Genomic DNA, 121,607 nt, shown 5'->3' on the forward strand with positions numbered 1-121,607 from the left:
TAAAGTGCTATGTACATAGATGGCGCTATATAAATAGAGATATAAATACATACATACATCTATCCTCCCACTGGGCATTCTCCATCCTTATTTCTTACCTGCGTCATAATCTCCAAATCACTCTTCACTCCTCAATTTTTACTTTGGAAATCCTACTCGTTTCGTGGCAAAACATGCTCCATTTATCACTTTCCATTTCCATATTAACATTCCCCGGGATCGCAACCTAAGGCTTTGGTCCCGCTGCGGCCAACGGCGCGCGCGGCCGCAGACCACCAGCTGCTTGCCTCTGTTCTTGATGTCCCCACTGGCTCCTTCCGGCGTGGCTGACTGCGTGCTGTGACGCATCAGCCAGCCGGAGCTACAAAGAGCTTGTGGTTTCGGCGAGTGCCGCGTCACGTGGCATGCAAGGGAACCAATCATGGATTGGATCTCAGCAGCCAATCCGATTTCCCCCCGCCTGCTCCGATCCCCCTCCGTTCCATTCACCCCTCACCCCGTTCCTATTTCCCCCCTCTGATTCCCCCCCTGCTCCGATCCCCCCCGTTCCGTATTCCCCCCTTGCTCCGATTCACCCTCCCCCCGTGTGTATTTGCCTGTGTGTGTGAGTGCCTGTGAGTGGAGGGGAGCAGCGAAGGAGCTGCGGGAGGGAAGCTGTGTGTGTGGGGGGGGGGCGGACGAACGGACGGACCCTCCGCTCAAACCACGCCCCCTCCCGCTCCAGCTCCTGCTCCCTACAGACCGCAGGTAGCGGTCAATTGCCTTTCAGCACGCCGCCTGTCTGCAGTGCGGGCGCGCTGACTGAGGGAGCGGGGCACAAAGCATGTCAAGCAAAGAGCTTGTTTGATTGCCGCAAAGTGTTGCAAGATAACAATGATGCATGCCTTGATACATCACCTCTATTAACTTTGTCCTCTAACCCAGGGGTACTCAATGCCAGTCCTTAAGCGACCCCAACAGGTCAGATTTTCAGGAGATCCCTGCTTCTGCATAGGTCGCTCAATGAGCCACCTGTACCGAAGCAGGGACTGATTGAGCCACCTGTGCTGAAGCAGAGATATCCTGAAAACCTGACCTGTTGGGGGGCGGGAGGGGATTTTAGCTCCCCTGCTCTAACTTATAATAATAGGTGACCACAGATTGAGTCCTGTCTTAAAGCTAGGGTCTGTATTATGGAAACAGAAAGGCCACAGTAGCACTCCTTGAGAAAGCCAAAAAATTAAATGATGGACTACATTCTGTTTGTAATACAATATTTAGAGGGCTGATAGTGTGAAGTCATACTGGGTATGGGTTTATACTGCAGAATGTAGGTTTGTTTTAAGCCATGATGCCTTAGAGAATGGCAGATGGCAGCTTTGTCGTTGCTCCGGGTATTACACCAAATAAAACAAAAAAAATAAATCAGGAATACATCAGAGGTCCGAACTGCTGCTGGCAAAGTTTACTTACTGTAATTATCCAGAGTTTGAAATAGTTTTCCTCTGAATCGACATCATTTGCTGCCTAGTGCAGACTGCGGCTTTTGTAATGCACGCTCGTTTTGGTGCGGTGGTAAATTAATCATCTTATATACACTGATAGGGCTTTCATAAATCCCAGAACTCTTGCAGATATTTTTTCTCTCTCGCTGTGTTCTGCACTTTATATATATATATTATATTATATATATATATATATATATATATATATATATATATATATATATAAATAATGAGTCTGTCAAAGAAATCGACTAATTGTGAACGAATTAAATGTTGTAATGGAAAATCCTAATACATGAAAGTCGTCATTTGTATTGATACGTGTGATTCACGGATATAAGTGCACACTACAGTTACGTCCTCTGCTAACTAACCAAAGCATTTTTTTCTTTTCTTTAAGTAACAAAACTAGTTTAAAAAATGTGAATATTTGTCACAATTTATAACGCTGCTTCCCTTGGAGGGGCTGTCCCTCCTAGGACCCACTTGAATTAATTCTAGTAATATATTTAAGGAGAGTCGTCTGGGTAATTGATACTTTTTTTTTTTACCCATGTCTAACACAAATAAGTATTTTATACATTTTTTAAGTTACACTTAAGAGGGGGTTGATTTCCTCTGGCTGCTCCCGTTACTGTGTGATGTCACTGTGTGATGTCACTGTGTGATGTCACTGTGTGATCACCAAGCGCTTGTACAGTCCGAGTCGCCCTCCCCACCTCTCCTTATCTCACTGACTCTCTGATAAGGACAGGGTGGGATGAGGGGAAAGCAAACATTTGATTGACAAACATTTCCCCAATCTGAGGTCTCTAAGTGGCTGACTATGTGGCATTGCGCCATTGAAAGTGCAATCCCACATTGTTTGCCTGTTGTATTTCTTAGGGGCCTCTTAATATGGAAATATTGGTCAACCAAGTGTTTTCTTTCCCCTTATCCCAGCCTGTCCTTATCAGAGAACCAATAAAGCTAAAGAAAAAAATACATTATTCCCCCCCCCCCCTAGGTGGGAAGCAGGGGGTCTCCAGAGCTGAACCGTGTTAATTTCAGCTCCTGGGACCCCCCCACTCCTCTAGCTATGTACATCTTAGGCTGAGGACCCGCTGCGGTCGGCGGCGCGCGCAGCCGCTTACATGCGGGCCACCAGCCCCTTATCCCCAGTCTGGTGGTCCCCGCTGCCTCCTTCCGACGTGGCTCACTACGCGCTGTGACACGTCAGCCGGCCAGAGCTACAAGCCTCTGGTGTTTTGGAGCGGTGACGCGTCACGTGGAGTGTCAGTGAGCCAATGAGGAGGGGAGGAGGGTGTGTGTGTGTGTGTGTGTGTCCGTGTGTGTGTGTCCGTGTCCGTGTGTGTGTGTGTGTGTGTGTGTGTGTGTGTGTGTGTGTGTGTGTGTGTGTGTGTGTGTGTGTGTGTGTGTGTGTGTGTGTGTGTGTGTGTTCCAAATTCATGGCAGACTTAGGAGGACAATAGGGCATGGTTTATTTTATTATTGCGGTTCTGGTATACCGTACGCAACCCCGACCCATCACTTAAACCCACGTGTACCAAGTCCAGAAACATGCAGCAGAGCGCCGCACACACTGGGTACTAACAGGACCCCTGCACCGTTCCACATGAGGCGGCCTCAACATGATACAGCGGCGGGGAGACCGGTGTTTGTGTGATGCCCCCCCCCCCCCACGTCATGGCTGTGCCCACCCGACCCATTTTGGCCACGCCCCCCACCCCGAAAAAAGTTAACTGCAGACCACAGATCGCGGTGCAGTGACTTGCACGCGCCGCCGGCAAGCAAAGCAGCCGTGCGGGCACGTGCAGCGGGGCCTTGGCCTTAAGGGGGTGCCGGTATCTCACTTCTATTTACAGATCACGTGCCACGCGGGCCAATAGGAAGCCTTAAGGGACGACGTTGCATCTCACTATTGGGCCGCGGCACGCAGGACCTTTAAAACAGACATTTTCTGTGCCCACCAGAGCTGCTACTGGCAGCCCCTTCAGATGCAAGTATCTCGGGAAGTAGGGGGTCCCCGGAGGTAAAGCCACTCTAACCCTTTGGGAGCACCAGAACGTAGCTACTACGTCATGAGATCTGGCACTCCAGGGACCCAATGACATAGTAGCTATGTCCAAATATCCCGCTCGTTTCGCTAGGGGGTATCGTGTGCTCAATCTGGACGGATCAAGAATGAAAGGGGGTCACTCTAGTCCTGCGGCCCCTCCGGCTGCACTAGCACTGGCTGAACACACAGTGACACCAGACAGAAGGGAGCAGCCAGGGAAAATCAAACCTCTCCCAAGTCTAACTTTCAAAATTAAAAATACTTATAGATGTCAGATTTGGATTTTAAAAAAAATGTATTTCCAAGATGAGCCCCCTTAAACATGTCACTGGAATTAGATAGTAGGAGGGATTGCCCCTTTAACCAAGTCTGTAACCTGTGGTTGAATGTGAAAAGTCGTTGATATGAACCATTTCCAAAGGTTCCAAAACGACAGACAATTGTAGATTGTTTAATTGCTAATGGCTTTTTATTCTTTACATCAGCAGTTTGCTTGGCATTAGAACGTCCGATGGAAAAAAAAACACCATACCAATTAAGGTACCGGACATTTAGAGACATACTTAGAGAATTTAATTATTTAAAAAACCATTGAAGTCGTAAAAGTAAGCTGTTCATGGTTGGGATTTCATCATATAATATCACCTCTATGACGCCACAACTGATATTATCTCCAGACTGGAGTATTGCATTGAGATTTTCACAGATCATAGCCTAAATTGGATAAGATCACTGTTGTGTGTCCATACATGCTTTACCAATCGCCTCCCATTTTATCCTATCTGTGTAATGTTCCTTGACATTACCATACCAGTCTTTATGGGGAAAAAACATTCTATGCAATTTACATTCAGTTCTTGTGCATCACATTACTATAATTGTCCAATACAAAATGAAACATATCTTTAGATCAGTAAATGTTTATATGTTCAGACCTTCTCTAAACACTGTCAGATACTATGTATTTCTAATTTATGAGGAATGTATGGATACGTGCAATTTATTTTTCCACAAAAACTACAACATATCGCGAACAGCTGTTTTCTAAACACTTTGTCTCGTCATTATCTAACATTTTTGGAATATTTGGTCAGATCTGACGTTCCTAACATTAATGTACTCTGTTACTATTTGTAGGTAAACATCTCTTACTCATTTTTCATTAGACCCCCAACTACCAGTAAATTATAGGTCTATTTTGTAAACTGAAAAAGGTTACTTTCTTCAAAGCTATCTGACATCTCTCATCGGTATGGCATTCAAATGCTAAGCATCAGAGGCCAAAGTAGGTAGTCATCTATGGGTTGTTTACACTTCCTGCTTTTACCCATTAGAAATCCTGAGATATGGTAACTGATTGGGGCCCAGATTTACTATAACATGCTAAGTAGTAACAAAGGAGGAAAAGGTATGATTAGGTAAACAAATGAATGGTGGAAAATGCGGAATACCTTTTACACTACCTCTAAATACACCATACGCAGAAACTATGGTTTCAAGTCAAGTTTACCTATTCGTGCAAGAAGAAGAAAAGAAGAAAACAAGTTACATGGCAGCTTAATTACTTAATAGCTCATAAGATCCTAGATACAAATATGAGCTCGCAGAACAGCTGCACATTCATATTTTTAAACAGCAAATAAAATGAAGACTTTCCCATAGCTTTGATATATTGTGCATTACTAGTAGAACAACTTGCCTTCACTTTTTATTTATATATACATTTCTAGGGATTTGGAAAAAAAATTCACTAGTGTAATACAGGCAGTCCTCGGCTATCCAACGGAATCCGTTCTGGAAGTAGCGTTGGATAGTGACACCGGTGTAAAGTGAGTCCCATGTTAATCAGTGGCGGTGAGCGTTGGATAACGCATTCCGGCGTCAAAAACGGCCCATAGGGTTGCATTGTAAAGCGTTGGATATGCCATCCGTTGTAAAGTGAAACGTTGGATAGCGAGGACTACCTGTAAATACATTTTCGTGCAAGATAAGCAAACAAAGAATGTGTTTCCATGTGAAAAAACAAGAAACTTTGAGATTTGGTGGTCTAAATACCAGTTTAAAAATGAGAATGTATCAAAATAATCTCATTCAACCATCTAAATAAACAGCTCTATAAAATAAAAATATATACTGTTAGACTGTCACACTAAAAAACTGTATTTCGCTCAATTCTGAATGATCTATATCCCAGGACTTCAACGCCACTAAGGGGCAGGCTTGTTTGGTGGAAAACACGCCTCGCCGCCTATTGTCAGCCAGCAATAGTATTCTTTGCGTGTAGATAAGATGAACACACAGAGCTGGGATGCTTCCCTGGGAAATGTAGTTCTCCGAGCTACAGCAACAAAGGGCGTAGACACGGAAACAGACTACAATTCCCAGAGCTCCGCGCGCGTTATCAGCAGTCCATGCGCACAGGCAGAGAGTTGTTACATTGTGTCCTATCACACCAAAGGGGGATGATGTCACCTGCACACTGCAACACAGCGGCTAGGAAGGAAATGGTTTAAATAGCTCCTATTGTATGCAGATTACACGCAGGGTTTTCTTATTAATAAAGCATGGGATTGTCCAGGTAAGAAATTATAATAATAATACTCTCCCTATTTTCCTTGAGACCGCGAGTAATGTGATTGAAAGCGAATGTGCTTTTAAGTTTCAGTCTGCTTCCACAGCAGGATTAAATAAGGTACATATTAAACCAGTCCTCCAGGTTATGGGTGTGACAGGAAAGGGCTCCGATGGTTGCTGTGTGCTATAAAACGGTTTCTCCTAAGACGCAGTGAAGTGGCAGGCTGGTAGAAGTGTGTTGTTACCAGAGATTTGTTCTCCTAACACGTTTTTGTAATAAAGGAATGTCTGCCTTCTGTTCTGCTGAAAGGGGGCAAGAGATCCAAGCCTCTCATTTGTTGGGTTGCAGATGTCTTTCTGATCTGCTGCTCTCTTTGCATGGAACAGCAGGGATCATTGGATAACAATGGATCTAGCCCTGAGTTTTTTTTCTTTTCTTCTGACATGCATTGTTTTTGTTGCAGAAATATCATACATATGTTCCTGCTTGTGTGTGCACAGAAGATTGAAATGTGTAATTAAGAGGAGTGGGGGCACATTGATTAAAATACATTTATCTAAACCGATCCATGTACAAGAGTATTTTGTAATCTGGGTGAGGCCACGATTACATTGTATAGATTTACCAAATTATTTATATTTCGGTAAATATACTCTAGGCACACACTATTTATTTTTTTTAGTACAAGGATACTTAATGCAGGGGTGCTCAACTCCAGTCCTCAACCAACCCTCCCCCCCCCCCCAACAGGTCAGGTTTTCAGGATATTCCAGCTTCAGCACAGGTGGCTCACAGTCCCTGCTTCAGCACAGGTCGAAGACTGAGCCAATGATTGAGCCACCGGTGTTGAAGCAGAGCCTGAGCCACCTGTGCTGAAGCTGGGATATCTTGACACCCCCTCTCCCCCCCCAACAGGTCAGGTTGAGGATTGGGGTTGAGCGTGTCTGAATTAATGCATGCCTTGTGGTGTTGAAAGTGTTAATGTATTATGTTGATCACCCTCCACTGGGGAGTTAAGATCCTGTGCTGATGTCTGCTTTTTAGCACCCTGTGTCTGTGGGTATCTCCCTCCCTTACTACACAGTATATCCTGCATGGGTAGAGACAGGATCATCAGGTTTTCACAGTGATAAACTTCACTTGTGTTAACCCATCCCCTCCCTCGGGCTATGGTGGTTATGTGCCTGCACCCATCCCTGTATTCTAGGATTACACAGCTGTGGATTTTCCTTTTTTTATTTAACCCACTGCTGGAAGGAACCTCTATTTTTGAGTGCTATATTTATATCCATATGTGGATCAAGTTTTTAAAGGAATTCTTTGCCTATGAAATATGGGCGATGTCTAAAGGTTGCTCATGTTCACATATAAGCAAGTCAAAAAAAAGTCTCAATGTTCAGATCTATACGTGTCATTGCTTTTGTGATCATTGCTATGAAAATCTGATATATTTAGTGAAAAACAATGGTACATTTGGGATGCACATCTCGATTCCAAGTCTCTTCAGCTGTAGGGTAGTGTAAAAATTACTCTATGTAGTGTATTATATTATGAGACCTAGAAATGGCATGGCCTGTAGTTGATACAACTTATATTGGAAGAGACATGCCATATAATGTGTATATACACTCATTTTTAGATTGCAAGCTCTTTGGAGTACTTTTTTGTTATATGCTGTTGTCCTCCCTCCCATATTACTCTGCGGAATATGTGCCCACCGTACAATTAACAGATTATAATAATGTTGTATAGAGACATGCCATGATATTATGTACGTGTATTCAACTGAGCCACTGATTGCGTCCCCTGTGCTGAAAACCTGACCTGTTGGTGGCCCTTAAGGACTGGAGTTTGCCACCCCTGATGTAACGAGATGAGATGCAGTCAGGCCAACTTGGCAATAAAACCCTATATACACTGTATGACCCTATACACTGCATAACCCTATCTCCATAACTCTTGTGTTAGATCACAGAGAGAAGCTGAATATAGAACAACAACAAAGGGGGGAAGAAACAACAAAGCCATGTCCTGCTGGCCGCTGGTCAGTGCTGACAGGGGTTGAGTTTGCATTCTGACACAGCTGTGTGTTAGGTGAGAGAGAAGGATCTGGCTGCCTGCCTATCAGTCTGGGAGAGGGGGGGGGGGGGCTGGGCCTGCTGTTACCTTGGCAACCTGGCCTGACACTGTGTTCCTATCTGCTGGCTGCCTCTATTGAGGCTGAGGGGGCGTGGCTGCGGGGGGGTGGCTAGACTGCAGGGAGTAGCGTTGCTTTGCTCCTCCCCCCCCCCCCCCAGTCCCAGGCAGTCTGCAGAGAGCAAGGAGAGCAGCACAGGCAGAGAGCAGGTGAGGCTGCTTCTTCATTACCTGTATTCTGCACGCCCTGCCAATGCACAGTGTCCTCCTGCTGCAGGAGGAACTGTGTGAGGCATCTGAGGCAGGGCTGCCTTCTCTTTGGAAAGCTTCTAGATTGCAAGCTCCTAGGGGCAGGGATATGGTCTCAGTTTGTAGTAACATATGTACTCTTGTTGTCATACAATGTTATTGTGTCCTCCCTCTCACATTGTACAGCGTTGTGGAATATGCTGGCGCCATATAAATAGAAATAAACTAATAAGACCTATACTGTATTTGGGGTTTCCCTCTGCCTCCCCTCCCTACCCCCCCACCCCCCAAAGAAAATGTCATTCTTAATTTAAAGGAGAAATCCAAGCAATATCACACGTGTTTTATATCGGTACTGTAGTATTAGATACTACCTATTTTTAAAAACAAATTAAACAAATTAAACTAAATGCAAATTTTTTAATGAGTTTTAATATACTGAGCATCCTTTGATTTCTGTAGCAGGCTTTAGCCCACTTCCCCCAGCAGTGCCAGATCTTTGTAACACTTTCCTGTTTGTGATCATTTGTTGCCAATATTCCCAGCAGCATGGCTGCAGAATGTAACAATAGATAATGTTACCTTCGTAATATAATAATGCATTGTAGCTGCTGAGTTAGGATGCGATGAGGGTGGGCGGACGCATGCTGTATAATCGCGGCCTGAAGGATTGATTTGAAACTGAAAGGCGGCCATTTAGTGAACCCTGGAAAGCAGGATCTTTGCTGATCGATCACAGGAGGGAACAAATTGACCTGCAGCTTAGGTAATCAATTCTCAATAAAGGTAATCAAAGTCTGCATATATTAAAACAAAAACAAAAATTAATTTTTTTTTAAGCTGCTGGGATTGCTTCTTTAATTCTTTAATGTTATTTAAATGATGGTCATAAAATGAAGCTACTTTAAAATCATATATAATAAAATCTAGTTGTACATGTTGGGGAGTTCTGTGCACAGGCGATCCATGTGATGTTACAGTAACACACTGACTACACACATTCATGTCTTGAGTTGGATCCTGCTGTTCTTGGACAAATATTGTCAGATGGGAAGCTTTTAGGACCAAGCATTGAAAGGTTTAGCAAGTTGACTTTATCAGCACTTAGTATAATTTTCATTTGTCAGACAATTCCACATCCTAAAATAATTGACGCAGCTTTTCTTGAACCCTTCCAATGAACACTGGCGTTGAACACCGTGGATATGCTGAGCTTAACACTTTCACTGATCATTGAGAAAAGGCGTTGGGCCGACCGTTTTCCAAGCAGTTAAATGGGGCCCCAGTTTGCAGCGATCTGCTCTGTCTCCCTATCACCAAAGGCATAACTCCAACACAGTATCTCAAATAATAGCTTTCTTGCATAGAACGGACAGGGTATGCATGACTGTACATAGAAATTTTGCAAGTACAATGTGCCCCTGCTCCGTGAAACTGACTATATCATTTTGGTGCCGGAGGTAAAGCGACTTGCACAAGGAGCTGACACCAGCTCATTCAAACCAGTTTCACCCACTTCAAATGCAGTGACCATTACTAGTGCACTACTCCGACATCCCAGTTATAATCTATAATGTAGATCAGCTTCCTTGTGGTATAATTATTATAACACAGGGACGTGTGTTAATTGTTTAAACACTCTGGGTATCTGTGCCTTTTTGTCTCTGCGATACCTCTGTTAACACTGCATGCTTTTTGTTTTTTTGTGTCTTACTAAAGGGGAAATAGAAAGCAGAGGATAATTGGAGATGGATTTATGAAGTTTGCTGTTTCCTGCTCCCAGATTAGAAAGCTCTGTTGAACGCAGATAGGGCCACTGCACACCCAAGAGGGGAGAGACCACTGACTGACTGAGAAAATTGGACATCTGAGCGTCCAATGTGTTAGTTGTGTACTTGACATAATGAGCATGTTAATATGTAGCACATTGCTGTGTTCCTGTATTTGGCATTGCCAGTTACACTCCCCTGTTTATTTTGACCAAGGACATCAGACGTATTTGCATCCTTTAATCAATTAGCTGCCAAAGGGCTTTAGTCAACTGCACATCAAACAGACAAACAATCCTGTCTATAATTAAAAACGGGATAGTTTATTTTCACGTGTTTAACCCCCTGAATGCTGGATAGTCCAGCAGTGCATTATAGATTCAACTAGTGCTAAAAGGGTACTAATCACGCATTAGAAACCCGCATGACTTTTTGTCATGTTTAATTAACGTTGGGATAGTTACCTGCAGTAGAATACCTTGATGCAGCTCATCAGTAAGGTGCATCTTCATCCAGTGGTACCGGGCATCTCCTTATCCGTGTTCACCAATGTCCTGTTTGCATTTAATGTCATCGGTGTCCATGTCACCGCTGTTGGGGACATTCGGGCATTGGACATGGCATGGTGCGCAGAAATGCAAAGGGATTGGGTCCTGCTCTCTCTTTCCCCGGGTGTGTGTGTGTGTGTGTGTGTGTGTGTGTGTGTGTGTGTGTGTGTGTGTGTGTGTGTGTGTGTGTGTGTGTGTGTGTGTGTGTGTGTGTGTGTGTGTGTGTGTGTGTGTACACTGCTAATGTGTGGCGTTTGTTAATAATGCTCCGGTATACCCAGGTAATGCGTCCTCCATATATAATCATTATTTTGGGAAGCAGGCGCCTGGTGAGGCTTCTCTGATGACATTGAGTAACCTTCTTTGGTAAAATCCATAGTGATCTCATTGGTTTCCCAGAGTATTACTATACTGAAAATTATTAAAGACCAATGTATTCCCCGTGATAATTGCATTAGAACCACTTTGGTTTTCAGGAAATCTCATCTTCCGCACAGGTGGCTCAATCAGAGGCTAAGGCAAGCTGCCCCACGATGGGGCGAGGCCCGCTGCTAGGGGGGGCAGCCGCGCTGCGCCGACTTACTCCTGCTCTCAAGAGAATTGAGATCAGGACTCGCGATGGAGCGCTAGGCCACGCCTGCTGGTGTTTCAGCCAATGAGGGCGAATCTGTCTGGTGACATCACGGCCATCCCCCAATGAGGATGCCTTGAGAGGGGGCTCGCGTGAGCGTCCGCAGGCGTGTGGAGGCTTAGGAGTTTTCAGCCGAGCGCCAAGCTGTTTTTTAGCGCGCTGTCGGCTGAAAACCTCCAATGAGAGTGGGGCTGCGTCAACGTCACGGCGCCTCGACGTCAGTGCGTCGCGGGCGATTGGCCCAGCGACGTCACTGCCCCGCCACCCTCAGTCTCCCCCCACCTCCGATCGCGGACGCTGGCTCGCCTGTATGTGCGTGGAATCGCACAGCTTCTGCAGGCGAGCATCAGGATCCGCGTGGTTCATCCAGGCTCCCCCCCTCTATGGCCCTGGCCTTAGTCTTTGACTGAGCCTCTGATTGATCCACCTGTGCTGAAGCGGGGATATCCTAAAAAAAACTGACCTGTTGAGGGTGCTTGAGAACTGGAGTTGTGCACCCCTGTTCTACAACACATTACAAACCATGGTGCCTCTGTCTCTTTCAGCATTTATATGGTTAAGTATGTTTACAGTGTGTTCCTCGTGTGTTTGGTATAACTCAAGTTTTTACATAATTTCACATCGTCCAAGGAACACTTTGTACAAATGTCGTATGATTTTTGTCCTTTTAACCTTGAAACTTATTTGGTGTTATTCCTAAAATACGGGTCTGTAGAATTTTTTTTTCCTGTGGCAAAACTGAGCAGATGTTGTGAGTTTCCTATTGAAATGAAAGAATTTCTGTATGACAGACGATGTTACCATATTTTGGTAGTTTTTTAAGGCTATTGGCCCTGAGAGGCAAGTGTAGTCCTGTTCTTGTTTTGCTTATCACATGGAATGTACGGCAGTCAGACAGCATAGAGACAGGCTGCATTGCTCATCTATTACATTTCTTTAGCCAAACATTTAAATTATTTAGGTTGCATTTCAATGGTAAATAGGAGGGCACAGACCAGTTCATATTACTGCTGTTTTGAAACTTCCATTCAAGTCATGTTTTCAATGTTATTCCAAACGCCCTTTGTTAAACATTCTTGTTTCTCCACACATTTCAATGCTTTTCACCCCATAATATCACACCCCTATATCACCCTATAATTTCTATTGCACAATGCAACAGGAACAATTTTTTCCTTACAAAAATGATTACACTGTTTTTTTCCCCATTGTGAATACACACACACACATTACACACACACACACATTACACACACACACATATTACACACACACACACACACACACACACACACACACACACACACACACACACACACACACACACACACACACACACACACACACATTACACACACACACATATTACACACACACACATATTACACACACACATAACACACACACACACACATATTAAACACACACACACACATATTACACACACACACACACACATATTACACACACACACACACACATATTACACACACACACACACACACATATTACACACACACACACACACATATTACACACACACACACACACATATTACACACACACACACACACATATTACACACACACACACACATATTACACACACACACATATTACACACACACATATTACACACATATTACACACACATATTACACACACATATTACACACACATATTACACACACATATTACACACACACACACACACACACACACACACATATTACACACACACACACACACACACACATATTACACACACACACACACACACATATTACACACACACACACACACACATATTACACACATATTACACACACACACACATATTACACACACACACACACACACACACACATATTACACACACACACATATTACACACACATATTACACACACATATACATACGCATACATATATATTACACACACATATACATACGCATACATATATATTACATATACATATATATTACACACACACACACACACACACACACACACATACACACATCCAGTTTATTTAGTTAATCTTGGCACTGTAGCATCAGTTTGACGTTTTGAAAGGCAGGAGGGACTTTCACCCCCATCTAAAGCGAGCGTTACAAATGCTGCCCAGCATAAGGATACTGTTGCTAGGCTGGTCAGAGGTCCCGTTGGGTGGTGCTGATAAAGGTGACGGTGGAGGTCGGCGCTTATTATTGATTAAGCTTCAACAACGCCGCTGCATCGATGTGGAAGATGATTGGATAAGTGCACCTACAATCCAAATGACTCTGTAATGTGACATGGACGTCTCCCGCCCTGCACATCTATAGCTGCTCTCCATGTGCGCTCTAGAGACCTACAATTCAAGAGATCTGAACATGATTCGAATGGTAAAGACTGACCAAATAATTTGCAGGAAACCATTTAAGCCAGGAGTGGCCAACTCCAGTCCTCACGGGCCACCAACATGTTCGGTTTTAAGAATATCCCTGCTTCAGCACAGATGGCTCAGTCTCATTATTTATTTTTTTTGCTCCCATGTATGACAAGGCTGAATGATGTGTTCTGATAAACAGCTGGCCATGTTTCTGTTGAACCAGCAGAAGGACTATAATCCAAAGGGCACACGTCCGCGTTCATTACAGTCCCTCCTGTTCTCTTTCCTTAGGGAGTGACACTATGAAGCAATTCTGATGTCTGGAATGTGCAGATCTGGAATCCTGCAAACCGGGCTCGTGCGACGTCCTGTTCAGTAATAGACATAGTTATCAGAATGCAGGCAGATTAAAATATCTAGCGGCACAGATCAGCGCCCAGAACTTGCACTGGAAATGACGTGTATGTTCTGTTGCTACTTTGAGTTTGGGGGAAAACGCTGGGTTTTTTTTTTCTATTTTGGTCTAAAGAATACAGTCAGAAAAAATATTTCCAAGTTTTCTAGTAACAATAAGATAATCCATAACATAATTAACTCCATTTTTAGTTTTTTTTATATTTTCTAGAGCAGTGTTTTTCAACAAGGGTTTCCCGGGCCTCCCTGAAGGGTTTCCTGCAGTTTTCAGGTCATTTGAAAATTCTACCAAATACAGACAAATTTACAATGCATCTGATCTCAGACGCGCTATTAGAGATGGTTGGGGTTCCTTACAATGCATCTGATCTCAGACACGCTATTAGAGAGGGTTGGGGTTGCTTACAATGCATCTGATCTCAGACACGCTATTAGAGAGGGTTGGGGTTCCTAACAATGCATCTGATCTCAGGCGCGCTATTAGAGAGGGTTGGGGTTGCTTACAATGCATCTGATCTCAGACACGCTATTAGAGAGGGTTGGGGTTCCTAACAATGCATCTGATCTCAGGCGCGCTATTTGAGAGGGTTGGGGTTCCTTACAATGCATCTGATCTCAGACGCGCTATTAGAGAGGGTTGGGGTTCCGCAGAATTGCACAATATAATTAAAGGGTTCCTTACCCAAAGGTTAAACCACTGTTCTAGGGGCTTAGAGGAGGTGGCTTATTCTCTCGCTTTCTTCTTGCATAACATTTCTGCTTCTTCCATTTCATGATCAACAGTAATGGCGTCACTCTGTATGGTGCATGTAATTTGCAGTTTGTACTGATAAATTGTTACTAAAAAAAATTATTGACATAACATTTTCCCCAGATGCCATAGAAATTCTCATCTAAGCGTCCTCTTTTCTTTTATTTAAATTGCATAGGGACATGGTGGTGTCAAAAATTACGTTTCTTGTCATTGTCCTCTCCCAACTTCCTCATTCTTGCAAAAAAGATGCTTGGAATTTGACGGCAGGTCGGAACCACTGACCCACCCAGTCTGCATACTTTCCTATCTGCTGTAACAGCTCAGGCCCCACTTTGATCCTCTCAACAGCGTGTGACCGTTCTACCGTTCCGGCATCAAACCTGCTTAAAGGAGCACATTCAGCCGTCGTGCGCGGAGTATGCATGTGGCCTAAGCGGGGTCTCAGGAGGAGAACATTAATTTCTGCTCCGGGGACCTCTGGCTTCCTGAGGAAGGTGCCACCAGTACAGACCCTTCCAGGGGAAACAAAATGGAGGTTATAATCCGTTGCAGCTTCCCATTGGCCCGCTTGGCACAATGGTTTTAAACCTCCCATGAAGTATGGGCCGCATCTTCTCAAGTGCGTTTTTCAGGAAGCAGCCTCTCCCCTGCCCCTCCCCCCCTCCCCCTCCCGGCTTCCCACCTACATACTAAAAAGGGGTGAAGGAGGTACTTTTGATTGGAGGAAGTTTGTATCTGTAAGAATGTAAAAACAGCCATCATTTCAGTTTTTACAGTGGCGAGAGAGTTTGTGAACCCTTTAGGATTTTCACATATTGCAAACCTAAAATGTTGTTAGTTCTTAATCTACAGTAAGTCCTAATAATAGAAAAGGATAACCTGATCAAATGACACATGATACTTTTTCAACATTTATCCATAAATGATTCAATATTGATGTGTGGAAAAGTATGTGAACCTTTTAGATTCCGTACCTGGCGGCGCCTCCTTGAGCAGCAATGACTGCAACTAAGCGTTTCCTGTAACTGCTGGTAAGTCTCTCACATCCATTTTTTTTGAGGAATTTTGGCCCATTCCTTCTTGCATAACTGTTCAACTCATGACCCACTTTCGCTTCAGCTCACGGACGGGTGGCCTGACATTCTCGGCTTGAATCTCCTGATAAATGCAGAATTCATGGTTGTGTCAATGATGGCAAGCCGTCCAGGTCCCGAGGCAGCAGAGCAGCCCCAAACCATCACACTCCCACCCCCATGCTTCACGGTTGGGATGAGGTTCTTCTGATCAAACGCAGGGTTTGGCAAAAAAACAAACATGCCATTTCTCATTGAGGCCAAAAAGTTCTACCTTTGACTCGTCTGTCCACAGAACGTTGTTACAGAAGTCTTGTGCATCATCTATGAGCTCTTCGGTGAACTTCAGACGGGCAGCAATGTTCTTTTTAAAGAGCAGTGGTTTCCTCCTGGCTATCCTATGAGCACCATTCTTGTTCAGTCCTTTTCTGATAGTTGAGTCATGAACACTCGCATTAGCCCAGCGAGAGTGGCCTGGATGTTAGCCTGGTTCTTTATGCCTTCCCAGATGATTTGCTGGTTTGTTCTTGGAGAGATATTGGTAGGACGACCGCTCCTGGGTGGCGTGGTTGTGATCTTGAACTTTCTCAATTTGTAGACAGTGGATTGGTGGAGCCCCAAATCCTTAATGATTTTGTAACCCTTTCTAGATTGAGCATCAATAATTGCTTTTCTGAGGTCCTCAGAGATGTCTTTTGATCGTGGCATGAAGTGTTTTAGCTCGCCTGTATGGTGAAGACCAAATTCACAAATTTTCTGAACATTATATAGGGGGGGGCCTCCCAAACTCACCCCTGCAGATTTACCTAATTATTTAAACACCGGATTCTAATCATCTCTTTAATTTAGTTGGTAAAACCAGGGTTTCACTTAGGGTATGAGCCAGACTCTTAATTACTAATTGTTTGTCTAATTCATACATCATTTTGTTTCAAATACATAGAATTGGTTAATATAAACCCTATGGGATATTTAAGAAAAGACTGGTTTTGATTTCAAGAAGGTTATCCGGGAGAAATTATGGAATTTCCGTAATTATCATTGGGGTTCACAAACTTTTTTTTTTCTCGCCACTGTATAAGAAAGAGCTCCCCTTTTAATGTTTCAGCATGTTACTCTTGTTTGTGTTCTGGAATGGATATTTTTTATTGTGCTGTGTAGTCAGAATGTTACAGTAAGTTTAGGCACGAACACAAGGGCATTTCAGTGAGGACATTGAGGAATTATTGAGTGACTGCAGTGACGAGCAGTTTTTTTTTTTGTGCTGCAGAATTAGACAATTATTCCTATTTAAATGGTGGTGTGGCCGAAAACGATGGAAGAGATCCCACCTGTTAAGTGTAACCCCCCATTCCCCAGCTATGAATGGTGTCGCATCAAATGGTGTCATAAAACGTAATTGCTCAGTTTTTCAGCCATATACAGTAGGTGGCGGAGGAAAGTACAGTATAGAAATGGGCGCGGGGTACTTTATTTTTTTTATTATGTATGTTATGGTGGGTAAAAAAAGTGACAAAAACCCTCCACAGCAAAGCATATAGCAAATGGAAATATTACTGTATATTCATTTGCATGTCTTAGGCAGTCTGCAACCCCGCCTTTCACCATTATCACCCAGCACTTCCACTGCAGCAAGGGATTCTGGAGAATGACATGCAAATGAGCACACAGTGCCACCTTTTGTCTCAAGCTCATATTACATGAACAACCCTTGGGCTAAGGCCCCGTTGCACGCGTCCGCACGGCTGTCTTACTTGCCGGCGGCGCGTGCAACTCACTGCACCGCGATCTGCAGGAAACTTTTTCCCGGAGCGGGGGGGCGTGGCCAAACGGGTCAGGGGCGTGGCCAAACGAGTCGGGAGGGGGGCGCGGCCATTGAGCCCGGGGAGAGGGGTTGAGGTTGTGGGTCCGGTAGAGGGGGGGGGGGAGGGTGATACAAGGGGACAGATCTGGTGCTGTAAAGTCCTCCCGCCCCCCCCCCATGTGTGAGAGATGATGGGGAGATATGTGCCGAACGCACAAAACACACACACAAGCAGCTCTCCTCCCCTCCTCCCCATTGGCTGACTCGTGTACCACGTGACGCGTCAGCGCTGCAAAGCACAAGGAGGTTGTAGCTCCAGCAGGCTGACGCGTCACAGTACGCAGTCAGCCCTGCCGGAACGAGGCAGCGGGGACAAGGACCATTCGCATAAGGTGCTGGTGGCCCACGGCCGCGCACCGCCGGCCGCAGCGGGACCAACGCCTTAAGCCAATGCATGCTGCTTTAAACACAGCTTTTAAACATGACCTGGAATGAGATGCAAAGTCAGTAAACCCACTCACAGACTGTTTCGGCCTTGTGGGTCTCTTCAGTGTGAGGTTGCTTGTACTGGCTCTGCTTGTTTGAGACTGAGTAGGTCTTCACCACACATTATTAAGGTTATGCTGGGTAAAAAAGTGACAAAAACCCTCCATAGTAAAGCATATAGCAAATGGAAATATTACTGTATGCTCATTTGCATGTCTTAGACAGGTCTGCAACCCTGTCTTTCACCATTATCACCCAACACAGCACTTCCACTGCAGCAAGGGATTCTGGGGAATGACATGCAAATGAGAACACAGTGTCACCTTTTGTCTCAAGCGTGTGTGTGTGTGTGTGTGTGTGTGTGTGTGTGTGTACCCTGCTAATGTGTGGCATTTATTAATAATGCTCCGGTCTACCCAGGTAATGCGTCCTCCATATATAATCATTATTTTGGGAAGCAGGCGCCTGGTGAGGCTTCTCTGATGACATTGAGTAACCTTCTTTGGTAAAATCCATAGTGATCTCATTGGTTTCCCAGAGTATTACTATACTGAAAATTATTAAAGACCAATGTATTCCCCGTGATAATTGCAGTAGAACCACAGCCGTCCAAAAACAGTTCACATATACTGACATAGGAGATATCTTGACAAAACGCGTGACAAATAATAATACTGTACTTTCAGGGATTCATCACCTAGTAGGCTCCAATCCTAGCCAAGTCCGGAGGTACTTGACTTGTTACCCATTGAAAAGGATGCAGGGGAGACCCCGATGCACCGATTCATTGAATCTGCCCAACCGGCAGGTTCTCAAAGGGAGGAAAGGCTGCAGTGTAGGCAACCCTATGAGGGCAATGGGTTTAGGCTCCGGTAGGGGCAACCCTATGAGAACAGGACAGTGTTGCATCCGTCTCCCACAAACTTGGTGCCTGTTAGAGGATCAGGAAACATATATCTTAAGATGGGCCATGATACGAACTTCAAAACAAACAGTGATATGACTCATCTCATTTCATACCACTTGAACACTATTTACAGGACAACAGGCTTCCAGAACAGGGTTGGACTATATCTATATCTCTCTCTCTATCCTGTGTACTTCCTATAGTGATGTCACAAGGGAGAAACGGGAGGGGTGACACCCTTAAGCCAGTTAACCTCTTTATAGAAATGGTAGCCATCCAAGAGGGGGCTACACAAGCCATTGTTCCCTGGTTTATTTTATGCACACACACTTGTGTATTGCACCAGTGTGTGTTATAACAATATAACACACATATATTACATTTTTTCACACATACACTGCTTCAGAACATATTGGCACCTTTAAAAATAATAAGTTCAGGATGATAATGTGATCAGGGTTGCTTCTTATTGTCCATTAGTGTGACCCTCCTAATTCCCAATTCTAGTTGTGCACACTCCGGCCAGGCTGCTGGTAAGAAGCCACTTCCTCCCCTCTGTACTCCCTGATGAAACGTGGCGGGTCCATGAAAGGTGTTTTATGTCCGTTCCTTATAATTGTAATATTTGCTGGCATTTTAGGCTAGATTACATACTGCGGTCCTTTCCGGCAGCAAAGGCATAAACAACCATTTTCATCACAATACCTTCATTTTGTAAATTTTTCCTCTGCGCTAACTCTGATTTACGACATTGTTGTTAATAATAGCCCTCGTGGGGGCCATTTTAAAAGAAAGAAAGAAGCTTGTGCTCTGTTTTAGAGTAGGGTTTCTAGCTATGAATAATTTAAGACTCTGTTTTTTTCCCTTCTCTTTTTGTCCACCTCCCCATGCATGTATTTAGAGGACCGGAGTCCTTTTTGACTATAAATGGAAATTTACACTACTGTAGAAAGTTTAATTTGCAGCCTTTGTTTTTGGAATAATAATAATACCGTATTTTTAATTTTTTTTATATATATATATATATATCCTATCTATCTATATCTCGCTCTCTCTAGCTCTCTCGCTCTCTCGCTCTCTCGCTCTCTCTCCAGCTCTCGCGCTCTCGCGCTCTCGCGCTCTCTCTCTAGCTCTCTCGCTCTCTCTCTAGCTCTCGCGCTCTCTCTCTCTCTCTCTAGCTCGCTCTCTCTAGCTCTCTCTAGCTCTCTATATCGCTTTTCTCCCAGTGGGACTCAAAGCACTTCATAGTTACAAAAAGGGAATAAGAAAACATTTAAGGCTATAACTGACCAAACACAAGGAAAGATTCAATACAGGATGGGATGGTTCTGTAGCTATTAAATGCCATACAGGTTGTGGATCATTAATTAAATGCCTGGGTAAGCAGGTAGGTCCTCAGCCTGTTTTTATAGATTCCCAGAGAGGGGGCCTCTCTAACTGTACAAGACAGACTGTTCCAGAGAGTGGGAGCAGCGTGGCTAAAAGCTCGGGCCCCTAGGCAAGTCACGGGGATTCTGGGAACTGTTAGGAGTCCTTCACCTGCAGATGGAAGTGAGCGAATGGGAGTGTAGGGAACTAGAAGCTCTCTCTGCTAGCTGGGACCCTGGTTATGTAGGGCTTTGAGGGTTCAAATTGCATCAGGGAAAAAAAACCTGTGAGCTTCCCACTTATTCTACAGTCCAAGTATTCCTGGTGTTTTAGTGCAAATCTATAATGTCCTACAGCTTGGTTAATTTGCGTCTTCTAAAGCTGCATTCACTGTTAGGACTGCATTTAGATTGATAGGTTATTATTGTATTTTTCTTCTAATTGCAGAATACACTTTTTATTGTATAACTAGCTGAGAGACCCGGCGTTGCCCGGGATGTAAATGCGTAATAGGTAGTATTATTTATAAATCGTGGAACAATAGGTGAGTATTTGTTGTAAAGGTTGGATAATAATGTTGAAAAGAAAGATGGAAGAAAATGTAATACGATGTTGTTTAAAAATGGTTTATTGTAAACACACCACAGTAATATGTATATTTTGGTGACATAAGTGATGTGAAAATGTGAGGCGTGTGTCCTGCTAGGGTGTGAGCGTGTGTGAGGCGGCGGGTGGGTGTTCAGTACGGGTGGCGCGTGGGTAGTGAGTGCTGGCTGTGGGTCGGGGTCCTGCTAGGGTGTGAGGCGGCGGGTGCAGGTGACAGCTGGTCAGTGATATTGTTGCGTAGGGGCAGGAGGCGGCAGGTGTGTGTCGAGTGTGTGGGGTGGGTGAGAGGCGGCGGGTGTGTGTCGAGTGTGGCAGGTCTGTTTAGTGCGTGCGGCGGGTGTGTGGCGCGGGGATGTGAGCGGTGGGCGGGTGAAAGGCAGAAGTGCGGGTGGGCGAAAGGCAGAGGCGGGAGGGCGGACGAAAGGCGTTGAAGGAGGGGAGGTGAGGTCGGAGGGGTGGTGGGTGGTGGTGAGGGGAGGTGAAGGGGGGCGGAGAGGAGGTGAGGGGGGGGCGGAGGGGAGGTGAAGGGGGGGTGAGGGGAGGTGAAGGAGGGGTGAGGGGAGGTGAAGGGGGAGAGGTGAAGGGGGGGTGACGGGAGGTGGAGGGGGTTGCCGGGAGGTGAAGGGAGGGGGGGGAGGGTGACGGGTGACAGGAGGTGAAGGGAGGGGGGGGTGACAGGAGGGGGGTGACAGGAGGCGAAGGGGGGGTGGTGACAGGAGGTGAAGGGGGTGTGAAGGGAGGAAGGGAAGGGGGAGGTGGAGGAGAGGAAGGGGGAAGAGGGAGGTGGGAGTGGAGGGGAAGGGAGGTGGGGGAGGAGGGGAAGGGAGGTGGGGGAGGAGGGGAAGGGGGGAGGGGGGGAGGTGGGGGAAAGGGTGAAGGGGGGAGGTGGGGGAAAGGGTGAAGGGGGGAGGGGTGAAGGGGGAAAGGGGGTAAAGGTGGGGGAGGGGAAAAGGGGGGAAAGGTGGGGGAGGAGGGAAAGGGGGGAAAGAGGGGGGAAGGGGGTGGAGGGGGGGAAGAGGGGAGAGGGGGGATGGGGAAAGGAGGGAGGTGGAGGAGGTGAGGAGGGTAAGGGGGGAGGTGGAGGAGGGTAAGGGGGGAGGTGGAGGAGGGGAAGGGGGGAGGTGGAGGAGGGGAAGGGGGGAGGTGGAGGAAGGGAAGGGGGGAGGTGGAGGAGGGGAAGGGGGGAGGTGGAGGAGGGGAAGGGGGGAGATGGAGGAGGGGAAGGGGGGAGGTGGTGGGAAGAGGGGGGAGGTGGTGGGAAGGGGGGAAGAGGGGGGAGGTGGTGGGAAGTGGGAAGGGGGGGAGGTGGTGGGAAGGGGGGGGAGGTGGTGGGAAGGGGGGGGAGGTGGTGGGAAGGGGGGGGAGGTGGTGGGAAGGGGGGGGAGGTGGTGGGGAGGTGGGAAGGGGGGGAGGTGGTGGGAAGGGGGGAGGTAAGGGTGAAGGGGGGGAGGGGTGAAGGGGGAAAGGGGGTAAAGGTGGGGGAGGGGAAAAGGGGGGAAAGGTGGGGGAGGAGGGAAAGGGGGGGAAGGGGGGAAAGAGGGGTGGAGGGGGGAAGGGGGTGGAGGGGGGGATGGGGAAAGGGGGGAGGTGGAGGAGGGGAAGTGGGGAGGTGAGGAGGGTAAGGGGGGAGGTGAGGAGGGTAAGTGGGGAGGTGGAGGAGGGGAAGGGAGGAGGTGGAGGAATGGAAGGGGGGAGGTGGAGGAGGGGAAGGGGGGAGGTGGTGGGAAGAGGGGGGAGGTGGTGGGAAGGGGGGAGGAGGGGGGAGGTGGGGGGGAGGTGGTGGGAAGGGGGTGGGAAGGTGGGAAGGGGGGGGAGGTGGTGGGAAGGGGGGGGGAGGTGGGAAGGGGGGGAGGTGGTGGGAAGGGGGTGGGAAGGGGGTGGGAAGGTGGGGGAGGTGGTGGGAAGGGGGTGGGAAGGGGGGGGAGGGGGTGGGAAGGGGGGGGGGCGGGGGGAGGTGGTGGGAGGTTGTAAGGGGGAGTGAAGGGAAGGTGAAGGGGGTGAAGGGGGGTGAAGGTGGGGTGGAGGGGAGGTTAAGGGGGGGGGTGGAGGGGAGGTTAAGGGGGGGGTGGAGGTGAAGGGGGGGTGAAGTGGAGGGGATGGGAAGTGTAGTGAGGGGTGGTGGAAGGGAGGGGAAGTGTAGTGAGGGGTGGGTGAGGGGAGGTGAAGGCCGCTCACTCACCCGTCCGGCAGCTCCCACGTGGATCTGAGGCTGGAGGCAGCGTGTTGTGGCCGCTCCCCCGCTGAGTGTAGCGGCGCCGGGGGGGGGGGGGGGTGGAGGGGAAGTGAGTGAGGGGAGGTGATCACTCCGCTCCCCCGCTGAGTGTAGCGGCGCCGGGGGGGGTGGATGGGAAGTGAGTGAGGGGAGGTGATCACTCCGCTCCCCCGCTGACTATAGCGGCGCCGTGGAGGGGAAGTGAGTGAGGGGAGGTGATCACTCCGCTCCCCCGCTGACTGTAGCGGCGCAGTGGAGGGGAAGTGAGTGAGGGGAGGTGATCACTCCGCTCCCCCGCTGAGTGTAGCGGCGGCGGGGGGGGTGGAGGGGAAGTGAGTGAGGGGAGGTGATCACTCCGCTCCCCCGCTGACTGTAGCGGCGCCGGGGGGGGGGTGGAGGGGAAGTGAGTGAGGGGAGGTGAAAGGGGGTGAAGGCCGCTCCCTCACCCGTCCGGCATCTCCCTCACCCGTCCGGCATCTCCCTCACCCGTCCGGCAGCTCCCTCACCCGTCCGGCAGCTCCCACGTGGAGGGGGGGGGGGGTGAAAGCGCGGGAAACAGGAAGAGGCGGAGCCTCCGGGACCGGTGGGGAAGAGAGCGGGAGATGTGCTGCTAATGTATGTAACAGTGTGTATGTAACAGTGTGTGTGTGTGTGTGTGTGTGTGTGTGTGTGTGTGTGTGTGTGTGTGTGTGTCCGTCCTTTGGCCCGTCACTCCGCCTCAGGCCAATGAGAGGTGTGGGGGGCGGGCCAAGGGGGTGGTGTGAGTGTGTGAGGCCAATGAGAGGTGTGCGGGGGCGGCCGGCCCAAGGGACCAATGAGATTGCCGCTAGGGACACCGGACATCCAGGCAGGCAGGCAAACATACAGTGCTTTCACTAATATAGTATAAGATTATGTATTTTATGTTTTTTAAAGATCAGTCATAAACCCAGTCTAGTCTCCTCACACCCATTTATCTTCTCTTTGAGCGATTTTAAACCGGAATATTAATAGTGAAATGACACCTTTTTTTGGCAAGGATTTTGTGGAATTATTAAGTTGTCATCTATGGGGCCTGAAAACGTTATTCTTATTTTAACTGAACATTATGATTTCAATTTTATTATTATGATTATTATTAATTTATTCCTTGGAAATGGCAAAACCGTGTAAGGAAGACGTTCCTTGGAAAGGTTGATATTCACCTTGACCGAGTATGACTGCAGCTTTGAGAAGTGGGATACCAGTTTGAATGCCAAGGGGTTAAACGTAGGCGCTCGACTCCTATCCTAAAATGCCCAGAGCTACTCATTCTCGTGACAACTCTTGTCTGTGTGACGGGCCTTCAGGATCACGCAACCCAAGAATGCCAAGCTACTGGAGTATCCTTCTGTGTTTATTGTAAACAGACACGACTATTTCCACATGAACTCATTTGCTTCTTAAAATGGGCAATGGGCTTGGAGCCCCTTTGACAGCGGAGTGTTATGGGAAGTGTTAACACCACCATGGCAAAGTGTGTATGAGAGGTCCAGTTATATTTCCATATCTTTTCAGGTTGTTTTATTGTTCATGTTCAATAGTTTTCCCTATATATATATATATATTTATATATGTATAAATTTGTAAACACAGTATCTAATGCTCTTCAGTGTAAATAGTGCAATTTTGTAAGCAAGTAGCAGAAGGTAAATGATCACCCCCTGTAAAAATGAAATTCTAGTTTAGATGTTTAAATCTATAATCGCCATGGCAATGGAAACTTCTGCCACAAATGTAACTTTCAGGTTGACAGAACGGAGGGGGGGGGGAATACATGTTAACTAATGAAATGGTACAGCATGTCCCCCCTCTATGCTGTGATGTCCCGTGAACAAATAATTCATGTGAACTCCGTCCATTTATGCAATTACATTTCCTAGATTTATAAAATTGTTGTTCCTTGGTAATGTTTTATGCACAGCCCTAGTCTTTAATGCTGTGTCCAAATACAATTTGGAGACTATTAGGACTCAGACCTCAGATCTCTCAGACTTCAGTATTTAGAAGCAAGGCACTAAGGCCGAGTCCACGGTCCCTGCTGGCGTGCTGAGGCGCGCTGAGGCGCAGGGAAAGCGGGTGCTTTCCCTGGCCTTGCGGTTGCTTACCGCAAGCGCTCTCAGCAGCCGTCAGGGGGCGGTCCGGGGGCGGGCGCGTCACTGGCCGGGGGCGGGCCAGTGACGTCACGGAGCTGGTTCGCCCTCATTGGGCGAACCGCTCACGTGACCGGCCTGTCTCGCCGGCAAGCGGGGGAATTTTAAATTCCCCCAAGACCTGCGCATCCGCAAGCGCACGGAAGCGCAGGTGAGCCCCTACTAAAGCCGCTCTAATTGCGGCTGTAGGGGCTCAGTGCTGAGCGGGAGCGCGCGTCAGCACGCTTCCGCAAGCAAGCAGCAAACATGGCCGAGGCCTTAGGCTGGAGACATGGTACTGCAGACCGTGCGCAGGCGTCCGCATGCTGAGCAAACAGACTGCCTTAAGGCAGTGTTTGCGGGCGCGTCTGCGCGGAAGCAGGAGGGGGCGTGTGTTGCGTGAAATCAGTTTAACTGATTTCTCAGCGCGACAGACCGGTCACGTGAACGGTTTGCCCACTGAGGGCAAACCAGATCCGCGACGTGAATGACACACCCACGGACGACGCGGGTATCATTGCCAAAAAAACGCATCCGCTTCAAGCAGGTGATGTCACGTCGCGCACACCTCTGAACGGGCGAAGGCACTATGGACCTGGCCTTAGCATATAATCGCTCTGTTTGCGCATTTGAATGGGCGTAAAGGTGCGTGCTCAAGTTTAGCACCATTTTGTGGATCCTGCCTTTTTGTGTTTTAAATTCCGTGTTTTATTATTGCGAGGTTGTGTTGGTGGAAAGTTTCAAACTTTGATCTCATTCCTGTGCTATAGAAATATTAAAATTCACCTTGGTCCTTCCTTTCAGAACGCTTGGTATAGTGCAATATCCATCCCAAACATTCCAGCACGGACATGGAGCATTAACACGGTTTGAGCTGGTATGACTCAAACTAATTGACTTAAAGTAATTTTTTTCACTCCTGTACCACACTATAGCTACAGGTGTGATAAAGAGTTGAGACCGAGGCCATTCCATTTTCTGATGGGCAGAGGTTGGGGAGTAAGGGGCTTTCATAATGACCTTGGGTAATTCCCTTTGCCAAACTCCGTGATAGCCAGCAAGAGAGAACTTTAGTAGCCATTTTCCTAATTATTTCTTAATTGCTGTTGGGTTTTAGTAGTCCATGCTTTATATAATTAATAGTGTGTAATCATTTCCAGTAATGCCGTATATTTTCAGTGGGTTGGTGGCACTGAATGGTAAATTGGCTTTAACCATGGTCATGGGCACTGGCTTCCCATTCATCACTGCTTGACTTCAGATATTGTATTCTGTGTCCTATCGACATGTCTGGGTTTCAAATGGATCTGTCCTAGCGTGCAGTGTGTGTGCATCAATGTTAATTTGTCCTGTGCATACTAGAAAATTGAGGTCAGTTAGACTTTTGTATTGTAGCTCAGACTAAAAACTGGGTCACACAAATTGCCTCTGGCTTGTCACTAAGTATTTGATACAAAAGCAGGCTGCAAGTATGCCAACTGGTTACCAATCCTTAATCCGGAGCTATTTACTGAGCAGAATGGTATAAAGAGCATGGGGTGTAGGTTTTCTTAAGTGATATTTAATCTTGAGTAAACATTGACCACCCCCTACGTTCTACTTCTTGTTTTCTTTGTTTGCGTATAAAAACAAAATGTTTTTTGGGGGATGGTGGATCTTTTTGTTTTTCTTCTTTGATTTTACTGGTCTTTCATTTATTGGCATGTCCATTAATCATCTAAGCAGTGGTAATGACACAATATTCTTTGAGTAACATTTATAGCGCAAGTAAAGGCTTTTCATGGAGTGTTGATATATTACACTTGGAGGCTTTGTGCCTTGTGAGCTTTTATCTTTTCAAAGAAAGTATTTTAATATCCATTCAATATCGCCTTTTATCTTTATTTTGTTGACATAAACCGCAAACCCTGTAGCTTTTCTGGTGGCTAGAAAGCGGTGATTGAGTTTTTATAGAATACCTTTAGTCCCAAAGTGGATGCATCTGCCACTTTATCTGTTTTCTTTTATTTATTAACTTAATTTCGCTTCACCATCAGATAATCTTTGCTGCCTTGGCAAATTGGTTTATGTGCTATTAAAAAGGCATTGTGTGTTTTATTCATTTTAATTTTCAACTGGTATCAGTTGTTTGGAGGTTAGTGGCTCCTCCTTCCAGGGTTTAAGCTCACCCCACCCCGTTTTTTTATTTTTTTCCATGTACCTGTGCAGGACGGGTCTATTAAGACCATCCTCCCTCCAGCAGAGGTAAAGTAGAATTTTCACAGTTAGTGCTAGGACCTGCATACTGGTCATGCCGTGAAGTGGCTGCAGGCTTATAACACTTTGGCCAAAGGGTTTAACTAAATGACCCTTACTCATGAGAATACTAACATTTGAAGTATTTAACTATGTATTTTGTCACAATGGATGTAGTACAGGAGGGCCCCGGGCATGCAGCAGGTTCCGTTCCAAGGGCCCGCCGGAAAGCGTAACCGATGATTTTCAGCGTGTCTGTATTCGCAGACTGTCAATTCCCCCTTCTGCGCATGCGCAACCTTTGTTCGGCGTGCGCGTAACCTTCGTTCTGCGCATGCGCAACCAGCCTCTCTCTCCCCCAGAACCCCCTCCCCCCCCTGCTGTATCGGGTATTTTTGTCTTTTGTTGTAGACATTTGTCCAAGCACAGTAGCACTCCTTTCGGTGTGTGGGGTGTGTGGGGGGTGTGTGGGGGGTGTGTGGGGGGTGTTTTGATATTCTGTTTCACAGACAATATGTGAAGGCAGACCTGTCTTGAAACAACGTGTCATCTCTTTGCTCGTGGAATAGAACTGGTGCATGCAGTGACAAAGAATGAAATCATAGGTAATAGAACAATATTGAATATTATAGTTGACTAGTTGGAATGGCCACCACCATGCAGTAGGTGATGTTCCGATGGATCATAGGTCTTATTCTTATATTGGCGGTCTGGTTGATGCTTTATGATGGATATGGGGGGAAATAGTGCACTAATGGCGCTTCTGCACTGTACTAAGTTTGTCTAACCCAGGGGTGGCCAACTCCAGTCCTCAAGGGCCACCAACAAGTCAGGTTTTCAGGATATCCCTGCTTCAGCATAGGTGGCTCTGATAGAGCTACTGGTGCTGAAGCAGGGATATCCTGAAAACCTGACCTGTTGCATTTGAGGAGGCATTAATTGTGGGACTTAGAATCAGGGCATGCAGTGAATCACAGCCTGTGTTAACTGCTATGGACTTGAATGGAATGAAACGTTGGATCGGGGTGCGATTCCCTGCATCGCTGCGTAGTGAATCCTGACTTGAATGAGGAAACCGGTAACGTTTCCGTGTAGTGTTGTGCATGGTCACCGTCAGGGCTGCAAACCTTGAGGACTGCAAACATTGTTGACATTTCACTAGCCAGCTGGTGTAAGTAGCAGCCAGCACATAGAATCTCCCCCACCCACATTAACAGGTTTTTTAAACCATAAATAAGCATTAAATATTCAAGTTATGTCTACTGAGTGGATTTAACCCCCGGGCGAGTAAATATTGGCCCAAGCAGCACACGTTTGGTACTAGGTGGCGAGTAGATTTTTTGGTGATTTGTCAACCACTGTTCATATCCATTATATTTTCTGCTGGTGTCTTTCTTTAGATGAGCAAATATTTTTGGTGCTTTGTGTGTATGTAATAGGGTTATATGTTATCTCTATGCCTATAAAGTGTTTATAAGTATATCATTGTTTGAGATTAGGCATGTGACCTCCACTCTGTGTTTCAAAGTACTTTTCACATGGTCACAGTCTAAATTTAGTTTGTCCCAGATAGGCAGCAAAAATCCCGTAATGAAATAATTATGCAGAAGACGTGTCTGAGAGTCTAAACAAATGTGTTTATGTTTTATATATATATTTTTTTTTAAAGAGCCTTTTAAAGGGTAAGCATGCAGAAAGAGTAACCACTGATAACTAATTCCTGCTTTGGACTGAGACGTGATATAATCAGGATAATAAGCGGCTGAATGTTTTTTGTACTTTCGGAACCATTTGTTTCACAAATATTTGCTTTCTTGTGACTCGATGCTGTTGGACAACGTGTCATCACCTTTAGTTTGGAGAAGCAGAAAATACATTGTGCAAGAATGGCGACTGGTAATTGAAGAACTGCAGTGTCTTGGTCTGCAATTCATGATTTCTGATGAACATTGGAAGTAATGTCCGTTCTTTAACAACGCAGAGTTTTTATAGAACACACAATCCTGGGAAGGAAGAAGACGGGTCTCCAGTAATCTTGTCGAAACAACATGTTTTAGTTGTGCAAAAGGACAAGCCCAACATTTTGGTCCTAGTGTGGACCTTTGTCAAGCCAAAGGTCCACACTAGGACCAAAACAATGTTTTTCTTTTGAATTACTACAATACTGCACCGACACACTTTATTCGAGCAAATACCCAGTATGTACCTGGCAGATACCTGGAATGCGCCGCTCCTCACCTCTGACAAGCCCCGTTGCATTTGCCTTCCCAGCCTGGGTTCATGCCTGGCTGACGGGCGGCTGATCTGTTAAATGATAATGATTAGGATTTAATAGGCTGCAATGCTTCGCGTGTCTACCAGATGGCATAAATTCATGAATTGTAATGCAGTGTATATATATATATACTGTGCAGTATTGCAGCCAGCGGGAATAAAATGCTTCAATCCCTGCCTGGAAAATACCTCAATGCACTCGGGCAGAAAACAGTCACAAACCTCAACACACGCGGGTATACCCGAATTCGTGGGACTAGCCGAGCTCGAATAAAGTGTGTCGCCAGTGTATTTGTTGACAAGACCACTGGAGGTGCTGTCTTTCTTTCTTTCTGCTATACCCCAACTCGCTTTCTGAGCACACCCGTGGCAGCACCTTCACTGTAATTGTGAGTGCACCTACCTTCTCCTTTACTACACCAGCCACATACACTGTTTAATATAACATCATGACTTATCTGTAATGTAATCTGCAGAGATGAAGGCACCAGAGCTAAAAGTGAGCATAGGGAGAGCATGTAGTCCAAGCAAAACTTTACCATGAAACATACTAGATGAGAAGGAGCCAATATCCCCCAATATTTAGTGAGGGTGTGCAAGAACCATCTGTCAGAGGCATCCTCTACAAGCATGCACGCGGCTCATGATTTGGGAAAGGAACCGTGTGGATTTCTATAAATCCAACAGCAAAACGGATGGAATTCATTAATTTCTTTATTGCCTTCTTACTGCTTTCAGTTTTACTGCCAACTGGGAAATAAATATGGAAGCCTTTGTTCTAGATCTCAGGTTGGGAGATATGAGCCTGGCGAGCCTGAAATTTACAAGCCCTCTTAGTGCAGTGTTTAGGAGTTGCACTGGTCTTGTACAAGTGTAAGTGTACGGCCCCTAGTGCCTGCGCTGCACGTGCCTGCAAGGCTGGCGGTGCGCGCAGCCGAATTCCACGGTCTGCTGGGGGAAGGACAAGGGGTGGGGGCGTGCCGGCGACCCCCCTTGCAGCGGGCCCGGCCCCATTGAGGGGCGGCTCTTGTCCCATGGCGGGCGCTGCAGTAGCCAGCAAGGACCAAGCCTTAGGCCGCGTCCATGGATTGTGCTTGCGGGCGGAGGCGTGCTTCTGCTCGGCACTGAGCCCCTACAGCCGCAATGAGAGCGGCTTTAGTAGGGGCTCGCCTACGCTTCCGCAAGCGCGCGGAGGCGTAGGTCTTAGGAAAATGAAAATTTTTCCCGCTTGCCGGAGCGCAGGGCCGGTCACGTGAGCGGTTCGCCCAATGAGGGCGAACCAGCTCCGTGACGTCACTGACACGCCCCCGACACACCCACAGACGGCGCGCTGTCTAAGGCCAGGGAAAGCACCCGCTTTCCCTCAGCCTCAGCGCGCCTCCGCCCGCAATCAGGAACCATGGCCGAGGCCTAAGTCTGTTGTAGATTGTGATAGAGTTGAAGGGAATACCATGATCGGAGCTTTCTTTGTCATGTGTGGCAATCTCCTGAAATACATGAAACCCGCTTACGTGTGTTTTTATTAGTTACCTTGTGTGGTGTAATTACTTTTCACACTCTCTTGAGATTGCAGTCGGTCGATTTTGCATTCATTATTTGCAGGTGGCCAATGACTGGTTGTTTGAACATTGATGTGAACCGTGTGTGGGGAAACATATATAAATATGTACAGTATACAGTCACAGCATTTGTTATTTTTAACATGCTCAAAGAAAATATTTTGGTTTTCAAGATAACGATACGTTGCCCACCTCTGGACTTAAATCTGCTAATACTGTGCGTGGGAACTGCAAAAAAGTGTATGTTTTTGTGCCTGATGGAAAAAAACAATATATAGTTTACCTAACAGAAATAGAATAAAAATACATACTTTTTTTTAATTTTTTTTTTTACCGCATTAAAAAAACTCTAAAATATAATTATCCATTTATACATCCCAGTATTTTTTCGTTTCTTAGAGTACTTTCAGCTCGTTCAATGTCTTATCACACCTCTACCCCTACAATTTGTGATTTTTTTTATTTTATTTTTCATCCACACTTTGGTTTGGGAAAAAAATTGATTTAAAGTATAACTTCTGAATTATCCTGTGGTTTGAGCTCAGTGTTTTTTTTCACATCGCTCTTTACTTTCTGTGTTTTGTTCCTCGTGCTCTTTTCAGCATATATTTTTTTTTTTTTTTTTTTTACCAAACAAGTTCCTCCCTAAAAGGAAACAAGCAACTAAACTGAATAAACACCGGGAAACCGAATGTATCCTGTACACCTGGATACAAGAGGAAGTGTCTGGCTACACAGTCTTTAAACTCCCTCTCCTGAGGGTAGAGACTTGAAAGTAAATGTATCTGCAATACTCTCGGACTTATCCGGAATTCCTGGTGTAAAATGTAATATGCATCCAGTGTTCATACGTTGGGGAGTAATGTAGCTTACACTCGGATTGCCATGTAAAGTGGTTATGGATGTGGGATGGTATTTGGCCAATCTTAGTCTGCTTTCGGGTGACTAGGATTGCGTGGGTCTATGGAAATGTTATGGAGACGGGACTTGAAGTATTTCTGTACATCTGTGTTACCGCAGCAAAAGTACTGTAGTGCTGAAGAGTATTCTAAAAAAAAAACTCTGGGGCAATTACCAACAAGACCCAGGTACATGCTGGGTACATGTTGCAATATTTCAGTGACATTTCTGCAGACAGACTAATGGCCCATCGGATTAGCAGCAGGGGGGCCCTGGCAGTCCCATTCAAACTGAATGGGACTGCCAGGGACCCCTGCTATTAATCTGATGGGCCATTAGTCTCTGCAGATATGTTGCCGCATGTACCTGGATCTTGTTGGTGATTTCGCCAGATTTTCCAAGACAAGTTTTAGAATACTCGTCGGTGCACCTGTAGGTAACGCAGATAGAATTGAAGACCTATAAAGCACCAATACATAATGGTACAAAGTAGTAATCGTGATCTGCAGTAGGGCAGCTAATGACCGTGTGAAAAAACTGCAATTGTGGAGCAAATTGTTCTTTGTGTGTATTGTAAGGGATCTGAATTCAACGTTTGGTGTTTAATAAGGAAAACCACTTATTTGCAGTGCTCACCGTGAGCAAAAACGGGACCTGCGTGAAGTTATGGCGTTAAATGTTCAAATTCTGTGTGCATGGTGAATTTTAAATACGGTCACTAACCCACTCGATCAGCTCCAGTAACCTGCCCATGCTGTGCTTGTTTGATAAGGTCTTTAATATGATGGATTTTAGGGTATGGACACATTTCATATACAGGGACCCTCCACTTGTTACAGGAATAAACTGTAGTGTAGTGTCGATCCGTGTAGAACTGTCTTGTATAATATAATATAATAATGGTCCATTAAACATGATTGTAGCATCTTTGTAATAATACCAGCACATTTGTGACTGCCTAAGACAAGGGAAGGCCAACTCCAGTCCCCCACCCTGGCCAGGTATTGGGGATATCCCTGCTTCAGCACAGGTGGCTCAGTCATTCTGACGGAGCCACTGATTGAGCTGCCTGTGCTGAAGCAGGGATATCTTAACCTGACCTTTTGGTGGCCCTTCAGGACTGAAGTTGGCCACCCCAGGCCAAAGACCTCCTCCTCATGGCTCTGGTATCTGCTCCGGTAGATTAAATTAATCTTGTGCATTGATTATCCCTGTGAGTTGAGGCAGCAGGTGGAATCGCCACAAATAATCAACATGGTAATCCTGCGAAGTGAGGAATCCAGCGGTAACATTGTGTGCAGCAAAGCAGGTGAACCTGGTTTCAATCCACGTGTCCTTGTGCATTACGCACCATAAATGAGATTGTAAGCAGTATGTGGGTAGGGACTTCGGACTGAAAGAAAAGCTTTTGTACTGTGCTATGTACACTGATCTAAGGCCCTGATCCACAGCAGGGCGCTAAGCTTTAACACGCCTCGGCTCCCATGCATATGAATAGGGGTAAAGGCGAGCTAAAGCTTAGCACCCTTTTGTGCATCTGGGCCCAAGTATTCTTATTTTCTGAATGAGGGTGGAAGAGTTTGGAGGTGCCGCATATAATTATACAGCGCATCTGTCTCCAAGCTGGGGAGGGTTTCACCACAACACATGTAAATGTGCTGTAAAATCCACTTGCGTTGTATTATTAATGTATAAATGATACCATGAAGCTGACTCAGCCATTTTTCAGTGATCATTCCCTAAAGCATTTCCCTTTTTGTATTGTCTCAGATCATCAAATCCTAATATTAACCTTTTTTTTTTTATTATTTACATTGTGGGAAATGGTAAGGAGAGGGAGATATGGTTGAAACTTTCAAATACACTTAGATTGTAAGCTCTTCGGGGCAGGGACTCCTTTCCTTAATGTTACTTTTATGTACGAAGCTCTTGCTCCTATTGTCACGTGTGTTACTGCTGTAAAGTTTTACGTACATGGATGGCACTAGATAAACGCGCTCTCCCTCACTCCGCACTCTCCCCCGCTCCGCACTCTCCCCCGCTCCGCACTCTCCCCCGCTCCGCACTCTCCCCCGCTCCGCACTCTCCCCCGCTCCGCACTCTCCCCCGCTCCGCACTCTCCCCCGCTCCGCACTCTCCCCCGCTCCGCACTCTCCCCCGCTCCGCACTCTCCCCCGCTCCGCACGCTCCGCACGCTCCGCACTCTCCCCCGCTCCGCACTCTCCCCCGCTCCGCACTCTCCCCCGCTCCGCACTCTCCCGCCAATAGGGTACGGTAGGGAAGTCTATTTCTAGGAAAGAAAAGTGATAGAACAAAAGGTCATGCTCTAAGGATGGAGGGTGGGAGGCTCAGGGGAGACGTGAGTATTCACAGAAAGGGTGGTGGATATGTGTAATCACCTCCCAGCAGAGGTGGTAGGAGTGAATACATTCGGGTAATTAAAAACTGATTGAGACAGACACAAGGCCATCTTAAATCCGAAAGCCAAGGATTATTGGCAGACTAGGTGGGCCGAGTGAATCTCATCTGCTGTTAAATGCTGTATCATGTAGGCTGATAAATAACCTGTTTGTCGAGTTAATTTCACACCTGTGAACATGTAATCATAGTTTTATAATGTTAATTAATTACGCTCGGGAGACATTACATCACGGCAGCCTTGTGATTACTTTGCAAGATTCCTCACTTCCGCGATCATAGAAAACGACAGCGATTTGGAATCCTAGGACCATATAGAGTGTTTCTGCCGCCACGCGACAATCCAAGCCTGTGAATTTTCTAACTATTTATTTTTTATTTATATAAGGCTGGAAGCGGGGGTCTCCGGAGCTCCATCCCATTAATCTCCGCTCCGGTTGTCCCCTGACTCCAGTGATGCTTGCTTCCGAATTTGGTGCTGGTAGCAGCTCTCGTTGGCTGCCATGGATCACGTGCTGGGGGCCAATTGGAAGCCGTGACCTCATTGGTGCGGCTTCCTATTGGCCAATGTGATGCGGGAGCTTTAAACTTTAAAGCTCAGCCAGAATGGCTCCCGGCACCTATGGAGGAGGTAAATATCTCCGGAAGCAGGGGGCCCCTAGACATGAAATTAATAGGGTTCAGCTCCTGCTTCAATACTATGTAAACATTTGCAGACTTGGATTGCTCCCTTTTTAAAGTCCTTTTCGTCACTGAAAGACTTGGGCAGATATGAGCTGTAAAATGAGGCTACACATGTTCTAAGGCCTCGGGCATGGTAAGCGCTTATGCGCTGACCGTGCTGAGGCGTGCTGCTGCTCTGCACTGAGCCCCTGCAGCCGCAATGAGAGCGGCTTTAGCAGGGGCTCGCGCACGCTTGGGGAAGCGTGTGTCTCACGGAGGTTTCAAATTTGTCGCTCACCAGAGCACAGGGTCGGTCACGTGAGCGGTTCGCCCAATGAGGGCGAACCAGCTCTGTGACGTCACTGGCCCGCCCCCAGTCTTGCCCACGGACGGCGCGCTGTGTAAGGCCAGGGAAAGCACCGCTTTCCCTGAGCCTCAGCGCGCCTCCGCCCGCATTAATTCACTATGTCCCAGGCCTTATAGATCATAAACGTTGCTACATTTTTGCAGATGAAAGTTGTCCCATACGTTGCTTCTTATATTAAAGCTGCAGACCAAGCAATATCCTATGTGTGTTTTTATTTTTGTGTTTTTTTTTACCAAATCAGTTCTGTACTAAGAGAAAGTACTTGTTGCATTTCTCTTTTTAAAACAACTCTGAATTACATTTTTAATGTATTTATACTGTAACAAGCATTTTTGTTTCTATAGCAACCATTTACAATGTCACATCCCCTTCCTCTTCTGAAATAGCCTCTGGCACACACCCCTTTTTGAGCCCTGCCCGCTCTCTAGCAGTGCACCTATTGTATCTGGTGACTGCCTGGTCACATGATCTTCCCCACAGATCTTTGCATCTTTTGTCCTCTTCTGCTGCACTGACAGCCATTTAGTGAACCCCCGAGCCGAATCTTCGCCGATCGATCACAGGAGAACAGATTGATCAGCAATTTAACTAATTACTTATCATTGTGTGGATTGTATTGATGCACATATTAAAGGAAACAAAAACAAAAAAAGCAGCTTGGCCTGCTGCTTTAAACACCTTGTCTGCTATATTATGTCTAGCAAATTTGTTTATTTTCCACCCCTGTTTGCGTTGTCACCGTTGATTGGAATCTTAAACCTATTATTTGACTTGCAAAATAAATATGCACGCATTGAACCCAAGGAGAAAATATTCAGGTGTAGGCATGTTATTCAGATTATGTCAAAGCGATACAAGGTGTATTCAGACAAGGTTTATTTAACGTCGTTGTACATAAATAGTTGCATCGTTGATTAAAAAAAAGACATCTGTACATCAAGCTTAAAATGTATTGGGTTGGATACACATTGGCGTTTCAGAAGAGAGAAACGCTCATATATATTGTGCAAATGGCTTCTATTTACTTTCAAGGTTACGGTTCTTATCTGTATACTTCATGGGGGCACAAGATTTTTCGGGGGGGGGGGGGCCACGGGCGGTTGCAGAGGCCCCGCGCTCGTCTCCCCATCGCGTGAGGCCTCTGCAATGTCTCCTACTTTGTCTTCGGCAACGCGGCGTCATGACGTTGCAGGGTCACATTACCATGCGCCGAAGACAAGGAAGGAGGTGGGCGTGAGCCGGTGAGAGCAGGCAGCGGGGAAAGTTTGCGCACCCCTGCTATACTTGTTAGTTCCATTTTTTTTTTCTGCTAGTGTTAAAGTATGTTCTGCCTGGTGTCCCACATTTTATAGGTAAAATCCCAGACCAAGCTGACCAGGGCAGAAACATGTCTACAATTTGGACCCAACTTGTGAGTGTTGACTACATTTAATAGAGTTCATTAGCCACCCGCCTTCACTGTCCCGCCAAGGCGGCTCCCATAATGCCATATATATCATCAATACCAGAGGCTTCCAACTGTTTGTTTTTTTAAAGGAACTATGTGGAATTCTGAGGAAACCCCAACCCTCTCTAATAGCGCGTCTGAGATCGGATGCATTGTAAGGAACCCCAACCCTCTCTAATAGCGCGTCTGAGATCAGATGCATTGTAAGGAACCCCAACCCTCTCAAATAGCGCGCCTGAGATCAGATGCATTGTTAGGAACCCCAACCCTCTCTAATAGCGTGTCTGAGATCGGATGCATTGTAAGGAACCCCAACCCTCTCTAATAGCGCGTCTGAGATCAGATGCATTGTAAGGACCCCCAACCCTCTCTAATAGCACATTTGAGATCAGCTGAATTGTACATTTTTCTGTATTTGGTACAATTTTCAAATTACCTGAAAATTACAGGGGACCCTTTAGGGATCCCCGGGGAACCCAAGTGTACCTAGGAAACCTGGTTGAAAAACACTTGAACAATAGTGACCTGCCCCTACTTCCCTTGTTGGCAACTCAAATGTGTGCTTGAAGCATGATTACATTTTGTCTACAGATCAGTTCTTTTTATTAAGTTGTGCATAAAATGCTTCATTATGTGGGAGCGGAGTGGGGATACCCTTTAAACCTCTGCTCTATTATCCTTCGATTTGTTTGATTTGTTGATTTGAACTCGATAGGATATTTATAGGGCCATTGTACATGTAATCTGCTCGCACATTAAATCGCCATTGAGGCCATTAAAATGACCACCGTGTTTTAAATGGAAACTTTGTGTTATTACTGAATTGCTTTTTCTCAAGATGCCTTGAAAAGATTTGTACAGACTATATTACAAATAAATCGGGAGCTGTGTGCCTCTACCTCTCACTGGCCCCCTGGCCTCCTTTTTTGGAGGTGTTTCGGAGGCACCCGCATTGTAAAGTTACCATGAAAGCGGTTTCTATAAGGCCGCGTGTATAGTGCCGTCGATGGCGACACGCCGTCGCCGTCGCCACAGGCAAAAGTTATATTTCTCCGGGCGGCGGCGGCGCGGGTTTCCGGCCATTTGATTGGTTCAAGGGCCGTAACGTGAGGCGACAGCCCTTGAAAAATCTAATTTTGCCGGCTTCCATTTTGACGTTGCATTTTGACGTTGCTCCATCGCATTGTCACCGTCGCGCTTACTGTAAGCGCACGTGGCGGTGGCGGCAATGCATTTGTTTTCGGGCGAAGTTCCCGGCACTATAAGCGCGGCGTAAGTCACCAGCATCTTGTCTGAATGTGTCTCATTGGCAGCCAGGCCATCCTCTGCAAGATGGAACTGGCAGGATCCTATCTGTACAGTAGTATGTGCTCTGGTTTCTGTTATCAAAGCATTCCAGGATTTTCATGTCGTTGGATTAACCCCCGTTATTTCTGTCTGCTAAATGTTCACAAATAGGGATTGCGCGCGTCTCCTGGGCAGTTTTTCCTGATCTGCTACTATCTATTTCATAATATGTTTTGGTTCACAGCCAGAAACTTTGTGCTGTCTGTAGCAAAGCAAACAGATACGCGCTGTCGTCATTGTCTTTATTACACCAGCGCTTATCCACGCATAGGCCCATATTCTCTAAGCAGTGCTATTCCAGAAGACACCTGGAGACTCCTCCATAGCTCCTTCAAGTGAAGGGGTTGTAGCGTTTCTTCTGGTGCTAGGTACTTCATGGGATAGCTGTGTTTAATAGATATGGGCCATAATGTGTTTTTTGTTTTTGTTTTTTTGATATAAAAAGTTTTATTAATCCATTCTAATCTCTGGGGCAAATGAAATAATGACTTGTGAGCACAATTAAACGTCTCAGGTCTGCAACCCTGCTTTTCACCATTATCTCCTAGCATGCAGTGCTTTCACTGCAGCAAGGGATTCTGGGGAATGACATGCAAATGAGCAGTGTCACCTTTTGCTTCAAATTCATTTTGACACGGACCCCCTTTAGATGTATGCCTGCCGCATTACACCGCTTTTAATCGGAGTCTTATTTTATTCCAAAATTACCCCAATTAGTGTAATTTTTGCATCAATGTATCTAGGTACTGTACTTTGCTCCGGGTTTGATCTATGTGCAATTTGGGAAGGGTTAGAGGCGTTCTCCAACCCACGTGTTACAATGTGATGTATATGTTTATATAGCGCCACTAATGTAAGCAGTGATCTACAGCGTTCTAATCCAGACAATACGGGCAGATAATATACCAAGTTTTACAAATGCAGTAAAGAGGAAGTTAAACCACGGGGAATTAGGGAGTGCCGCTCTACAGAGCTTACAATCTAAACTGGATAATGGGAGACTTACAGAATACAATAGGAGCAAGGGCGGTAGAGAACCTATTTAAGGGTGCAAATAAGTGCATCAGTAGTGCGAGGCGTAGCCTCAGGTTTAAATTAAATTAACCAAGTCCTTCATTAGAGGGGAGATCTCAGGTGGGACTTGAAGATCGGGAGGGATGGGGATTGCCGAATGCTGTTGGAGTAGGATCTCCACAGGTAGAGAGCCAAAAGTGAAGAAGGCTTGAGACGTGCGTGGGAGATTAATGGGTCAGAGAGGCGGCTGTCAGCAAGGCAGAAGGGAACAGGATAGGTGTATAGGAGATCGGAGCTGAAGTGGAAGCTGGGGTAACGGAATGTAAAGTATTGAAGGTGAGTCGTCGAATTTTATATATACAGTAGTTTGATCAAGAGCCATTGAAAGGATTTTAGGAGGAAAGGGGCAGAGATGGCGTATGGCAGGGGTTCTCAACGCCAGTCCTCTAGCACCCCCCCTCCCCCCAGGTCAGGTTTTAAGGATATCCCAGGTTCAGCACAGGTCGCTCTTATCGAATCAGTCGAAGACCTGAGCCTCTTTGCCACGTGGGCTCAAGCAGGGACTGATTGGGCCATCTGTGCTGAAGCTGGGATATCCTGAGAACCTGACCTGTTGGGTGGGGCTTGAAGACTGGAGTTGAGCCCCCCTGGCATATAGCGTCGTTGGTAGATACACGCGTTTTGAGCTGTATTGTGACAGGGGAAAGGGTGGCTTTTGTCAATGTTGCATGTCGTATTCCGTGTGTGCCAATTGTCACCTTATATAAGCAAAATCTGCAAAGTCTCCGGTTACATAATCCTCCCCAACAATTCACTTCACGTGTAGATGTGTAGGAGCGTTTTAATGTATCTGGTTCAATGCAAGAAGAAAATGGTGCAGTGCTTCCTAACGCTCTTTTCTTTTACATCACCCCCTGTATTTCTTAAACAGATTGTTTATTCTCATTCCGAGCCCAAAATGGCACAATTAAGAGCGCTTTAACATCTGCGGGATTTATCAATGTTTCGCTCTACTGGTACGTTGATGAATCTTTTCCTGCAAAACTCAACGGAGACCCTCCATTACTGTGCTAGATCTGCCGAAATGTCACGTCTGGACAGCACTCCAGATCTGCTTGTTAATGGGTTGTTCCCCATTTGAAGTTTCCATGGGCCCATGCGAGCTTTTAATTGTGAAATGCAAGATTCAGTCTGTTTGAAGAGCTCTTGTAAAAAAAAATAATAAATAAACGAAACCATGAGAAGACCAATTTTCCATTAGTGGAGCGTCTGTGCAAAAGCTAAAATAGTGGAACAGAGCCCAATAGTTTAAACCTGGTAAAGAAGACAAAACGTATTGGACCCCAGTACCCCACTGTCAAGGTTCCTTACCTTATGTTGTTGCAACAAAATTATAAACGCACAGCTCCAATGGGAGAGCGACATATCTATTTTTTTTTAAGGGAACTTTGCACACGTCTAACAGAACTACCCTACATAGGTGTGTATATATGTATATATGTGTATATGTATAACATACATACAAACATACATACATACAGTGGTCGACAAATCACCAAAAAACCTACTCGCCGAAAAAAAATCTACTCGCCACCTAGTACCACACGTGTGCTGCTTGGCAATAGGAGCTCGCCACAATGTTAAATCCACTCGCCCGGGGCGTGCAGATGTGTGTATATATATTTATGTATTTATTTATTTATTTAATGTTGTGCAAACCTTGTTTTTATTCATGTACACTGGTCTCAAAATTGCCTTTTAGTCCGTGGATGGATGAACATCCATCCACAATAGTCTGTGGCTCTCCATTTACCGCCTTTCTATTACATACGGGTGTATTAATTCTGTAGGCATCTACATACTCAGTTGGAAAAGATCCTCTAGATAAGGGGCTGCTCATCTCCAGTCCTCCAAGGGCCACCAACAGGTCAGGTTTTAAGGATCTCTCTGCTTCAGCACTGGTGCCTCAGTAATTTTGATTGAGCCACCTGTGCGGAAGCTGGAACATTCTGAATACCTGGCCTGTTTGGTGGCCCTTCTGGACTGGAGTTGAGCCCCCCCCCCCCCCTGATTCAGATCACCAGATTGGGGAAATAATCCTACATGTTGCCGTCTTGTAATCCTTTTTCTCACACTGGGCGACCGCGAGGCTGGAATCGCTGTAAACGTGTGTGGCGCACCGCGCCGGATTTCTTTTGTAACATATGAGACCTGAAAAATGTTTTTGCCGTTTTTTCCAACGAGTCATACGGACATATTTCTTCAGCAGCGCCCTTTGCAGGAGGCTCGTCATTCAAATGTCTTTGTTAACCACTGTTTTTTCTTCTAATGACTGGAGCCAATGATGGGTTGTTGCACGTTCGGAGACTTGAACACGGTAACACTGCAGTTTTTCTGTGAGCTTGCAAAACACACCCATTCCACGGGGCCGAACCGGTAAATTAGCTGAATGGGGACATTGCAAAAAAAAATTATGGAAAAGGCACTTTCACCAAGAACAGAAAATGTCAGAAATTATAAATGAAAAACCGGCACATTTTGATTACTTAAACAGCCAATATTTTCTAGGGGTCAAATTGTTCATAGATTGTGTAATTTTACTCAAATGTATTTACCCACTACAGAATATATCGTACAAAAGACAAATTGTATACAGTATTTGAAAAAAAAAAAAAGGTTATTTCTCCGCGTTAGATGACCGGCCGTAGCTAAGTAGGTAGAAAGGAGGCAGGCACACAGCCTTAAAGCTGCAGTTCAGTCAATATCCTGCATGTGTGTGTTTTTAATAAATCAGTTCTGTAGTAAGAAAAAATACTTTTAGCATTTTCTGTTTTAAAAAACAACAACTTTGAAAGACCAATTTTCTTGTATTCTATTTTAACAAGCATTTGCTAAGGCACTGCCCCTTCATGTCCTGTCACAAGCCCTGGCACACCCCTTTGTCAGCCCTGCCCTCCCTCTTGCACATGTCAGTGCAGGAGTGCTCATGAATATTCATGATCTTCCACTGGCTGACAGAAGCCGATGAAAAACATATCCCATATCTAAAGACGTCGCCAAATTTCGCCGATCAATACATGGAGAACGAATTGACCGGCAGCTATACCGTTCTTTAGGTAATTAGAGATTGCACACATAAAACTATTGAATTAAAAAAAAAAAAAAAAAAGACTGAACTGCAGCTTTAATCAGCAAAATGAAACCCCTCACCTCGGGAGAGGCCGCGCCGAAACGTCGGTTTCTTAGGCACATTCAATTTCATTTTGCTGATTTAAGACCGTGTGCCTGCCTCCTTTCTACCTACTGGACTACTTTGGGGCATCAGGATCTCCCTGGACTCAGCGCACCGGCAGCTAAGTACCCCCCTATTTACCAGTGTGACGGAGTGCGTGCACTACCTTCTTCTCAGGCCGTAATTAAGCACACATTAAATGGCATTGGTTTCATTACGAATCGACTTTTGTGCTCGGTTTGCGCAGATTTTTTTTTTTTTTTGCAGAATTGTGACTAATCTTGAACGTTAAAGAACTGAAAGAAAGGTTTGTTGACTTAGGAAACAAATTGGAAGTATCTGGTATGAACTGTGAATTGAAGGTATTTTTTACAGTGGTGACAGAATTTAGCAGAGCTCTACAGAAAAGCAATGCAAACATTCCCACACACACTTAGAATTAAGTTGAAAAAACAATTCCATATCCTTCTAAGAACATGGGTTATTCCCGCTGTCTAATCGTGGGTGTAAACTATACAGTATGTCCATATTTAGAGGTAGTGCGGATTTTCTTACTAGAAGTCAAAGTTTGATGTATGAGACTCTGAAAGATTAATTGTTTCACGGGGTTAGCTACAACTTAAAACGGTTTAGCATGCGGTCAAGTCACATGTAAGCTATTCTGATAACTGTTAAAACAGGCAGGTATTCTTCTTTACATAACGTCTGGCTCGTGGTTTTACTGGGAAAAATGTAATACAGATATATAAATGTATATTTTAACCTGGTCCCATTTACGCGGTGAAATCCTGGCAGCACATTACCAGTTACCATGTGCTGAAGTCACAATGGAACGGTCGTTGGCATTGCCCAATGAGTTCGTCAACTGACTTGCACAAGAGAGAACTGAACCACTGGAAGTTGCTCAGGCGGGAGGGGTCACCCAAGCTTGTGCCACATCTGGGGTTTAAAAAAAGCCAAGTTTTGTCTTCTCTATAGTTCATGAGCCTGCACGCCACGCTCAGTATCTACTAACCAGGGCTGGGCCACGCCTGTCTTCAAGGGTCACCAACAGGTCTGGTTTCAAGGATATCCCTGTTTCAGCACAGGTGGCTCAAAGACTGAGCCACCTGTGCTGAAGCAGGGATATCCTTGAAATCTGACCTGTTGGTGACCCTTGAGGACTGGAGTTGCCCAGCCCTGCACTGTACCCTTTCTGACACCCTGTCCTGTTATATACATCCCTGGGAAGCTTTTTATGAGATAATTCCAGAAAATGTGTTTGTATTTTTGAATTTCTCAAATGTTGAAACCCAGGTTATTCCAGCTGCCACTTTCTCTAAAGGCTTCGTCCATAGTGCAGGCTACGTAGCTTGCGCCGAAAACAAACAGTAGGACGGCAATGTAATGGTAGTCGTGCACAGTGTGCGTGCGCCAGCGCGTGCACATGCATTACAGGGAGAGCAACGTTTTGCAATACAAACAAGTTTGTTTTGCAAGCGCGTTCCACTGTGGACGAAGGCTGCGGCCAGGCAGGGAGCGAGCGCGCTGGCGCTTGTGCGCGGTGACGTCGCGCACTCTGCTCGGCCAGGCGATTTATGGCCAGCTACGTACGTGTGCGGGGGCGCGGCCATGACGTCACGGTGCTGGTTCACCCTCGTTGGGCAATGTGTTTCATTGCGGCCAGCGTGAGCGCGCGCCCACTCAGCGCCACCCTGGGCGAAGCCTAAGGCCTCGGGCATGGTCAGCGCCGTGCTGAGGCGCGCTTACGCTCGGCACTGAGCCCCTGCAGCCGCAATGAGAGTGGCTTTAGCAGGGGCACGCTTGCGGAAACGTAATTTTCGCGCTCATGGGAGCGCAGGGCCGGTTATGTGAGCGGTTCGCCCAATGAGGGCGAACCAGCTCCGTGACGTCACTGGCCCGCCCCCCGACAGCGCGCGGTCTAAGGCCAGGGAAAACACCCGCTTTACCTCAGCCTCCGCACGCCTCCGCCCGGCATCACTCACCATGGACGCAGCCTTAGGCTAAGGCCCCGCTCCCTCAGTCAGCGCGCCCGCACTGCAGACAGACAGGCGGGGCGCTGACAGACACAGACCGCGATATGCGGTCTGTAGGGAGCCGGGAGGGGGGCGGGAGTGGGAAGAGGGGGGCGGGCTCTGATCGTGGTGCCGTCCACCCCCCCACACACATACACATACATACACACACATACACACTTTAACAACCCGCAGCTTCTTCCCTGCTCCCCGCCCAAGGCGCCTCCCATCTAGCTCCTTTCCTCCCCATTGGCTGACTCGCGTACCGCGTGACTCGCGTCAACGCCGAAAATCACTAGATTCTTGCAGCATCGGCCGGCTGAAGCGTCACAGTACGTAGTCAGCCCTGCCGGAAGGGGGCAGGGACCATTCGGGCAAGGGTCTGGTGGTCCGCGGCCGCGCGCCTCGCCGGCCGCAGCGGGTTCGCAGCCTTACGCTTCCGCTCTCTTTACTCTCTTTGCTCTCTCAGATTTATAACAGGAGCACCAAACGATTGCCAGCTTAGGTTAGAATGTAGAATGATACATTGTCACATGATTTACATATAAATACAAAGGGGGGAAGTAGTATTGCTGCTTTTAAAGTTCCTTTCAATGTTGTCAATCCAGATGTCTTCTAGTTTACTTCAAAGAGTGCAGTTTCAAACCGGTACTTTAATCTCTATTAAATTCTACAAACTACAGGGTGTTTGTCCGAAATGAGTTGAAATGACTTTCGCTCGGTTCACTTGTGTTGCATATCCTGTGTGGGTATGCCAAGTAGTCCTTTAATATCCGAAATGCTTTTGCTTCTGGCATAAGTATTCCGTGTCTAAAATGAGCACACACAAAAATCAGATGTCGACAGCCAGTTACCAAAATCCGTGAGATTTGGGGGGTTCTGGACCCAAAAAAGGGCTTTAATGGTAAAATACTGAATTATTATTATTATTTATTATTATTATGACGTCATTGGAAATGTTTCTACTGCTGATGCGAAAAAGCAGCAACACTCAGACCTGCAGCGCGAGTTGACATGTCTGAAAAGGAAATTATTGCTGAAGCGGACGTGTTTAGATGCATGCAAGTCACACTAGTTCGGTTCAGACCGCAGCTATATAAAATAAACAAAGATGCCCAAAGGCACCTCCAATATGTCACATTATTTAGTACATTAGTATACCTATTTTCTATTTATTTTTTTCTTCATAAGTATGGGTCATTTAATTCAATCTATTTCAAGTCTGCAAAGGAGTGAATGAAATTACCCATATTTGTGAAGATAAAATATAGAAAAATATTATTATAGTAATGTACTAAATAATTTGACATATTGGATGAGCGTTGGGGTGTCTTTTTTTGTAGTATACTTGGTCAACATAATATTGTGGGTCTGATTTTTGAGGTGTGTGTGTCTGCATTGTCTTGTCTGCCTTGTGCACACGTGTGTGTGACTGTGTCTGCCTTGTGCACACGTGTGTGTGTGTGTCTGCATTGTCACGTCTGCATGTGCACACCTATCGTGTGATGTGTGTGTGTGTGTGTCTGCATTATCATGTCTGCCTTTTGCACGTGTGTGTGTGTGTGTGTGTGTGTCTGTATTGTCACGTCTGCCTTGTGCACACCTATGGTGCTGTGTGCAGCAGCTCTCGGGCTCGTTGCCACAGAAGGCTTTCCTCTTGTGGGCTGGCCTAGCTGACAGTGTCCGATGAGGGCGGTGCCGTTCACAAGAGGAGGAGGCCCGGCATACCCCCTGCTTGAATGAAGAGGCACATCTGTGACACTCTGTGCGTCGCTGATGGAAGAGAAACTGGAGGAACGTGTCGCTGGGTTTTACAAAGCAAACATCTGAAATGGAAAATGGCTGCTGAAATGTGACCAGTGCTGGTGCCTCCCATGTTGTTGGGTTTCCTTGGAAGGAATGTGCTTAGTATGGATATGTAACCTGTCGTTGCATGCAGTCTTCTGAACAGGTAAAGAAAGGAGATTACCAGGCATTGATTACATACAGTTACAGCTCACACACATACACGTGTGTGTGTGTGTGTTTATTTCTATCAAAATATGTCTAGAGAATATAGATATATCCGATATATCTGTAACAGAGATTTGGCATGTAGCCATTGCTCCTAGGAATTGGGATATTCTGTATTTTAGGAGAGAGATATACAATTTTTGAAGGACGCTCCAGTCTTCCCATCAGTAAATGCCTCTGGCCACCCTGGAGCCTTATTTCAATATGTTGGAACACTGGAGCGCATTGAGAATTCATTCATCGCTGGCATTGGAATAGAATTTTAGGGATGAGAAAATAAAATGTAATGTTTCTCGTTTTTTTTGCTGCAAATGTGGACTGTATTCCACGAGTTTTGAAGATTTGTCTCGTTAGACACTAATAATAATTTATTGCCGATGTGACAACTCTCACTGTGTTTTCTGCCAGTGTCACTAATTTGGTGTCCGTCTCACTGATTTTTAGTCTTGGCAACCTGCAGATTTCACTGCAGTCTTACCTATGGAAAGCAGAACTTTTACATTCAAATGCAATATTTGTATGGTCTAGAGCAGGAGTGCACAAACTTGCTGCCCCCCCCCCCCCCCGCCAGCTCTTCTCATGATCACGCACCCTTTACCTCCAATGGAGCGTCAAGTGATGCAGCGGGGTCATTTGACGTCACGTCTCCACGGTAACGGGCATCATTTGATGCCGCGTTGCCATGGAGACGCTTGGACAAGAACCGTCAAGTAAATTTACAGAGGTCTCGCGCTCTTGGCGTAACCGCGAGCTCCTCCCCCTAATAAAGTCTCACACCCCCCCAGTTTGCGCACCGCTGGTCTAAAGCAGGGGTGGCCAACTCCAGTCCTTGAGGGCCACCAACAGGTCAGGTTTTCAAGATATCCCTTGAGCTTCAGCACAGGTGTTTTAATTAGTGCCTGTCTGTGAATGATGATTATTAACGTGCTGAAGCAGGCATATCCTGAAAACCTGACCTATTGGTGGCCTTTGAGGACTGGAGTTGGCCGCTCCTGCTCTAGAGCCACCAAATGTCCACATATTTTGGGCTGGAGGGGGGCGGGGGGAGGGGGTGGTGATATCTGTTAAAAACAACATTTTCAAGATTTATTTTTCATGGCCTTATCAATGGCTGAAATTACACATTGTGGGCTTGGCACGGAACAAGAAGTCTGTTACCATGGCAATTATAGTAGCTACATTTCATAATGATGTAGTCAATGTTTAGTGCTGTATAATTAAAGAATTCAGCAAGTCTCCACGCCAAATTAATTAGAGGCTTAACTGGGAAAACTCATTGGTGTGAGCAATCTCTTACTATTGTACTGACTCAGGATTAATAATAAAATGGTGAGCAGTGAAATGGAAATCCTCTCATTCAATAAATCACGGGTTAAAGCGCAAAAATGTCATTGAGTGTGGAATGTATTATTCTCGGCAAGAGACCTGAACATTAAAATAATACAGTCATTTCATTAAAAGCTGTAAGGGAAGGCAAAATTACTCGACAATCCTTGACATTTTCTCCTAACGGTTTGACCTGTATTCGTCCTATTTGGACAATGACCGTTTTTAACTTTGTAGGCCTTGGTGGAAGCAAAGTGGTTAAGTTAATGGTTTGACCCAATTTGTGCTGTAATGTTTAGAACAGTGATTTTCAACCGGGGTTTCCTAGGAACCCTTGGGTTTCCTGGGCATCCCTAAAGGGCTCCCTGCAATTTTCAGGGCATATGAAAATTGAATCAAATACAGAAGAATGTACAATGCATTTGATCTCGGACACAATATTAGAGCGGGTTGGGGTTCCTCAAAATTTCACACTATAAAATTATAGGGTTCCTGAAGCTAAAAAAAAGTTGGCAACCACTGGTTTTGGTATTCACTGCCTTTGGCATTCAAGGGGTTATTAGGGAGAATATACAGGCCACTTTTCTACAAACATATTATTTACTTTTACAAAGTAAATGCAGCGTTGATGGACCAGTACTATTGTCTCAACCAAGCTAATTACAGCTCTGGGACATATTAACTTCCCAACCTCCTGGAACAGAACATTTTCTCAAGGAGGAACCATATGGCTGCCATTTTGGCCCCATTCTGGTGACCAATAGAAATCTGTGACATCATTGGAGTCTATTTTTTATTTTTTGTTGAATTCCAGTAAATTAACCTTTTTTAAATCTCCGAAACTTGGGGCGGGGTAGTGTGGAAGGAGGGGCTGCTTTAATGTATCATTTAACTACACTGTAACAACTTCTTAAATAGTCGAGTCTCATGCCTCAACTTTAATGGTTTCTGTCCACTGCAAAAAAAAAGAGGCATGATCATTAGGGCGGGGTGAGTTTTTTATTGTCACCTTGCTCTTGTAAACCTCTCACTCGGGTAATCCCACAAGGAGGAAACTGTAGAAGAAGGTAACATCTTTCATCTGTCACCGTGGCTGATTTACGTCTTTGCTGATTGGATCCTATGAAGAGTAAACCAGTCCAACTCCTGCTTTAGCCCTATTATTTGCTGTGAGTGTTGGTCTGGGTCATTGTTACTTCAGAGTGGAAGAGACCTTCCAAACAGGAAGGGTGGGACCAGGAGTTCTTTAATTTTCAGTTGGGCGGTGGTAAATGTGAAAAGCCTGGGAAACTGGTCAATTTGCCAGATCAGCCCTGAGAATCCTACGTTGCTGATGTCACGGAAGCTTTCCGTGAATTAAAAAAAAAAAACCCCGTTTGCTTTTTCCTCAACACTTAAAAATAGAGATCCCATCCAAACCTGCGAAAATAATGTGTGAAGGTTTCTTGTAAGCCACGCAGTAGCTTTGAAGAACCATTGTAACTATTTACAATGACGGTAGTCCATGGACGCCTTACGCTCTTACGGAGCCTGAACGCATTACTTCGGCAATAAAGGGGCTAAAAAAATAAATAAAATCGGTTAATTTTTTTAAAATAATTGTTTATTTCTTAATAGTAAAAAGTGTGGGTGCCTGTTCTTATGTAGAAGTAAAATCTTGGGGGTATATTCAGGGGTGTATGGTGTGGTGAGCATTGTTACTCACTTTTTAATGTGTTGGGTTAGGGGTGGCCATCTGCAGTCCTCAAGGGCCACCAACAGTTATATCCCTGCTTCAGCACAGGTGTCTCAATCAGTCCCAGCTTCGGCACAGATGGCTCAGTCTTAGATTGACCCCCTTGGCTGAAGCAGAAATATCCTTAACCCGACCTGTTGGTGGCCCTTGAATACTGGCAATGCCCACCCTTGTCTTAGGCCGCGTTTTAGTGGCAGCGACGGCACGTGCAACAAACCTCAGAGGCCGCCCATAGAGGGCGCAACCGATTCTTGGGAAGACCAACACTTGTCTTTGTCGCTCGACGGCTGGGTTACGTGCGCCGTTCAGCCAATGAGGGCGAACCGCTCGCGTGACGTCACTACCACGCTTCCCCGTCGCCTCAGACCTCTGCAGGTTTTGCGCGAGCGACGCGACACGTGTAATGTCATGCGCTCCGTCGCGTGCACGGCAACTATAAACGCGGCCTTAGGTGAACTGCCCATGATTTCTCTGTGGTAAAACACAGATGCAGTTCTCCTCGGGATGTGTACGGTATATGCTCTCCAGCGATCCTGTGATTTCCATGGAAAACCAGCCTGATCCGTAAACTTCTTGTAACGGTTGTAAGTAAGATAATAAAAAGTGGCTGCACCTAGAGCCCATTCATATAGAGACGTTTTATTGTGAAACTGGGCTCTTTATCTCATTGCTAATTGCTTGTTAAAATACATGGGAAATAGGGTAAAACAGCAGGAAACACGTCTTCTGAACTTTTTGATGTTGAGTCAAACAATACAGATTTGTCTGAGGGTTTCATGTTCTCAGGGCATACAGTATGTACATGGGATCAGCGTTAGTAATGTTTCTCATGGGATTTAGATTAGGAGTTTATTTCCATTACCTCCTATATTGTATATTATAATTTTATTTAGGATAAGCAAATATAGCATTATTTTTGTTAGTGCAGAAGTCATTGCGCTTTTGTGAGGCATTGTTCTGAAACCGTGCAGTATAAACTAGCATCTACTATTTTCCAAGAAATTCATGTTTTTTGTAGTAACCTCATTTTTCAAGGCAAATTCCAATTTGCTATGACTGAAAATGCTCTCCTGACTGACTGTCTAGTTTAAAGCTTTTGGTCCAGCAGGTTACATAGTTACATCGTAGATGTTACATAGTAGATGAGGTTGAAAAGATATACATCCAAGTTCAACCTATACTAAATTTAGATGACAGATACTTTATCCTATTTCCGTACTTACATTATATTGATCCAGAGGTAGGCAAACAAAAACCCCAGTGTCATATCATCCAATGATATCCCATAAGGGGATAAATAAATTCCTTTCTGACTCCAAGAATTGGCAATCGGATTTCTCCCTGGATCAACATCCTTCCCATGTTTACTTATTTGGTATATCCCTGTATACCTTTCTTTTGTAAAGGAAAGGTTGAAAACTCTTTAGCGAAATCCGTGATAAACAGTAGCTAATTGATGTTGTGTTTTATTCTATCACACACAGATGTTTTCTGTAGGACTTGTACCAACTAGTTTCGGCATGGGCTTGGGAGCTGGTAGGTTACGGCCTTTGCTTACCCAAAAATATTTGCTGCGCCAGCTTGAAGAAAATCCGTTTATGAAGGATATCAAAAGTAATGACGGGGAACAGAGCAAATGGATATTACTAATAATAGTTAAGGTGTATATGAGCAAGTACTGTAAGTTATAATAACATCTTGTGTAGACTCCAGAGTTATTGATCAGGTTCTCCGTATTGGCTGGTTGCGTTACTCAGGATGCAGCCAAAAATTATTTTTTCAATTCAAAAATTCACTGGCTGGAAAGGCCGTTGCATTTTTCACTCCATGGTATTTTGGTGCTTATTGATTGCAGTTGTTGGCAAATTATGGACAGGGGTCAACCTAAAACCAATGGGTGGGATATTGGGCTCTTTCTAATGAAGGCAGTTGGAGGGAAGAGTAAAACTCGCTTGCGGCACTAGGATGCATGTAGATCCAATTCCTTAAGGCCTCGGTCCCGCTGCGTTCGGTGGCGCGGGCGGCCACACGCGAATTCCCCACCAGCAGGGGAATCCTGCGGAGCCGGTCCCGGTCCCCCCTGGCTGCACAGCTTACTACACGCTGTGGTGCGTCAGCCGCTATGGGATACAAGAGAATGGTGTTCCCTAGCGTTGACGCGTCACGTGGTGTGGCTGTGAGCCAATGGGGAGGGGAGGCTTCGGGAGGAGGAGAGGCTTCGGGGAGCGGGGAGGAGTATGGAGTGACAGCAGCGTGAGTGCCTGTCTGTGTCTTTGTGTGTGTATGTGTGTGCCTGAGTGCGTGAGTGCCTGCCTCTGTCTGTGTGTGTGTGTGTGTGTGTGTGTTGCTTTACTTACCCGAGCCGTGGAGGGAGGGGGGGAAGAGTAGCGGGTCCCTCCGCTCAAGCCACGCCCCCCCTCCCGCTCAAACCTCCCACTCCCGCTCCGGCTCCCGCTCCCTACAGACCGCATATCGCGGTCTGTGTATGTCAGCGCCCCGCCTGTCTGCAGTGTGGGCGCGCTGACTCTGGGAGCGGGGCCTTAGGTTACTGCGATATCCTGGAGAGTGCAAGTCGAGGCTGTAGAAGTTTCTAATTAGCCATTCACAATTGGGTCAACAAGCATTTGGTTTAGACAGAGGGATGTGCTGTTGGAAGTGAGTGTGAAAATATATTGAGGATTTATTTTTTATTTTTTTGCAGTGACTATAACTTTACCAGAAGGAGATATGAATGTCCCTTCAGGATTCTCTAAAATGTCTCCTTTTTGCTTACGGCGTTTGCCCAGTAAGTGGGAATTTTAGCTACAAATCTGTAAAGCATCCGTGTAGCAGGAAGAGCATATACCTTGCCCTGCTTTTATTTATAGCAGTACAGGCATACCCCGGTTTATGGACACTCACTTTAAGTACACTCACGAGTAAGGAAATATCGCCCAATAGGCAAACGGCAGCTCACGCATGTGCCTGTCAGCACGTCCTGAAAAGCAATACCGGCTCCCTACCTGTACCGAAGCTGTGCGCACGCGGGGAGACTATAGAGCCTGTTACAAGTGCGTTATTTACACCAGTTCTGCACGTATAGGATGATTTGCAGTACAGTACATGCATCGATAAGTGGAAAAAAGGTACTGCTTCACTTTAAGTACATTTTCACTTTACATACATGCTCCGGTCCCATTGCGTACGTTAATGCGGGGTATGCCTGTACTTTTTACTGTGTTGTGTGGGATTATTTCTAGACTCCTTTCGGAATGTCCTTTAATCTGGAAATGATTACAGGAAAAATACTTTTTGTTGGCACTTTTTCTGTGTATGGTGCAAACACATTCAGCGAGAGTAGGACAGCCGCTCAGTCTTTAAGTAACAGATGGTAGGGTGCACTAGGGGTAAATTGTCAAGAGCAAGGATAGTTCTAGGCCAGAGGGTCACTCCAAAAGTGGAGAGTAGCCCGAGAGAAAGCCCCCAATAACATGCACTCCGTAGTCTGTAGATGGGGACAAATAAATTGGGGCTAAGGACCAAGTGAGGGTGAACAGTGGCTTGTGCATAATGCAGCCACACAAGGGTAGTGGTAAAGCGTAGACGGCCCAGAAACGGGTATTGTGATACCAGAGTTGCTAATGGAAGGGTTAAAACAATTTTAATGGGGTACTATGGACTATGGCTAAAATAGTCGGGCACAGGGACAACAATACAAAATAACACAAATGTAAAAGTACACTCAAGGAGTGAGCGCAATGCCTATTGGCAAAAGCCACATATGGTCTGTGACTTGACTGGCTGGCGCTACCTTCTGTGTGACAGTACTATCTGTGAAAGCCGCAAGAGTCGGGCGGTCTGCGTGGTGGTGTATGGGCGAGGGACGGCGCATTGAGTGTAAGCAACGGACAGCTGCTATGAAATCCGGTGAAAGTTAGCCGTGTGTACCACGAAGGCTAAACATAAGTTGTGGTAAAAGGCAATTGGTCCAGTGGAGCTCCGGTGTGCAGACTGCTTAGTTTTTGTCGGTAAGCAAATCTATAATGCATGGGGTGCTTATATATTATTGAGAACACACTTTCCCTTTGCAGTGTTCCTAAAGGAAGTGGTTAAATTACCCTACATCTCTAAGAGAACAATCTGCCCATGGTCACTGAGGGACGCACATAGAGGCAGATAGAAACTGAATGTTCAATAACACAGAATTATGACAAACTGGGACATTTTCCATGGTGCAGAACAAGTACAACAGCAGTTGTATGATACAGGGGAAGCGGGGAGCCCTTAGGGTATCACTTTCAGTTTTGTCCACCGCTGAATAGAATGGAGCACAGAGCCAGTGGTTTTAAATAAAATATTAACTTCCATGCATTATTAATATCATTTCCACTCGGCTTGCAGGTCTGTTACCTTTTTAAAGTTTTGCATATCTCATTCTTGATGCAATTACAGCTCCTACTGGCCCGTATGGAGCAAGAGCAGCCATATTTAATTCAAGATAGATTGACAACACTGACTGCTAGGTCTGCGCCGAAGATAAAAGAAGGCATTTTAAATACAAGAAGCAAAAAGTGACACTGAGCGCTCATTTGCATGTCATTACCCAGAATCCTTTGCTGCAGTTGACGCACGGTATACTGTATGATTTATGGGGTAAGGCAGGTTTGTGGAACTGTCTGACGTAAGAACATGCCCATACAGTGTTAATCATTGCTGGAGGGTTTTTTCCCTTATTTTCATTTTTTTTTTTTTTTGTTACTTGCCATAACTTTTGTAGCTGGTACAATGACCCTCCTAAATTAATTGAATCAACAAGTGTTGTGATTAAAAAAAAAAAAAACTAGTGTTCTTATTATGAGCAAATTGCATAATAAGCCATAAACCCTAGTATTTAGACTGTAATACAGGGCACTGACGCATGTTTAGTGTAAGAACATTTTAGCGTGACAGCTATCAAATTAACAAATACATTGCACATAAAAAAAATAATAGGTACTTCACTGCAGTGACACTCAATCTTCACCCCAAACGCCTCCGCAACCAATATTAATAATAACATATTGAGCAGCACAGCTTTGCCGGTCTAATACCGGTCAGTTCTTTCTTCCTCTGTTCTGGCCAATGTTATGTGTAGCGCAGTTTTGATCTTGGGACATAATTATCCTGTGCTGCTTATTCAATTTGAGTAGATTGGCTTATTATTTCACTCTGTGTTTCCCTCCTATTGTTACTCTCAGAACCAGAGCCAGAAGTAATGTTTGATGTAACATGCAGATTACCAGGTGTTTAGCTTTTTCTTCACCGTCCCATCTCCCTCCTCCCCCTCCCTCCTCCCCCTCCTCCTCCCCCTCCCCCCTCCTCCCCCTCCCCCCCTCCTCCCACTCCTCCTCCCCCTCCCCCCCCCAATATGTGCCTACAAATCTTACAGAGCATGTGATTGATGCTTAAAATGTAATAGTGACAGCCCAGATGCAATGACGTGTTAATACATGCAGCACTAATTATCCATGTCCTAAAATATAAACCATAACGGGTACCATTCATGAATGTTTGATAATTTCTAATCCATTGTGACATTTTATAATGTTACCAGCATATATTCAGTAATTGGATTCATATTTGGTTATTTCAGACCTGATATGCATGCAGATTTTCTATATTAAATTCAAAAAAGCTCATTTCAAATAACCATGCAGGATTTAAAAAAAAAAAAAAAAAAACTCTCCCCCCCCCCCTCGCTTCCCCAATGGTGACTGTCACTGTCATCTGCCTCTGCCACCCCCCACAAGTTGGCTGAATGGAGAGCAGGGGTAGGCATAGTCACGGAGCACCTCACAGCCCCCCCCCTCACTCTCCCGCCCCCCTTCTTCGCGCTAACACTGCAGGATAGGTTGCGGTGATGCCAGTCGCGGCAGTGATGCTGCAACGTGGGCGCCAGAATTCCATTTTTGGGCCACCAGACACCTGTCATTTTTCCGTCTCTGCCCATAGATCTGATTTCAAATAACCCAAAGTAGGGGGAATATATCCTGACCCTACAGAACTTGCTTACATTGGAAATGTATTTTAACCCTTTAGAACTGTGTGCTCAATATATATAACTTAAAGCAGGGTTCATTAAATGGTGGCCATGAGCCAAATCTGGCCCCTGAAGGACCATGCAGGGAGGGGCACTTGGGCGGTCGGCTCGTCCTAATTTCACTGCAGTTGCCCTGGCAGCCAGGTGCAATTTTTCACAGACATTCAGTTGTGGGGGGCGGTGTGTGTGTGTGTGTGTGTGTGTGTGTGTGTGTGTGTGTGTGTGTGTGTGTGTGTGTGTGTGTGTGTGTGTGTGTGTGTGTGTGTGTGTGTGTGTGTGTGTGTGTGTGTGTGTGTGTGTGTGTGTGTGTGTGTGTGTGTGTGTGTGATATATATATTTTGCAGGTGTTTACAAATCTAATTCAAGGATGTGCAAGCATGTATTCATCTTTAAATGTATCAACAATTACATTATAATCCTGTTGTGGCCCCTTCTACGACTTCTTTCTTTGGGCCCTTTGGAAAACTAGTTGAAGAGCCCTGATTTAAAGGGGCAATCCAAAAGACGTGTTTAAAAATAAAAAATCGGTTGACCCTCTTTAATACCCAAAGACAGACCACTTTTTTTTTTGCCCCACTTTTCGATCCTCCACCTCTTACCCACATTTAATTACTTGTAACTGCGAGTCCGAGCCCTGGACTAAAACGTGCGGAGTGGAGAGCTGCTGGTTTATGTTAAGCTGCCACACTGATCGTTCGTCTGGCAAGCTGTCTTTGTATGTAGGATGCCTTCAAGCCAGATTTCCGAGTAACCAGATAAAGATGTCTCTGTTTCATTAACAATGGAAAAAAAAGTCAGTTCGGCATCCTTTTGTAATTAAAATATATGTAATACTAGATGATTAAACAACTGCGACAAGCAAGAGAATCTACAATGAAAGAATTCTGCTCAACAAAGATGTAAAGCCCCTGGAACAACATGGTCATTGGCCCACATTTTAAGTAGATTTCATGTTTATTTGCCTTTCAGCGCCTTCCTTTTTGCTAGTCAAGCCTTTCGTATGTATGTATATATATATGCATGTATGCATGTGTCTTTATTTATATAGCGCCGTTAGTGTACATGGCGCTTCACAGCAGTAATACACGTGGCAATCATATAAATAACAAATAATACAAATAACACATAATGGGAAGAAGTGCTTCAGACATAAAAGTAACATTTAGGAAAAGGAGTCCCTGCCCCGAAGAGCTTACTATCTAATTATCTATCCAAGCTCTTGTTGGTATTTTGTCATTTAACATCACCTGGTGTATGGAAAGGCTGATTCTGCCAGGAACTCTTCTAGTCCCCGCGCTTCGTGATCGGCACCCGTATCCATCTCTAGAACTTCGGGTGTTTTTTTTTTTTGTTTTTTTTACATTATTAGTGCTGACAAAAACCACGCCCGGCTCTTCTGTATAGTCTCGGAAACCCATTCCTACATGGCAACGTGTCGTTCCTCCTGGCTGTCCACACAATATTCCGATTTCTAGCTGTTTTTGCCACCTGCTCTCGCCATTGTCTTTCTAACGGCATTACCAAGTATCAAGCAGCAGGTCCCTCCGGCTGCTCACCCAGTGCCAGAACATCATCTCGTTCACACCTGTCCCACGGAAACCAGTATTACCCGTGGCTTCCAGTGGGTCAGTTATGAACTATATGCATTACTGGGTTTTTTACTATCTCCTGAGTAATATATTGGGGCAATAAAAGTATAAATATACGGCTATAGTAATGTTGACCAAGTAATCTTTTTTTGCCTTGCTGGCAGCGCATGATAAAGGAAAGCACTCATGGACTCAAACAAGTTTTTGACATTTTTTTTTTAACTGATTTTATTGGAAAATAATGGAGTGACTTAATTTGTCTAGTACTGTACTGTATTCTAGTATTTTTTTTTTTTATTGCTAGTATTCCCTTTGCTCTGGTGACATGGAAAATCATACAACTAATGATGAATTTATTCAATAATCATAGCTTAGGGGCTCAACTCCAGTCCTCAAGCCCCCCCCCCCCCCCCTTCCAACAGGTCAGGCTTTCAGGATATCCCAGCTCCAGCACAGGTGGCTCAGTCCAAGACTGAGCCACCTGTGCTGAAGCAGGGATATTATTAAAGTTAAGTTTATTTTTATTTTTTTAAATTTCTTCCCTCAAACCAGATTGCTATCGATTAATCTTTAGGGGATCCTTTCTATACCCGATATCCGTATCACACCGTGGCGACATATCACATACTAGTCTCTCTCAGTACCCTTACTATTTGAAGAGTTGGCTCACTAGGTTATTCAGAGTGTATATAATTGGCTACTCTTGTCTCTCTCCGTCTTTGGAGAGAAACACTTCTTTCTTCGCTGCTGAAGCATGGATACCCTGAAAGCCTGACCTGTTGGTGAGGGAGAGGTTGGGCTTGAGGACTGGAGTTTTGCAACCTTGCTATGTATGATTATTACTTGTATGATTTTTTTTTTCCCATTGCACCAGAGCAAAGGGAATACAAGCGAAATTAAGCCATTTCATTATTTCCCACTAAATCAGTAAAAGAAAAAAAGGGAAAACACTTGTTTGCGTCCATAAGTGCTTTTTCTTTATCATGCGCTGCCAGCAAAGCAAAAAGAGTACTCTGTCCACATTACTATAACCTTCTATTTATATTTTTATTGCCCCAATATATTACTCAGGAGAGGAAAAAAGCCAGTAATTCATAAAGTTCATAATTCATTGACGTGGGTTTTTTTTTTTTGTAATGTGAAATGCACGTGGGTTTTATTTCCCGCTCTTTCTGCACGGTAATGATTTCTTGTATATATTTTTCCGATCTTCCAAATTCAGGTAAAACATTAATAGCTACGATATACATTTTGTCGGATGAATCCATTACCATCATGCAACAGGGACTGGTTCAGAATGTTTAAAAGGAACGCACCAGCAAAGCGTTGACAGCCATAGGGCCTCTGTAATAGCCAAAGGGTTCATCTATTCTCCGTCAGAATTTATTTATGTGATGAGCAGGAATATATATTTTTTTTAATTATTTTTGTCATTTATCTCGCCTAGGATTTCTTAGGTAGAGGCGACCAATAGAAACGCGGGCCATGGCGCCAAGAAAAAGAAGCAGCCGCGGGATCTCCTTCATCTTCTGCTGTTTTCGAAGCAACGAGCACCCAGAGATCACATACCGGTTACGAAATGACAGCAACTTCGCCCTGCAGACTATGGAGCCAGCATTGCCAATGCCTCCATTGGAAGAGTTGGACACCATGTTTTCGGAGCTGGTGGTAAGTGTCGTTGGTCACAACCACTGTCGCTGCAAGATCTTCCATCTATAACCCCTATACGGTCAGAGAGGTCAGTGGTACAGTCATGGGCAAGGTGCATCAGGCTTCTGGCCATGAACAGATGAAAGGTACAGCTGAACTTACCAACCGATGTTGGTCCTAGATTCAGTAAACTCCGTTAAACTTGTGTTAATATCGCACCTAGTCAAAATAAAAGGTTGCGCATTAACTTTTTTTTTATTATTTGTATTGCCATATTCCCTAAGAATTATTTATTTCTAAATCGGTGGCGGTGAGAAGAATGCATTAACTAACCGGTGCAGGACTTTTTTTTATCTTTAAAATAAGCTTTAAACATCCCTGGCGATGCAGTTGAGAGAGGAGGCGGTGAATATCGCACTGTTACCATAGGGTAATAGGATTTATTACAAAATCCTGTGGCTGAATATTATTAAATCCCTTCGATGCCTGAGGCTACCATTGCAAAGGTCTACTTTCAGGCACCACGGGGGGTACAACCCTACCGTAAAACCCTACCACTATACTACCTATCCCTCCTAGCATGACAAAGCATCTACTAAAGCATTGCTTGGCAATACCTTACTAGACCTTATGGCAAAGAAGGTTAACCCCTAGTATTTTCCTCCTAGGTGCCTAAACACCCATCCTGGGGCACCTACCCTCAAACCGCACCCCCCCTAACCCCAACAAACCACTGCTAACTACAATCCTATTAGCTGGAGGTTTCACACAACCACGGTGAAAAAACACAGGACGTGACTGAAGAGATTGGAAAAATGTAATTTGCAATCCAGCAGAAAACAGGTAAAAAAAATCATCTGATGCGTTTCGCGCCAATAGGTGCTTTATCGCTGCGAAACGCGCCAGGATTTTTTTTCTGCATGATTATTGCAGATTACATTTTCCAATCTCTTCAGTCACGTCCTGTTAACCGTGTTTGTGCACCGCCACCTTTTTCTTCTCGGCTATAAACTGGAGTCAAGTGTACACTTCTACTAATATATCATATGCTAAAAAAAGTCAACCGTACATGCAAATATTAAACAAAGGGCTCTGCGCTGCTTTAGTGCAAGAGATACAAATCTGAGTGTGCCTCTGTGTCTAGCAGGCAGGCACAAATAAAAAGGACTCTGCAATAGGTTAGGATGGAAATTACAGATACCGTTCTGTACACTGGTACTTCCTACCCCTCTAAAGGTAGTGTAAATATCGAACGTTCAGAGCTGAACACACTCTGTGGATCAATGACTAGGGTTATGCAAGATAATTACAGTCTCCTAAAGCAGGGTTTAGAATTAAAATGAATGAACACACACTCCCTGCAAGCGCCTAACCCCAGAACCCTACAGCATTTCATTCTTTTATTTACCAGTCATCCAAGGGCCAGTGCTTTTATACCGGTGTTTTCCCTGGGGGTCCACAGGTGGGAGTCGGTGGACTCGCCACTTCTACGGGCTCTCTGACTATCCCTACCCCTTACACCTTGGGATATTATCCTCCGATCACGCACACGTATAGGCTCGACTCCAACTAGTTGCACGGAATACTCTTCATCCTGTAGACCTCAGGACTTGTTTACAGCACTTATCTACTTATATATGTAGTCATTTTCTCCCTTTGCGTTATGTAGCACCAGCTTCGGGACATTGTTCTATTACATACTATCACAGTTTAAAGAATAGCCCTGTAAAGGTGTAATCCTTGATAGCATAAAAGAGGTGTATTAAACATAGTACAGTATCTATTTAAAATATGCATGTTTTATGGTATGTACAAATATCAGTATTTATCCTTCCCTTTTTGTATTCTGCTGCAGCTCAGTTGATCTCTGCTTGTATATTTTAGATTTTTGTTAATAGGTCACTTTACTTCTATTTCCACCATAGAAAATAATGGTTTTGATGCTTAATGATTCAGTTAAGTACATTCACCAAAATACCATCACCAGTGGTTAAAATACCATTCTGGCACATTCATATAATCTATAATCAGTGATGTTTTTGTAAGGACAAAGGTGCCGGAACCTTAAACCAAGTAAAACATATTTTGTATCTAAATTGCAACAAATCTGTTTTAAATAAACTCCCAGGTAGCATTTCTGCCCCATTCCTGAAATGAATCGCTGTAAATCTCACTGTTTTGTTGATCTCTAAATAAAAACAAATAATGCCATAACTCCGTTCCCCATTATAATGCTGTCACACTTTGGTTAATAAGTTCCCTCTGTGTGTGAAACAGAAGTTTAGAAGTAAGTGAAAACAAAATAAAAGAAGTGTTGCATATTTAAGAATATTTTGCCTCCTTGTGTCTTTCTCAGAAGACGCAGGGCATTTATTTCTGGTTAGATTATAAATTACGCAATTATTTTTCTTGGAATGAATACAGTTGCTGAAGAACATTCTTGTTTATCCTAAAAGTTCTATCCTACAAAATATTGTGTGTGCTCCTAAACTACAGCGTTGTATAATCCTTTTAAACAACGCACATACCATCTCTAAATAGCCAGATCATGTGCTATTTGCATTTTGAAAGTTTTTTTTATTTATTACATGAATAGAGAAATATCAACTTTAGATACCAATTAAAACAATCCACAGACGTTCCCGTTTGTGATTTTGTTGCAAATGTTCACAGCTGTTTGGGTTGTAAACTGTAACAATAGGCAATGTTACAAGGATACATTGTAGCTGCTGAGTTACACTGAAGGATTGATTGACACTGATAGGCGGCCACTAAGTGAACCCAAGAAAGCAGGCTCTTTGCTGTTCGATCTCGGGAGAACTAATCGATCGGCAGCTTAGGTAATTAGTTTTCAATAAAGATAATCGAAGGTGGCATGTATTAAAACAAGCGCCGCTTGGATTGCCTCCTTAGGGTGCGATCAGTCCCTTGTGAAGGGACCTTGCTACGGCCGGTGCACTTCCTGAGAAACGCCAATGTACTGCATGTGATTTTAAAGAGGTCCAGCAACAATTGAATAACCAACACAATGATAGAAGTTTGGGGTATTATTACAGCTTGGATAACTGGACGATGTCTCCTCCGATATATCATTTTTAAGAGTAGCTCGAATTGCATTGGAACTAATGTATTTTTTTTTTTAATTAATTGAAATCAGTTTTTTTGCTGTTTCCTCCTGACATGAACACTCTCTTACTCATTACGAAGCCTAATCATGTGTCAGAGATGGGTGTGTACTTTATTACAACATATTTCATGCTCTGACATCAAATGACTAAATGTAAACTTTCCTTTAATTAAAGGAGAGACATTCACAGGCACGCCAGAATAGGGGCAGAAAAGATACATGTGGTATATTGATTACATTGTATCAAAATTGGTGTGATTTCATGATACCAATTTTAATAAAATGTCATCAATAAACTGCATGTATCTTTTTTGAAACTGTAGGGGTGTTCTCTGTCCTTAGAAAGCTTGATGTCGCTTTCCTGTTTATGGAGTGTGAAATTAAAGGTACAATCCCAAAATAACGGCCAGATTTTTTTTAGGAATCCTCTGAATGTTGAACTTTGTCAATCAAGTGTTTTCTTCCCCCTTCTCCTACCCTGCCCTTATCAGAACACCAATAAAGGTGTGGGAGGTTGGGAGGTACAAGCCCTTGCTGAATTCTTCATGTTGCTTCAAATCGGGCACTTGATCCTATCTACTTATAAAGAAGACTCACCCCATAACCACACCTCACATGAGTCACGGTGCCTCCACCAAACTCACAGAAGGTGTCACCTTTACCGATCTCCAATTCTGGTAAATGCCCATCCTGCTGCAGATAAATATGATAGCTTGGGAAAAAAGACATGAACACTCCTCTTGATGTAGACACATGGTGTGATATCTGGGGAGCAGCCTCCAGAAACGCCTCTTGTGTTGTGGTGAAGGAAAATATCTATAAAATAATATGTAGGTGGTACATGACTTCAACTTGACAAGGCTCCTGCTTCCCGAACGTTTCTCCATTATGTTGGCACAAATGTGGTAACTTGGGCTCCATTCTACATATAATCTTGGATTGCCCCAAATCATGGAGCTCAGCCACCTTAATTAATACTATCCCAGATATAGTGGATCCTGGGTGACATTTTATATCATCTTGGGGAAGCCACTTGATGAATGGACCATAAACTAATCTAGGCTAATAACAGAAATTCTCAATGCCACGACTGCAGGGGTGGTCAACTCCAGTCCTCAAGCGCCACCAATAGGTTGGGTTTTAAGGATATCTCTGCTTCAGCACAGGTGGGCCACCTGTGTTGAAGCAGGGAGATCCTTAAAATCCAACCTATTGGTGGCGCTTGAGGACTGGAGTTGACCACCCCTGCAGTCGAGATACTATTGCTTACAACTAAAAACAAAGCAGTCTCCCGTCGTTTCAGCAAGTATGCAATAAAGTGACGTATTGCCTGCATGGAAAACTGGTCTGCTTAGCGTAACGATTCCGCGCATAGGTTTGTGGGTGTTTGGGCCCCCTTGTTCCTTCATTTCAGCATAACTCTGTATCTGGATCAAAAACAATGAAGCGTGTACACGTTTATATACAATTTATCAGAAGATTTAATATAAACTGTTAATGTTAACTCCCCCATCCCCAATATTCCCTCGTTTGTTCCCATCGCCTTATTTTTAGTGCTTTAATCGCGCATCATTGTTGTTTCATATGTTAATTTTATCTGAAAAACTAAAATAAACAGTAATAAAAAAAAAATACTTGTAGGTGTCCGATTTGGGTGAAAAAGTGATCAATTACCCAAGTAAGAACCCTTCACCATGTCACTGGAATTAGTACTCTCTCTTGTCCTAGGAGGGATTGCCCCGTTAAGAAAATGTACCAAGACAAGTCACAAATTTCTACTGGGCATTATTCTATTGGTGCTTTTCCTGTAGCACAATTTCCCTAAGGCTCAGATCCACAAAAGGGTGCTAAACTTTAGCATATCTTTACTCTTATTCCTAGGAATCGGAGATGAGGCTTCCTGCACCGAAGCACCCTTTTTGCTGTCTGTGCCTACGAATTTAGAAACAATTCCGAAACAATTCCCCAATTATGACTGCAATTCCTAATGAAGGGATGGGAATGTGTGCGTGGAACTGTGCGGTGCATAACAGACGTACTGTATAATAGAGCCACAGTACCTCTTTCCCCAACGCATTTCGCACATCTGTGTGCACGCTTTCAGTGAGGTTAAATTCTATTGCAGAAGCAGGAACCAAAAAAGACAAAGCACTACTTTCCTACAGGAAAAAATGATCAAAAAAGCAGGGAGAGCGTTTCCAAAGTGAAAAACAGAGCTAATTTATTAGCAGCATGGATACATACATCATACACAGGCAAAAAAAAGCCTCCACCAAGGTTCCATTCTATCTGTCTGTGCTTCAGTGTCAAAAGTCCATCATTTAAAATATTGCTACAAAGAGGTGGTTTTGATGATCAGCTTCACGGTTTCGAGTGAAAGATGAAGCATAACTTTGCTAATCGCTGCGTGATGAGGAAATAATACAAAATAAACCTGAACGAGCAGCCTACTTATTAATCATTCAGTCTAGGGTGGTGTACGGTGTGGACCAAATGATGAAATCCTCCGGCAGCATAGGAGGTAACTGGGAGTGGTGATTAGAACTGTCTGACCCAGCAGTCTCTGGATATATCACCGTCCTCGTGTGACAGAACGTGAAATAAGAGAAGGAAAACAGAAACATCAAATAGGAACGATACATTGAAACGCACATGCTCTATTTATTTATTACTAATGCAATGTGAAAGGGAAAATACAATAGTTGTAAGTGGTTCAAAAAATGCAACTCGATACATTATCATTTTAACAGGAACTGTGCCCAGACGTAATGCATTACAGTACACTGTTACACCTTACTATCATCATTTTGCTTTTGAATACTTTTTTTTTTTCTCCATTTAGATTTGCGTTCCTACATTCTTCATCTCTGTTGGCAGTTATAAATGATCTGTTGCATGCATGCTAGGCCTAGGGTATAATTATCTGAATAGATCTCTTATGACATAAATCTATTTGTCAAAAGTGACTAGTTTCTATACAATTCACTAAATTAGCGAGTAAGTTGTGGGTATTGTTATATTTAGATAGTGTTTGGGAAATAAAAAAATCACTTGGGATCCTAACTGCGTTCATTCGTCACCGGTATAATATCAGAGGGTGGAGTTTGTTAGGCAGTAATACAGCAGTGGTCAAACCGGGCCCTCAAGGGCCCCCAATGGGTCATGTTTTAAGGATATCCCTGCTTCAGTCCAGGTGGCTGTCGTCGACTGAGCCACCTGTGCTGAAGCAGAGATATCCTTAAAACATGACCTGTTGGTGGCCTTTGAGGACTGGAGTTGGTCACCCCTGCTGTAATACATAAGTGTTTGATGTTGATTTTTACCTAACGTCTTGAAGTAGAAAGGGGAAAAAATGAACCGCTTGCTTTTTAATGCCAAACGGGGACTTTGCACCCAAGCATCTGCTTTTCATTTGCACAGCAATGAAAGACAGGATCTAGAGTGTAGAGCAAGTAATCAAAGAAAGGTAGGCTGTTTTAGATTTACTTGCCATGTGGAAAGGGCCATAACGTAGAGAAATGAACCATCAGCATAATGTCTTCAAAGATCTTGTGAGCTGATGAAACTGCCTACTTAAAGACATGTATAATGCAAAACAAAGACCTTTAGGCCCAAGCTTACTTAACAGTGCTTTTCCGTAGGACCCATCGCAGCTTATTGAAGTGAGGCAGGTGCAAACAATTGACTAAGTTCACACCAGCGTTTAAGCCCCATGTAGGTCCACATCTTTACAGCAGATTACAAACGAGGCGAGCGGTGAGAGATGTGTATCTGCAAATCCAGAACAAAAGACCGATCTTGAGAAAATGCTAAATGATTGACATGCAGAAACTGTACGAGTGATCTGTCTGCACTCCTATTGTTTAAAGGTACATAAAGTGTGTGTGTGTGTGGGTCATAGGGGTCGGTACCACGCCTGCAGGATGTTAATCCAAGTGGATATTGGACTAAACTCCCCGTTGACTTCAGACACTTGCTGTTTTTTGGAACATTTAACGGCTTTCAATTTTTTAGGCATAAAGCCTAACTTTGACCAGACAAATAACAGGTGTAGTGTTTATCTGTGGCGGGTACCCGTTGGGCTCCTGCCAAACTGGGGGAAAGCAACAAGTGTTGCGTGGGGGTTCCAAAAATGGCGGAGATAAGATCTGAGATACAAAGCAGGCTCTAGAAAAGTAACTTTTCCCCTCTGCTGCCAGGGAGACAGCAATGCTTGCTAATGCATTTTGCTAAGCTTTGCTGCTTCTTTAACAACTTCACTTCTCTCGGGCCAGCAGCAGGTCACGTTTCCAGGATATCCCTGCTTCAGCACAGGTGGCTCAGTCAATGGCTGACACTTAGATTTATTTAATAAGAGATCTATTCAGATAAAGTAATTATACCCCAGCTTGCATGCAAGTATAAATGTAGAAACTAATATAAATGGGGAAAAAAAATATTAAAAAGCAAAAATATCAATAGCAAGATTATTAATGCCACTAGGGTAACAGAATGTAATGTACTTAGTTTGGGCACAGTTATTAAAATGATGTATCGAGTTGCATTTTATGAACCACGTACACCTATTGTATTTTCCCCACTGCATTAGTGGCATCGTTATGGTAAGCAGACGTTTGTTCCACGTAGTGTAGGCAATATGCCAACCTTTATTGCTGAAACAATGGAGGAGTGGTTTGTTTTCAGTGCTAAGTAATACTACCTCTAGGGCAGGGGTAGGCAACACCAGTCCGTAAGGGCCACCAACAGGTCTGGTTTTATGGCTATCCTTGCTTCAGCACAGCTGGTTGTCCATGACTTAGGCCTCGGCCATGTTTACTGCTTGCTGGCGGAAGCGTGCTGACGAGCGCTCCCGCTCAGCACTGAGCCCCTACAGCCGCAATTAGAGCGGCTTTAGTAGGGGCTCACCTGCGCTTGTGGAAGCGCAGGTCTTAGGGGAATTTAAAATTCCCCCGCTTGCCGGCGCGACAGGCCGGTCACGTGAGCGGTTCGCCCAATGAGGGCGAACCAGCTCCATGATGTCACTGGCCAGTGACGCGCCCGCCCGCTGACGGCGCGTGCAGTAAGCAACCGCAAGGCCAGGGAAAGCACCCGCTTTCCCTGAGCCTCAGCGCGCCTCAGCGAGCAAGCAGGGAGCATGGACTCAGCCTAAGTCACCTGTGCTGAAGCAGGGATATCCTTAAAACCTGACCTGTTGGTGGCACTCGAAGACTGGAGTTGCCCACCCCTGTTCTAACAGATCACCGGCTAGTAAATCTGATCCTCAATCTCAATTCTAGTTATACACGAAGATTCTCACTTTTCCAGGTATCGTACCGAGCCGTTAATGCGTGAGGAGGTTAACGCCATGTGTGCTTTGTGTTATTATTCCTTAACTCGGTGCATATGTTATTCTCCATTCAATATATAAACGACTTCCTTGGAACTGTCACATAAAAGCCCATCACAGGAAACCTAAACATAAATCTCAAAGCAACACATTGAACCCCCCCCCCCCACCCCCCTCTCTCTCCCCCCCAACCCCCCACCTCCCTCTCTCCCGGCAGCAACACGAGCTTTGTTTCTAGGTATCAAGAAATAGAATCATAAAATGGAGCAGTAGCTCCTGAAGCCTTTAATATTCACTTCATTACAAAAATATTTTATACGTTTAGATAAACGTGGATAGGAAGACAGTGGGCCTCCCAAATGATGATTGAGATTGACGGGCGCTGCGTTTCCCCCCCCCCCTCTTCCCCCCCTGCCCCCCATATTATTATAGATCAGTAGTTTTCAACCTTTTTTTTTAGTTAAGGAGTTCTAAGTGAAATTCTGAGGAACCCCAACCCTCTCTAATAGCACGTCTGAGATCAGATGCATTGTAAGGAACCCCAACCCTCTCTAATAGCGTGTCTGAGATCAGATGCATTGTAAGGAACCCCAACCCTCTCTAATAGCGTGTCTGAGATCAGATGCATTGTAAGGAACCCCAACCCTCTCTAATAGCGCGTCTGAGATCAGATGCATTGTAAGGAACCCCAACCCTCTCTAATAGCGCATCTGAGATCAGATGCATTGTAAGGAACCCCGCCCCTCTCTAATAGTGTGTCTGAGATCAGATGCATTGTAAGGAACCCCAACCCTCTCTAATAGCGTGTCTGAGATCAGATACATTGTAAGGAACCCCAACCCTCTCTAATAGCGCGTCTGAGATCAGATGCACTGTAAATTCTTCTGTATTTGATAACATTTTCAAATGAACAGAAAATTGCAGGGAACCATTTAGGGGTGGCTGGGGAACCCAAGCATTGCTAGGAACCCTGGTTGAAAAACACTGCCATATATAGCGAGCTAAAATGTTTCTTATACTAAATGTAGCCAATGATCTACATGAAGCAAAATCCCATGGTAATTTTTCCCTACCAATCCAACTCTACGGCCGATCACTTTTCTCCTTCATATTCTTAACTCTCTTGGTATCCGCAACAAACATCTATCCTGGTACCCATCGTACCTCTCCCATCGCACATTTTCTGTCTCTGTTGCCAACATGTATTCATGTTTTTGTTGATCTGCCTGTTGGTGTAACCTCAGGGCTCTGTTCTGGGACCTCTCCTGTTATCTCTCTGCACACTATCACTAGGTGAGCTCAACTCTGTTGGCCTTAGGTGTAATCTCTATGCTGATGATACGCAGATATATCTATCCACCGCTATCCTCCCATCTACAATCCAGTCCCAAGTCTCATATTGCCTCCTGACTATATCCTCGTGGATGGTGCTTCTCCATCTTAAACTTAATGTCTAAAGCTGAGTTCCTCATATTTCCCCCTAAACCTGGCCTAATATCCCCTTTTTTCACACAGCAAACGGTACTACCATCTATCCTGTCACCAAAGCACGTTGCCTAGGAGTGACAATTGACTCCTCCCTTTCCGTCTCCATTCACCGAGTGGCTAAAATGTTGCGCTTCCTCCTTAATATTGCCAAAATCTGCCCTTTTCTCTGTTAATCTGCTGCTAAAACTCTAATGAATGCCCGTATCCTCGCCCCCCTGGATTATTGTAACACACTCTCTTCCTCACAACTTTCTTCTTTGCAATCTTAAATTCTGCTGCTAGAATAATGTAACTTTCTCCCAAAACCGTCTCTGCTCATCTCTTCTTTAAATCTCCCTCTGGGCTTCCCATCAAATTTCGGATCACCTACAACGTTCTCCTCACCTTCAAGGCTCTGCACTCATCCGCTCCTTCCTACATATCCGCTTTGATCTCTTGTTACGCCCGTCTCCTGCGCTCTACCCATAACTGTCCCCCCCCCCACCCCTTTCACCTCTACTGCTCTATCTTGCCTTTAAAGTTTTTTTTGTCTCTCTGCCCCTTACCTGTGGAACTCCATTCTCCATATACACCAAGCGCCCTCTTCGTACTTTTTTAGGTCAACCTTAAAACTCGCCTCTTAAAAGAAACATCCCAATAGCTGGACTCCTGGCTTCTGTCCCACATCCAGTCGTTCCTACCACCCATTGTCATCAAGCAGTGCCATCTACCGCACTTATTCCCTCGCCTGCTGTCTCTGTAAGTCTCCCAACATACCGCTTAGATTGTAAGCTCTCCGTGGCAGGGATTTCCTTTCCTACTGTCTGATTTTGTTTATTGCATTTATTGTATTCTAATTCCCTGTACTGTATTGTCTCTTGTAAAGTGCCAAGTACAGCTGTGAGCTCTATATAAATAAAGACAGACCTACAAATGAACAAAGAACTGCTCCAATGTTTGAAACCTTTACATATACATTGTAAGCTTGTGATGAATGATCTTGTGTTTGGAGGGGGTGGGGGGGGGGGGAAACTCACGGGAAAAAAACTTCTGCAATTAACTGCTTTTTGTGTTGGAAGCCACAATGCCACTGTAAATATCTGTTTGTAACGGCTCTGCCTCTGAATATTGAATGTGATATGAATTAATTAAAAACAAACATACTGCTCGTGTAGGTGGGGGGGGGGGGAGAATGGGAGGGGTGACACGCCACACACCACACTACACACCATACCCACGCCACACCACACATACATACACACACACATACACACATACACACATATACACATATACACATACACATACATATACACACACACACACACACATATACACACACACACACACACACACATACACACATACAGACACACATACACACATACACACATACACACACATACCCTCCCTTACCCACCTTTTACAGTATTTGTTGAAGTCAGACTCGGAAATGGTAAGATACTAACCACTGAATGGCTAACGATCCCGCAGGCTGACCATGCTTAATGGAATGGAAATAAACTCCTAAGCGCTGGTCTTTCTTGAATAATAAGCTGAATGCAAAGCAATTTCTGTGGCTAGAACGAGGTGAGCACTTATTATATACTTTATTTTGTTTGCCTCTAGGATGAACTGGACCTCAGTGACAAGCACAGGGAGGCTATGTTTGCCCTCCCAGCTGAGAAGAAGTGGCAGATCTATTGCAGCAAGAAAAAAGTAAGGACGGAAGTTGCTTAAGTTCATTTGAATTAATTTTTGACATTATTGCCCTTACAAGACAGGAATTATTTTAAACATTGTGATTTCATTGAACGTTTCTTCTAGGTTTGCGATCGCTATAGGTTTATTATGGACACGTTTTACCCTTATTGGATTATTCTGCACTTAATGTTTTACCATGTGCACTAGATCGCAATATAAACCTGTTTTATTATGGATAGAAAAGTCCTGTCATATCCAATGTTCCAGTGTATTTCTGCACATGCTCAGTAGTTCTGTGGTTGTCCTGGATCAAAGCCAAATTTATATTCCCCTTTGAGTCCTCCTTTTCTTCCCCCTCAAGAATCAGTGCTGGGAAAAGCAGAAGAACTGTCAAAAACCACAAAACCACAAAACCGAAGTTCATTGTTGCTCACTGTACTTCTAACAAGAGGGAGACTACCAGAAAACTCTGAAGCCTCTCTGATCTTCGACCTCCCTGACCGGGCCAGTGAAAAGTTACCTTCGTCTTTCCTAGATTAGGACTATGCTTGCTCCGTACTATACGTCTAAAACTGGCCGAATTGCCAAACCGTTACAATTACTTTTACACCGTGAAGAACGGGAAGGCAGATCTGGTTCAAGTCTCAGTACATATGTATGTATAAAACACACAGGAAATACCGCATCCAAGCCGATGTAAATGGTACCGAAAAGCTAGAAATAATCACGAATAATAAGGAATACTAGCGGTGCTCCAGGGATAGAAACAATGTATCAACAACAGTAAAGATACCCTGAAGGGCGCACACTGGTATACCAGGGTAAGCCTAAACAATACATTTATTAATGTTATTATTGGTTCATTAATAAATATATTGTTTATACTTATCCTGGTATACCCGTGTGCTCCCTACCGGGAATCTTTTCTGTTAAGTATGTATGTTTTTATATAGCGCCATTAATGTGCATAGCACTTCACAGCAGGGATACACGTGACAATCATATAAATAACAAATAATATAAATAACACAAAGGGGAGAAGTGCTTCAGACATAAAAGTGACATTTAGGAAAAGGAGTCCCTGCCCTGAAGAGCTTACAATCTAATTTGTTCGTAGGAAGAACATACAGAGACAGTAGGAGGGCGTTCTGGTAAGTGCGTCTGCAGGGGGCCAAGCTTTATGTATGAGGTTTTAATTATCAGCCCTGGAGCTACTCATATGTTTCCTTAAGCAGGTGTGTTTTTTAGGTGGGTCTTAAATGTGGATATTGAAGGCAAGGGCATTCCAGAGGTATGGGGCAGACGGTGAGAGGTTTAAGGCAGGAGAGGGCTTTAGATACAAAAGTGGTAGAGAGAAGACATCCTTGAGCAGAAGCATGAGTCGGGATGGTGCATAACGAGAAATTAGGGCTGAGATGTAAGGAGGGGCAGAAGAGTGTAAAGCTTTAAAAGTGAGGAGAAGAATGGAGTGTGAGATGCGGGATTTGATAGGAAGCCAGGAGAGGGATTTCAGGAGGGGAGGCGCTGAGACAGATTTAGGAAAGAGTAGAGTGAATATACCTTCCAGTGTGCTGCAAGTCTGCAGGTATGAGATGAATAAGGTGCCTGTGTTGAGTAGGCGTTGCATTGCCAGGCAGATATGGATACTTTACACAATTTCTAACTCCGTCATAAAAGAACAGGGAAAAAAGCCTCTGACATGACTAGCAAAGATTGGCAGCAATACAGAAACCTCCACACAAAGCATGACACATTGCTGCCCTGGGAATAGGTCTGAAGCACAGAGATAATGCTTCCTGTTAATGAATGAAGGGTGTTTAATTCCCATGCTCACAGTTGAAGGTCGTACCACCTTCAGCGAGAGCGCAGTCGAAGCAGAAACCTTTTACTACTAAACTGCTTGGAACGGACATGCGGGAACAGTTTAATCTGCTTGTAAAACACTCCATGAAAAGGGCGCTCTCCCTCTCATTAAGTGATGCAGTGTGTCGTTTTCTGCGCGAGATTGAGACTACGTGTTATGAGCAGTCATCACTGGAGAAGTGTGAACACTGAATCAGGCATATATGTTTTATTTAAAGGGGGTCTTATTATTTTTTCTCGTGCATTATTTAAGCTGCCGGATCGTATCCGCCCTTTTAAAGGGATTCCACCCTAGCTGGCGAGCTATTACTCCCATTACATAAGGGGAGGAGAAACAAAATGCAACATGTATCAGCTGCTATTGCTGAGCAGGTCAGCAAGGGCTTGAGACAATAAGAAAGATTATCGACCTGGCCGCAGGAAAGAGATGACCATTGCAGTTATATACCAAGAAAAGCCCAAGTTTAGAAACCAAAAGTGGGGAACTGCTGCTTTTCCCCTTCTGTCCTGTAGAGCACCGACAGTTTACACAGTGCTGTACATTTTTGCCGACATGAGTCCTTGCCCATAGAGCTTGCAATTATGTTTTTGGTGCCTGAGCCACAGGGAGATGGTGACTTGCCCGTGGTCCCAACGAGCCGACAACGGGATTTGAATCAGGTTCCCCCACTTGAACCTCAGTCGGCGCCTTTACTCAGTCGTTGAGTCGGCACGTTGCAGAATAGATCAATGCAGTGTATCACTGGCCCCTCTGTGTTGCACATTATTATCTGCATGAACAGTAGTAAGAGAATAAGATCGTATACTTCCTTATTCAGTGCTTGGGATCTCTTAGTAGCATACATCTAGCTGTTCTGAAAAGTTCTATTACCCATTCTTTGTGCCTGTGACACGGTTTATAAAGCAGCTTAGTAAGGTTACAGTGTGTTCTGGCGCTGGGTTCTGTCACGTTCTGGACAAGTTCTTTAAACACACAACCTCTGCTACAACCCATACTGTTCATCAACCTGTCATTTTCTAAAAACAGAGATGCATTAACCTGATATTCATGACATATACGAGTCTTCATAGGAAAACTACACTGTTATTTAATGGCCTATTAACCATCTAAAAATAGGTTTGGATAGTGCCCATATTTAGATAACTGCCATTTCGGGGAAGTTTGTACTATTTCCAGTAGACCATCATGCCAGTAACCATATTTTGCTCTTCTAATAAATGATGGATTAAAACAATGTAAACATTGAGTCTATCATAATTCCACGTTCTTTTAATGTAAAATGTAAAACATTCATGAAGACTCATTAAAAAAAAGATGATTTTTCTTTTCCTGTTTACTTGGCGTTTCTTCCGCAGTCATTGTTCCATCTAAAGGAGATTTGTCTGACTAAAATTAGGTGTTCTGTGCTCAAATGTTTCTGAAGCTTTTCCAAACCAGTTGATTTAGTATCAAAAAAACATTTGTGTAATAATGCCCTGTTACCTAGTCCTCCGCTGACCACTGTTACTGGCGCGGTTATTGTAGCATGAGATTATTATAACATGAAGCATTTAACGCTTTATTATTCTTTCATCATTCATTTTCCTTTGGCAGGAATCACGATAATAATGAATCCCTGCACCAAAAAGCACATTTATTAATGACGTAAACTGTTTTTAAGTATTCCCTTTGCTTGCTTCATTCATTGTAACATCGCCGGAAGAGATCAGTGTATCTCGAAAGCTCGCACAAATAAAAGCATTTCGTTAGCCACAGAACGGTATCATCTATTTATTTTTTGATTTTATATATATATATATATATATATATACATATATATATATATATATATATATACATATATATATATATACATATACATATATATATACACTTAGTTAAGTTATGGTGAGTAAAAAAAGTGACAAAAACCCTCCACAACAAAGCATATAGCAAATACATGCAAATGAGCATACAGTATATTTCCATTTGCTATATGCTTTGCTGTGGAGGGTTTTTGTCACTTTTTTTACTCACCATAACTTAACTCAGTGTGTATGTATATATATATATATATTTCAGAGGTAATCAAATACACAAGGAATGCACTAAATAATATGACCTGTTTACAACACCTGTATCACCTAAGCATTCATTGTAGTTATGTCAAACTGGTTAATAACGACGTTGCACCAAAGAATTGTGAAATGGCTAAATGCAGGTCCACTTCCCAGTAACTGGTTTCTAAACCCCACTGTATCCTTAGTATTGACTTTGACATCACTAATAAATACAAGTGTTCTTGATTATTTTACTTTTCTGACAATGTAGATTAAATCTGGAGGAGTAAATCCTCTAAGTTGACTTTAGAGGTTTGTTTAAAGACGGCTAGTTTAATTTCAGTGTTGATAACTTGCTAGTATAAGCGTTTGAGACGGGTCAGGGCTCAGTGGTCGTATGTGCCAAGAAGTACTGGTTATAGTGGGCGTTTGCCAAGCCACACAAGTCAAAATCGTCTCAATATAAATCTGGTGTAGCCGCTTGTGTTCTACAAGTGGTTACAGAAATGCAAAGTTACTACCGTGGTAAATTGGTCGGCATGATACAAGAAAGAATGCATTCTACCGTGATAGGATGGCGCTGTATTCCTGTAGGGTTTTCTCATCATAAACGCTGGGTTCGGTCTTCTGTTACTTTAAGCAGATTTGTAGAAACCATAAAGTCTTCAATACTGATAGCACCGGCAATCGCTATTGGTCAATGTGATACAATTAAAATAAAAAAGTACATTTAATAAACATTGGACTGTATTTCAGATCAATGGGAAGCCACATGTGTGATGTCAAAATACGAAGGAGGCAGCTCTGTGAAATACTTCCCCTTTCTTAAAAAAAAAAAAAAAAAAAAAATAAGTGCTGAATAGGGATCCGTCCTCCCCCTAATACTGTCCGACTCCAGCCGAGTGTATCCATTTGCATTATTGCAGTTTAGTGAATAAACACAGGTGATGGGTGTTGGCTGAGCCGTTATTGTGAGCACTAAATGTGTGTGTACTTGTCACCTTTCCTAATAGCATTGTACCCCAAAACAAGGGCCAGTTATCAGCAAGAAAAGTAGTGGGCTTACTTACAAACTTCTTATGAGCGGTTCAAAGTAGATGTATTGTAGAGAAACAGCGACTGGCCCTTGTTTTTGTGTTCGTTGTGTTGGCCACACAAATGGTTTGGTCCCCTTGATTTTTTTATTTATTTTTTATTTATTTTTTTTACAATCCCCATTTTTCTTGAACTAATAGCATTGTACAAATCCATGTGTGGGGGCCGAAATAAATATTTTTTTTATTGTATATGATGACTATCGGCAATTTCAGACATGCTTGCAAACGTTTTTTCGTAGCCTATATCAGGGGAGCACAATCTTTCACCGCTGCGTTTCCCTCCCTGCTCGTGCCCCCCCCCCCATCCCTTATCTTGTCTCTGTAGTCAAATGACGCTGCGGGGTCACGTGACGTTGCTCCGCGATGTCATTTGACGTCACGTTGCCCTGGTGACGCATCGGCCCAGGTAAGGGAAGTTGCAGAGGCCTCACTCGATCCCCTTGGCATTTAATTTAAATGCCTCGGGGAAGAGCGCGGGGCCTCTGCAAAATCTTACGCCCCCCCAAATTTGCACACCCCTGGCCTACATCATGGTTGCATAGTAGATAAGGTTGGAAAAAAAAAAGACATGCATCAATTAATATATCCAAATATTAATTCCAATGGTTTTTCAATTGTGATATGATGCGTTGCGAGAACTTTGTAATGAAAAATCTGCATGCAATAACGGAGCACACGAGCACACCCTTTGTTTTCCCAGCTTTGCACGTGCCCATGGAATTAGTACATTTTTATATTTGTGTTGCTCTTTTTCAGGATCAAGAAGAAAACAAAGGAGCGACCAGTTGGCCGGAGTTCTACATCGACCAGCTGAATTTAATGGCTGCAGTAAGTGTCCCTTTTTGCTCCTCTTGTTGGTTGTTTTGTTTGCGCACTGCACACGGGGAGCTTTTATTAGAATTCCCTTGAAAAAGTAACATGTTTGTTTACTGACCACAAAGTGCTTTCAGAATATTGTATTTCATCACGTGGGGCTATAAATAGATCATAAAAAATGTATTGTTAAATATTGCGTGCTTTTCTTTGGAAGGGGTGGTTGGATGTAGATGGATTACAAGTAAATCTAGTTGGCAGCAAAGCTATAAAAGTCATAAAAAATCAATGGCACATAAAGTTAATTGTGCGTCCTGGAGCCACTGCTCGATTTTTATTAATTCAGAATTTTGCCTTTTTTTCCCCACTTTTGACCTCTTTGTTATGAAGTCCGGGGAAGACGGGTAGCAGACTTTATTCCCTCTCAACATGCAAGCGTGTCACTGTTTATTCTATCTATTCACCAGCCCCGCCGTCCTTGTTTTTCCATTTGCCGTAATCGCTGTCTATTGAATGGGTCACAGTGATAACACAAACAAGGAAGGGCATAGTGGACATAAGCTCAGGGAACAGCTGCTGAGCAACTGCAGTGGAAACCCGCCAGGTGAATACTCCAGATACAAGGAATATTTCCTAACGACTTCCAAGATAACTTTAACGAGAGGGATTTCATAGAGAAGCAGATGCTTTTCTTTGCCGCTTCCATGCGCGTTGTGCAACCGCTTTCTAGGAGCAGCTGGGCGTTTTTTTTTTTTTTTTTATGATCACCCCTTTAACTTTTGGTTTCTCAACTGTCATCCTCAAGGGCCACCAACAGGACAGGTTTTCAGGATATCCCAGCCTCGGCACAGGCGGCTCAGTCTTAGATTGAGCATCTGTGATGCAGCTGGGATATCCTGAAAACCTGTCCTGTTGAGGGCAGTTCTTAAGGTTTGTAGTTGAGAACCCCTGCTTTAACAGTTTAGGAAGTGAACTCAATATAAGAAAGGGGGCCATGAGAGAGGGTAAAACGTGTGTGTGCGTGTGTGTGCGTGTGTGTGCGTGTGTGTGCGTGTGTGTATTACAGGATGGCCTCTTGTAGCTGGAGATGTTTTGGGACAATTGCTCGGCCCACTGCAACAACACAATTGATAAAGGGTCACACGCTGAGCGGGTCACACGCTGAGCAGATCACACTGGAGCCGGGAAGACATTTTAATGTTGGTTTGTTGTAGCAGAATTGAGAAATCGCACAATGTTTCGGGGGAAAACGATATGATCTGTCCAGTGTGCGACAGAAATACCTTTCCAATAATTGTGTACATTCCTAAAGCTCTGTGCCAAGGTATTTTCACCTGCTTTGTCCTGTTGCCAATATTCCCAGCAGTTTCAGCTGCAAACTGTAACAAGTTAATGTTACCTTCGTAATATAAGGATACATTGTAGCTGCTGAGTTACACCGACTGAAGCAGCCATTAGTTAGTCACACTATAAGGATTTTTACAGATTTAGAACAGGAGCACCAAACGATCGCCAGCTTAGGTAAGAATGTAGAATTATACATAGTCACACGCTTTACATATAAGCATAAGAAAAATAGAAGAAAGGCGGAAATGTAGCATTGCTGCTGTAATGGGGTGTATCAAATACAGCATCTGTCTTTCATTCTTCCCTTAACGTCAGGAAAACTGCCGAGTCTTAGTTACTGTAAACTCCCAAACCGATGCAGCCACATTTCCTTCCTGTGAAATGCATTTGCTTTAAGTTCATAAATCACCCAGTGTCAAACGGAGAGGGGAAATTAGTCATTTCTTTTATATACCATTAGCATGCATTTAAGAAACACATCTTCTTAAGGTACCGGTGTGACATTGGATGCAGAAATGCAAACTTGGCCATAAATGCCCCCCATGGTGTGTTTGTAATTACCGCGGTCCTTCCTTTTCCAAGCTTGCACATCCACGTGTGTTGAAAAGTATCCAAAATGAAGCGGGGTTCTTGAAGTGTCTGTTGCTTTTGCCGGTCTCCGCTATGCAGTTGCAATAAACAGTGGTCCAGTCGTCTTGAACAGAAGTTGTGCTACTTTGCCTGATTTTTCAATAAATTCTAAACTTCGCAGCTAAGTGCGTGACCTGATTTTAGGAAGGCTTCCTACAATATGAGCTCTAAAATAAAATTAAAAAAAAAGGAAAGTGGACAGTCTTTCCAAATAATAAGATCCTTTCATCCTTTAAAAAAAAAAAAAATAAAAAAAAAAAAGTGAAAGACTGCGCTTATAGCGTCTGGCGACGCGACGTCGCGCCAAAACAAATCCATTGAATCCGTCGCATGCGCTTATAGTAAGCGCGACGGAGCGACCAAAAATTTGGAAGCTCAGTGAAATTTTATTTTGTTTTTGAGACAGTCGCCACATGTGACTGTCTCTAAACCAATCAGAGCACTGCCCTCCTCCTTGGTGACGTCACTGGCCTTGTCGCCAGCGACGTCGCTTAAAACTAAAGTTCAACTTTTGCCAGTGGTGACGGGTGACATCATCGGTCGCGTCGCCGGCACTATAAACGCGGCCTAAGTGTGAATACAAGACATGGTAGATATGCAAATAAAAAAATAGTGCTACTGAGTACTGTTTAGAACCATCATACTTTGATATACATGATATATATATATATATAATATATACAGTGTTCGACAAACCTATACATTTGCACGCCCCGGGCGAGTGGTTTTAACATCGTGGCGAGCTCCTATTGGCCCAAGTAGCACACGTGTGGTACTAGGTGGCGAGTAGATTTTTTTTTGTTCGGCGAGTAGATTTTTTGGTGATTTGTCGACCACTGAATATATATATATATATATATATATATATATATATATATATATATATATATATATATATATATATATATATATATATATATATATATTATATAAATATTTATTTTTCCGGTCTGGTGTGCCATAGAGAAAATGTATTGTGCCGCTCTCGCCTCTCCCCGTAAACGGGCTGTATGAGACTTAGATGGAGATGAGCAAGTCTGGGTTCTTCAAATCCCATCATTGAATCCAAGACTTGGATCCCCATGCACAAGGCAAACGGAAAACAAAAGAACTTTTCTTTTTTTTATAGATTTTGTCACTTAATTATTAAGCACTTCTGGGTTATAACTGCACTGTAGCTCATAGATAGCACATATATAGTACATAGCACATATATAGTACATAGCACAGTACATAGCACATATATAGTACATAGCACAGTACATAGCACATATATAGTACATAGCACATATATAGTACATAGCACATATATAGTACATAGCACATATATAGTGTTTCTTAATTTTAACCCCTTCGGCTACTGCCCTAGTGGTCACAGCTGCGCGTGCTGGTGCGTCTGGCTGCGCGTGCACCCGTTTCAGCCGCGACCTGTGGTCTGCAGCTGCACTTGCATTGGAGAGCAGGAGATCTGACAGGGATGGGGCGCGGACGCGGCCATGACGTGATGCGGCCATGACGTGATGCGGCCATGACGTGATGCGGCCATGACGTGATGCGGCCATGACGTGATGCGGCCATGACGTGATGCGGCCATGACGTGATGCGGCTGGTTTGCACTCATTGGCTGAACCGCCGCTGTGACGTGGGCAAAGTTCGGCCACCGCGCCAAAAGTCTTGTCTTTTGGCCAAGGCGGTCGCATCGCGGCTTGTGCGCCCACGCACGTCGACTGGGGCCTGCCCCATAGAGGGGCTGTGCTCTGCGTGTGGCGCACACGCCATAGCGCGCAGCAGCGGCCCCTGGGGACATGGCATTAGGCCTTGCGTACATGTCACGCACCCCATGCTGTCGGCTGCAGTGTTTTTTGTTTCCTTTTCTCTCTCTGCAGTGGAGGAAATACATAAACCTGTAACATTGGGAGTGTAGGAACCCGCTGAGGGTGCGAGATCGTCTGATCATGTGACCAGCAGTCACTAGATACATTTGGTGCGCTGCTAGAGAGAGGGCAGGGCTCAAAAAAGGGGTGCGCCAGGGCCTGTTTCAGAAAAGGAAGGGGATGTGACTTTGTAAATGGTTGCTATAGAGACAAAAAATGCTTGTTACATTATAATACATTAATAATGTCATTCACAGTGGCTGTTTAAAAAAAAAAATGCTACAAGTATTTTCTTATAGTACAGAGCTAATTTATTTAAAAAAAAAACGCATGTAGGATATTTCTTGGTCTGCAGCTTTAAGGGGAATTGTTGCTTTAAGCAATGTTACTGTTCGAAGTAAAGAACAAATAAATTTTTCTACAAAAAGATACCAGTAAGGCTGATATTCATCAGTCTCTGCTCTCTTGTTTACAACAGATGGATTAACTTGGCCCAAAATCCGTTCCTGCTGTCATCCAATCTGAGCCCTCCTAAAATATGCCCCAAACTGCGGCTGCAACGCTCTATTTGTAGTAACTGTTGCTGGAAATGTTTAAAATAAAAGACCGTTTACTTCTCTTTCTGTTCCGGTCCATCAGTACATTTAAGCGTGGTTTTAGGTTTGTGGGGTAGCTGTTAAACAAAGGCGCTGGTAACAATGTCCCCATTAAACATGGCGAATTATGCAAATGTATCGCGTAACCGCTGCTCCTTCTTTTTAACCCCTTTCTTCCTCTGCGCAGAGAAGAACACTGCTGGCCCTGGAAAAGGAAGAGGAAGACGAAAGGAACAAAACGATAGAAAGTTTGAAGACCGCACTGCGAACGAAACCTATGAGGCAATGACATTTACGCTGTATTACTGTACACTGCGCTGCTCCCTTATTTGAGTTTTTAAGGGTAGATTTCTTTGCATCACATTTGTAATTTGGTTGTGGAAATGTGTAGACTTAAGGTAGATTTGGGTTGGATCATTCGCTTCCTTTTGTTAATTTAACCTCCTTTGAAGCTCTGTGTCCTATTCCTCTCACACAGGGGTGGGCAACTCCAGTCCTCAAGGGCCAGCGTCAGGTTTTTATGATATCCCTGCTTCAGCACAGGTGGCTCACCTGTGCTGAAGCAGGGATATCCTGACGACCTGACCTGTTGGTGGCTCTTGAGGACTGGAGTTGCCCACCCCTGCTCAAACATCTTCCCCAATTATGTTATAGTGGTGTTAAAGTCCCTTCAACAGCAAATATAGTTGTTGACATTTTTGAACGGACACAACTTGGTCCAGAAGGATGCTCCTGCAATCAATTAGCCTGTTTCCATCACGTATTAATCCTTTGATGCTGCAAAAGGCAGAGGCGATTGCACACCTTTTTTATCATGTCAGATCCATCTCTTCGCTCAGACTCTCCTTAACTCTGCTTTGCACTCAAGCTGGTCTTTACTATAACATCTGATGTGTACGCAGCAGGCACGATGTGGTCTGTTTCCCCACACAGGTTCCAACTTTTGTGGGGTTTTTTACATTGTGCATCCTCTACTAGAAATATATCATAAATATTTCTTCCACGAACACTTAATGATGAAATCGGTGCCTATTACCCACTCATCAGACTTTTGCTAACAAAAGGGTGTGACTGATCCCAGGCAGAATCGTGCCCTGAGCTCGTGGAGGGAACACACGCCCCAAGGCCAATAAGGCTCCAAACTACACCTCCGGTGTGTGCAGACAGCATGGGGGTTATAGCCGTCACTCACTGCGGGAGCTTCCAAAGTCACGACCCACAATGCCTCACTGCTGTGGATGCAAAGCAAGGACTTTGGAAGTGCCAGTTGTAATTGACCGCTATACCAACCACGCTAAGGGGCAGTTTGGGGCTTTAATACGTATGTTTTTGGTGAACACCTTGGAGACCCCTGGCGTTCCCAAACCCCCTGTTGGAGAATCACTGGTTTAGCAGAATAAAGCAAACCCCACTAAGTAACATGTTCTTTGTATCTAAATGGGTATCCATTATTATTCTGGTTTTCACATATTTTTTTTCCGATGTGTTCTTTCATTTTCACAGGTTTGTGACAAGATTCATCGACTTGGACGGATTAACATGTATCTTAAACTTCCTAAAAAGCATGGACTATGACATTGCAGAGTCTCAAATCCATACCTCTCTCATTGGCTGCATTAAGGCGCTAATGAACAACTCTCAGGGACGGGCCCATGTCTTGGCCCACTCGGAGAGTATTAATGTGATCGCTCAAAGTCTCGGCACAGAGAACATTAAAACTAAGGTAGCGGTGCTGGAAATAATGGGAGCCGTCTGCTTGGTCCCTGGAGGTCACAAGAAGGTTTTAGAGGCCATGCTGCACTATCAGAAATATGCCAGCGAACGGACACGCTTCCAGGTACCTATTTTATGATGTACTCAATATACAGAACTATATAGATATATATCTATAGGAAGGGTTTTGGATATGAGGTCCCTGGTTCAATCCGGAACGAGTTTCCCCTCCCCCCTGAAGATTCAAGTCAAAATCTTTAGAAGACTTAAAAAAAAAAAAAAAGATTGGCTCTAGGGTTGAGGAAAATAATACAAATCAAAGTTCATGTGTAAGCCAAGATTTTAGGGCAAATTGATAATGTCCAAATGGATCAAAAACTGGTACAGAGACGTTGGCATACATCCAGGACTGGGTATACCGTCACCCTATAGCATCTCATGCTGGAATGTAGTCATTAGTGCATTATGTGAAGTTCAACAGCACGAGATTCTGGTCCCTTTTCGATGTCGGTGTCTGTCTGTCTCACTTTTAGTGAGCAGTACTAGTCCAACCTTAACATTTTTATAACTGTAATATATAATGTTGTCAACATCATATTGTTTTTACCCTGGACATACTTCTTGAAAATGAGGTAACACAATGTATTGTGCGCTGTCAAAAATATTTAACCACGTAATAAACTTGACATCTGTGTCTGCATTTTTCCAGACCCTTATTAATGATTTAGATCGAAGCACAGGAAGATATCGGGATGAAGTAAATCTTAAGACCGCGATCATGTCCTTTATCAACGCCGTTCTTAGCCAAGGAGCGGGTGTGGTAAGGATCTCCTTTGTTTAAAAAATAAAATAAAAATCTAGACACAAAAGCCTGTATGTGTGCTCAGCATCTCCTGCTTTCTCTGTCGCGGTTTGTTTTCAGGAAAGCTTGGATTTTAGACTTCATCTTCGATACGAATTCCTGATGTTGGGAATCCAGCCGGTAATAGATAAACTGCGGGAACATGACAATTCAACGCTAGACAGGTACAGAATTCCAAAGCTTGGGTCTTTCCCACATTCACAGGAGCGGCCTGCACTGTGGTGTGCTAAGAAAGCTGAAATAGCAAGCCGTATATAATCAATCTTGTGTCCTATTTTGTTTGTCCTTCTTTAATAATTGGAAGCGGTTGTCTGAAATTTCAGCTTTTATATAAAACATTTATTTTTTTTAATCCGTTCAGGTAATAATCCAGGCTTTTACATTTTATTCTAGGCATTTAGATTTTTTTGAAATGCTGAGGAATGAAGATGATCTCGAATTTGCCAAAAGATTTGAGTTGGTATGTATTCTGCCCTCCGTCACTTTGAAGGGGAGGGGGAAAAATGTGAATTGATCTTTGGTTTTTCTGATATGGGATTTTGCTTTGTACAGATCCATATTGACACTAAAAGCGCGACTCAGATGTTTGAGCTAACAAGAAAGAGGTTAACGCACACGGATTCCTACCCTCACTTTATGTCTGTGCTCCACCACTGCCTCCAAATGCCTTGTAAGTATATTCTCACTGGCGGGTGTGAACGGAACTCGCGTTGGTTGATCCACACATGATGGGTAATGCATTGAAGTAGTCAAACGAAAGGTGGACAAGTACGTCTACTGAGGGATGGAACCAGTATGGTCTCTTTTTTGTGTGTGACTCCAACACAGGGGTGGACAGCTCCAGTCCTGAAGGGCCACCAACAGGCCAGGTTTTAAGGCTATCCTGCTTCAGCTCGGTGATTGTCAGAATGACTGAAGCAGGGATATCCCTAATACCTGGCCTGTTGGTGGCTCTTGAGGACTGGAGTTGTCCACCGCTGCTCCCAACATATCCCACTTCCTAATACAATATGGGAGGGCGCACAATATCCTGGTATTACAGAGGAGTACATACGTCCCAAGTAGTTCATGCTCCAGAACGGGTTTTTGGCAAACACAAAGGAAATCGCACCACCCTTCCATGTTAATCTGCTGTTTGAAATCGCATACTATTATTATTATTATTTCATAGAGCGCTTTTCTCCCAATGGGCTCAAAGCGCTTCACAATTAAAGTATAGCGCGCGGTACGCAGCACACATACAGTGCATTCAATCAACGCACACAGCTATTCTTTCCCTTAGAAGAAAAATCACTTTATACTGCCATTATTTTGAATATTTAATATGGAACACTTTTGCCCAGTGTTTTTACCATTTGACATATTTGCTTATTCATGCAACGTCTGCACCAATGTCCCTGGTTGAGCTATTCTCTAGCATGCAGAAATCTGTGTGTCTCTATTCGAACCGGTTACAATGTTGGTGCATATTTCTATTAACAGAACATATGTTACTTATAAAGTGGATTTGGGGGGGGGGGGGTGGGGGGGAAACCTTGTTTCAGTTGCTTCATAGTCAAGTGTATATGATAATGGACCTTGTTGAAATCTTTCGTATGTTCAAGGTTGAGCCTGAACAATAAGCGAAGTGTCTGTGCTGTACAGAACAGATACAAATAAGTTTGACAGTTTGACCTGTCTACAGTGATTCTGCTTGTTCTTTTGTTTCCTAGATAAAAGAAGTAACACTGTCCATTACTGGCTGCTACTGGACAGAATAGTACAGCAAATAGTTATCCAGAATGACAAAGGGCAGGATCCTGACCTCTCTCCGCTGGAAAATTTTAATGTTAAAAATGTTGTTCGAATGTGAGTAACTCTTACACCTGAATGCCCTATACCGGTGGAGGCCGACGCCAGTCCTCAATGGCCACCAACAGGTCAGGTTTTAAGGATATCCCAGCTTCAGTACAGGCGGCTCAGTCGAAGACTGGACCACCGGTGCTGAAGCTGGGACTGATTGAGCCCTCTGTGCTGAAGCTTGGATATCCTTAAAACCTGGCCTGTTGGTGGCCCTTGAGGACACGAGTTGGCCTCCCCTGCCGTATACAATTTGAGTAATTGCTTCAGATGATTTTGGTAAAAGCAGCAGGGTGTCATTTCGGTAGCACTACGTATGTAGGTATATATTGGTATGTTAAAGTGTAAAAAAAAAATGGAGTATATAAGTCTTTGGCTACGGATAACCATAATGAAGAATAACTGGAGATATTTTTAACTGCATCGGAGACGGGCAAGGAATAAGAAGTATTGGAAAATACAAAGGCAAGGAATCTGTGTTACGGTTCATACAAGAGGTTATAGCGAGACAGCTGATCAATAGCACATTCTTGGAAGAATAGGTGAATATAATTATCCAATGATGCCCATGGATAAACTATTCATAATCAATATTCCATGTTTCCCATGTATAATTATACTAGTTTATTTAATATAGAGCCAACAGTAGATTTTATATGCCAAAACATAGGAAGATGATGGCTTAACCAAAGGTCACACAAAGTAGCCTTTAGATTTTGCACTTTCAGGCTTCGGGATATTTGCTGCTTTGCCCAATAGGCGTCTGACACATGTATTTATTTGGACATATGATGATGTTAATGCCACACTGATATTCTGTATTGTCCCACAGGTTGGTTAATGAAAACGAAGTCAAGCAATGGAAAGAACAAGCCGAAAAGATGAGAAAAGGTGAACTATTTTAAATGTTAACTCTACGTTTGAAGCCAAAATATATAACAACGGATATAATTGAAGCTATTAGAAAACAAAAACTGCCAGAATTACTCTATAGAGGAGGTCAATATCAAAGTATGAGGCTGTAAAAGTGGACCAAAAAAACTGCACCGGATGTGTCAAATTCCATGAAATCAGCGGGCTTTGGGCCATATTTACTGAGCAGTCTTGTGCCATAAAGGTACCATCTGGCGATGGGAGAGACCTTACCGCCCAAGTAAGTCAATGCGCTGTATGAAGACTTCCAGCACTGGATGGTGTTTTATTGCAGAAGGCTGCTTGGTAAATATGGGCCTTTAATGTTTTAATACATTGGGGCAGATTCTTTTCTCCACTCTTGCCTTGGTTTTGGAGCTAGGAGAGTTTGTGATGCATCATTATTTATTTATATATATTATTATAATAATAATAATATGTACAAAAGGTTAAAACTACAAAACTAGAGGTAGAAAACTCGCAAACATCCTTGTTAAAAGTACATTGCCGAGTAAAAACTCAAATAGGAAAGTCCTCAGCGGAATGCACTTCACCCGGCTGTCACCATCAGTGGCTGATGCTTTCTCAGTCGCGGCTCGTGTCTACAGCAATCCCAGGCTCCAGGTGAGTGAAAGATGTGCCTATCTGCTGGTGCATCTTCACGCTCTGCTCACGCTCTCACCAGAGCTTAGCGGGACACGGTATTGGTCGCCGGCTACGGAGGCAGGGTGAAGGAGGATTCCTTTCGTTGATGCAGCAAGGATGACTGAACAAATGTCCTACGCGTTTCGTAGCCGCTAATGGCTACTTCATCAGGGATCATTAGTTTGAGGGCCTTTAGTTTAGAGTCTGTGTGTGTGTGTGTGTGTGTGTGTGTGTGTGTGTGTGTGCGCGCACAACCACACACCAAACACACACACCCATCCCCCCCACACCACAACTCACACCCCACCCCCCTTCAAAATCGTTTCACACGAAGATTCCAGTGAGTGGCAAAATGTATATTGATACTCCGTATCGCACAGTAACACATTTCTTTTCGGTGGGGAATTTCACATTTTCCCACCGAACAAGATCCGCTGCTTTTCTTTAGACGTTCACGGGCAATGACACATCTCCCTCGACCCCCCCCATCCCCATTGCAGAGCACCACGAATTGCAGCAGAAGTTGGAGAAGAAAGAAAGAGAATGCGATGCAAAGACTCAAGAGAAGGATGAGATGATGCAGACCCTGAATAAAATGAAAGAAAAACTGGAGAAAGAGTCCACCGAGTATAAGCAAGTGAAACAGCAGGTGGTGGAACTCTCCGCTCAGATCCAGGAGTTTAACAGGGTAAGGAAGCCTTGCACGCTTCCAGTGTGTGCTTAATCTACAACGGAGAATACTGGTCCTGCAGTCCAAGGATTTATGGAGAACCATCTCTAATTCCGAGGCCATCCATTTTCTAAACAAGCCGAGGTCTTCCTAAAACTGTCGAGCTAGGACTCAGTCTGTGACTTGTTTCATTTCGATGTTTTTTTGATCTCTACGAAGTACAGTACTAGAGTGTCCTTTATATGGAAGAGTATAGATATACTATATATAGTATACTATATATAGTATGGAAGAAATAAATGATGTCCTGAGTCATTGTCAACCTGTACACCAGGGGTGGCCGACTCCAGTCCTCAAGGGCCACCAAGAGACCAGGTATTTCGGGATATCACTGCTTCAGCACAGGCGGCTCAGTGGAGCAGGGATATCCTTAAAACCTGACCTGTTGGTGGCCCTTGAGGACTGGAGTTGACCACCCCTGCTGTACACCATATTCAAATGTTTTATCCATCAAATTTGGAAATGCACACTCTTCTATTTAATTTAAGATGGTATATGTCAGAACACATGGAAGTTAAGTAACTTACAAGGTCTTAGCTGAGCTGAAGCGTGTGGGTTACCCAATGTACATGTAACTCCCCTTTTGGTCTATGTTTCAGAGAGCGGTCTGTGCGCCTGTTCCTGGGGGCCCCCCTCTTCCTCCTGGAGCACCCGGCGGACCCATATCATTCCCTTTTGGGATCCCCGTGCCACCTCCTCCCCCACCTCCTTTGCCTGGTGGAATAGCCCCTCCTCCTCCCCCACCGCCCCCCCCAGGAGGCCCCCCGCCTCCCCCTGGCCCCCCTCCTTTAGGGGGATTAGCAACTCCTGGAGCACCTCTGGGTGCAGCACTGAAAAGGAAAAATATTCCACAACCAACAAACCCCCTCAAGTCCTTCAACTGGTCTAAATTGCCAGAGGTAAGCACCCTACGCACCCTACGCACATCTCTTCTACTGCGCTGGTCTTTGTTCAACTTCATCACAAATAGAATTCTTTCTGCAAAATACTTTTTAGCCGGGGGAGATGTTTGTATTAAAGATATCATCTACATATCTAGAGATATATATATTATTATTTATCAATATATCAAAAATTAGAAGAAAATATGTTTTTAACACCTATACCTTCTAGCTAGAAGCGCATTCACTGTAGCACTCCTGCGACAGTTAAAATATAACTTTTATTAAGTCTCATATAAAATAAATAATCTATTTTATATGAGACTTAATAAAAGTTATATTTTAACTGCCCCAGGAGTGCTACAGTGAATGCGCTTCTAGCTAGAAGGTATAGGTGTTAAAAACGTCTTTTCTTCTAATTTTTGATATATTTATCATATATAGCTCATAGTATGCACCCGATACCAATCTTGGCATTTGTGGACGAATCCATAACTCAATACTCATTGTTCACACAACTTGTGAGCAGTATATGTCATTTGTGTTTTTATTATTTATCAAGCAGAGACAATCTTTGAAGGCTTGCTTATAACGTATAACTTGGCTTACAAATCTCTCTAGCAGTCCAAGCTAAAAGTAGGGGGGTAAAGGTTTCTCCTCTTATATCCCCCTGCTCTAAGCCACACGTAGGTCACAGCCGTATACGCACAACTAGCGCTGAGTGCAAGTAATGGTAACTGGGATGTAGATATACAAAAACCTGAAATGTTGGTGCGTAGTGAGAGAGTTGCAGAGCTGTGGGTGTCCTGAAATCTAAGAGCAACAAATTGTGGGTTTTTTCCATTGGTCACTTTTGCTGAAAAATAGTGTTATTTTGCCAACGTGAATTAAAGTTCAACAGTACAAGCCACTTGTTTTGTACGATCTGCCTCTCTTTATTCTTTTCTTTTTGTAAATAATTGCCTTTGAATACGGTCAAACTAATTTGCTGCAGGAAAAAGCGATGCGCGTCACCGGGCATAGTTTAAACATGAAAGATTTTGTTTTGATATACCTACATTTATAAGCGTATAGTACTGAAGAGGTGGAAATTAATATATTCAGACCACTTGCATGGAGTCCGACAGCAGACAAGTTTAATGCGATGTTTACATTTTAGAATAAGCTGGATGGTACCGTGTGGGTGGAGATTGATGACGCAAAGGTATTCAAGATTTTAGACCTAGAAGACATTGAACGCACTTTCTCGGCTTACCAACGACAGCAGGTAATGTTGTGGTGCTGGAATGTGGTGTTCCACGTCGGTTTGATCCATGATTTGCAGTGTTGCCGTGTTTCTGCAGTTACCATAATAGTTAAAACAAATGGAGTTGAATTCAGTATGTTGTAAATTGCACTAAAAGTGTCTATATAGTCGAGTATCTGGATAAATCTTTTCGGGGGGGATTGCCACAGTTTTGCCAAAAAAATCCTTTTTAAAGCTTTGCGCTTTTCTTTAATTTCCTTTAAAGCTGCAGTTCAGTCTTTTTTAAAAAATTTTTTTTTTTTTTTATTATTTTTTTTACTTCAATAGTTTCATGTGGGCAATCTCTAATTACCTAAAGAACTGCATAGCTGCTGGTCAATTCGTTCTCCGTCTATTGATCGGCAAAGTTTGGCGACATCTTTAAATATGGGGAATGTAAATGGTTGTTAAAATAGAATACAAGAAAATTGGTCTTTCAAAGTTGTTTTTTTAAAACAGAGAATGCTAAAAGTATTTTTTCTTACGACAGAACTGATTTATTAAAAAAAAAACACACATGCAGGATATTGCCTGGACTTCAGCTTTAAGTAAATGACCCCCCTATCACATGCGTTTTTTTTTTTTTTGGTGAAAGACTCCTTACCTTTGTAACTGTAAAGCAGAGGTTTCAAACTCCGTCCTCAAGGGTCACTTTTTTGTATATCCCTGCTTCAGCACAGGTGGCTCAGTCTTTGACTGAACCACCTGTGCTGAGGCTGGGATATCCATAAACGCTGGCCTGTTTGTGGCCCTTGAGGACGGAGTTGGAGATCCCTGACCTAGTGGAAGCAGCGGGTCCCGGGAGATGAAATGAACACAAATCAGTTCTGGAGACCCACCCCCTGCTTCCCACAGAAAAAAACAAATGTGTATTAAAATGTTTTACCTTTCTATGGATTGTGATACTTTGCAATGGATCAGCGTCACCGATCTTGAAGGATGCCGTTATCATTGAGCTTTCGAGACCTAACTTCCCTCAATCAGATACACCCACGCCGAAATAAAAACTGGCCTAACATTTGTGTATTAAATCATGTTTTTATTGCACTTCGTCGCCTAGTTGAATCATGTTTTGCCTGCTTGGTAAACGCCAACATCGAAAAAGGGAATCGGGGAAAAAGCAACTTGGGTAGTGGGGACTGGGAGAAAAAGAACGGCAAAAGTGGGTGCTACACGCAAAAAATCCTAGTCAAGGAACAACATAACACCCAGAGGGGCCAAGCACACGAAAACATGGTAAAGATAGAATTCATGCGAAAAGGTCATTTAATAACGGTATAAGTACCCAATGCTCAAGGAGCACCGCACCGAAATGTTGCATTCTTTGACTTGTATAGTCATTAAATGACCGTTTTGCATTCATTCTTTCTTTACTATTTTTTGGTGTTTGCCTGCTTGGCAAAAAGGTTTTGCAGACCAACTTTAAAGGAAAGGGGTCGTGTTCACTAAGTGCTGCTAAGCGCTGGCACTTTTTCGGGGCCCTTCGCTTCAATCCTTTCCACGTGCACACTTTAACCTTGTAACGCGGTACGATGCCGGCTGATGAATCAGATGACATTCGTGTCTTGGATGTCGAGCCTTTTGCGCTTGCACGAGTTTCTAAGCACATGACCTTATAGCCGCTTCTAGGTTCTCTTAGTGATTTGCATGTTCACAATATTACGCCTTGACCACATAGCTGGTTGTATTTGCATTGCTTTCTGCAGCCAGCCAGCCAGCCACGCTGTAATGTCTGATGTATCTCGCTGACTCTGCTTTGGCTCCTTTCTATCTCTTGTCTCTTTGCCGCGGCCGCTGAATTGCACGCAATGATTGCCTTTTCCATGGTTGTGGGCTGCAGGAATTCTTCACGAACAATAACGCCAAGCAGGTAAGTTCGCTGCGGCTTCAATCCTGGCAAAATTACTCAATCGTTGGCTTTAGGAATGAATGAAATGCAAATGAACCCTGCGCTCTGACCTAATGTTCGGTTTAAATGTTAGGCCTTTAAAATAACTTATTTTATTATTTTTTAAGTAAAAAAGGTAAAAAAAAAATTTTTTAAAAAGTAATAAAATTCATTTAAAATAAAAAAATAGATAAAAAATAAAATCTTGATTTTACTTGTTCGGTTGATATTACATGGGTGGCCAACTCCAGTCCTCAAGGGCCACTGTCAGGTTTCAAGAATATCCCTGCTTCAGCACAGGTGGCTTAGTCGAAGACTGAGAGCCACTGATTAAGCCACCTGTGCTGAAGCAGAGATATCCTTAAAACCGGTCTTGAGGACGGTGGTTGGCCTCCCCTGGTCTAATGTATTGTTTTGTTCAAAAGGAAACAATGACCGGAATAAATGGAAGTTAGCTGGCTGATTATGGTAGGGTAAGCACAGCACATTGACGCATACACATTCAAATGATAGCTCCCTACCTAATGTGGCAGGAAAACATTATCTCGACATTGCCTGTTTGCGTATATAGAAACCCTTCATCAGGTTGGTGCCGTGTAACGTTTTACTGAATAGATGTAAAAAAAACAGTTTATTAAGCATGTTATTTATTTTAAAACACAGGTGCTCTCAAGAAGAGCGGGATGTAATACTCCGGTACTGTATTAGTATTTTCTATTTTTAGCTCTTTTTTTTTTGGCAATTATTTTGTATTTCATAACCTCATTAATACAAAGATCTTGTGTTTGTCGATTTTTATTTAAACCCGATGATTGCGCTATTCACAAACTATGCTTTTTGGCGTTCTAACTGTGTGAGGTTAATTAACCCCGGTGTTTTACTCCTAAAACACCTGAAACTCTTTAACGTTCTGCACAGATGATGTTACTTATTGCCACCTATTTTATATCGAAAAAAAAAGACCTTAACGAGATAAATCCGGGCTTTGTTTTTCCATGGTCGGATTTATTTATTTGTTTAGTGCTTTTTTTTTTTTGTCAGGAGAAATGTAAGAAGTTGGGGAATTTTCAAACAAGTATTCGGTGTTTGGAATTCGGGACACATGTATCCCTTCGCTAATGGAATGATCCTAAAACGTTCTCCATGTCCCATGCAGAAAGAAACGGATTCCAGCGAGGATACGCTTTGTTCCAAGATGAAAGTCAAGGAGCTTTCGGTGATAGATGGAAGGAGAGCCCAAAATTGTAATATTCTCCTATCGAGGTACGGCTGAGGTGTCATCCCTCTTTGCTTTTATTACTTTTGATTTTCCTATATATTATCAAGTTATGGTTCTGAACTGGAGACCCAGACAAAATGTGCCCGCGTCTGGTTTTGGGCGCACTAAATGAAGGACGTTCCCTTGGTCCGATGCAAGGCTAACGTACCAACAGTGTACAGTTGAGGGTAAAGGGGATACGCTTTCGTAATTCAGGTTGAAAGACGAAAGCTCTATAAGAAAAGTTGCTATCGTGCAGAATCTGTTTGCTCCTTAAATCTCCTCGATCAGAAGGATGTCACCACATGTAACTGTAACCCGTTAGGTGCTAAAGGAGCCCATGCAAATGCATTGGTTAGCTGGCCACTCCGGCAGCGATGGGGCTGGTGAAACGGGTAATACGCTCATGTTTAGCTAATTAGTGGCGTTTTGTGCGCAGTAAATCAAACGCTTTGGTGCTGAAATAACAAAGCAGGACTCGAGACTTCACCGAAAACGGCGATCTGATCTTTTGAATGCAACTTTATTTGCTTCAACTAAAGAAAAGTATTTGTATAAAATCATTATACAACTGAGAAAGGGGGTTCCTGCACAGTACATGTACACCAGGTCAGGGGCGGCCAATTCCAGTCCTCAAGGGCCACCACCAGGTCCGGTTTTCAGGATATCCCTGCTTCAGCGCAGTTGAAGACTGAGGATATCTGGAAAACCTGGCCTGTTGGAAGCTCTTTAGGACTGAAGTTGGCCACCCCTGTACTAGATAATCAGCAACTGTTCTATGGCCAAGATTGTTTTTGGCTGATCTGGGAGAGTTTATGCAGACAGCTGTTATTATCATTTTTCTTTTTAAAAGACTATCATATTTCTGTGGTTACAGAATCAAGCTGGAGAAACGAAGCGTGAATGTCCAAATATGTTAAAATACAATGAGGCTGTGACCTCTCATCTAGAAAAACATTTTGTCTGATACTCAAAATCAGAAGTGTTTTATTTGGGGGTGGGGGGGAGGGGGAGGGACAAGAATTCTACGCACATTTGCCACCACCTTCTACTGAAGGCCAACCCGGAGAAAAGGGGGAAAAAAACAAAAATCCCGTACTTGATGGCGTTGTGCGGCGGCGTCTCCCGGCATCCTGCTGCAATTCTCCCTCCAACTGCAGTGAGGATAACTGCCTGGCGTCACATGATGATGTGACGCAGTGTAGCGCCATGATGTCGCGTAGCGCCCGCTTGCCATGGCAACACCGCGCAGCCATGTTCACTGCAGTTGGAGGGGGAATTGCAGGACAATGCCAGAGAACGCCACCGCACCCCTCCCCCGCCATTCGGAGATTGACAGCGGCAGCCCGGAGGTAAGAGCCCCGAAACCCGGAGTCTCCCTGATTCTACGTAATAAAACGTTAACTTCTCTCTATGAAGAAAAAACAGTGTTCAATAAAGGAATGTGGTAGAGGGGCATTTATCTATTCCCAGCTAGTAATCTAGCCTAATTCCTAATCATTGTTAGAAATACTATATAGTGACAAAGGCGAGAGAGGGAGTAGAACCTGATGAAGGACCCTGTGAGGTTAGAAAGCTTGTAACATATAAAGTACTTGTTGGTCCAATAAAGGGTATCATACTACTTACTCCCTCTCCATCCTTTGGTACTATATGGAGAAAAAGGACTCTTGATGTACCGGGTACCCGGTGCTTTTTCAGCTACACGGCGTCAGGGAGCTGGGACAGGCACTGGGTCGGAACCGGCGCCAGATAATTTCAGGGCAGCGGAAAATAGTTCAACACTTGCCTGCAGCCGGTGACTGAAGACCGGTGAAGAAGACCGAGGCGACATGTGGGAGCAGCAGCAGACGTCCTGGTGTCGGTGGCAGCAGCCGAAGTCCGTGTTCAGCCGACGGGAGCAGCAGGATCAGAGCAAACCGCTCGGGGAACCATGTTACCGGAACAGGAGTGTTCCTATTGCACAGCCGGCTCCTCCCTGGCTGTCCAGTAGGAACGCTCCTGCTCCGGTCACATGGTTCCCCGAGCTGTTTGCTCTGATCCTGCTGCTCCCGCCGGCTGAACATGGACTTCGGCTGCTGCCACGGACACCAGGATGTCTGCTGCTCCCAGATGTCGCCGCGGTCGTCCTCACCCTGCAGATAAGTGCCGTCCGGGTAAAATGATTAATTTTTCCCGGGTAACCGTTACCCGGTTTTAGAAAAAAAATATAGGACCCGGTACAACACTAGAAAGGACCAACACGGCTACCCACCCATCTTTGCCTATAAATACTGTATGGTGTTTGATTGCCCCACTGTTGTATACAGGCATACCCCGCATTAACGTACGCAATGGGACCGGAGCATGTATGTAACACAGGCATACCCCGCATTAACGTACGCAATGGGACCGGAGCATGTATGTAACACAGGCATACCCCGCATTAACGTACGCAATGGGACCGGAGCATGTATGTAACACAGGCATACCCCGCATTAACGTACGCAATGGGACCGGAGCATGTATGTAAAACGAAAATGTACTTAAAGTGGAGCACTACCCTTTCCCCGCTTATCGATGCATGTGCTGTACTGCAATCGTCATATACGTGCATAACTGATGTAAATAACGCATTTGTAACAGGCTCCATAGCCTCCCCGCTTGCGCACAGCTTCGGTAAAGATAGGGAGCCAGTTTTGCTGTTCAGGACGTGCAGACTGGCGCATGCGTGAGCTGCCGTTTGCCTATTGAGCAAGATGTACTTACTCGCGAGTGTACTTAAAGTGAGTGTCCTTAAACCGGGGTATGCCTGTACTGCTTAAAACATGCATTGTTTAATAGTGCTGCTTATCTGTGCTGCATTGAAAATGGAACAAAATACCCAATGATTCTAGTCTTCTGTGTGACAACCTAGATTTTATTGAAAGGTCTCTTACATATGCAAATAGATCTGGATGCACTGAAACATCATTGTTTTTTTTTTTTTTTTTTGTACTGGAAACCAAATGGATCCGTTTAGATTTTTCACCTAAATGATTATTCCGGAAACTGTGATAGCCATTAGTGATTATTAACGGCCAATTTAGTGACTAACTCGCAAACAAGTTCAAACGCATACTTTGAACAAGTCAGTTTTGTCCATCGCGATGTCTGCAGCATCTCCCTACAGCCAATCAACGAATGAGTACTCGGATTAAAAGAGAATCTCCATGGCAGTCCCAGGAAAGGAATAGCGATAGCATATGTTCTTATTTACATGTAGAATTGTTTAAAAAGAAAACAGTCGTGTTAAAGCTGCCATTAAAAAAAAACGGTCATTCAATATGTGCATCAATACAATCTACACACTGACCAGTGATTGGCTAAGTTGCTGATCGATCCGTTCTCCTGTAATCGATCGCTGAAGATTCGGCTCGGGGTTCACTAAATGCATCTTGGGTCCTCATCTGCTGCACTGACAGCCACAGTTCTGTGACGAAAATCATGTGACCAGGCAGGCACTAGATTCAATTGGTTCACTGCTAGAGAGAAGGCAGGGCTCAAAAAGGTGATGCTGTTGGGGAAGGGGATGTGACTTTGTAAATGGTTGCTATAGGAACAAAAATGCTTGTTACATTAGAATACAATAAAAAAAATCTTTAAAATTGTTTATTTTTTTTTTAATGCTACAAGTATTTTCTCACAGTACAGAACTGATTTATTTAAAAACACACGTGTAGGAGGATATTGCTTGAACTACCGCTTTAAGATAAAGTTTATCGTTTCCTTTCGATGTTTGAGGCCAGCAATGCTGCCTCTATAAACCTCTCTTCCAATCCATTGACGTGTGTATTTTATTTCTTTTGAGCATGTATGTTCTTGCTGTACAATGTGTGTTCTGGTGCTAAAATTCCTGGAAGGGTGTTAATGTCTCTGGCGAGGTGCGGTGTAGTATAGACTTGCAGAAGTTCAGTACTGTCTGCATTTTTTCAGTGATAAGCAGCTTGTCAGCAGGACAGATATATGTTTATCTGCAGCATGTAGTGAAAAAATAGTTCTGACTTGTTCTTCAAGCCCAGATAGTATCTACCTAATCTCTGAACTGTTGCTGACGTGTGCAATGAATTTGCCTTTGATGTATATTATATATTGCAGAAGCAGTAGTCTTGTTGGTCAAGAAGCTGCTGCTTAATGAGGGTCAAGCCAATGAGCACACACTGCCTGCTCCTTGTGACCTTGAGCAAGTCATTTTATTGCCCCGTGCACCACTAATTAATTACATTGTAAGCGCATTGATCCAATGCCCTTTGTTCTTTTATAATGTGGATAGAGAACACACTGTTATTACTTGGTGAAGCTGGGGAGGTTTAATAGGAAGCAATTACATGTGGGACAGGCTTCCTCTGACGTTCTACTCAATATTTTCATGAACTTTGAACTGAGACTTTATTGCATGAAATAGTTACAAAATCTCGTATACTCTCAGGAGCAGGAACCTCACTACGTTCTGTATCTGTTTGCGCGTGTCTGTCCTTATTTGGCATGTAACTGTTTCTGTAATCTACAGCTCTGTACCCCATTGTACTGCGCTGTGGCGTATGTTGGCACTTTTAAAATAAGCGATAATAGGGTTGAATTATTGAGGGTGCAGCAATATCCCATATACAGAATCGTGTCCGTTTACAGTTTTTTTTTTATTATTAACATTTTGTTAAACGTACTAGAAAAAGGGAAAACTGAAAAATAACAACCGGCACATTTCAATGCAGTTTTAAAAGCAAATCTGTAAAAATCTGCTGTCTGAGTGTTATCGGAGTGTGTGAAATATAGACGGCAAAATTTTAATTTCCGTGTCCTCTTCCATTATTATTTTAATCTAAAAAATGCAAGAAGGTCCATTTTTTTTGAAACCCACCTCTGCTCAACAGCGTAACCGGGCCAGCCCACATCGTTTCACTTTTATGTAAAATTGTGTTTTTGAAAGAAAAAAAAAATGTCTTCAAGTAACGGAATAAGCAAAGTGTCACGTTGGCCATACACATTTAGGACAGTTATACAAAATTCCTTTCAGAACAGAATACCAAACTCCCAGAAGCTGAATGTTCTCAAACACCCCTGACTTCTGTCATGCAAAGCCTGTCTCGTATTTTAGTACAGGGGGCTCAACTCCAGACCTCAAGACCACCCGCCCCCCCCAAACAGGTCAGGTTTTCAAGATATCCCAGCTTCAGCACAGGTGACTCAATCTGGGACTCAGTATTCGACTCAGACACTGATTGAGCCTCCTGTGCTGAAGCTGAAATATCCTTAAAACCTGACCTGTTGCGGGGTCTTGAACTGGAGTTGGGCACCTCCCTTGCCTTAGTGCATGACATTTAAACATGAGCCACTTTGCTTCCGGTAACCTGACACCCCTCGTCCGTTCCTAAGTATTACATGGATGTCATGTTACTGTGTCATTTAAAGGCCTGTAGCAATGTGCTCACACCATTCATTAGTTTTTTGTTTTTTTTACCTGATTTGATATTTACAGGTTGAAGTTGTCCAATGACGAGATTAAACGTGCCATTCTGACAATGGACGAGCAGGAAGACCTGCCCAAGGACATGTTAGAACAGGTGAGTAAGACACTTCCCCGGATTTCCTGTTCTAGGCATTGTCCCATTTTGCCGGCCAGAGAGCGTTGCAGAAACCATTACCTGCGTCATTGAATAGCGCAGCAAAGATGTCTCGTGGAAACGAAATATTGACTGATGGGACAAGATAATTCCACAATGCCGCAGGATTGCAAATATTTCATGGGCAAAGAAAGTATTTAAAGAATGTGTGCTATGTGGCAACACAAAATATGGACCTCACTTTTGACCTCTACAATTGTTCTGTGTAAGTTGCAAGTTAATATCGTGCTGCTGATTCTTTGATGCCGTTGCAAAGTTATTTTGTCGCAACTCTTGCTGAAATATATCTGTGCCAGCAGGCCGCATTTGGGCATAGTGCTACTAGGCCCGAGGCTGGGGCGGCAAACCTTTGGGGAGGGGCGGTGCTGCCCTTACAGAGGCCCCGCTCTCTTCCACACTACATTGAAACTGATTGCTGGGGGAGAGCGGGCGGTCTCTGTAAAGGTCTCTTACTACCTCCTGCAGCGGTACATGGCGACACGTTGCCACGACATCACATGGTGTCCCGTTGTCATGGAAGCGCGCCGGGACGCTGCAAGAGGTGGAGGACAGGGCCGGCAAAGTGCCAGGCAGTGGATGCATTCATTGAAGTTGCGACATTTTTGGGGATGTCCGCGTCTGCCTGCGACAAGATGAGGGATTTATGGTGCAAGTGGAAGGAGTTAGGGCGGGGTTACATATACATATCGGCGCAGGTCTGTGTATTAATAAAATCTGCAACTTGCGTTACTTTTCTTAATGGTTTTCTGCGTTGGTAAGTTTTCAGCACAAAATACTAGCGCGGTATGTGTCATTCTAAAACACTTCTAAATTCTGCAATACATTTCATAAATATGTCGCGTTTCAGACAGGAAAGAATTATATATATTTTTTCTCAACTCTCACACACCTTTATACATTTGACTGCGGAAGTGTAACATTCATTTTATGTAGCACCTGCAGTATGCACAGAACTTTACGCCGTGCGTATAGTGCCCGCGACGCCGCCCAAAAACAAATACATTGCCGCCGCCGCATGCGCTTATAGGAAGCGCGACGGCGGCAATGCGATGGAACGATGTCGCGGACTTTGGAAGCCGGGAATATTTGATTTTTCAAGGGCTGTCGCCTCATGTGACAGCCCCTGAACAAATCAAATGCCCGGAAGCCCGCGCCGCCGCAAAGCGAAATATAGCTTTTGCTTTCGGCAACGGTTACGTCGCCGGTCGCGGGCGCTATACGCGCGGCCTTAGGCTGGGGCCATGGTGCCTTAAGGCAGTGATTGCTTCCATGCGGCGCGTGGGCGGAAGCGGGAGGGGGCGCGCGTTGTGCAAGAAGTCAGTTTAAACTGATTTCTTGGCGCGACAGGCCGGTCACGTGAGAGGTTCGCCCGATGAGGGTGAACCAGCTCTGTGACGCCCCTAGGCACGCCACCCCACGGCCCGTCCACCATGGTCAGGGAAAGCACCCGCTTCACGCGGGTCACTTCCCAGCCCCTGCGCGGGTGAAGGCGCCGTGGCCCCAGCCTTACAGATGAGCATATATTAAAGTTATACCGTACAAGGCTAAGAATACGAGATGAATAATAGATGTATGAAACAGAGTATCCCTGGCGTGAAGTTTACAAACTAGTTGGTATGGTCAGACACCTATAGGAACAGTGGGGGTGGAATCCTTGTTTTTTAGCCTGTTTAGTCACACATTATGCATACAGTACTTTGTAGGTAGGTTTAGTTGGAAAGTGGGTCATTCCGAACTTTACTGGGGAAATAATTCATTTACATTCATCATATTTTTGAGTCACGACAGCCATGTCTTTCACTATTCAAGTAGATCAGGGATCTCAAACTCTGTCCTCGAGCCACCAACAGGCCAGGTTTTATGGATAACTCTGCTTCAGCACAGGTGGCTCACTGAGCCATAGAGCTGCCTGTGCTGAAGCAGGGATATCAATAAAACCTGGCTGGTTGATGGCTCTTGAGGGCGGAGTTTGAGACCCCTGAAATAGATATTGTTATTATGAACACAACTTGGAGAAATAGCTATGCAGATTTTTTTTTCCATCTACATTTGCTGTTCTTTAATAAAATAATAATTACTCTTGTAGGTATCAGAATGCTACAATTCTTGCGCTTACATATTGTTTGCTAAAGAAATGTTATTTTTTCCTGCAATTGCTGAAAGATTTGTCTGAAATGAAATAATAATCATTTTCTGGATTAATCTGGAGTCCCGATTTATTGCACGTTAGTCCCGGCTGGTGAATGTTACATGAAATCACAGGTGCGGTGATTAGGGTTTTTGCCAGTAATGGCTCGCTGCCTAATTGCTTATTTGCTAGGTTTATGTGAATGTTCATAGTCGGGGAAACCACGCAGACATCCACGTGTGTCTTTGCTCTTGTGCAGCGAGGCTGGATTTATGACTGGTGTGTCGTAATTTCCATGTCTAATCCAGATTTGAATGTAACCCTCTTTCATTGGAAAAATAGTTTGCTTCATATTCTTTAGAAAATAAATTGTTTTGCCGCATTTCACAAATAAGATAGCGGTACGTTTTTGGAGATTAAGAAATTCTCTTTTCAAATGAAACCGTGGCAAAGGGTTTCTGATGTCACCACATACACACATACACATATACACACACGCGTGTGTGTGTATATATACACACACACACATATCTATATATATATATTCTCACACTCTCTCACTCACACTCTCACTCACACTAACTCTCTTTATTGTACTTGGTTTAATTTGTGAATTCTGCCTTCAAGATTTGATTTGGACAATATTAAATTATCTCTTGTTGTATCACCTTTCAGCTCCTCAAATTTGTTCCTGAAAAGAGTGACATTGACTTACTGGAAGAGCACAAACATGAACTGGATCGTATGGCCAAAGCAGACCGCTTTCTCTTTGAAATGAGCAGGTATATCATCCTAATATCATCATATATTTTCCCCCTTGCATAGGACTTTCAGTGGAGCCACAGTTCCTACCCACGTTGACCAGGAGTCACAATGACCCCAACTCCAGTCCACACTGGCCACTAACAGCTCACTTTTTCAGGATATCCCAACTTCAGCGACTGAGCCACTGATTGAGCCACGTGTGTTGAAGCTGGGACTGATTGGGCCTCCTGTGCTGAAGCTGGGATAGCCCTAAAACCGGACCTTTGGTTGCCCTTGTGGTCTGGAGTTGGCCTCCCCTGCTGTAGACCTTTCCAAAGTCCTTTTTAGATGACTTTTCCAAGGTCCCAAGGAGAGCCGACACTGTGGTTCAAACAAGGGTAGCCCACTCACTGCTGACAAGGCCGTGCCATTACCACTGGACGACTCCGTCAGCCTTAAACGTGAAGACTGCCACTGTCCTTTTCCCTGATGCCTTCGTCTTCTCAGCCTCCAAATGTCACCCATGTCAGGAAGCCGTCGTAAGTCTCTGGTTGTGTAAGATAATGGAAAGCACACACACGTTTAAGGGAAAACCTAAACCCGTGCAGGATCTTTGGCAAACACCAGCTGGATAGCATTAAAGCTGAAACGAAAACTGCTTTGTCTCGTCGGTATTCCCCACTGACTCGTGGCCCTACATTTTCCTTTGTCCGGTAAAGCCTGGGAAATAAGAATCCTATGTTCCCCCCAGCTTCAAAAGATTTCCGATATGTATATATTGTTGCATTATAGAAATCATTCACGTTCCATTTAGAGCATTTTGTCACCAGAGAGGATCTCGGTTTTACACTGCTCCTGTAAGAGAGGGGGAGGGGGGTGGCGCACAACCAAAAACAATGCAAACAGGTACATGCAAAAGTGTCATTTAATGAACACAATTCAACATGATTCAACATTTCGGTGCGAGCCCCTCCATCTGTTCTTATAAAATGTTGCCGGCAGTTTTTATGGTGTTAACTTGCTGGTTGCGAGCCGGACATTTGTCACATATTTAAGTAAAGCTTAAGACTAGAAAGAAGTTAATTTCTCCGGCCAGTGTGAGTAATGGAATAAGCACTCGGAACAGAAGCCCTAACCACACTGCCAAGCATCTTATTGCTGTTTTATAGGAATAATAAAATATGGATGACTAATACAGGCCACCAAGAAAGTGCTGGAATTCGTTGCAAGCTTCTCCGGCATTTAAAGAGATTTAAAGTGTTCCCTAAAGAAATGTAGAAAAATCCAAGTTGTGGTTCTCATCCCTCGTGATGTAGTAAAAATACACACACAACGCACCCACCACAAACACACACACCACCCCTCCCCCCTCCCCCACACCACACCACACACACAGCCAACCACAAAGAATCCAGAGTGTATGAGATTTGCAGACAAACAAAAATATATATTAATGACATATTGAAAAATTGACGTTTCGGTCCATGGTAATCTTCATCAAGGTCCCACTGTAAAATGCGGGCGGTCAACTCCAGTCTTCCAGGGTCACCAACAGGTGAGGGTTTTTAGGATTCCAATGATTTGAGCCCCCTGTGCTGAAGCAGGGATATCCCGAAAACCTGACCTGTTGGTGGCCCGTGAGGACTTGAGTTGGCCACCCCTGCTGTAAAATATTTCCGCAGTGCTGGTACCTGGTGTGACATTAAATAAGGAGATCAGATCATCGACCCACGATATGGGCCAGGAAATAACTCCCTGGGTTGGATTTTGTACTTTATTTTAACTTCTTTAATATAATTTGAACACTAGAGTTGCAAAGAGCCGGCTGTGGAGCACGCAGTTCTAATGCACCCGCTCACCATAAATAGCAGTCGGCACTCTGGCCGGTTAAAGACGCATTCCAGCCGGACGTTCTTTGCACCTTTTTTATGATCATATCTCATTTGTTTTAGGATCAATCATTATCAACAGAGACTGCAGTCCTTATACTTCAAAAAGAAGTTTGCTGAGAGAGTTGCTGAAGTGAAACCAAAGGTGGAAGGTAGGTTCTTTGTTTTGTGTAGTCACATATCTCTTAATGCATGCCCATTACAATCCGCGAGCCGCAATCCCCACCCAAGAAAGCTTACCTGAACTGGAGAGAGGGGTCCCTCGGAGCTGATCTGGGGACCCTCGATGACCACCTGCCCCCGGGTTCCCTGTTGTGATGTTTGACACACAATCCCCTAGAAATATAGCCAATGGTCTCTCCCAATGATGTCACAACTTTCTATTGGCTGCTGGAGCTGACTGCGTGGCCATTTTGTTTCTATTTGGACAAGTACTCTTGCACACTGGACAAAATTGCCCATTGATCAAGAACCGTGCCGGTTCCCTATTGTGGTTAGCTAAAAAAAAAAAAAGCAAACAATATCTTTTTTGGTGTAGATTAACTCGTGGTAAACAGAGGCAAAGTTTGATGTTATGGTGGGGAAGGGGGGCAGTACTTTCTTAACGAAAAATGAGAAATATTCTAAAAACAAACATTTCTATAATAGAGAGAAGATCTCATATTTTTCTATCTCATTGTTTTTTTTTCTAAGGCTCTTCCAACACTGTTGGAAAGAGCGAAGTGTTGGGAATTCGTCTTAACTTTTCCTGGTCCTAATAACAATAGCCTGTTCTTGTATAGCGCTGCTAGTTTTTACATAGCGCTTTACAGAGACATTTTGCAGACACAGTCCCTGCCCCGTGGAGCTTACAATCTATATTTTTGGTGCCTGAGGCACAGGGAGATAAGGTGACTTGCCCAAGGTCACAAGGAGCCGACACCAGGAATAGAACCAGGTTCCCCTGATTCACACTCCGTGCCAGTCAGTGTCTTTACTCACTGAGCCACTCCTCCTGAAATGAAAGGCAAAATGCTCATCCAAAAATCAATGGATTTTATTTCCCGAGTTAGGTAAAATGGTCGTCTGCCGAGCCTCTATTCTATAGCGCAACACCATGTAAACAATGAACGTGTTTGGAAGGGGGGAAACAAAAACAAAGTCCTGTTTCCATGAGTCAAGGCTAGGACATTTTGGAGCAATAACTTAAATCCTACATCCGTGTTCCATTACTCTTTGTGTCAAGTCTTTGTGTTTCCAATAGTCCAATGATCCTAAAATCTGTTCTTTCTTACAGCAATTTGTTCAGCTTCAAAGGAGGTTCTGCAAAGCAAGAGCCTGAAGCAGCTGCTGGAAGTGGTCCTGGCGTTTGGGAATTACATGAACAAAGGCCAGAGAGGGAATGCTTATGGCTTCAAAATCTCCAGTTTAAACAAGATCGCAGATACCAAATCCAGCATTGACAAGTGAGTCCCAAACTGGGTTGATGAGAGCCACCATTTTTCTGCAACTCCTAGATCACGCGCATTAGGCCGTGATTATATCTAAAATCGCCCGACCAAAAAAACAAAGTGCATGAATCAAATGAAACCTTAACATACCTATCGCGACGCCGCGCAGCGCCGAACTGCGAAGCGGACGGCTGGTGAGGAGACGTGGAAAATTTGTTTTAGCCAGGCGACTGCTGAGTCACGTGAGCGGTTCAGCCAATGAAGGCGAACGCTCCCGGTCACACCTCCCTGTCTCCTCCGGCTGCCTCCTGAATTCAGTTGAAGTTGTCGCTTTGCTGGATGGCAGCGGTGACGTCACCGGATAGCGCTGCCGCCCTGCTGCGTGTGTATAATCGTGGCCTTAACAAGGCACAGGACCCCATGTCAAAGAAAGCTGGGACAATGGAAGACCATCTGCGTCCCATCTTCACTCTTTCGCTGTGCAATGCGCTGCCGGCTCCTCTGGCAGAGAATCGGGGTTCATGTTATATGAACATTTGTGCACAACAGGAAATGCCTCTGTAATGATTCTTACTAGAAGAGGCTATTCTGAATCTAACCCAATTACAGTATTCCTTTAGGAAGCGCTTGGGTTTTCTTGCAGCTGACCTCTCGGGGACGATTTGTGTACAGAATGTATAGTTGGTTATCAGCTAATTTCCCCCAAGAATTGTGGGTTATTTCACGCATCCAAAAAAATGGTTCTGGAGGGGGTGATATGAGGTAATGCGAAGAGCGAGAAACCCTGATGACATTCAGCTGTTTTGCAATTTTAAAAGGGAGTGGGGTGGCCTGGTTGGTTTTAACCATATATGTGGAAAATTAGCCTTAGGCTAAGGTCCCGCTGCCTCAGACCACGCGCCCGCACTGCAGACAGGCGGCGCGTGGAGAGGCACTTGACCGCGATATGCGGTCTGTAGGGGGCAGGAGTGGGGGGGCGTGGTAAAACGGGGGCAAGAGGGGGAGGCGGCGCCGTGGGGAGCACCACGCGCCCACGAGCTGGCCCCTTCACAGCTCCCCCCATGGAGGCACGTTAGTGATCGGGGGCAGGAGGACACCTCCCCGCACCACCCACTGAACCACCAATGCAGCGCCTGCCACTTCCAGCCACCAACTCGAGCCCTCCAACCACCTCTCTCCGTCAGTCCCTCCCCAGCTTTCCCCCTGCACGCTCAACACGCCCAAAGCGGGCAAGTATGGGGCCAGCCACGCTCCCGCCAGCCACGCTCCCGCCAACCCCTCCCCCCCCCCTGCGCCTACCTCCAGCCCGCAGTCACAGGGATCAGAGGCAGTGGGGGGGAGCCAAAAAAAACAACGATTGACCCCGCTCCCACCTCCCTGCCAGCAGCAGCCACGGGGATCGGAGAAGGGGGGCATGCGGGGACCTTCCGACCTTTTTGGTCAATCGGCTAGCGGGCAGCAAAAACACACAATACATACATACATACATATATACATACATATATACATACATACATACATATATACATACATACATATATACATACATACATATATACATACATACATATATACATACATACATACACACATACATACATACACACACTCCCCCCTCCTACCTTTTTGGAGGCGGGGGAAGCTCTGACAGCTCCAGTCCCCGGTGCTGATAGGCTCCCCAGCGCACCACGTGACGCGTCAACGCTAGGGATCTCAATTCTCTTGCATCCCCTGGCGGCTGACGCGTCAGAGCGCCTTGTGCGCCGTGCAGCGAGGGGGGACTGGGACCGGCTCGGAAGGATACCCCTGCTGGTGAGGAACGTGCAGACGCAGCGGGACCAAACCCTTAGGTTGGCGATATTTTACTGAAAGATTGCGAAGTCGGGGAGCGAAACATGGTGTGCGCGCCACATTTAGTGTCGGCAAGAAGAGATTTTAGAAAATGAAGAGAAATTGAGATGCACATTGGTTTAACGCTTGGCGAAGCCTTGTTGGAAAGTGTTGCGTATCTCTGAGAGCGAGAGCCCGGAGAATTCGCTGTTTTTAAGCTCCCTCAATGCGCAGTACATCGCCAACGCAAATTTTCTCTGTGGAAAAGCAAAATAAAGTATTACCAGAGCACATCCCATTAATTAGAGAACAAGAGACTAGAAACCGTGATTATTGCATAGAGAGGTGGACATGATGGGCAGGAGACAGTCCAGCATTATTTCAGAGATGTTGTCTAAAGCAACGGCGTTCAAAACTGCTGTGTATGACCCCCGCCCACCACTGGTTATTGGAGACCAATTGTTCAGTAGGTTCCATTATATATATTTTTACCCTGATCACACGCCTTTTTGTGTGTGGGAAAGAACATTGACATTTTCTAGATTTAGAAGATCTGCCAATTTTATTTCCCCTGCAGTGCATGTTGGTAAGTGGGGAGACACCTTTAACTAACCTCTTCAGTACCATAGGGGCCTGCAACTCAAAGGTGTCTCTAGAACTGCATTGGAAAGTGGGAAAATGTCACGTAGAAGCCCTTAATGTGTTCGTAGTTTCAATAAGATTCTCGGCATAATTAGACAGAGCGGCGTGTTGATTTTGAAGGAATGTTGTACTTTAGCATATATATGTATTCTACTTACAGGAACATAACCCTGTTGCACTATCTCATAACTGTGGTGGAAAAGAAGTATCCCAATGTGGTAAACCTACATGAAGAACTACAGAGCATCACCGAAGCTGCAAAAGTGAAGTAAGTGGCATTGTAGCCGTTCAATAAACTGTGCAGCAATAGAGACCGGATTATTTGGGGTACAACTGGGGTGTACCCTGTTCTTAAAAGGCGCAATCCAACGAATGCCAATATGGTATGGAGTCTTTCAGAGACCGGGAAGTGCTAGAACAAGAGGTCACTACGCTGAAGCGGGAAGGTGGCAGTCTCGGGGAAACGTGAGGAAGCCCGTCTTCCCGGAAAGGGTGTGCTGGGTGTTTGGAATTGGCTCCCAACAGAAGTGGTAATAGAGAAAAAGTGGGCAACACCAGTCCTTAAGGGCCACCAACAGGTCAGGTTTTCAGGATATCCCTGCTTCAGCACAGGTGGCTGAGTCTTTGACTGAGCCACTGATTGAGCCACCTGTGCTGAAGCAGGGATATCCTGAAAACCTGACCTGTTTGTGGCCCATTGTCCAGGAGTTTCCCACCCTTGTAATAGAGGATGTTAATACAGTAAGGGAATCAACAAATGCTTGGGATTGAGCTGAAACGATCCTGGATGTGAAAGAAATCTGGTCTGGCGTTTTACCGGAGAGATGCGCAGGCGCGGTGGGCGGTGCCGTTCATTTTCAGTGAAGTTACGTTGCACGTAGTGACTTTATTTTGTCCATTTTACAGCATGACGGAGCTGGACAAAGAAATCAGCACCCTGAGAAATGGCTTAAAATCGGTGGAAAGTGTAAGTTCCTTCCCTGCCGGGCTTCTAATTGTAGAGCGCTGGGACGCATTGGCGTTCTGCGTTTGCCGGGCAGGATGTAACATCTGAAGCAGAGCTCGTAACTGTGCATCCAGGGGATTACTGCTCCCCCATGCTGCTCGTCTATTCTTAACCCATTCAGGGCTGGAATGTATGGGCTATCTACGTAGTTCTGGGCTTTAAAAGGTGCAGTCCTTAGGATCAAACTAAACCAATTGGCTGTGACATGTTTAAGGGGTTCATTTTATATTTTGTAAGGTAGCTGGTAAACATCGGGAGCACGAGGAGTTCGAGTTTCGCTCGCTGCTTTCTTGTGTTAAATGAAATGTTTGCTGGTGTAAATCCTTCCCTCATCTTTATTTGTCCTCTGAAAGGGTACATGGCGAGGTTATCCCTTTCGATGTCGGAAGACTGTGCCGCCAGATCGTTGGAGGGGAGGGCGGGAAGAGAGTCCCGCACCCAGACCCCAGTGACGTGAAGTGGGTTCCCACTTCCATTGCGTTCACTGCTCCGATGCAGCGATAAACAGGATCTCCCCTTAAAAATAGACAAGCAAAGTCGCATGACAGTCCCTGTATGTCATCAGGGCCCCGGGCACGTCAGCACTCCTGAAATAGGTTAAGGATTACGGGTAGGAAACACTCCCCTATCCATAGTCCCCATTATAAACAAAATCTTTTAATCTGCACAGAAACCAAAACTGTTACGTTTGCGTCCAGCGTGATTTCATGCGCTGAGATAAGGCAATTACATACCACGGCAGTTTGGGGCAGAGAAAGCGTGTTGTGACACATTGCACTGTTTGCGTGGTGTAATAAACGGTTCGCTAAAAGTGACGCCATGCTAAACTTGGCGGATTCTTTGATGCCGGTTGAAGGGAGAGAAAGTGATGTGCCCCTAATCCACACATTGGTGCGTCCCATTGCAGGCGGCACATCATGTAACCCCTGCTTTTTATTTTTTTTTGCTACTCCCCAAATCACAACCTGATTCACGTGAGCCAAAGACCTTGATACATTGCTGAAAAGATGCACACTATGAAGAGGAAGCGCCTTTGCTCCAAAATTGCCTAGATCTGGGATGGTCAACTCCAGCCACCAACAGGGCAGGTGTTCAGGATATCCCTGCTTCAGCACAGGTGGCTCAGTCTTTGACTGAGCCACTGATTTGGCCACCTGTGCTGAGGACTAGCGTTGACCACTCCCGGCATTGATACATAGTGCAGCCATTGAACACCATACCAAACGCTGGGTGTGTCGGGCACCTTCAGGTCTCTGCTGTCCAGCTTTCTGCTGCTGTAAGAATGAGATCACAGCGGAGTGCCGACTTGGGTACCAAAGACCAACAAACCTCACCTAGCCATGCAAGCGTCAGTTATAAACTAACATGCTTTTTGCTCAATCTGCTTGTTCGTGCCCCTAATCTTCATATATCCAGAGATGAAGAATGGTGTGATATTCAGGAGGCTGACCCGAGGCACGTGGATGGGATCTCCAATGCGTTTCCTGGCCCAATATCCAGGCACCACACTGGGGTCATTGTCCTGTTTCAGTGTTTGTACCTTTTTATTGCGCACAGTGACCGGGACAGAAGATTCATCCTGGTGCATATTACATTCATGCAATATCAAATATTTGGGTGGCAGAGTAATCCCCCTAATCATAACCACTCCCTAAACGGATGCTAAGTACTTCAGAGAAACGCCTACAGAGCGATCGGTGAGCGATCAGTGAGCGATCAGTGAGCGTACTTAGCGTGACTTTGATGGCTGGAAGTTTGGAACCCCAGTTTCTGCATTTAACAATTAGATCCCAGAGTGGCTGTGGGTTATTCCAGCGGTGCGCAAACTGGGGGGCGCGAGATTTTTTTTTGGGGGGGGGGGGCGCGGGCAGTTGCAGAGGTTCCGCGCTCTCCCCCCAGGCATTGGCCTCTGCAATCTCTACTTACCGAGGTTTAGCCGGCTCCAGGACGCGGCGCAGGGTCATGTGACATCACGTTTGCCACGGTAGCGTGACGTCAAATGACGCCATGGGAGGTAGGGCGGGGTGCGTGCGCGCACCAAGGAGGAGAGCAGGCATGGTGTGGCGCAGCAAAAAAAGTTTGCACGCATCTGGGTTATACAACCACTTAGACCAGGGTTTTTCAATCAGGGTTCCTAGGAAACCTTGGGTTCCCCGGCACCCCTAAAGGATCCCTGCAATGTTCTGGTCATTTGAAAATGTCACCAAATACAGAAGAATTTACAATGTGTCTGATCTCAGACGCGCTATTAGAGAGGGTTGGGGTCCCTTACAATGTATCTGATCACAGACGTGCTATTAGAGAGGGTTGGGGTGCCTTACAATGCATCTGATCTCAGACACGTTATTTGAGAGGGTTGGGGTGCCTTACAATGCATCTGATCTCAGACACGTTATTTGAGAGGGTTGGGGTCCCTTACAATGTATCTGATCACAGACGTGCTATTAGAGAGGGTTGGGGTGCCTTACAATGCACCTGATCACAGACACGTTATTTGAGAGGGTTGGGGTCCCTTACAATGCATATGATCTCAGACGCACATATTAGAGAGGGTTGGGGTTCCTTACAATGCATATGATCTCAGACGCACTATTAGAGAGGGTTGGGGTTCCTTACAATGTGTCTGATCTCAGACGCACTATTAGAGAGGGTTGGGGTTCCTTACAATGTGTCTGATCTGAGACGCGCTATTAGAGAGGGTTTGGTTCCTTACAATGCATCTGATCTCAGACACGCTATTAGAGAGGGTTGGGGTCCCTTACAATGCATATGATCTCAGACGCACTATTAGAGAGGGTTGGGGTTCCTTACAATGTGTCTGATCTGAGACGCGCTATTAGAGAGGGTTTGGTTCCTTACAATGCATCTGATCTCAGACACGCTATTAGAGAGGGTTGGGGTCCCTTACAATGCATCTGATCTCAGACGCGCTATTAGAGAGGGTTGGGGTCCCTTACAATGCATCTGATCTCAGACGCGCTATTAGAGAGGGTTGGGGTCCCTTACAATGCATCTGATCTCAGACGTGCTATTAGAGAGGGTTGGAGTTCCTTACAATGCATCTGATCTCAGACGCGCTATTAGAGAGGGTTGGGGTTCCTTACAATGCATCTGATCTCGGACGCTATTAGAGAGGGTTGGGGTTCCTTACAATGCATCTGATCTCAGACGCACTATTAGAGAGGGTTGGGGTTCCTTACAATGCATCTGATCTCAGACGCGCTATTAGAGAGGGTTGGGTTCCTTACAATGCATCTGATCTCAGACGCGCTATTAGAGAGGGTTGGGGTTCCTTACAATGCATCTGATCTCAGACGCACTATTAGAGAGGGTTGGGGTTCCTTACAATGCATCTGATCACAGACGTGCTATTAGAGGGTTGGGGGTTCCTCAGAATTTCACTTGGGGTTCTTTAACCAAAAAAAGGTTAGAAACCACTGACTTGGACACTTAGATCAGGGGAGCGAAATCTGGGGGCGTGTGAAATTGTCTGCGGGGGGGGGCACGGTTTACAGAGGCCCTGCGCGCTCCCCCCTTCTCAACAGATCAGGATCTCCCAGCTTCAGCACAGGTGGCTCAATGAGAGGGTGTTGAAGAGCCTCGTGTGCTGGAGCTGGGAGACACTGAGAGCCTGACCCGTTGTGGGGGGGGGGGGGGGAGAAGGGGGGTTGAGGACTGGAATTCAGCCCCCCTGAATTAGATTGTTAGTTCTCCTGGGCAGGAGTGAGGTTTTTTTCTTCTGTACTGTGTGCTTGTAAATTTGATGCACTTACTATCGTGTAATTCCTCCTTTCTGCCCCCATTCTTGGCACAATCTAAATAAAAAAAAATATACATCCATAACCACGGTGTCTCTGCAAATGCTACGTACCGATACTACCATTTCTTCATTTGTGCTTCTACCATTAGGTCGTGAAGGGGGGGGGGGGGCGGGAGGGGGAGAGTAAAGGACAGTTTGAGAAGTTAATACCAAATAAACCTAGTCTGCTGTCCCAACCTCATGCTTTGTGTTCTGTGCTAGGAGCTGGATTATCAGAAGTCTCAGTCGTCGCTGCCCGGAGATAAGTTCGTCTCGGTTGTCAGCCAGTTCATCACGGTCGCCAGCTTCAGTTTCTCTGATGTGGAGGATCTTCTAACGGAATCTAAGGAACTGGTGAGTGTCAAGTTTGCAGAGATGCACACTGCTGGCAGGTCACTCGGATGTCCAATTCAGGTTTTCAGTTGCCGGGAATGTAAGACACCCCAGATCTGGCTTTATCCACAAAGGGGGAGCAGTGTTGGCTCCAGTTGTGCGCTACAGAATCCCAGGACAACATATACAGCAGGAATGTGATAACAAGCCTGTTGATTGCTAACAGAATGTGGATATGTTTCCTGTTCTCTGAGGTAATGCTGCTTTCACATATTGTAACCACATTACAGCCAGGCTCGTGGGATTTTACAAGGCACTTGTTGTGAATGAGATGAGACAAAGAATAGAAATAACATAAGACAAGGCAACAATGCTATGTGCAGTATGGACCATGTAGACAGGTAAAATGTGTCCAAAGTACAGTTTTAAAAAAACAATCGGCACAAATACCGTGTAGCACCAAGTCACGGTATTTTAGGGACCCCGGCACATCTGGGACCTTTACTAGTGTTTTTAATGGGGCAGGAATTCACATTTTACAAAGTGCCTTACAACAGGGAGGCTGAACTCCAGTCCTCAAGCTCCCCCAACAGGTCAGGTTTTCAGGATATCACAGCGTCGGCACAGGTGGCTCAATCAGTCCCTGCTTCAGCACAGGTGGCTCAGTCTTCGACCGAGCCTCTGATTGAGCCACCTGTGCTGAAGCTGGGATATCCTGAAAACCTGACCTGTTGGGGGGGGGCTGGAGGACGAGCTGAACACCCCTGTCTTAGAACATGCACGCGCATATCCAGCGCTGTGTCTGTTTGTGAGCCCGGTGTCTGTAGATCCGCATTTCCGCGGCCCTTCTATGACACGCTCGGATCTCGGTTTGTATCAGTAATCGGCTTCTTTTGGTAAAGATGTATTGGATAATGAGCATGTAAAAGGTTATAACAAGCAGGGTACCGTCCACTGGGTTTGCTGCTGATGGTATGGATTGTAATTGTCTACTTGTACACACGGTACTACTGATTTACTTCTATCGCCATATCCAATTAGATCAAAACCCATTGGGGCAATAAAATCCCTTTTGAGTATTTACATAGCTGCAGTGTGCTGGCTCCTCAAATTTATGTATTTTTTTTTTTGTTTTTTTTAGATAACTGGTTTCACTGAATAAATGCACAAATCTAACACCCGAACACACATTTGGTTTTGATATAAGGCCATGTGGCTATAATGGATAATAGGTAACAAAACAACTTCAAAGTGATGTTAAGAGCAACTCTCATAACTCCAGCAGTGCTAACTCTCAGTTTTATGTGAACACCCGGCCTCTTAGGTTTTTACTGCTACTCATTAGATGAAAGGTTAGGCACTGGTAAACCAGAGCATGTGTGTTAAACATGTTGTTTATATGTGAATATCTATTCCTTGCATAGGTAGGTCAGATCAGCAATACAAACATAGAGAATTTGGAGTGAAATCACTTTCTCTAGAGCGGCCTGACATGACCCAGCTCTGTTACGAAGGGTTAAATTAACATTTCCTTCTTATCCTTCACCCAGTTTGTGAAATCTGCTAAACACTTTGGGGAAGAAAGCGGCAGAATGCAGCCAGACGAGTTCTTTGGGATCTTCGATCAGTTTCTCCAGGCGTTTTCCGAAGCCAAGCAGGAGAACGAGAATCTGCGGAAGCGGAAGGAGGAGGAGGAACGGCGGATGCGGATGGAAGCTCAGGTTAGAAATCCTTCATCGTGTGCTTTCATTCTGCATTGGGACCCGGGGGGGGTGGGGGGGGAGGAGAGAAGGGGGGCTGTGTTTGGGCAGAGCTTGTGGGCTTCCTTACCTAAAGTCTGTGTTCATTATTTACCGGTGCTGTCCCACGCAGGACAGAGCTGGCAGAAATACAGTATGTTTAATAGAAAGAAACAAATTAAAAGGGGGGAAATAAGTATACAAGTATAAATATTTGCCAATCTGAACCATTCCCATTGGCATCATGGGTGCTGAATTTGGGGGTAAGGGTTGCTGCATTTCAATGAGGTTTATGCACACACCCTGCATGTCAAATGACCAAGTAACTACCTTTCTCCTGACCTCCTTTGAAGGATCTCTTGAGTTGCGGGTGTACAGAAGGAGAGTAATGTGTTTAAAAGGCAGCAATCCCATTTGTCAGGAGTGGAATGGTTAAGAGGCTGTAATACTGATTGCGTTAATGCAGTTAGCTCACATATTTATTTAATTAATAAAGTAAAGGGGGAGGGGCGATCCAACACAGGCACTCATTCAAAACACAATTTATTATAATCCACTCATCATAATAATAGCATGTTCTTGTAAAGCGCTGCTAGTTTTTACGTAGCGCTTTACAGAGACATTTTGCAGGCACAGGTCCCTGCCCCGTGGAGCTTACAATCTATGTTTTGGGTGCCTGAGGCACAGGGAGATAAAGTGACTTGCCCAAGGGCACAAGGAGCCTGGGAATTGAACCAGGCTCCCCCTGCTTCAAACTCGGTGCCAGTCAGTGTCGTTACTCACTGAGCCACTCCTTGTTCTAATCTCATCAGTGGATTATAATAAACCTTCTTTTTAGGAGCGCCTGTCCCTTGGACTACTTATGCAGTATCCTAGTTTTGTGTACCGGTTTACAGAGCACCCTTTGTCATTGTTTTTGGGTGGCATGTATATATACATATATTTATTTCACTGCTATTAGAGGATAATGCAATCTTGAAAGACACACAAAAAAAAATCTGTAAGACTTTTTGTTGTACTTTCAGCTGAAGGAGCAGCGTGAACGAGAACGCAAAGCCAGGAAGGCGAAGGAAAACGGCGAAGAAGGCGGAGAGTTTGATGACCTCGTGTCGGCGTTGCGTTCAGGCGAAGTCTTTGACAAGGACCTTTCCAAACTAAAACGGAATCGCAAACGCATAACCACTCAGGCGACCGAGAGCAGCCGGGAGAGACCTGTGACCAAGCTCAATTATTAATTCCCTTAATTAACCCATGTATTAACCTGTAGCAGGCTTTACCAAGACTTTCCTCCATTGTAATCACACTGCCGCGGACGTTGGTTGTATTTGTGTGGGTTGAAGAACGAGGGGAACGTATGTGTACATATGTACTTTATGTAAAATAATGTGTGTGCATATGTATGTGCAGAGAAGCATCTACAATTATGCACACATACATGTATATAGTCCAGAAGCGTCCACGCACAGATTGAATGTGTGATTATTGCAGTATTCTGTATATACGTGTACAGAAGTTAACACATGTATACATACCCACGGTGTATGAATAACTTCTTTTTCTAAAACGTAAGATTTTTCTAGTGCAAAAGCACAAACCATGTTCTTCAGAAAGAAGGCGGAAGCATTCCTCAAAATGTACGGACTGTTTTGTTTGTATTTGGTTTTGGAACTCCTTAAACTAGCAATCTGCTTACATTTGGGGGGGCTGCGGGGTTGGCTTGGGTTTTCATACCTTAGAAGCTGCTGGGGATACTGCGGAGTTTAGCCGTGCTATCCTTGTTTCCATGGGCCCCCTGGTAGCTGCTATATGAGCCACTGAAACACCCGGGAGATAAAAATATGGCCGCCGGGTCACGCGTGTCAAAACAAAAACGAATCTAGCCCCTGGGGTCCTCGGTAAAAGGCTGCAACATGTTCTCTGTGGGCAACCGCAGACTTCCTTGCCATTTTTTTTTGTTTTTTTTTTTTTGCAACAAATAAAACAAAATGGCATTTTACTGGCAACTTGGGGTGTCCCCAGAACTGGGAGCAGCACTGTTAGACTTCAGGGGACCCCCCATGATCTTCCAATGTAGAAAAAACATATATATATTTGAGGGGAGGTGTTAAGACCTTTGCTGCCAGCGAGGTTTGCAAAGTAATATGTTGCTTGGCCCTTAGGAAGCAAACCGGCAGAGAAAGTATCCGCGGGATGTAAGGATGTTAAAGAAATCGTGTTCCAATAGATGGCTCCCAAGCATCTTCCATGACACTAATGGACCAATAAATAATGTTTATAGCAGGGGTGGCCAACACCAGTCCGCAAGGGCCACCAACAGGTCAGGTTTTCGAACTATCCCTGCTTTAGCACAGGTTGAGCCACCTGTGCTAAAGCAGGGATAGCCTGAAAACCTGACCTGTTGGTGGCCCTTGCGGACTGGTGTGGGCCCCCCCTGGTTTATAGGATCTGTAGTAAAATAATCCGTTGTAAACATGCTGGACACACACTCGGCTATAATTTACATCCTTGGCACTGATTACAAACCTTTCATCTCATTACTACTGAGGGTATCAATGTGTTTGTTTTGGGCTGGTTCCGGCTTCTGTAGCGTAGAGACTTGTGTTTATAATCATTTAGGTGCTTTTGGTTAGAACTGTATTCAGACTTATCAACAATTTGTCAAAAAAAAAAATAAGTGCTCATTACTGTAAAAAAAAAAAAAAAAAAAATGGTATTTTTATACTGAATGGTTTTCCTGGCCAGCTATTGCAGGGGGTCTTCGCAAGAAGTAAGACGAGACATGAATATGTGACGTTTGTTTATTTTGTGGGATTTTTAAATTGTTTTATTAAATAGGGCAAACTGAATTCTCATCATATTTAGGTCAAAGTTAAAAGCTACGTTGATCCAATACATTATTTTTACCAAGATGCCAAGAAATTGTTTGTTTTTAATGTTGCTTTCACTGAAGCTGTGAGCAAACTGTTACAATTCTGTCAAAACCGCAAAACCTCTCAGGAAACTAAAAATGCAAATAACCCCTCCTTAAATTCCCTCTAAAGTCCATGCTTGCAATCTGTAACTTCGCTTAAAAAGAAAAATGTCAATTTTGCAATATGTTAGGACTGTTTTTTTTTTTTTTTAACTTGAGTTATTTATTGTTTTTAATTTTCAGAAGCACGGTTTTCTTTCCCTGCAGGGACCTTTAGATGTACTGTATTGCAGTAAAGGTGCTTTCACTCTTGCAAAACTCTCCTAAAAATAAAAATCACTTAAGTTCTAAATACGCTAAACCAGGGGGAGGCCAACTCCAGTCCTCAAGGGCCACCAACAGGTCAGGTTTCTAGGATATCCCCGCTTCAGCACAGGTGGCTTAATCATGAGCCGCCTGTGAAGGACGGATATCCTGCAAACCTGACCTGTTGGTGGCCCATGAGGACAGGAGTTGGTTAACCTGCGCTAAACTCACTTTATAGTTTTTGTTTTCATTTAAATACAGATGTATAGTTTAAAAATAAAAAATAAAAAAATGACACCAAAGCCCTAAATAAATGCAGCCTGTTCCCCTTTGCATATTCCCATAATGCATCATAATCACAGACACATGTGTCACCAGGAACTGTAGCATTGCTGGACGCTCGAGCAATGAGGTCAGTTCCTCCTACTTGTTTTATTTTTGACCACATTTGTTTTTTCGTGATGGAAACCAGGAGCCCCCCTTGAGCCAAACACCACTATTTTCAGCTCGAGAGACTCCCGTAGTTATCGAGATACCAGTGAGGTGTAAATATCCCTCAGAGGAAATAATACGGCTGCCTAATCGCAAGCCAATAGGAAGCTGCAACATCATCGGTTGTGGCTTCCTATTGGATGACCATTTAAATCCCCTTTAAAAACCAGGAAGTAATACTGGTAACTTCACAAGCATGTATCTCTGGGACCTGGGGTGGTCCCTGGAGCAGAAAGTGGCACCGTGCAGCTCTGGAGGAGCCCCCTAGTTATAAGCCTATAAATACAAATGTGGGTTGTTTGGTAACATAAAAATGTACACCTAAATATTTTTGTCTTTAAAAGCTGCTTCAGGTTTGAAATAAGTTAAACAATTCAATTACTACAGGTCTATTATATTTCCTTGAAATGTAATATATGTTTCAAAGAGTAAATGCATCTTCGTCATTAACATGGTTATTTGTTGGGACTTTTCTTCACTCACTGTATAAATAAGTGTACTGGTCACAATGAAAGATTATTTCCGAGCACAGCAAATTAGTATTGTGCGCTTCAGAAAAGCGGCGGGGGGAAAAACTCCTGGTGAGTTTTCTAGACGTGTTTTTGTTCTCACTATATTTCTCATTCTAATCACTTAATGACTTTTGATAGCGGTATAATTCAAACTGAAAACCGCGACGCGCCGAGTTTAAAAAAAAAAAACAACCACTTTGAATGCAACGGTGCAATATGCGCGTCCTTTTCATTTTTACCTTTACAATTTAATTCTGTTCACTTTCTGAAGTGCCTATTTATGTTTTTATACCATTTAAATATGGGCTACAAAAAAAGTTTGCATTTTTAAAAATTACTTTGATTTACAATTTACAGTAATATCAAGTAAAATGTTTTTGAAATGAGGTTTGTTTTTCTTAGAGCCAAATCAAGACTACTTTTTGTATATATTTTGTTTTGTTTTTTCGTTTTTCATTCCTGCGAAACGCGCTGTCCAATTAACCCATTTAGTGCCAGAGAGGGCAAGTCTGCCACTGAAGGTTATTCCAGGTGCCATCATTGAAGAATGCTTTTAGATTGGTGCTGGTGTATGTAGCTTTTCTTTTCTGTAACGTGTGCATTTTAAAATCTATTTTTTTTTTTTTTTAACTAATGCCCCCAAAAAGGAAATCATTATACTTTGTAAGCTTGTCTTTGTCATGGGCTTTGAGCTTAGTAGTAAAATAGTTAATAGGAACAAGAATGTTAGAAGTAGAACTGAAAGAAAAGTCACTGTTTTTATGATGTATATTTAACAATGGAAATATGCAATAAAGACAATTCCATGGGGAGTACTCCCATTGTGTGAATTACTGTACAGCAAACACACAATGCACACACGGAAAAGACTATTGTATCTTGGTAATCAGGGAGAAGAGGTACTGTGGATACAGTATCTTGCAAATAGAAATGTGGTTATAAAGAGATGGGCTGCTGACCTTAAGGATTCGTGTTTAAAGAGCTTAAAGCAATAATCCAGCAATGCTGCTCAAAGCAATACATAGCTGCAAACTCATGCAGAGGAAGGGGTCAAGGGTGAGTGATCTTTTAAAAGATTATTGAAGGACACTAGGAAAATTATATTTTATACCACATTGTGTGCTATATCATCCTGGATGGCCCTCCGCCGCCTTAAACTCAACATGGCTAAAACAGAGCTCCTCATACTTCCTCCCAAACCTGGCCCTACTACCTCCTTCCACATTACTGTTGGAACTACGATCATTCACCCAGTAGCCCAAGCACGCTGCCTAGGGGTCACACTCGACTCCTCTCTCACATTCGCCCCTCACATTCATAACATTTCTAAAACCTGTCGCTTTTTCCTCCGCAATATAACAAAGATACGCCCTTTCCTCTGTTGCTGGACTGCTAAAACTCTGACTCAGGCCCTCATTCTCTCCTGTCTTGATTTCTGTAACCTCCTCCTGTCCGGCCTTCCTGCCTCTCACCTGTCTCCCCTACAATCTATCCTTACCGCTGCTGCCAGAATCACTCTACTCTTTCCTAGATCTGTCTCAGCATCTCCCCTCATGAAATCCCTCTCCTGGCTTCCGATCAAATCCCGCATCTCACACTCCATTCTTCTCCTCACTTTTAAAGCTTTACACTCTTCTGCCCCTCCTTACACCTCAGCCCTAATTTCTCGTTATGCACCATCCAGACTCTTGCGTTCTTCTCAAGGATGTCTTCTTTCTACCCCCTTTGTATCTAAAGCCCTCTCCCGCCTTAAACCTTTTTCATTGACTGCCCCTCACCTCTGGAATGCCCTTCCCCTCAGTACCCGACTAGCACCCTCTCTATCCACCTTTAAGACCCACCTTAAGACACACTTGCTTAAAGAAGCATATGAATAGCACTGTGGCTATTCTGAACACATGATACATAAAGCTTGGCCCCCTGCAGACGCACTTACCAGAACTCCCTCCTACTGTCTCTGTACGTTCTCCCTACCAACCAATTAGACTGTAAGCTCCTCGGAGCAGGGACTCCTCTTCCTTAAGGTTACTTTAATGTCTAAAGCACTTATTCCCATGATCTGTTATTTATATTATCTGTTATTTATTTGATTACCACGTGTATTACTACTGTGAAGCGCTATGTACATTAATGGCGCTATATAAATAAAGACATACAATACAACGTGGGCAGAACAACATTTGAAACACCAACAATTTGTGGATTTTGTCATCAAATAGTCCTAGTATTCTCAAATTTCAGTTAACGATGTCCGGCCAATTTAGATCAAATACTATTGGGTGGTATTACATAGGCCATAGGTTTATGTATAGCTTATACATAAACCTACAGTAGTATCTACGGAGTCGAGGCACCGGCAATGAAGTTGTCCAGAAAGGCGGCAATTGTCTGTCACAACGTCAAATGTGTCTGAATACCACTTCGAGTCTCACATTATTGCGACTTAAAAAGAAATACATTTAATATAAATCGCAAACGGCAAAACACTTCCATGTAACAATGGCAATCTCATTAGCAACAAACTGTCCAGGAAAAAACTAATCTCAAAGCCGTGATGTCAGAACGGTTTATACTGACAGCGTGGGTACCATGGAAATAAAATAAACCTGTTGCGCAGTGATAATTATTCAAAGTAAATCTACATGTTGTAGTGCTTGTGACCAAAGATTTTCATTTTAAATATTTTATGAATCTGAAACGGTGGACGTAAATTGTCTGAAAATGTAGTTAGTCGCAAATTGATGCATTTTAATGTTTTGTATCAATAATTCAGGCGATGAGACGTACCTTTAAAAAAACAAAACACTCCATTAAGCAAGTAATTCCAAGGTGGAGACTGCACCGATTTTGGTTGAAAGTTCTGGCAGAG

General features: G+C 44.4%; 1 protein-coding gene across 7 annotated transcripts; it reads left to right on the plus strand.

The window, feature by feature from the left end:
• The first annotated feature begins 5,970 nt into the window (after positions 1–5,970).
• Positions 5,971–119,550, plus strand: DAAM1 (dishevelled associated activator of morphogenesis 1). Of its 7 annotated transcripts, none has more exons than XM_075614798.1 (27): positions 5,971–6,121; positions 59,239–59,459; positions 70,991–71,080; positions 76,822–76,893; positions 81,513–81,607; positions 82,829–83,162; positions 83,748–83,858; positions 83,961–84,064; positions 84,294–84,360; positions 84,453–84,570; positions 85,613–85,748; positions 86,572–86,630; positions 87,797–87,984; positions 88,626–88,925; positions 90,067–90,174; positions 92,033–92,062; positions 92,744–92,776; positions 93,237–93,343; positions 98,833–98,917; positions 101,781–101,887; positions 103,802–103,890; positions 105,015–105,183; positions 107,801–107,908; positions 108,547–108,607; positions 112,668–112,799; positions 114,329–114,499; positions 115,543–119,550. In XM_075614798.1, the coding sequence occupies exons 2-27, from the start codon at positions 59,277–59,279 to the stop codon at positions 115,750–115,752; spliced, it is 3,267 nt and encodes a 1,088-aa protein (XP_075470913.1). In that variant the 5' UTR covers positions 5,971–6,121; positions 59,239–59,276; the 3' UTR covers positions 115,753–119,550. The 7 variants fall into 7 exon arrangements, with proteins under 7 accessions (XP_075470913.1, XP_075470914.1, XP_075470912.1 ...); XM_075614799.1 differs by lacking the exon at positions 5,971–6,121 and adding an exon at positions 8,411–8,464; XM_075614797.1 differs by lacking the exon at positions 5,971–6,121 and adding an exon at positions 46,803–47,021.
• Positions 119,551–121,607: the final 2,057 nt, after the last annotated feature.

This window comes from Ascaphus truei, chromosome 9 (assembly GCF_040206685.1).
Source record: "Ascaphus truei isolate aAscTru1 chromosome 9, aAscTru1.hap1, whole genome shotgun sequence".
Lineage (NCBI taxonomy): Eukaryota > Metazoa > Chordata > Amphibia > Anura > Ascaphidae > Ascaphus > Ascaphus truei.

Coding starts and splice junctions, on each gene's coding strand:
- DAAM1 (XM_075614798.1), top strand. CDS start 59,277: ATGGCGCCAAGAAAAAGAAGCAGCCGCGGGATCTCCTTCATCTTCTGC. Junction 83,163..83,747: donor GCGAACGGACACGCTTCCAG/GTACCTATTTTA, acceptor GCATTTTTCCAG/ACCCTTATTAATGATTTAGA. Junction 105,184..107,800: donor ACCAAATCCAGCATTGACAA/GTGAGTCCCAAA, acceptor TTCTACTTACAG/GAACATAACCCTGTTGCACT.